Raw genomic sequence first — 130,798 nt, 5'->3', positions numbered from 1 at the left:
AATGTCCTTGAAAAAGTTTTTTGAACTATGATCATTTTATACAATGACTGTATCAATGTATCATACAATAATATGTAACTTTTAATATTGTAATGTTTGATCAAAAAATAATCAAGAATTGTTTTTTTTACATTATATTATGATGTACACATATATAAATTATATCAGTACTAGGATATTGCTGTATTCTAAGTAGGTTTATTATTAATAATTATATTTACTCAAATTATACAATTTATATGATATGTTTAATTTTTTCTTTTTTTTTTTATGCGCATTGACATGATGACATATAATACATAACAACTGAAATTGATTAACACATTTCTTAATAATACATTTAAAATTAAAATGTCAATCTATATAGTTCTTTGAATCGTGATATACATTATTAGTTATTACTAATACATACGTATATATAATATATATATTAATAAATGTTCAAGGCTAAATAATTTAGTTGATCAACTTTGTCACAATGTCATTTATGTATTAGTATATTATTTTTTAAAACAATAATAACTTATAGTACAATTGTACGTAGATTGTAAATATTTTATTAAGCTTAAGTGTAATATATTTATTATTTTTTTAACAAAATTATAAAAGTTAAATTAATTTTAAAATCTATGTAGTATGGATAAATATAATATTATAGTTCAATATAGGTCTAATTGAGAAAAAATATATACTATAAACTTAAGACTTAAATCTGCAGTGTCATAAGTATAATAATATTAATTCATATATAATTTTTAAAATATAAGTTTAAATTTTATAAAAATATTTGTAGTGCATAAAAAATTATGTTTATTACTTTACGTTATAAGTTATAACACAGACACAGGCAGAATATATGAAAACAGATAGATCACTCGTCCGAAAACAATGGGAAAAAAATAATAAAAATAAGAGTCTGTTGTCTATTCATCTGTAGTTATAATATATTAAATATTAATGTATGTAAATATTGTACTATAGATAACATATTGTACATTCCGACATTTGTACATACGAGTATACATAACTATAGCTATCCCCGTGCACTTCATTGCCCGTACAAAATGCATTCGTGTTAAATTTGGTTGCCTAATGCTAACATTTAGCTTAATGTGTGGGGATAAACAATGTTTTTGGTTTTCTGATTTGGTGTATAGATGATATTTTTGAATTATCAACTATACGTCTACACGTAGCTGTCCCGTCAGCATTTTTTTTTTATTGAACGACATAAAAATTTTCAATTTCCTTTTCATTTTGGAACAAAAACCAACAATTCATAAAGTTTCAACAAGTGTGAACCAAAAACAACGAAACAGTTTTGTACGATTATAACAGACTATATTAATTATTCACTAAAATACTAATTTCTAATAATAAATAATAATTGGTAATACGGATGAAAAATTTATCCTTATGACTTATGTGCGTATTTGCTGGTTATTTAGAAAATCACTAACTCAATTTTCTACTAACTTGTAGAATCAAAAATAGACTTAAAACCTGTTCCGCATTGTATTCTGTCATAAAAAAAAAATCAAGATAATCGAAACATGCGTGACAAAGATTTTCATTTTCACATTTATATACACCATACAGATAATACATAGATACCTATACAAATTATTTTAACTTTTTTAATTCATATAATATATTTATTATATAGGTAAATATATTTATTCCGTTATATGTCTATATTAAGTAAGAATTTACTCTTCATACATTGGCAAATCAGACAAACCTTAAAACCTAGCAATATTATATATGCTTATAAAAAAATAGTATAAATACCTACACTGAAATTATGCCATATAGTTACGTTCAACGTATTTATTTTTTATAAGAAAGAAGACAATTTATAATGAAAAAAATGTATACGGTCAATTATACCATTATTCAGTTATACACTATACAGTTATTATTATTATTTTATCGAATTCCTATTGTACAGTATCCTACTTTGTTGTTTGATCTTGAAAATAATTTTATAAAAATAATTTAGTGTAACAATGTCATAATATAGTTTGTTATAACCAATCTTGTTTATATAGGTACAATAGGTAAACTTTATATCAGAACCGACAGAACCGGAAAATATCGATATTACCTTATTATAACTTAAAATAATCAGTCAAAAAAACAACTGTATTCCTTATTAAAATGTCAATGTGCAGAGAATGTTTATATAATACCAAATGACTTTGCTTTAGATTTTTAGAATTATTTATATAAATAAAATACTTAAAACTGTGTATATGGATGCGGTACATTATTTATTTATTTTACTCAAATATTATAAGTACTATTACTCTTATTATATTATTAATACTATTACCAGTATTACCTATATTATATTATATTGCTAGAATTCTTTTTTTTACTTTAAAGTAAAATACTAATATAATATAAGGCAAATAATAATGCGCGTATGAAATATGAATACACTACTATAATATTATTTATTAAAATTAATGTATAGGTAATAAATAACAATTACATAACTAAAACCTGTAAGCAATTACTAGGCATACCACCAAACACCTATACCTACATTATATTATACTTCAGAGTTCAGGTTATTGGTTTATCATAATATTTTATATTCAAAGATAATAATAACATAAAACATTAGGTACTTATTCTTATATTTTAATATATTTAGGTATACGTCATGTTTAACATGGAAGAAGAGGTCGGAATGGATATAATTTATAATATATAATAACTTACTGTAATATTATTTTAGTTTTAAATAATTTAATAATCATGTTTTTTATCGTTCTTTTTTAGTGACTATAATTTAAAGTAGAAAATAATTATATACAATTTATGTCTATGGTTATCGATATCGGAAGTCGTATAATGCAGTATAGTATTCGCGTATCATTAGATAATACAGTTATCTTTCGATTTTTTTCAGAAGTTTCCCGCCTTTGAGCAATTGTAAATTACGAGTAACGATAACCTGTTGGAAATATGGAGGAGTCTCAAAAAGTTCTTAACTCAGAATTGTCAAATTCAAATGCGAATATTGCGATATTAAGTATATAGCTTATTCATTTAGAATATCCTGAATATCCCAATTCAAATGTTCCTCACTCGAAATTATACCCTGTCGGCTGTCACGTCTCACGTCCAAGTGTCAAGCTCCTGCAATATTATTACATAAGTACATTTTTTTTGTTTCTCCGTTAAAAAAGTTTACTAACCACTGATTTATACTTATACAGTTATAAAGATAGACAGTAAACGTTGGTTATGGTACCCGAAAAAAAAATTATTAAAAAAAGTACACTTCTTTATTTAATACAAGTTATTAATTTTATTGTTATACAATGTTATGTATTTTATCATTTTTTTTTTTGCTTATTATAGCGTTTATTATTTACTAAATGGGATATATAGATCATTATCATTCTTATAGTATCACTCTTTTATTACGCCCATATCTTATTGCATATTATGCATTTATGCAGTCAAGAAGTTGTCAATATCGCGTTTACCATTTTTGTAATCATTACATAAAAAGGTTTTAACTATTATTACAATATACAATAATGTAATGAATAACGTATAGCCCGTATTAGTACTTTTTTTTTTTATCTTAATAGCATCACGCTATCACAGACAAGTTCTATTGTATAAAATATCACTTATATATATGTATACAAAGATATAAAATGTAAATTATTTTTACACAAGTACCTACACACATCAGGGGCGGACATGGGAAAAAATTTCTAGGGGGTTTTGAAAAAATTAGAATTTTTTGAAGGTTCATAAATGAGAATAACTATGTTTGAAATTAATCATCCATTCATTTCGGAGGGGGATTGAACTCTCAAAATCCTCCCTGCGTTCGCCATTGACACAAATCAATAAAGAATTAGGTACCTATAGTACATACTACCTATAGAATTTTTTAACACAGAAAAACATAGCCAATTTAAGCAGTTTAAAGTTTTTATGTACAAAAATTTATATTTTTAAAAACAATTTTATTAAAATTAAATTTTTAATTAGAATTTATATCTAATAAAATATAAGTGTACGAATTTGGACTTTTTATTTTTGGTTTTATTTTCCGTGTTTCATTGTTTATAATTATTTTCTCAATATTCTAGTGCCTTTAACTAGGAAATTATAGACTATAGGTACTCGCATAATCCACCATACATAGAAACAATTAAGTATAGCATTTGGGTGTATAGTTTAAGAGTATTATTTAACATAATTACATAATGCTATATAAATGTAATATTGGATATGGACGATATGGTCACTATAGTTAATAATCATTAATCGGTACCTATAATATACTTACTTATTAGTTGTTATAGATTATAGTCATTATTCATACTGCATATTATTTATTATTAATGCAATTTTTAAATTGCGACGTTTTAATAATTTCCTAAATATTTATTTAGCTAGGTATTTATTTAACTGTTTGAACTGCAGTTACAATGATTGCATGTTGAGATAGTGTAAATTAGATAATTTACATAGTTAATTCTTAAATTTGAAGAATATAGGATAATGTATTAAAACTAATTAATTAGGCTTATATACGAAACATATAGCAAATAAAAGGAAGTCATATCAAAATATGTAAGTTATAAAATGAACTAGCAGTTCGTGCAGTAGTAAAATTTAAATATTGCTTAGTATATCAAGTAAATAGGTATATCTACATTAGATCATTGGAAACTTAGGATTAGGAAGGAGTATCACCAAAATGAGTTTGTGAAAAACTATAATTGTAAGAAATATCACTTAATTATATTATGCCAGTGTATGTGTTGTTGTAGTTGATGTAGTCAAAATTAGATTCTAAGTAGTAAGTATAGAAAGATTAGAAAGTTATTCATCATGTTTCTTATCGAGGCATTGAGTTATAGGGAAGTATCAAGTAACTATAATATAATAATAAATATACCTAGGACTTAGCCTATGTCGTATATTCTACAAATAATGGTTATCAAATATAGGGTTCGAATAATTCGTATTTCAATCAATTAAAAGTCATGACTAAAAAGCATTTATTCTAAGGTCAATCAAACAAAAAATAACATTGAACTACACTATCTGTACAGTGTATGAGTGTATTATAATAATATACAATAGACGATAGCTCCCAAATGACAATGAAAATTGTTTCCTCGTCGCTGTTAGATATCTATTTGCAATAACCTCGAATAGCCGAATACGCAAACATTTTTATCAGTAATTATTTATTTATTGAAAGTTAACACTATAGTTATAGCTCAATGGTAATACTACAAGATATATTAAGTAAATAGTTGAAATAATTACAATTTAAAGATTCGCGAACAATTTTAAAGTCGAAGAAGTTGTAGAATTTATTTTTAGGGCCACGCGCCACGTATATAATTTTATAATATAAACTAAATATACTATATTATACAGTATATACATTATGCAAGTATGTTTTTTAATAATTTTAGTTATTAAATAATAAAAAAAATTTCTATGGAAGTCGATTCTCAAAAGTGAAGTATATTTTTAGTAGATCGTGACCAAAAAAAGTTTGGCCACCCCTGCTATATACTGTATGAATCTATCTATTTTTACTTTTTACGGTATTTATAGAATGATGTTACTATATATTTGGAGTTATATAAGTTGATAGAATAAGGTATAAATATATATTACTTTCTTCGTTTTCTTTCGTGACTTCGGCCTTCAAGACACCATGTCGTTCAATTGTTCAACAGATTTGCCTCCAAATTTTCTCATTCAATTGAAACTCCTTCCAATCCATCCCTGCAGGGTCTCACTACTTTCTCTATGTCCTCTTTGACCCTATATTTCCAGCATAGTTTCGGTCTAACCCTCTTCCAAGTGATTGTTTTCTTTGTGGTACATTCTCCTGCAGTACTGTTTTTACCAACTTCAAATTTCTGGAAATTAATCTGGATCTTAGTAGCTTTGTCAGGCTAAAATAATATTTAGCTGCCAATAAGCTGTATTCTCATTATTATTTCCATGTCCATTTCATTCTGCTGTGCTATTATTACGTCAAGGCATTTGAACTTCTGTTCTCTTCTGAAATTGTAATTTTCGACTTATGGGTACTCATTGCGCCGGTCTAATTGGTCTTGTTTTTAAACTACCATACATTCAGTTTCCTCGGCGTTAATCTCTAGGACTATACCTACGTTTTGCAAAATTTATGAATTTTTTTTATTGTTCTTTGAGTTTATCTTTACTTTCTGTCATCAAGACTATGTCGTCCGCATACGATATCCAACATTATAGGTATTATTTTAATAATGCAATATTTTCGGAAAAAATTATACCTACCAATCTACTGTAATAGGTACTTACTAAAAATAAAATAAATGTTTTTAACAGCTAAATCAAAAATATATATCACTTGATGATATAGGCTGATAGACAGTTTCCGATAATCCGATCAGAATCATGTTTCGTATAAAATGATACATTGTTGAATTAAAATTTAGCACGCCTATACGACCTACATATAATGTAGTGACTCACTCGATACCTAATAAACAGCAAAGCAGTATCTATTATTTTCAGCTTATTCCAACTTTTTTTTTTACCTTAGATTTATATTTTATATTCTAAATTCTTTTAAAACAATGGTTCAAAAATCTAGATAATAATGTAGATTAATAAAATTTACATTTGTATAACTGGAATGAAAAGCAGTTATAATTATACACAGGAGAATATAGATAACCATTATCTATCTCAGTGGTGCACAACCTTTTTTGATCCACGACCCCCAAAATTATTTATTTTGATAATACGACCCCCGCCTCTTCTTACCTACATTATGTAGGACTATATAATGTTAACTATAAAATAATATACATAGTATATAACTTTTTCATTTGGTGTAAAATTATTGGTGACCCCCTAATAAAATTTCGCGACCCCCACATTGTGCACCACTGATCTATCTTATTGGAAAATTTTATTTTATCAGTCAGTAAAATAGTCTCTATTATTCAAGAATAGTGTTTTCTAATCTTTTTAAAATTATGGATTACTTAAGAGAACTTTTGATGGGGTGTTAACCACCTTGATTTTAGAAACTTTTTTGCTAATGAACAATTAAATAAGGGTCACTTTACACTTTTTTGGACATTAAATAAATAAAACAATGACATTTCTAATAACAATGTTTATTACTTTTGCTTTACAGTTTAACTTATTTTTATATAATTGTTTCTTTACAAACAATTTTTAATACAATTAATGATTATCTAATGCACATTTTGAGCTTGACCTTTTCTTTACAAGTTTTGAAAATCTGGAAGAGATACTGTTATTTAGAACTAACAGTTATAAACAAGTAATTATTATTACTTAACCATCCGTTGATCGCATAGCTCTCTGTAAGACTGGTAGCTCTGTATTTTGATTTTTAAATTATTTAAATTGTAGTTTTGTTTTATTTAACTAAATAAATATAAAAATGGAAAAAAATCTTTGATGTTGCAGGTCAACTATGTCAGGCTCATAGACTACTCTCATGTTTCTCAAGTAATAGTAATGGGGGTGTGCAATGTACATAGCTATGCACATATTATGTATTGTAAAAAAAATAATTAATTTAAGGTATTTGAAGAAGTATTTAAAAATTATTTCGCTACCATTAATATTAAATACAATTTGTATTAGGTCAAAAGGTATTGAATAGTAAACTTAAATGGTTTATTTATATAATATGTATAATATATAATATTAAGTTATATATCAGGGGTGGCCAACAAGTCAATCATAATTATCTTATGTTATTTTAAACAAAAGAAATACATATAAATACATTTATATACTATTATTGTTTATTGACAAACTATTTTTTTTTTGTGGATCGTTATAACCTAAAACACAGAGGTCGATCGAAAGTTCTTAAAAGTTGGCCACCCTTGATGTATATAATATTTAATTTTAATATATAATCTTTTTAAAAATACTATTAAATAAAAAACAAATAGGTATAAAATTAAAAAAAATAACAATTATTTTTATTGACATTATTTTATTTGTTGATTAATTAAACATAAAATAAATTAAAAACGAAAGGAAAAAAATATAAAAACAAAACAAATGGCATAATAAAACATTAACAGCAAATGTCCAAAAAGTTTTAAATAAAGTTCTAATTAGGAAAAATTCACAAGAAAATAGGAACCTTAGAAAGACGAATATACAACATTTTGTAAGAAAGTTAAACCGGGTGATATATAAAGATATCTAGAGAAATATTTATAATAACTGTATTTTTTTTTTTATATTGTTTTTCTATAGATTTTTTATTATTCTTCTACTTTGTTTCTAATAAGTATTAAATTAAACTTTACCAATAGCAATCTAAATTTTAAATTTTTAAGGAAAAATGTAAGGAACTGACCAAACATTCAATTTTTAAAAATAATAGTATTAATAAACTGTAGCTTGTTAGATACTTTTTAATTAATATATACTTAGGTATATTATTTTATTTGTTGATTTTTAAAGTTAAGACTTTAGATTGCTATAAATATGTAAATTGATACTGTTCTTTCAAATAAAGGAGTGGGATATTTTTGAATTGAAAAATAACATAGAATAAGAATCTTAATAAAGGCGGAGGGGAGGAGAATGAACAAAATATTTTCTAATTTAACTTTAACAAAATCACTCTCTAAATGAAAAAAAAAACATACAATAAATACTTTCTTATTTCATTGTTAAATATATCAGTATACATAATTTTAGTACTAAGTATCACAAATTTAATTAAAAATTAATAACATTCAATATTGGATTATTATTATTAATACATTTGATTTTGATCTAGTGAAATAAATAAATAAAAATAATAGGTACTCAATTGACAATTCTAAGCAAACTAATAAATAAATAGAATAATTTTCTTTATAAAGAATTTTAAACTTTTTGGACTTATTATACATGTAAAATATTCAAGCACTATAATTGGTTCAGACATAATACTTTGTGCTTCTCAATAACACATGCAAATTTACTATTAATCACCTAATTGATTGATTATGAGTTATGACTAATAAAAGCATATAATTGTCAGATTATCTATTAATGTTTAAAATTACATTTAAAATTAGGAAATGAAGAGATATATAATTTCAATAACAAAATACAAAAAATAATCAGGTCACATTACTCATATTATAAATTATAAAATCATAATGTTTTATGTCCATTCATGGAATGCTTAATTTCTTATAAGTTATAATAGACCATTAATTTTTGTTTTAAATGCAACATATTATATAGGCTGTCATATAATAAGCGGTCTACCAGCCGCAGTAGGATGCAATCTACATGCGACCGGCCGGTTTTTATACAAGCCTAAGTTTATCTTTAATAAATATAGTTAAATCTTTTTTTTCGGTGAAAATTCTCTTTAAGGTCTTATACTTTATGACATTCAATAACAATAGATACTTCAATAATTTGTAAAAGTATGGGCTCAAACGTTCAGTACATTATTTGAAACTTCAATTAATACTCAGCCATACATTCAATGATATAATTTTTAATTTATTTATTTGTGGTAGACCGCATACTATATGATAGCATTATATAGTATAAATTTGTTTATAAAAAAAAATATTATTTTTATTTTTTATTTAATTGAAATTTAGGAAAGAAAAATAAAAATAACAAATGACAAAAGAGCAATACAGATCAAGCTAATAAAAATTAGATAGGCCACATTTATCATCTTTAAAATTGGTTGAGATTTATTTAACTTATTACAATATAAAATATAAATTTAATAAATCAAAATCAAAATAATGTTATTGGTAACTATGATGTAACTTGAACTTAATCATTTGAAAATTACAATATTAGATACAGCTAGTAAACAATTAAGCAGGTTATATTTATTGCTTCTACATTCCTTAATTTTTTTAGTTGATTAATTCTTAATTGCTGATGAAATTTTGTTTTTTAAACTTTAACTTCTAGTGTCTTTTTATTAAGTTCATAAAATGTAAGGTGTTCATAGCTAACCAACTGTGAAAATCTTTAATCTCTCAGGTTTGATTGTACATTCAATATTTTTTAGAAAATTTATATGCAAATTCTAAATTTCAAGAGGAATAAAGAGATAGTAGTTTTCAAACAGAAATACTCTCCTCCCCATTACTCAGTTACAAAATAACCAAATGTACATTATCACATCTTGTGTGTATTAAAAGAATTCTATTTAAAGATGATTCAGTAAAATCATAAAAAAATATTGTATTTTTAAAATAATTAAATCATACAATTGATTTTCAAATGTAATGTTTTAAATACAAATATATTGCTTTTTTGTCTGCTGTTTCTTTTTTTCAATAATTATCCTTATTTTTTTAAAAAACAAATGTGTATTAAATATCAATGTCTCAACATTTTTTAAGGTATTTATTTTTTGTTTATAAAACAAAATGTTTAAACATATCATCAGTCTGTTAATCAACATTCATTAATTCACATCAGTCAGTTGTAATTTATATCTAATATAGATAAATTGTAATTGATGATGTATATTACTAATTAGTATTCACAAAAGTAAAATTTAATACATTTATTTGACATTAATAGATTATTTTTTTTTTAAAAAATATCAAAACAATTAAAAAATAAAACAGTAAATGTAAAAGACAAATAATTTAAGCTGGAATAAAATGACTTAACTGGTTTTTTTAGCAATAGTTGGTGAATTTTCTACTGAAAAACTAGAATTAATGTGTGTAATACTGTAGTCACGGCCCATTATCCATTTCCAAAAACTTTTGAGCCTGAAAATAAAATAAAATCAAAATTTATTAATAAAGTACAAAATAAATATATTTATGATGATATTATTCTTACAACTAATAAAATAATTTTTTTTATTTTTAAGCTGAGAAATCTATAGTGGCGATCAAACAGGAAGGGATGAGAGGGATGAGGATAGATTACCCCGTGAACTTTTATTCAATATTTATAAAAATTTTTATTTATGTATATTGTAGTAAATTTTATTCCATTTTTTTTTTACTATAGGTAGTAAATTTTCAAAAAATAATAAGAAATATGAAGTACCACATTATGTATTACACCAAAAAGGTTGCTGACACTGGCGTATAGTATATTATTATCTAGACTCATATCTAGAAATTAGATTATTATTAGTAGTAGTATTAAGTAATTTATAAAAAATACAGGATGATCAAAAAAAAATTTGTCACAATAATTGAGCTCACACGGGCATTTACCCAAAATAAAATAAAATAAAATAAAATAAAAACAACACCTTCCTTACTCATCATATTCGAATTGTGAAGGCAAAATTAACTCTATGGAAAACAAAACTTTTGCACACAGGAAAATTTCTAAAAAACATTACTTAATACTATTAAGCTTAGTTATCATAAATTATTTCCAATGTGTATACTTTATTACAAGTATTTTGTACACTTTTGGTATTGATGGAAACACTAGAAAGAATGTTCTCATGCATAGAATGGTTGAAAACTTATTTAAGAAATACTATGATAAAAGTAAACATATTGTATATTCAATATTGTACTTATAAGTTATTATCCGGAAGAAAATACTTGTAAAATTGGAATAAATTTTAAATTAACAGTTCAAACATAAAACAATATACTTGAAATTGAAACTATCAACATTTTAGTATTATTCATTTCTTTTATAGTTAAATTATAATCATGTTTGAAATTTTAATTTAAAGCTTAGGTAGATATGTGTAAATATATATTTATAATAAATATAAATGGTATAATTATATTATTAGTCATTTCTATGGTTTGGCTACTATTTCTGTCCATTACAAGGCTATAAATATAAACACAAACAAAGTACCGGATGAATTAGAAAAATAATAATAAAAATATGAATTTAATAATTTTATAAAAATATTATTATTAATAAAGTTTGTATTTACAATAATTTAAAAATTTATATTGGGCTTGACCATGAATTATATTTTTCAAAATCAGCCCCTCCACCCTTCTATAAAATCCTTTGACTGCCATTGCTAAAGTATATTTTATTTGTATAGATCCATGAATACATAATTTTTATTCTTGTTATAAAAGTAATTTTCTAGAAAATTATAAAAAAACTAAACAAGTTGTAATAAAATGTATTTAACATTTAAAGATATATTTTAAAACCATTTGTTTTGAATATTATCACAAAATTACAATTTAATTTAATAAGTTAAAAAAGATTATATATCTAAAATTCATAATTATACTACTATATTTTAATCAAATTAATTTTGCAAGAACTTATATATATATATATAAATAGTTAAGTAAACTAGGTTTTGCTTTGAATATTATGATTTCATAAAAAAGACTATCATCTTGCACAGTGTTGGCCTGACTAGGGACGTAGGGCTGTGAACTTTTTATTTTTAGTTTATAACCGTGGGAGTAGGATATACACTTATTAATTATCCTATGATCAATCTTGTTTATAGTAAATAAAGAAAAAAAATTGCAATATCAGGCCGGCACTGATCTAGTATTAAAATGAATGTAGAAAAAAGCCCAACACTTAATGTATTATAGCAATACTTTTTAATATGTTACCTTGATAATAGTTCTTTTCGTACAGCTGAAGTAAATTTGTTAAATAAACAAAGTGTAGCAGCAGAAGCAAATACAAAATTGTACAATGCAACAATTGTAAAATTTCCAAGCCATTCAATTCTTCCATAATCAGCTAATAAATCAAAGTCTGTAATTCCTAAATAAGCCATTAAAAAGTTAATACATTTATAATCTTAAATATTGATAATACATACCTAGAATTCTAGATAATAATGGTAATGCGGAGCTTAATATAAGCAACAAAGTACAATTGCCTACTATGTGTGTCAATGGTGTTTGTTTAATATGTGGACGGTATGTAGACACTACAGGCAATGAATATAAACCAACACTTGAAGCCACTAACATATATAAAATAATGACTATTTCCAAACCGGCCCCAAATGGTCCTAATTTGGATAGTGAACTCACACCTAAAGTAAATTGCTAAAGAAAAGACAATGATTTTCAAATTAATAAAATTAAAATTGTTTTTTTTTTTTTTAAATGTTGCAAATCAATATTTATTTTGATTATAAAATGTATTTTTATTTTATTGGATGAAATTAGATGAATTATTAATACTAAATAATCTACTTACTCTAGTATTAAGAGGTAATGCTTTTATGCCAACAAGTATCAAAAGTAAATTTTGGACAACTAATAATACTGTGACAACAGTAAGTGCTAACAGCAATAGCATGAATGTTGGATATAAAAATAACTTACGGAATACCGATATTTTTCTTTGTTTTTCTATAATATAAAATCAAATAATATATACTATACATATATACGCCATGTAATATTATGATCAGAGAAAAACAAATTACCAAGAACATCAAGTCTTTCATGATAAATTGACAATCTATCAGTAAGTCCACGTTTTAGCTGTCCATTTTGCAACGTCCATAACTCTTTTTCATTACGAGTTATATTTTGATTTTTTCCTTCTAACATAGGCTCTGGTGACATGTATGTTAAACCATTTACAGTAACTTGGTCCAATCTAAACAATGTTTAAAATTTTTTTAATGTTTTTATGTAATTTCCTTAACAAAACTTAAATATATTAACCTAAAAGTTATGTAAAAATAAAGAAATGTATTCAAAAACATGTAAAGACCTTCTAGTAAGACAATCTACTTCAAGTCTTAAAATGCTAATTTCTTCATCTGTGGTTTTTTGTAGTTGTGGTTTAATCATGAACCGACTTAGAATGGTAAATAATGTAGCAAATCCAACTGGAGTACATACTAAATCATAGAAATAATAATAAAAAATATTATCAAAATAAAATAAATCTAAGATTAAAAACTGTAATTACTTAATAGCATAAGTACACCGATGAATGAAATGCAAGAATATAAGAATGGTAAATAATTGTTCCATAAATCTGTAAGATAAAGGTCATAAAATAATAACATGATCATAAAAATAATAGATATGAAATACACAAACTTACTAAATAGCATGTAAAAAAGAGATTGTTCAGTATAAAAAATTGTGTACAGCAAATATGTCAACACAAGAACAAATATCGAAAGTAACAAAAGCACCGTACATGTTTCATATACTCTGGCTTTTAAACACTGGGGAAAAATATTTCATTAATACATTTAACATTATTTAAAAAAAAAAAACCCAAATTTAATTACTTTTCGGTGACCAGGGAATCCTTCAGATTCAATGAATAAAAACGCAAATGGCAAGAACACAAATAAAGATAGATTTGAAAATAAAAATACCAAACTCCATAGACCTAAAATATAAGAAGAAATACAAAAATTCCATTAATAATAATTAACATGTATTATGTTATCATTAAATAATATACCATGTATAAGTGAATGATTCAACCATTGGACATAATAACTAGAAGGATATAAAGATAGTACTTCATTACTAGCTATCGAAATAGGTAATAATAGGGCTGCACCAACAGCAACTGCCAGTGCGATAGTGCAAAGTAACAAACTGAAAATTTAAAAAAAAAAATAGTTATTTAGGGTAACGTCACTTTTTACAAAGCATTTTAATGAGAAAGATTTCAGAATGCTCACCTATATTTATAAACCGTAATATCATCTTCATCTTGAACAGACACAGCAATATTGTCCCGTTTTCTGTATTGATTAATAATGGCATAACTAAGTGCTAGCAACAAAACAAACAGCAAGAGAAAAATCTGAAATAAAAATAAAACTATGGTTTATATGAATTTTCTTTAAAAAAAAAAAATTTAATTAAAATGGGGAGTACTCACTATTTTTTCCCTAACATTATTATAAAACAGTTCTTCTCGTTCATCTGGCTCATCTACATCGTCCATACTTTGAAATAATTATGTTGCGTATAATATTTGCACACTACAATCGGTGTGCTGTGTGCGGTTCATGCTCACCAATCTAATCTTGATTCGTTGTTGTCGTCAGTAACGAATACGTGATGAATATTTTCATTAGTTGGTTTTGGTACGCAAATTTAGTCACAAGATGATTGATACAAAACAGTCAATAATAATTATGAATATTATTTAGAACAGCCTTGGTGATGACACGGTGAAAATTATTCAGATATTTACTAAAAATAAACAGATCGTAAGAAAACTGACAATATTAATAACGACGAATCAAATATACAATTCCACGACACAAGTTCCTACATTAGATGACGAAGTAAGACTAAATCTGAAACGATTAAACGACCACCTACAGTAAACAGTAAACACAGATATCTAGTGAAACTTGATACCGGGTAATGTATTTAGGCCACTAGATGACGTGACACGTATACAAACACATTTTTTATTCTTATTGGTTGGGGCCAAGTGTTTTCGTTTCACTTTTTGTTTTATATTTTTCGTATAATACTTTTAGGAGTAATGCGTTTGTAATAAAGACCGCGAGTGCTTAAACATATCATAGAAGTTTAGTTTCAGATTGAAAATCGGACACAGTTATCTACATTAAGTGTTATCAGCATTCAGCACTAGACTTGTATAATATCCCGTTATGTTAATGTAGACTGATGCCTTGGTGAAGCTTTAAAACATTATTCAATTTTGGAAATTCTTTCAAGATTTTGATGAGAGTTTTTTTTTGAAAAATCGGTAAGACAATTGAAAAGTTAATTTCGAAATCATTAGATGTTGACTTGGAAATTAGTTAATTGAAAGTTAAAACGTTCTATAACGGAAATATATTAATAATAATTTATAATAATAGGTATATACCTACTGACTACTACTGTTTACTAGTTTACTACAAGTTGATTTCTTAGAATGGTGGACAATTTCCCCCCAGATATTACCCCCCCCCCCCCTCCCCGTTTTTTGTGTAGTTGGATATTTCCCCCACTTTTTTTTAAGTTTATTATTTAATAAGAAATAATATATCTATATAAATTACTAACGAACCCATAATTTTGATATTTTAGACTCGATAGTGTAATATTTTAATAGGGATAATTTTCTTGTCTCTATATGAACATCATATTTTCAATACTGAATAGTGATTTACAAATCGTTAAAAATGAACTTGGTTTTGATTTAATTTAATTGTCTATAGATATGAAAATTATACATTTTATAAAGAATATCACGTATAAGATTAATACGAATGGGAGATTTTAAATAATATTCAGATGTAGTTTAGTTACACTAACAAATATAATAACTACACTGTACAGTACCTATATATTTTAACCTTACCCATTTGATGTTATAAAAAAAACTGACGATATTATGTTTTCTCATGCTTATAGTTTCAATTTTATCACTATGTATTCGTGGCTTAATTTCATATAGTCATTTAATTGTTTTATAATTTTGTAAATAATAAAACACTACAATGAATCAAGATAAAATTAAAAATTGTCTGAGGTAAAAAATGTAATTAAATACATCATGATAAATCCGAAAAATAGTGTATAATATAATAGGTATATTAATTTAATAACATCTTACACAATAAATGATACTATGTTTATTCGATTATTCCATGAAAACTAAAAATATAAACGTTAAGTTATTATTTAAATAAATGTAAAATATAAATATACATAAAATATAATGTCTAATAGCCGCACATCCAGGAATAAATATAACTAACGGAGGAGCTAGACATAATAAATCATTTTTATGATATTATGTACATTGTACAGAGTTCTGTTCTAAAAAATTACGTTTAGACAATATATATTAAGTATGATTTGTGAATGTATTCAATTTACTGTTTAATAATAATAATGAATCTTGCTTTTTGGCATTAGTAAAAGTCAACCTAAAGAAAATAGCCAAGAATATTAAAAAAAATAATCAAATTATTGTATACCTATAATGATATAATGGCCATAAAAAATAATGACTAATGGCTATAATGTTGAAATATTCGTTATTACATTGATTTATTCAGAATATATTAATTTGTGATTCTTGGGCAGTTGTACATTGATTATGCTGCATGCATAATGTATATGTGTAAATAGGTATATTACGAGTAAAGTAGGAAATTCGCATATTGTATTACAATGCCCGGCCGCTGTGTACGATGTCTGAAAATTTTAGGCAATATAAGAATGATTTTTTACTTTAATTTTTCCTACATTGATCGGGCATTATACTGCCCGTGTAAAGTGTACAATGTACATAGCTCCGATTTAAGTGGCGCCAAGTGAATTAAATAGATAGTGCAATATTGCAATGTGCACAATAGAATTCATGTATGTAACAATTACTTATACCTACAAATTGTATTCGTTTGAAACTATGATTTACGAGATATCCATCTAATTTAAAAATAAATGTAGCCATGTAGGTGCATTGAGACAGTTACAACCAATATAATATGATATGCAAAGAGATGTGTTTATCTGACTGATCTAATTTTTTTTTATAAAATATAATAATATTATACTATATTATAAATTTATAACTATTATAATATTTTTATTTATTTAATTTTTTAATATTGCTAATTATTATTGCCTATATATTTTAAGTCAATACCGAAATACCGTAAAATAGTGTCAATAAACAATAGGTTAAAAATAACATAAAAATAATCTAAATATTTTTAAAATTTAATAATTGTATAATGTATATTATATAATATACATATAATAATTTATGTACGAGAAAAAAGTTTCCAGTCCTTATGAAAATTATTTTTGAATTATAAGAAAATAACTAAAGTTTTTTTAAAAATATATTCAATATGCATCCTATTTATTTTTGAGAGAGATTTTTAGGTTTCTGTTAGAAAACTTATGATAGGACATATATAGAAACCATGTAACAAGTTTTAAAACCTTAGTAAATAAAATTAGAGTTACACATTAAAAAAAAATAATAATTTGGAAATGTTCGTGATATGATAATTTTAAATTATTATGATTAAAGCTTATGAGGAATTTTATTTTGAATTTTTAATCTTGCGTGAATCAAGTATACAATTTTTTTAATAAAAGTTCTACATCTTGAATAAAAAATAATCATGCAAAATAAAAATTTTCAAACACCTATAAATAGCTTAAAAAGTTTTTAGTGTTTATACAACCAATATAAAGGATAATATAATATAGGTAATTTTGATATTTAAGTTGAATTCGATATTACCTACATTGCGATAACTGAATTATTGTTTTATAGTCATAAACTCGTAACTTATGAGTTATGAGTTGTATGACTAAAGAAAACAAAATATACTAAATTTACATATACTACGATAAAAATCCTTTCGTACTTCCTAAAAGATTTGTAGATCTATATAGAATTCAATAAAAGGAGAGTTTTTTATGTGTTTTAATCGAGATTTGAGTAAACTTGAAAACGTTGTTGTTAAAGTTTTATATGGCTTAATAGTTCAGTATTTTTATTACTCTAACTTTTTTCGAGTATATGAGTTAATGCATTATATATTCGAGTGAGACTTTATTATTTATTATTTTAAATTTTAATGGTATCATATAGTATAATGGAATGCATTTATTGGCTACTATTATATATTACAGTATAAAGAACAGGTTGAATATGGATTATTATATTATGTATATTATATATTATTTTAGAAAACACTAACATTTTTGAAAAAAAAATGATATGTTTTACTCTTTTGAATAATAACAAACATTTTTTATTCATATTCTTAAGATGAATATTATTCGGTTTCATTCAGTTTATAAAAATCTTATGTCGGACAAATAGTTATAAACTACAACTTTATAAGTATTAAAAGCTTTGACAAACTGCAGAGTAGAGGACTGATATTTTGGCAGGGCAACCTTTCTATGTACAATTCCATTCTGATCATAAAAACTTTACTTATATAATATTAGTTTAAAATTTGATTTTTGTACAACGAAGTACTCCAAGACGCGAGAATATTTTGCTTTAGAATAATAAATTAAAATTGGTAAAATTTTTTTAAAATAAATGACTTTTTCCATAAATATTATTTGTGACGACTTAAAATTATATAAAATAAGTGTTTTAAAAATGTGTTAGTGTTTCTTAAAATAATGAGTGTTAAAAAAATAATTATTTTCAAAATTATATAATATATTTACAATTTATTATGTAAATTTCATTGCTTTAAAATTTTTTATCTTTTAAAATTATATCTATAGTATTTTACCATCCAGACATCCAGTGTAGCACTGCAGCATGGCAGTACCAATGTTTATTTTTGTGTTAATACTTTCTTTATTACCCGAAATTTGTCCAATTTTCTTGTATATACTTGTTATTATATATTGTAACTGTGTATTTACTATTAAAGAAGTATAAACTAGGTACAGTTATCTTTTTAAACGTTTTGAAAATGTTATAATTACATTTTACGTATTCATTATAGTATTATACCATAAAGATAATATTTTTTATAATAATGTATAGCCACTATAAGTACCTAATTAAAAAATTTTTTTTAAAAAAAAACAATAATAACATTTTTTTTTTTTATTATTTACGTTTGTCAGTTAAAAATTCAGTATATTATAGAGTTACATAAACAGTACAAATATAAAAATAATATTGAAAGTTGTAAGCTTGTTACCTACTACTATACTTATTCTCATGTAGATACATTTGGTAAATGGTAATATATTTAATATTAATTATATTTTTCTATACCTAATATATTGTTTCGTCTATGCTTAAAAACTTCAAAACACTGATGAAATATTAACTATACATTTTATTGAAAGTTCTTTTAGGCTCTCTAGTAGCCTGCTGACTGATTTTTTCTTATCAACTCAGTCTATTACAGATATATATTATGATTATAGAAGGAACAATAAGTATCTATATAATTCAACAACATAAGAATTAATTTTCAAGTAAATGTTTGTATAATAAATATATAAAAAATAGTAGTTTATTTAGTTTTAAAATTGTATACATTTTTGTAAAAATGTGTATACATAATAATTATTTTTATGATCTACTTTGTTAAAATGTTCTGAATATGAATATTATAATTATAAATTATATTTCAAGGTGAAAGAAAAAAAAGAAAGAAAAAGTATAAGTAACAGTCGTTTATAATATAAATATTATGTGTACTAATATTACAGGTACTCAACGATGTGATCATAAAGTCTGATAATAATTTAAGACATTTGAAGTTGCTGCTACAGAATACCGACAAAAACAATTTTTTAAGTTAGTAAATTCAAGACCTGTCTAGACCTTGAGGATTAATCTTATAATTTATTTATAGCATGTTTTTACATAATACCTATTGTTATTCAAAAGCAACAAAATATGTCTATAATGTAATGTGTATATTGTATAATGTATATTTTTATTGAGTTTTTAGTTTCTTGTCGGATCATTTTGATTCAGATATCCATGGTTCGTGATTTTATTATTTGGTCGAATTTATCATTTCAGATTATGTTAGTTTTAGGTTTAAATGTTAAATTCTATAATACTTATTTTCAATATAATTTATTGGCATTTTATAAAAGATAAATTTATATATACATACATATTATCAATACAATTTATTCAGAAAAAAATTAAACATTTGTAACCTTCATCAAGTGAGTAAGGCAACAATTTTACCAAACAAAATTAACAGTTTTATCACTAATTTTTATCAGTGATATTATTATTATTAATATCTTAGCTCAAAACCTTTAAAATTTTAAAATAATAACTATCATAAAAATAGTACAAATTGAAAAAAAATGAGGTTGTGATTATCTAAGGTGAGAAAAATAACTTCACACATGTGAAGAATATCTGAAAAATATATTTCAAAAATCAATACAATTACCTACACATTAGCCATATGCAAATTACATTATTAATTTATTTCCTTTTGGTCAAAAAATAATTTTAGAATTTAACATTTTTTGATATTTTGGTTACTATATTTTCAACCATATTATAATAATATGTTCTTTTCCTTATATCTACGTTGAAAAAATATAATTTTAACATAAATATGTAGCCATGTAGGTATACTTTTTTATTTTTTACTTTTTTATGGCTTTAAATTTAATGACATTTACCTCCTAACAGTATCAACAGTCAACACCCTATTTTTAATATTAATTTATGTTAGAGAATATTTTTAGACCGTATTAATTAAGTTTGTATTTTTTGTACTTTGTAGATTTTAGAATGTACATTAAGTAACTTAAGACATTTTCTTGTTTAATATAATTGTTTTTTTAAGTTTTTAGTCTACTATACACCTTTAAAAAATTGTATTATTGTTGTAGACAGTAGAAATTTTAATTTACATTGTAGTTTGCTGTACGTAGTACGTATAGTTTGTTGGTACTTTATCCCAGTAACCTTTGATTTTAAAACTATATGATCTGAAAGCTTAATGAAAAAATATTCATTTATATTTTATACATTTTAGTCCAGTATTATACGACTGCAGATACTGCTAAGAAGGTATTTATATTTTATATCTTCTGTGATAGTGTTGTGTTACATAAATAAATAAAAATGCAAAAAGAGATTTAACAATTCAGTATTTTAATACAATTTGTTGTTCCTTTTTTAGTCTCATAAGATATAGATAAATATTAATATAGTAATTAATAGTATAACTATAAGGTACTATTATATCAAACATGTATGTATGTATAATGTTGAAGGGAAAATTAAAAATAAATAAATGTACGACTTATAAACAAAACAAATTAATAATTTTGATTGATAAGTTAAGAATATACTTCAGTAAATTATCTGTAAAGCATATTTAAAAATTTAATATCTACACGGTATTTTATTTAAAATAATAAAATTATAAGGAATAGCATTTTTAAACTTATTTAACGTTCATTATAATTATTAGTGGCGTGTTAAGTTTTTTGAAAAAGATATGAACTTTAAACTGATTTATTTATTACGAAAATAAAAATTGTATTCTTGTATTTACTAATATCTGCTGACAGTATATTTAATTATACATACATTTTTCATTTGTTTATAGAATAAAATTTAATATAATAATATTATTAATAATAATTTGACTTATTTAAATATGTATTTTAACATAATTTTTTATATAGGTAGGTAATGTATAATAATTGAATTATATAAAATATAATTCAAAATGTCATATCTTTTCCATCTATAATTCATACTTCTTACAATTGTGTGAACATTTTTATATCTTTAGATAATTTAATAAGAAAATTTAAAATAAAATTATCACATTATCATTATCGGTATAATATGTAATAAATCATTGCACATGAAAAAAGATTCTGAGTTATTTAACTACCTAGTAAGGTTAAAAGCAAGATTTGTCAATTTATATTAAAGGATATTTTAGTTTATGTGTATTAATATTCTTATGGGAAATTTATTTTTCTATTAATAATTTACTAGGTTTAGGTAAAAATTAGTTTAGTTTTTGTCAAGAATAAATCATAAATATTGTATAGTTGTTATTATTATTATTATATTATTATACTATTTTCTATCATATTAATATATTATTAATGTCAATACAAACTTACCGTAGATTTACAGTATAAATAGCTTATAATAGAAATAATCTAAATGTTTTGGAAATTTAAATATGCATAGTAAATACTAAATTATACTATACATATTCAAAAAGGCAAAGTTTAATTTTATCTTGATACGCTTAAAATTGTTTGTATTTTTAAGAATTTTAAATTTCTATACCTAATAATTTTGTATTAATTTAAAAAGCCTCTTATACTAATATTTAAAATATTATAAATGTTAAACCATAAAAAAATTTACATTTTTCAACAACTATTGTTAACATTTAAACGCTTATAAAAAAACCATGTCTACATTTATTTTTATATTTTTAAATTGTTTTAAGATTAATTTATGTAGGATCATCTATTAAATTTTTATGAATATGTATACCTACTTAAAATATTTTAAACGTTTATAAATAGCTAAATAAATCGGAATATTTTGAAAATTTTATATCTTGTATACTTAAAAAAAAATATTTAAGTAATATTTTGCAATGTTTCAGGTTTCTAAATGATTAATCTTTTTTGAATGATAAAAAAACAACAAAAGTTGTTTATTAATGTTCAAAATTTTAAAATCAATTACTCATAAAAAGTGTATGTTGCTTTACTCTAAACTTTGTTTTTTAATTTCAGTAAAAAAATGTATGAGAAACGATTTCAAGCTTTTTACAAACAACACTTATTAATTATCACATATTAACGAAGATGAATTAAAAAAGTTGAAAATATAAAATTATTTAAAAAAAATTAAATGAGCACTAAAATATTTTTTAGTTTTTATATCATCTTGTCTAGGTTAGGTTAAGTCTAACAAAATCTATTTTCTTGAAAATAAGTTTTGGGTAAAAATAAAAATTACCGTTTCTCTCTCTTTCTCTTTTTTTTTTGTTTTTCTATTATTTTGAACAGCATTGAAAATTGAAATTTTTTTTATAATAAGTAACAACTATGTCCAATTTTATATTATGTACCTATCATTAAAGTTTAAGGTCAATTGGTCAATGCATTTTTGCTACTCAGCTTTGGCAGCAATTTTTCTAAGATTCTAAATTAAAACCACAGTTATTGCTTATTTGAGATATTGTCAGTAACTATTTAATTTATTAGTAAAAATACGCTTATTATTTTTTTTTTATACATGCACTACATACATAGCTCATAGCTATGGCTAGTACTCGTTATTGAGTTAGATAAATAAAAAAAAAAAAATAAAATGTATAATACATATTGTAATAAAAATATAGTGTTGAGTATCAAAACTATACTGTATTACTGTCAGATGCTCGGATATAAAATAGATAGATGAAAACAAATACACAATTACTAATTACCATTTTGTCATGTAATAACTATGTAATGTTTATATGTAAGTACCATATTGTGTAGATATTAGTGTAAAGAACAGGTAAAATAATTAGTAAACAAATTATGTTATATTTTTGTGTATAGATAACTATATATTTGAATTTTGAACAACACATTTTGTATAAATCATTTTAACATTACATTCACATACAATTTTCAAGAACATAAATAACTATAAGTACATACAAATAAATTTATAATATACCTAAATCAAATGATAAGATTTACTGGATTCACTATTTAAAAAGCAGCAATTAAAAAACAAAAAATACAATTAATATTTATATAGATCATAATATTATGATATTATATTGTTGATATTTGAGATTAATAACTAGGTAATAAGTTTAACAGAATATAATATAGTATCATTATAAGTTACAACTTGTAAAGTTACATCACAACAAGTTATATTTTATGTTTTATAAGCTAATATTTAAGTATTAGTCGAGAAGTTGATATAATAACTAGAATCTAGATACATATAATCAGGCTTCAGAGTTGAGAAAATTTTTAGAAGGAAACGAACTCAATAATATTATAGTATAGCAGTATAATATCTATTATACAGTACCTAAAGTATATTAACATACTTAATATTTTATATGTATTATTTATAAATATTCAGTAATTTTTAGTTATTAAGAGTTAAAACTCGTAAAATATGGTTAAGGGTGTTTTTATATAATGATGGAGATTATTAGAAGTCTATAATATAACAATTAATCGTTTCAAATATTACCGTATTTTAATCTTTTAGGTACTTATGAAGTGCCAAATTTTAATGAATTGCAACATCTATTTCGTTTTTGGCGATCGTCTGTCAACGAAATTTAATGAAATTTCAAAATATGATCCTCAACGGTTTCAGTTATAAGGACACTGGACAGTAATATAATCTAATTGTGACTGCTATCCAAAATGTATTGCACTATTGTTTATATAGTAAGCATATTAAGTACGTTTATTCGGAATTTGTGAACTTATAACCGTATTATTTTCCTTCGTCAGCTGTTTTCCCACTGTCATCCAATTCTTGAAATAACCAATTTCATATCATGATATACAGTTGATTTATAATATTACTATGTATTATTAAGTTCTATAATGAAACGATAATTTTAAATTATATCTATTCGCGAAAAATTCACATAAGTCATAATCTTATATATAAAAATGAATCGCAAAATTTGGTAAGCGCATAACTCAACAACGCCTGGACCGATTTCGCTCATTCTTTTTTTGTTTGGGTCGTAATTGTCAGGAGAAGGTTCTTACGGACGAAAAATTTGAGAAAGTTATCGGATTAGAGAAATATGACAAGGTGGTGATGAAATTACAGAGGCGCCATCTATCCAGCAAATAGTCAACTAAATTATTTTTGGTAGTCAATGGCAACCATTTAAATAAAATAAATCATTTATTTAAAATGTTTTTAAAAATGCATGCAAATAGACATACAAACCTAAATCGTTGTCATAATAAAAAAAGAAATTAAAAATCTTTATACATAAAAATGGAGACAAAAATATATAAAAATTCATCAATTGAGAACAGCTGAACCGATTTCGCTAATTATTTTTTAGGAGTATTTGTTATTGTCTGGAGAAGGTTTTTTTTACGAAAGAAAATTTTTAAAAAGTCAACCGAATAAGCAGAAAAAGTGCAAAATCTATTCATTGATGTCTGGGATTTGAACTCGATACCATTGTCTTTATTTACTCTATGGTAGACATCTAAACATCAGCTCGATGTACAATCAATATAGTCTATGGTTTCTATAGTTATTTTAGTTTGGAAATTTGAAATTTGTTGAGTGAATTTTTTTTAGTTCACGATAATCTATCTATCTTCTATCTTCTATATATATAAAAATAGAGACAAAAATGTATAACATTTCATCAATTGAGAACGGCTGGATCGATTTCGCTCATTCTTATTTTGTTTGGGTCGTAATTTCCAGGAGAAGGTTCTTATGTAAGAAAAAGTTAAGAAAATTGCACGGAAAATTAAAAAAAAAATACAATGAAAAATAAAAAATACCGATGACTACTATTACTATTATTATTATTATTACTATTTTATTTTCGGTAATCATGGTAACAATTTTTTTGTTATTATTATTTATTTTCCCCATTTTTGTAACATTTTTCACTGATGATTCGCTCCTATTGATCGCAAGAGAAGGTGCTTATGTAGTTATGTAGTACAATTTTAGTAAAATCCACCAGAAAACTTCGGAATCTGGATGTAAAAAAACAACAACTGTCACTGCAGTCCAGCAAGAAAATAAACTATATTAAGGTCACTATTGATTATGATTGAATATAATAATTATAGACCTGTTGTTATATTTTGTTAAAACCATAACAACAAAAATAAGAATTAGCAAAATAAGTCAATGTCTACAGTAAATTTCAAATTCACAGCAATAAACTAACATAACAAGTTATACCAAGTTTTATTGTTTTACCAACAGGCAACAATATAAAAATTACGAGATGGCACATTATTGTATTTTACCCACCGTAGTAAAATAAAAAAACGATATAACTTTGAAACTTAAGTGTTAGAAATTATAAGCTTACGTACACATCTCGCGGGGTCCGCAATCCACCATGTGTAGATTGCCTACATGATAATATACTGCTCGCATAATCATAAGAGAGTCTCACGGCAACGGCAAGCAGAATGACTATAATATTATGACTTGAGTAACTCACTAACTAATAAACGTAGAGCCTGAACAATGATAGATCGATGCTTAAAATTTACACGGTACATTCGTAAAATCGTACCACAAATTTAGTGTGCAATAAGAAAGCATTTTACAAAATTCGCATATTAAAGTGGTGGTTTCACAAGATTTTTGAGAATCAAAACGGTCAATGAAAGTATATAAGTTTTGAACACCGTTAAACCGAATATTAAATAACAAATTAATCAAAATTCGAATCATATTATATAGAATTGGCATTTTTAACGGGCAACGAAGTGCACGGAGCCAGCTAGTCTTATATATAAAAATGAATCGCAAAATTTGGTAAGCGCATAACTCAACAACGCCTGGACCGATTTCGCTCATTCTTTTTTTGTTTGGGTCGTAATTGTCAGGAGAAGGTTCTTACGGACGAAAAATTTGAGAAAGTTATCGGGTTAGAGAAATATGACGAGGTGGTGATGAAATTACAGAGGCGCCACCTATCCAGCAAATAGTCAACTAAATTATTTTTGGTAGTCAATGGCAACCATTTAAATAAAATAAATCATTTATTTAAAATGTTTTTAAAAATGCATGCAAATAGACATACAAACAACGCAAATGTTCGCAAATGTTCGTTGAAGTCCAAGGATGGTTTTTACGGCTAGAAAAATTAGAATTATTGCTGGAAAAACCCTAAAAATAGCCCTTTTCTTTTTAAAATAGCCCTTCCTATAATCTTCTTATATATAAAAATGAATCGCAAAATTTGGTAAGCGCATAACTCAACAACGCCTGGACCGATTTCGCTCATTCTTTTTTTGTTTGGGTCGTAATTGTCAGGAGAAGGTTCTTACGGACGAAAAATTTGAGAAAGTTATCGGGTTAGAGAAATATGACGAGGTGGTGATGAAATTACAGAGGCGCCACCTATCCAGCAAATAGTCAACTAAATTATTTTTGGTAGTCAATGGCAACCATTTAAATAAAATAAATCATTTATTTAAAATGTTTTTAAAAATGCATGCAAATAGACATACAAACAACGCAAATGTTCGCAAATGTTCGTTGAAGTCCAAGGATGGTTTTTACGGCTAGAAAAATTAGAATTATTGCTGGAAAAACCCTAAAAATAGCCCTTTTCTTTTTAAAATAGCCCTTCCTATAATATTTATAATATAATACTGATCGTATCCATGGCAACCAACAATCGTGTTTTGTGCAGAGTGTTTAGTTAGTTAGTGTTTGTTTAGTTCGTGATTAGTGAAAAAATAATTTATATTTGATATGCCTCCTATAAGACGAAGCAATTTAGGTAGAAGAACCAGAAATGCTACAAACCAAGCTAATTACCGATCTAATTCACAAACGCGTGAAGCGCGAGCAAGTTTGAATCGAGCTGCTTTTAGTTACGATGTGTCAATTGACTACAGTAACTACCAATGTGTTGTTATTGGTTCTATGAACTCAGTTTGCTCACACTACTGGAGCACTACTAATTACTGGTAATGACGGTTATCCATTGTATCGTCGCAGATCGACAGCAGACAATGGAAAATCAACAATTGTCAAATTAAATCAACAAGATATTGAAATAGATAATCGTTGGATTGTTCCATATTCACCCATTTTATCAAAGACATTCAAAGCACACATCAACGTTGAATCTTGCCATTCAGTGAAATCTATTAAATACATTTGCAAATATGTAGCCAAAGGGAGTGATATGGCTGTGATTGGAATTGGTGCAGAGAATTCCAATGATGAAGTTACCCAATACCAAATGGGCCGCTATGTCAGTAGTAATGAAGCAGTTTGGCGAATATTTTCTTTTCCTATTCATGAGAGACACCCTTCTGTTGTTCACTTAGCTGTGCATTTAGAAAATGGACAAAGAGTGTATTTTACAGCACAGAACGCAGTACAAAGAGCTGCTCAGCCACCATCTACTACATTAACCAGTTTTTTTGAGACATGCCAAAACGATGATTTCGCACAAACATTGCTATATTCTGAAATGCCAAAATATTATACCTGGAATCAATCCTCAAGGAGATTTATACGACGGAAACAAGGAAAACCAGTTCCAGGATATACAGATGTATATTCCACCGATGCGATTGGCCGGATTTATTCAGTACATCCAAGCAATGATGAATGTTTTTACTTACGACTGCTATTAGTCAATGTACGTGGCCCAACATCATTCCAACAGTTACGAACTGTTGATGGTGAATTGTGTGTATCCTACAGAGAAGCCTGTCAACGTTTGCAATTGCTTGAAAATGACGCTCATTGGGATCAAACTCTCAATGATGCTGTAATATCATCACACGCTCATCAAATACGAACATTGTTTTCTATAATCATATCTACATGCTTCCCATCAAGCCCAATTGATTTGTGGATCAAGTACAAAGATTATATGTGTGATGATATTTTGTATCAAATACAGAATAGAATGGGAAATCCAAATATACAAATCAGTGAAGAAATTTACAATGAAGCATTGATTTCAATTGAGGACATGTGCTTGATAATGTCAAACAAACTATTAATTCAATTAGGCCTGACCGCGCCCAATCGTCCAATGCATGACGCTTTTAACCAAGAGTTGCATCGAGAAAGACTGTATGATCTCAACGATTTGAAAGAATTAATTCAAACAAATCTTCCACTGTTAAATGAACAACAGAAGTATGTATTTGAAACTCTTATGAAAGTAACAAATGATGAAACTGGAGGGATTTACTTCTTAGATGCACCTGGTGGTACAGGAAAAACTTTTTTGATTTCATTAATATTAGCAACAATTCGCTCACAAAATAAAATTGCACTTGCACTCGCTTCGTCGGGAATCGCAGCAACTTTGCTTGAAGGTGGTCGAACAGCCCATTCAGCACTAAAATTGCCATTAAATATGCATAGCAATGAAACTCCAACCTGCAACGTTTCGAAGAACTCTGCAATGGCAAAGGTTTTGCAGCAATGTAAATTGATTGTTTGGGATGAATGCACGATGGCACATAAAAAATCTTTGGAGGCTTTGGACAGAACCTTAAAAGATCTACGGAGCAATAATAACCGATTTGGTGGTGCAATGATTTTATTAGCAGGAGATTTTCGTCAAACATTGCCGGTGATTCCACGATCAACGCCAGCTGATGAACTCAATGCATGTCTAAAGTCCTCCAGTTTGTGGAAACATGTCAAAGTACTTCATTTAAGCAAGAATATGCGTGTCGAGTTGCAAAATGACCAATCTGGAAACATATTCTCTAAACAACTCATTGACATTGGTAATGGCAAATTTCCTATAGACATGTTGACTGGCTGCATTAACTTTCCTCTAAGTTTTTGTCAGTTAACTCGATCAAAAGATGAACTTATTCAGAAGGTGTTTCCAGATGTTTCTCAAAATTACAGAAACCATGATTGGTTGAGCGAACGAGCTATACTGGCTGCAAAAAACATAGATGTAAATGAATTAAATTTCAAAATTCAAGAACAAATTACAGGCGAATTGATGATATATAAATCAGTTGATTCGGCTACTAATCAAGATGATGTAGTCAACTATCCACCGGAATTTTTAAACTCGCTGGATTTGCCAGGATTGCCACCTCACAATCTTCAATTAAAGGTTGGATCGGTGGTTATAATGTTGCGAAATATCAACCAACCGCGTCTTTGCAACGGTACACGGTTAGCGATAAAAAAATTACTAAACAATGTGATAGAAGCAACTATACTCAAAGGAAAGTATAAAGGAGAAGATGTTCTCATACCGCGCATCCCAATGATTCCGACTGATGTGCCATTTGAGTTTAAACGACTACAGTTTCCAGTGCGTCTTGCTTTTGCTATGACTATAAACAAGTCCCAGGGGCAATCATTAAGTGTTTGTGGTATTAATCTAGAAAACCCATGTTTCTCACATGGTCAATTGTATGTTGCCTGTTCCCGTGTTATAAAACCATCAGATTTGTTTATCTATGCGCCAGGTAATCAAACAAGAAACATCGTATACCACAAAGTACTACAATGATAATAATAATAATTATGATTCACATGATTAACAATAAAGCGATTACTTACTTTTAAATCATGACAGAACCGTCACCCTGGTGATAGGGCGTTGTGAATAAAAAATAATTAAATAAAACTATAACAGTTAAAACTATAACTACTTACTTTTAAATCATTATATATGTTTTATTTAATTATTTTTTATTCACAACGCCCTATCACCAGGGTGACGGTTCTGTTCAGGAGAATTTTTTAAAATACGTAGGCACAAAAACTGCCACATTACAAATCTTTCGTCGTGAATTCGACGTAATATTAGCACTATCAATAAGATTAAATTAAAAATTAACACACGGCATACGAAAATGCAAAAAAAGAAAGTAACACACGGGCAACGCCGTGTCGGGTCAGCTAGTATTTATAATATAATACTGATCGTATCCATGGCAACCAACAATCGTGTTTTGTGCAGAGTGTTTAGTTAGTTAGTGTTTGTTTAGTTCGTGATTAGTGAAAAAATAATTTATATTTGATATGCCTCCTATAAGACGAAGCAATTTAGGTAGAAGAACCAGAAATGCTACAAACCAAGCTAATTACCGATCTAATTCACAAACGCGTGAAGCGCGAGCAAGTTTGAATCGAGCTGCTTTTAGTTACGATGTGTCAATTGACTACAGTAACTACCAATGTGTTGTTATTGGTTCTATGAACTCAGTTTGCTCACACTACTGGAGCACTACTAATTACTGGTAATGACGGTTATCCATTGTATCGTCGCAGATCGACAGCAGACAATGGAAAATCAACAATTGTCAAATTAAATCAACAAGATATTGAAATAGATAATCGTTGGATTGTTCCATATTCACCCATTTTATCAAAGACATTCAAAGCACACATCAACGTTGAATCTTGCCATTCAGTGAAATCTATTAAATACATTTGCAAATATGTAGCCAAAGGGAGTGATATGGCTGTGATTGGAATTGGTGCAGAGAATTCCAATGATGAAGTTACCCAATACCAAATGGGCCGCTATGTCAGTAGTAATGAAGCAGTTTGGCGAATATTTTCTTTTCCTATTCATGAGAGACACCCTTCTGTTGTTCACTTAGCTGTGCATTTAGAAAATGGACAAAGAGTGTATTTTACAGCACAGAACGCAGTACAAAGAGCTGCTCAGCCACCATCTACTACATTAACCAGTTTTTTTGAGACATGCCAAAACGATGATTTCGCACAAACATTGCTATATTCTGAAATGCCAAAATATTATACCTGGAATCAATCCTCAAGGAGATTTATACGACGGAAACAAGGAAAACCAGTTCCAGGATATACAGATGTATATTCCACCGATGCGATTGGCCGGATTTATTCAGTACATCCAAGCAATGATGAATGTTTTTACTTACGACTGCTATTAGTCAATGTACGTGGCCCAACATCATTCCAACAGTTACGAACTGTTGATGGTGAATTGTGTGTATCCTACAGAGAAGCCTGTCAACGTTTGCAATTGCTTGAAAATGACGCTCATTGGGATCAAACTCTCAATGATGCTGTAATATCATCACACGCTCATCAAATACGAACATTGTTTTCTATAATCATATCTACATGCTTCCCATCAAGCCCAATTGATTTGTGGATCAAGTACAAAGATTATATGTGTGATGATATTTTGTATCAAATACAGAATAGAATGGGAAATCCAAATATACAAATCAGTGAAGAAATTTACAATGAAGCATTGATTTCAATTGAGGACATGTGCTTGATAATGTCAAACAAACTATTAATTCAATTAGGCCTGACCGCGCCCAATCGTCCAATGCATGACGCTTTTAACCAAGAGTTGCATCGAGAAAGACTGTATGATCTCAACGATTTGAAAGAATTAATTCAAACAAATCTTCCACTGTTAAATGAACAACAGAAGTATGTATTTGAAACTCTTATGAAAGTAACAAATGATGAAACTGGAGGGATTTACTTCTTAGATGCACCTGGTGGTACAGGAAAAACTTTTTTGATTTCATTAATATTAGCAACAATTCGCTCACAAAATAAAATTGCACTTGCACTCGCTTCGTCGGGAATCGCAGCAACTTTGCTTGAAGGTGGTCGAACAGCCCATTCAGCACTAAAATTGCCATTAAATATGCATAGCAATGAAACTCCAACCTGCAACGTTTCGAAGAACTCTGCAATGGCAAAGGTTTTGCAGCAATGTAAATTGATTGTTTGGGATGAATGCACGATGGCACATAAAAAATCTTTGGAGGCTTTGGACAGAACCTTAAAAGATCTACGGAGCAATAATAACCGATTTGGTGGTGCAATGATTTTATTAGCAGGAGATTTTCGTCAAACATTGCCGGTGATTCCACGATCAACGCCAGCTGATGAACTCAATGCATGTCTAAAGTCCTCCAGTTTGTGGAAACATGTCAAAGTACTTCATTTAAGCAAGAATATGCGTGTCGAGTTGCAAAATGACCAATCTGGAAACATATTCTCTAAACAACTCATTGACATTGGTAATGGCAAATTTCCTATAGACATGTTGACTGGCTGCATTAACTTTCCTCTAAGTTTTTGTCAGTTAACTCGATCAAAAGATGAACTTATTCAGAAGGTGTTTCCAGATGTTTCTCAAAATTACAGAAACCATGATTGGTTGAGCGAACGAGCTATACTGGCTGCAAAAAACATAGATGTAAATGAATTAAATTTCAAAATTCAAGAACAAATTACAGGCGAATTGATGATATATAAATCAGTTGATTCGGCTACTAATCAAGATGATGTAGTCAACTATCCACCGGAATTTTTAAACTCGCTGGATTTGCCAGGATTGCCACCTCACAATCTTCAATTAAAGGTTGGATCGGTGGTTATAATGTTGCGAAATATCAACCAACCGCGTCTTTGCAACGGTACACGGTTAGCGATAAAAAAATTACTAAACAATGTGATAGAAGCAACTATACTCAAAGGAAAGTATAAAGGAGAAGATGTTCTCATACCGCGCATCCCAATGATTCCGACTGATGTGCCATTTGAGTTTAAACGACTACAGTTTCCAGTGCGTCTTGCTTTTGCTATGACTATAAACAAGTCCCAGGGGCAATCATTAAGTGTTTGTGGTATTAATCTAGAAAACCCATGTTTCTCACATGGTCAATTGTATGTTGCCTGTTCCCGTGTTATAAAACCATCAGATTTGTTTATCTATGCGCCAGGTAATCAAACAAGAAACATCGTATACCACAAAGTACTACAATGATAATAATAATAATTATGATTCACATGATTAACAATAAAGCGATTACTTACTTTTAAATCATGACAGAACCGTCACCCTGGTGATAGGGCGTTGTGAATAAAAAATAATTAAATAAAACTATAACAGTTAAAACTATAACTACTTACTTTTAAATCATTATATATGTTTTATTTAATTATTTTTTATTCACAACGCCCTATCACCAGGGTGACGGTTCTGTTCAGGAGAATTTTTTAAAATACGTAGGCACAAAAACTGCCACATTACAAATCTTTCGTCGTGAATTCGACGTAATATTAGCACTATCAATAAGATTAAATTAAAAATTAACACACGGCATACGAAAATGCAAAAAAAGAAAGTAACACACGGGCAACGCCGTGTCGGGTCAGCTAGTATTACCTATAGAAAGAACTAAATATTAAGTAGTCATCTCTTTATAGTTGTGTGAAGTGTGAGAAAAATCCAGCTAAACAGTTATTGTAGTAAGATCGTACCTAACCATCAGGCATAAACTGATCATTGACGAAACGCGTCACCACTAACAAATTCTCACCATTTATTACTAGTGAATATCGTCCAGCTTTTTGAGAATTCTGATGGCAGCAAGTCATGGTAAGGCGCACATCAGTGACCTAGGTATAATTTTTTTTGTTCACATACGTGGACGTGTACGTGCATAGAAAATTCTTTTCTGTGATTGGTTGGTATACATGGTAAGTGTTTGGTATACCAGAAAGTTTGTACGTTCCAACCATAATCACAGAAAATTATTTTTATTCACGTACACGTACACGTATGTAGTGGTAACCCGCCTTTAATTATGTCAATACACCAGGTATTTTTACAATGTTACCTTGGTATAATTTATTAACTATAATATTATTTATGTGTTTACACATATGAACCATGAGGCATTCCTTGTGAGAATAGACTGTTTAATACGCGAATACGCCGCTATATTATATATGGTCTATATATACGAGAGTACAACTGAAGTATTTAAGAAGCCATTGTGTTTACATATTACGATAATCTATAAAGTGTTTTGGTTATATATCGGTTTGTAGACTCAGGTAAAACCTTGTCTGTTTATACTTTACACCATCGCAGTATCAACTGTTTTATTTTACCAACCCAAATTCACTGCCCCAGTTTTTATTTTTACTATTTTAGAACTTAAAACGTACTTTTACTCTTGTCCAATATCCAATTTGAAATATTTGATAACGGATATGCGGTGCTTCTAATATCCACTTATATTCAGATCATGACCTATTGCTCCAGGAGAAGTTCTGCACGTGCCCGTGTCTTGGTTGTCTTATTATGGTTGACCACTCTCGTCTGCGGGCGTTTTTGGAAAACAAAATAAATAAAAATATGTCAAGAGGCGTAGAAGACCGGTGGTCGTAAGTGGAGACGGTGGTGCGTTAAATACCTCAAAACGCTCTGTCCTAAATATATTATAATGTATTTCGATACTCGAGCGCCGCTGCAGGGATCCTACGACCTGGCGCTGGGTCACCCCGAAGGTATGTATAGATGGACCATCAGGTCGGATCGCGGTGAGGGTCACCCCGTGAGGACGGTTGCGGGGCCAGGGGAATTATCGTTATTTCGGCGTAACGAACAAAACGGGACGTCGGGACGAACGTATCTAACCAGCACTCGTACTCCGGTAGGGGTGCGATTGTGGGGGAGGAGGTTCGCTTGAGGAGAAAAAACGCGCGGACACGGTCGGCGGGGAAATTCATACGGTGCACGTGTTGCGTGTGCTGCGCTCTGATGCCCGGGAACCGACCAAACTGCGGTTCCCTCAGCTGTTGCGAGAGCGACGGCCGCCACTTCCACCATCACCGCTACCATCCCACTACCACTACCGCCACCACCACTATCACTACCACCGACGCTGTTCTTTGTCGTCGTCGTCGTCGTTGCCGCCGCCGCCGCCGCCGCCGTCCGTTCGCCGACCGCCAGTCACTACAGTCAGTAGTCACCGCTCGTCAGTCAGTCGTTCACTTTCCGTGTCGCACGTCGTTTCGCGCGCGCGTTCCGTGTTTCGTCCGCTGTGTGTTCAATTCGGCGCTAATAAATTATTTTAATTTAAGATAACGAAGACCGTAACGCGGTCCCGCGTCAAACCTCCCGTCACCACCTGTGCCGTTTGCCGGTCGCGCGTGCGTTTACCGTCGTATTTCTTTCTCTTTTTTTTTTTTGTATACACATTTCATCTTGTCCTTACCCGAATGGCACGGAGAGTTTCGTCGCTGTTGCCGCGGTCACGGCGGTGGTCGTCGGCATGAAACGTTCGTTGGCCCTCGGCGGTGCGGTGCATTGCGAAAACATGCGTCCGCGAAAAAAAATCGGCGGACCCGCCGCAGTGTGACGACGATGAAGGGCACGTGAAACGCCGCAGCCGCCGAGCACGGGGCGCTTAAGCCGCTCGACGACATGTGGCCCGCAGGCTCGCCGACGGCGCTCGCCACCGCGACCACCGTGGCCGTATTCCTGGCGGTGGTCGTCGGAAAGTTTGGACGGATAAGCTCTACCCCCGTCCAACAACCAGGTAAGTTGTTGTTTTTTACCGTATTATTAAGCGACCGCAGAACAATATCATGTCAAATAGTGTGCCCAAATCGGTGTTTAAAAACATCAACCGAAAAACTGGACTAGGAGATCATTAAGTTTGGACCCCTTGCCCTCTCCCACTGGTTCGAGTTGAAATGTATATAACTCGTGGATAACGTGTTACCACCGTACCCATAGGGTTTACACGAAAAGACACTATACACGACATGGCAAAAATAACCCTTTGCTTAGATACCCTGCAGTCACCCATACATTATATTATTATATGTCGAGTGTCGACACGTTATTTATAGAGTTTACTACCTATGTAGATTGTTGCCAGTTACCGACTACTCGTAGCGTTTATATAACTATTTATAATATATATTATAATGTGTACTTGGGTAGGTATTAAGAATTAAGATAATATGTTTCAAGTATTTTATTATAATATTGTATGAAGCTGTACCTACTCGTGTCTTATGTCAATACATAATTCCATTATCATCGTGCGACCTCGTCTAAATAATACACGCATAATGGTATAATACACATATACAATACGATAGGTACATAAACGTATCTAATTGCCCGTGGGATGAACGGCCATCGTAGCTTTCTCTTGTGTTCTTGCAGCAGTCGGGGCCGCCTACGCTAAGCCGTTTGTTCGTACAAACGCGATTTGACCGAAGAATGTCGTCTGCGGAAAGTGTCGGGTTTATTAGTGTTCGCTGTTCAGTCTTGTGTACAATATGTAGTGTTTGATATTTTATGTAGTACCACGTTGTACATCCAATGTCATCGATACCTTTAATAATAGTACTTACTGTAATAATATTACGCGTATTTATGTCTGATGAATGAGCAATCGTTTTTCATGTATGCACGTACATATGCATAGTTTTGCGTTCAAAACTTTCCGATCGATCAACTATAATAAACATTATATATACTACAATACATATTATAATTGACTACTTGTTACTATATTAATCAGTGTTATGATATTTTATAGTTTATGTTTTTGATTGTTATGCCATTTATGTACATATATATTTTTTTTTAAACTAAAGCCCTCTTTCTTAAAAAACTTATGTTTTGTTTTAAATTTAAAATATGTAAGTTCAAAATCTTGATGATTTTTTTTTTAATAAAAAAAAAAAAATAGTATTTATAGATTAATATATTATATTATGTAGGTAATAATACAATATGTGATTCAAATTTTATTTTAAAACGGATAGTTCATTCTAATTTATAATAATATAACACATATTATATAATTATTAAAGTTATTCGTATAATAGTATAATAGAACTATTAGTTGAGATCGTCTGATTTTTATCTGGCTACTGATGGAATGATTAAAATATCTAAAATAATTAGCTGGTACTTACTATATGATATATTTTGTGAGAAAACTAAAACTAATTAAAAATGTTGAAACAATGTGTCATTGAACGTTATTGAATTGATAAGAATTAAGTTTATTTTTATGTTCCATAAAAATAAAGTTATCCGTGTGTTTCGAGAAATTTCATTAATATATTGGGTCACAACGGTCGTAGTTCTATGAATTTTATAATATCCCTCTCGATTAAACTAAATGAATTGAATTATTTAACTTATTCCATAATAAAATGTAAATAATAGATAAATCTTACTCGATTCATATTTAGATTATAAATTGAACTCTAGTGGTACTTGTAATTTAAAAAAATAATTTTTGAGAATAACTGAAAATGCTGTATATTTACAGTAAAATTACTTACATTTATAGCTAGTTATTTTTAAGAGAATTAATTAAACTTTATAATGACATTTAATATCCATGTTCTTTATAGTAACATTTGATAGGAATCTGTTCATAAAATGTATTTACTTAATCATTTTTTTTATTTAACAAGAAAACTATGAGTTAGTTTTTATGAATATTTAAAATTTGAATAACGTAGACATTTTTAATATTACAATGATGCTGACGTGTATAGATAATTATTTTATTCTTTTTAATAAAACGAGTAATTTTGGGCTTTAAACTTACAAAACTTTAAAAATTAAAGTATAAAATAAAAGGTGTGATATATGGTTTAAGATTATTACGGAATATCTTAAAACTTCAAAATTTAATCGATTTACCGTAAGTACTGTTTTAGGATAAAGTAAATTTTTACAGATACCTACCTATTTAAATATTTCTGTTAATAGAATTTGTCGTTTTAAATACATCATTAGTATTCGTCGTACATTATATTGGATTATAAATATATCCCCCTTACCTTTTAATACACTACAAAAGATTTTATGATTTGTTTTAGTAACCATTTTTAATTTGATAAAATGAACCATGTATAAACAATAGTTTAATTATTTTTTTTAATACAATTATTGCGACCAGATTTCAAACTATAATAATTCAAGGTTAGAATACTGAGATGAGCGAACCTAGTCAGAGTTCTTGCACCTTGTCTTTATATCTTGAAATATTTTACACCTTAATTTTCATATCGTTGTGCATTTTAATTTAGTTATATGGCTGTATGAGTTATTGTTATTTTAGTTCTATCACTCATTATTAGGTTGTACGCACCTTCCTAAATAAAAGAAAATCAACCAATTGATTACCTTAATTTGCTTAGGCATATAATTTAACTTTTATAATTAAAAAATGTCATATTAGTGATAAAAGTTCGTTTATTTAGGTTTAAATAAAAATAATAATTATATTTAAAGTATAATATCACACTTAAGTGTATTGTAGATTGTGTAGTGAGGTACCTATACAGTTTTCTCTAATATATATGTTTATATCATAATATAAATATTATGTTGATTTTGAAATTTGTAGCGTAATACTAGATACCTAATTTAAATATATGCCAATTCAACTAATACAATTAGTAGAATAACTAGGCTAAAATAATAATTATTCAAAGCTGTATAGAATATAAAGTTTCTATTTTAGCTTATAAAATTCACTTTTGGCAGTTGGAACTACATAAATTAAAAAAATGTGACCTTATGTATAAACTTTTAAATAATAATGGTTAACAATGGTAAAAATTTTTTTAAATTGCAAAAGCTGACCACTAATTCGTTTTTTAATCATAATTATAGTCACAGGGTACTTATTTAGCGTTTGGAAATTTGAATGTTCTATGAAATTGATTATTTTATAAAATAAAAATATTAAAAAATACCTAACCTAGGTATACACTTTATACCTAGTATACCTATATAACTATTATTTAACGTTCCTACCAATACTAAAATTAGTTTAATTAGTGCAATGCTTACTGAAAAATAATTTAATTGTTTTCTGATTATTTAAACAATAATTGGTTGTAGAAGTCTTATGCATACATATATTTTTTATATCTTAGGTACATGTAAATAATCAATAGTATTGATAAAAAAAATGTCAATTTTTTCTTTTAAACGATTTAACTCTATAAATTATGAGGTACTTTTAAAACTCCTCAAAATTACAGCTTAATTGCCTATCAAAAACATTAATGATAACAATAAGTTAGTGTGATTATAATGTTTCATTTTCATGTAAGATAAAAAGACAATTTGAGAGAATAGTAATAACCCGCTATTGGTATGTTCAATGTTGTGTTGTAGTTTGGATAAGATTTCAGTGAAGGTGCGGTGGTGGCCTGGTGGTGTATATAATATTTTTTTCGGAACAAAGCAATTGTGCTAGTAATAAGTAGGTACCTACCAAATATGTGTCTGTTGGTAAAATGAGAAATAACACGCATTCAACCTGAACAGCGAATAGACCATTTTCGCTTGGCCTTCGGAACGAGATAAATAGTTATATTTCAAGAGATCAATAAAGAAAATGATGCTAAGCCGTATAGATTTATAATGTGTGCAGCAACACAAGTTACTATATATCGTCGTTTTCGTTTTCGTTGTCGTCGTTTGTATCAATCAGATTCCCTATTTTTTGGTTAGTAGAGAGTGGAAAAAAAGTCTTGAACATAGAAACATTCTGAAAGTTAATAAACGTATATAAATTATATACGAATCCAAAATTGTCATTCTTTTACAATTGGATATTTATTTTATTTTTTTAACCTAGCTATTTGAAAAATTGATTTAAACTTTAAACTTTGCGTGTTTTTTTTAGGAATTTCAATTTAAACTATACTATTTATAAAGAACATGATTTATCCTTAAAGTCCATACTATACTATATTCTTATGTTTATAGATGATGTATTTTTTCTTAAAAAAATGTCTAGATTTATTTATTAAAAAGTTATTTACTCTTAATGTTATATGTACTTTTATGTAGTAGAAGGTTAAAATAAACTAGTGCATATACTAAAAATTTCAATTTAAAGATTTGCTAAAAATAAAGATAATTTATAAAATTCACAGTTAGTTTATTGAAAAATAATTTAAACTATTGGTACTGTTTTAGATAAACTGTTAAATTGCATGTCATATTTTATTATTATTGAAGATTATTGTATTTGTGTGGCGAGTGTTTTAAACTGTGTATGAAGTATAAACTTGTTAACGAAGGACAACTTTTTAACTTATTTTGTAGATTGTTTTTTTATTACAATAATTAAATAATATTTGATTTTAATTTGGCTATGGTACCTACTACTATAGTTTATTGTATTTATATTATTCTATTTTATTTGTTATTTTTTATATTTACTGCAAAACTGTATAAAACATATTTTTATTAAAATTTTCTTAGTGTACTTGTACAACTATACATCAATGTTGTTTTGGTATCTATGATAAAATTATGTGTCATACCAATTTCAAGCGTTTAATGGATAATCGTTTAAAAACCTAAGAGTTGATTTTTTCTTCACATTTATAATATTTTAGAATACGAATATCCTTTCTTTGAATATACCTATAGTAGTAAAATTAAAATTTTTTTTTATTAAATTATAAATGATTCTTAAAATAAATCACGATATTATACTTATAGTGTATTTAGTATCTATAGTGTTTAAAATTTTAGTTAGTGGTATTTTTGTTGTTAAACCGATTCATAGTCCATATACGACATCGGTTTATTCCGAAGTTTATTCTGGAATTTCGCCATGTTGATTTTGTATTATTCATGGTTGTTTGTATCGTATTTTTATGCATCATAAATAATGGTATACATCCTGAAAGAGATTAGTTGTTTTACAAAAAGTAGGTAAATATTATACATTTTATAATAATCTAAGACCAACAAAAACTCTAGTATAATTTAAAAATATTAGGAAATTTTCATTGACATGTACTCGTATATTATCAGTGGATACTGGATATAATTTAAATATGATGAATTTCGAATGCTTAGTTATACCATAAAATTATTGGAAGGTTACCATCTAGGCGCCTTTTATGAAAATTGAACAATTAATTTTTGTGCGAAAAGTTATCGGTGGACTTCCGTAAGAGTAAACCCACTAACACATACCACGTGTGCAGGATTAAATCCACTGGAAATGGTTCTTGTGATATAACATGGTTTTTCCCTTACGTTTTATTTAAGCGTTCAAGTTCAACCAAGCGTAGTTTAATCTAGTTTTATATGGTTAGTGTGTCTGTACACCTAGATTAACAACGTCCTTCTTCCAAACAATGGGTAATATATTAAAATATTGGCTCGAAACGTATACATTTTCTAAAAACTATGGTTGTAGGATTTCGTGTTACTGGGAATTATTAATTTATACTAGTAGCAATAATCCCATATTCTTATTTTTTGATGATAATTTTTAAAATATGAATAAAATTAAAAAAAAATAATTTATGATGTCAAATAAAATAAATATAAAAATCAACACTGGTAATTTATTATTCTAAAGTATTGAACACTGATTTAATTTGATAAAAAAAAAAACCAAAAACTTTTAGATCTGAATTTGTTTGTTAGATACTTATTTTAAACATTTGTATGATAAATATAATTTTTATTTGGTAATTGTAAATAATTTAACATAAATAAATTAATAAACAAACAATAAACATTATTCGAATACAACAAACACTAAACAAAACTGTGTAATATGATTTATTTATTACATTTTTTTATGTCATGGAAAATTTAAAATAAATTAAAGCAACTATGTTGAATTTATAATTATTATCTACCTATTTATTTTTACGATATTAACCTTTTTTTAAAAATTTTTTTGTTATTTTATATGTCACTTTTTGACTTCTATAGAAGGCATATTATAGGAAAAATATTCATATCTTCCTATCTTTAAATTTATATTTTAACAAACGCGTTTCTACTGTTTCTCAAATGTTTTTTTTTTTTTTGTAGTCGAAAGTGAGTGGTCGCTTAGACATGCTCTAATTCTTAATTATTATTTCGTCAAGATTGACGTATAGTTTATCGTCTACTTTTTAATTTTTACATACAATAAAATAATTTATTGATACTTTTAATGTTATATCTAAATACCTTATTTTATATAATATTTAATAGTTATTTTTAAGATAAATTGTTAAATATATATATATTTACAAATATTTATTTAATAGACGGTTTGTAAATTAATTTTAAATGAATCATTTTTAATTATTTATAGAAAGGCATGACGTATATTATATAAGTACTTAATATTAATATTTTGTATAAATCATTAAATTCATTGAAGTTGAAAAGAGAAAATATTTGTTTTAATTTTACTATTTTATTGTACAATAAATTGACTTACTTAATTATTATTAGTTTTTTTTTCAAGATGTTATTATTTATAACCTAAACATCTTAGAAAAGTTATCATAATTATTGACAATTTAAAATCCAATAATTTTTCTAATATTTAATTTCATTTTTAATTCTAAAGAAATCATTTAAATTAATTACAAATTTAACTTTTTTAGTCAGTTTATACATATAAATTTATATTTATTATCAAAACATAATACAACTTTAAGAGTTAAATTCTTTATATCTTTATAGTGACTTAAATGATTAAGTATAGAATAATGATTTGTTATGAATTCTAATGTAACTGTCAAGTAAGTATTGACCCTATCTTGTTTATATATATAGTTTCATAACATATTTTATTAGAAAGGTGTCAATATTTTGTCCAGCCTTCACTTAATTATTCAATCAACCCTATTTAAAGATATTGCATAAGTTCGTTCCACGCTTAGCTTTAATTATAAAAAGAATTCAAATCTTATGGTAGCTAAGGTTGAAGTGGACCAATGACCGTTGATTCTTTGCCATAAGCCATCGATTAGAAGGTTATTTCACCTTAGGGCACATTTTAACTTTGTCAATCGCAACCCTTAAACGACGTTATTATCGTCGATAATTAGTAAATGAACAATACAATTTGAGAACCTAACTTTGTGATCCGGTAAAATCTATCATTAATATAATAATATATTACCAATTGTTTCTATTTTATGAACTAAATACATATTTTTTTATCAAAATAATGTAATAAATAATTAAGGTTAAAATAAATTCAATATCATACATTTTCATGATTAATTTTTATGAAATATTTGACAAGTTTGGTTTTTTTTTTTATTTGAAATTAATTTTTTTTTAACTGTTTTTCAAAATCAAGAAAATATCTAGATTTTTAAGTTATAACATCTAACACTTGTCATTCAATACCAGGGTTAAATATAAATAGTAATACTTATTGTTTTCACGTGAACACGAAAGTAAAATGAACAAATTGTGTAACCGTTGGAGAGTACCTACCATGTGATGGCAGATGTGGCTTGTGCCGATGCCGCCACCAGCGACGACAACGATAGAAGAGCGAGGGCCCCCACGAGGTTAGTCACCTCTCTTGTCTGGTGCGTTGGATGACTTGTTGCGTGTGAGTGAGTGTGTAAAATATGCAAGTGTATGTGTGTGTTTGTACGTACTCCGAGTTGACTGCCCCTTCCATGCTAAAGCTAAATGCTAAACACTAGAAAAAACTTCACTCATACACCAACGAGACTATTTGAATATTTTTTTTCCATAGGTAGGATTCATCTATTAATTTATTTTTAATAATACGTATAAATAATATAACCTTGAAAATGCCAAAACTGATAGATTTTAATAGTTTCATGTTATCGTGTATAGGTAATATTTAATCCAATACAATTACATATTAATAAATAATATAGGTATTAAATTTTTAAATAATTCATTATATTTTAGTACCTAATGGACCATGTGTGTTTTTGCTGTCTTATAAACGTACAAGACGTGTAAAACATAACAGATTTGCGTTCAGCAGTACCAATCTTGTGTTTCTGATTAGGTTAATATTAAAATTAGAGTGGTTCAACCTATTATCAATTTTAAGAATATTATTTATATCAAGTGTTGGCTATTTTATGATATTAACATTTTTATATTAGAATGTGTGTTTATTGCGTGTATAATATTAAAATTTTAAATGTTAATAAATCGCAAAAATATTGAAATATTGTAAAATAGCCAACACACGACTCGGTATTGTTTTTTAAAAATTGATAATAGGTTAAATAACTTTAATTTTAATATTAATTAGTAACACGTCAACACAAAATTGGTTTTGCTAGACGTTAATTTGATTTGTTGTTTTGAAGATGGTTACTCTACACATAGGGTAGTCTCATTTTAAATACTTGTATAGTATAATAACACTATTACACATTATTATTGGATAACGAATATTTAATTAAAATTTGTAATTTACGTTTAAATATTTAAATTTCTTATATTATAAAATAACTGATAAATACTACAAGTTCCATTTTTTGGTTTCTTTTTCTAAGTATTATTGTAAAATAAATAAATAATTTTAACATATTATCTCTTACTTTTTTTGTGTTATAAAGTATTTTTCAAATCGTAATACAGTTTAACAATAACATAGTAGTTAAATTGCAATTATTTTTTAATAGCTAGAACGAAAAGCTGGTTATATTTTTAAATTTATAAAATCAAAAATAATAACAGTTTAAAAAGTATTATTTCCGGGTGGTTTCTTTTATCTGTGATTCATATTTGTTATTTTTCTCTTTTATATTATTCACAATATCATATGATATTATGCTTGTTATTTTTTTTTCAAATTCCATACTATCCTAATACATTTTTATTTTTTAAATATGAAAAAATTCCTAGAAGATGATTATATATGTAGGACGTAGGTATTAGGTAGTATTGTATTTTTTAATATGCATTGCATTGTATTGTGTGATGTATATTTTACATATTACAAACTAGAGTTTTATATATTATATTCACGATCATATCAATAATTATCATATTTCTTTATTTATGATTTTTTTTTTAATTTAAGTATAACCAATATAAAATTATATAAATATTATTTATATTTATCATTAATGTTGTTTTCTAAAATACACATTATAGATGAAGTGATATAAATTATAATGGAGAGTAAATTTATCAGTGGTGACTTAAATGCTATGCTATATATTTTCTGCTATTATATTTTATACATTACACTAGTACACTACATATTTGTATTTTAGTAGGTAGGACGTATATAATTTTAGCGTATGATACACAATAGCAGTGTATTAAAAGCTATAGTGATGAAGCTCAAATAAAAAAAATAGTGTCATTGGCCAATGCAAATGTACTCATAACATATATAATACCTAGTGGATTTTTAAATTTTGTCTATTGTTATAATCTCAATGACCTATTGATAATTTAATATAGTTTTTAAACTTGTCACATTTATTATATCATTATTTTTGTTACTTTTTGTTTACCCATTGTGTATTCGTGTCATAGTCATACCTGTGACTAATACTTAACTGATTTGTTACATGTTATATCGCGTTATACTTTTGTAGTTGTGTAAGTTGTATTCACGTGGTTAATAATAAATAATAACGTTTAATTTATTTAGTTTTGTAAAATATTAAGATTAATTAATTGTTTATAAAAATGAATAAATTATATCGGTAATTTAAATAAGTTCTTAATCTAATATTTATTACATTTTTAAGCTGATATTAAATTTTTAACTTGTACCTACCTCTTAAATGTCCATTTAGAAGTTAAAATAATGTTTTGACATTTTTAAATTTAGGTTACGATTATATTTTATTATTAGGATCTTAAAAATTAATTGTCTATATACTTAACTAAAAAAAATTATTTTTCTACACTATAACTTAGTTTAGTATACCTCAATTATATAATAATGTTTAAGTAATATTGTTATCCGCTAAATTATGAAGACATTATAATATGTTTTTGAATTGTGTTTTGTGTAGAATACATTTAGTCCAATTACATTTTAGTAACAATAAGCACTAAATGCAATTTAATTCATATCTAATCATTTAATAAAATAAATAATTTAAATTAAATTAAGAATATATAATTTAATATTTTAATGCAAAAAGTGAATAAAAGTAAGAACCATAAATTTCACCTTTTTTTTTCATTTAAATAACACGTGTTTATAAAATAATAAAATCTTTACATATTACAAATACCAATATCTACGTCTAAAAATTCCAGATGTTTTCTGTTAAATTATAAATATAGTGAAGATACAAAAAAAAATTATAGTTTATCTTTAAACAAACGTCTTGCATAAAATTATAATAAAGTATTTGGTCAATATATTACGTGTAGAATTCTATAAAAAAATTATTAAGAGTGTTGAATTAATTTATTTTCATAATATCAACTAAATATATAAAAACAACATCAATTTTTGTTACACACTGCACGTCTTTTACCTTAAATAAATCGTAAAAATAAGTTTCTTCAATTAGCATCAGTAGTCATAACTCTACAATACGATTAAAGATATTATCCTATAAATATCATTATATTATAGATTAAACTTGTCGTCTATCAATAATCGTCCTTTACAAAAAGTGAAAAAACAAAATTGTTTCACTATAAATAAGTACTTCATTGAATTATTTTTGTTTATCCTTTAAAATATTGTTTTATTTTAGATTCCGAGAAAATTATGTATTGATTTTACAATAATATGTGTTTTTTTGAATCATTTTTTTTTATACAAAATTTACTTAGGTCTTAAACACTGAGGGTGGTTTATGGAAAAAAATTTAAGCTAGTTAATAGTTTAGTATTAATAAAGTACTACTTTAATAGGTTAGGGATATATATTTTATTTTTAATAATTTGTTAAGAAAAAATAAAAAAAAACCACAGGAAAACTAGAATATTTACGCAATACAAGTTTTCAAAGTAATATTGTTTTTTTTTTTATTGCGGTTAAGGAAGTAATAATCATAAGAACATATCGTTGACATTTTCAGAAAATATTTACATAGTTTATAATTTTTATAATATTTAAATTTTTTAAAAATATTTATTGACATTTAAAATGTTTAATTTTGATATTTACTTATATTTTATTTCTTCTAATTTAAAATATTTTGTGTAATAATATTGTTCCGTTTGAATGATTAATACTTATTAATCTCAATAATGTATTAATAGTATACAGTATACTGTACTCCTATGAGTTTTTTTTTAAATGTCTTTTTAATTTTAATTTTTAATTCGATCAGTATAATATGAAACTATAAGTTATAGCTTGATTCAGTTGAAATTGTATTTAAAACAGGTAAATTGATGTGTATTTAATTGATAGTTAGAGCTTTTTGGGAAACATATATTTTATATACATTATTTTTGTAGCTGTTAATTCAGACTATTTCAAATGAGATATTTCAAGAAATAAATGTCAATTGAACATACAGCTGAATTCACTTTATAGGTCTAACAATCTCTGTCTTACCATCAGTAATGTCACTTTGAATTATTCAGTTGTTCTGGATAATGGAATTTTGCAGCATGGAGACACCTAGGGTAACTCGCTGTGAGTCACAATAATACTAATCTTCTTGCTTTATACAGAATTACACGTTTTGTTTTGTTAAAATGAGAACAATGTGAATGGAATTTTCGAAGTTTTCCACTTAAATAAGATATCGTTGTGTAATGTATAGATTTTATTGCGATGCATTTCCTTATATTAGAAGTATATTTTACATGAATAAATGGGTCGAATTCAAATAAGATATTTTTATTTATTTATATCAATGTTTTTTGTTTATGTTTAATTTTTTTAAATGAACCAATAAATTACTTTTCCATTTTATAAACAAATATGTTTTGATATATATTTTATATTATAATAGCACTATTATCAATACTACTACAGTAGTAATAATAATGGTTTAAAACGATATGTTGATTTATGTATGATTCAGTAATAACTAAATGTATATTTATATTCAATTTGAGCTATTTATTCATACTCTAGATATCTATTATATTTTTTTACAAATTGTGGGTGGATGAATAGCCAAGAAGCAAAACAAACGACTAAAATTATGTTGTGTTAAAGGGTGTAGTATATGAATTTAACTGATATAATGTTTTACTGCTTAGAATATGAATGAGTAATTTAAAGTATAATAGTGTTTTTATAATTAATTTCATTGAATACAAATTACTAACTCCTCGAGCATAATATAATACTTAAAACTTTGTATAGTTAAGGATTTAATTTTAATTTTTTTTTTTTATACATGTTTTTAATTACATATACGCAGTAATGTAAATTGTATAATATTGTATTATACAAGCGTATTATATATTTATATGTCATGTATAATAAAAATACAAATTGTATATATATATATATAAACAGTGATAAAATATGGTAGGTAGAAGATCGTTAACGAAGATCAAATAATAATAAATGCAATAAATATTGTTTCAACCAGGGTTTAAGATGTATCTTTAACCGTAGTTTCAACTGATAACAGTGAGATAACGACAGAGCACTACCACCATAGATATTAAATATCTATGACTACCACACGGGTAACGTAGATATTGGTAGCTAATGAATAACACTATGTAGAGAAGATCTTCTCTACATCGTGGTGTATAATGATTAATGGTTAATGGATGACTGTAAACTTTGAAATTTTCAAATAATAAAATTTATTTATAAAGTATAAAAAAGTTATTTAGTTATGTTACTGTATTTTATAATAAAGTTTTATTTTTATTTTTTAATTAAAGTTTGTATTCATTAAAACTATAGTATTGGGATTTTAGACATTCTAGCTCGCAGTAAACATTTACAAATCAAGTAATTACATACTAATTCAAATCCCCACAATTATTAAAACCAAATATTCAAAACTTATAGTAATAATATAATTTTATATTTATACTATTACCGGTATTACCTAACTGATATTACATAGTTTAGTATTTGAAATGTATTATTGTTCATCAATAAACTGCAATAGTTTTGATCTTATTATACTCGGATAGTTATTCTTAACAATTTTGTAAGCATCTTACAATTTCTATAAAATGCTGTATTATACAAATAAAAAATAAAACATGATATTTTTATATCACTGTTTATACATAATGTAGCTTTTGTAGGTATTATTAAAGTTATCATGGAAATACTAATATATTTTTATCATGTTAAAATCACAGTAAAATGAATCGTATTAGTTAACTTGATATACACCAATACATCATATTAAAATATTATACAATGTTATTGAGCTCAACCAAAATTCTGTTTTAGTTTTATATTTTTAATTATATATAATTAATAAATTTGTAATAAAAAAAAATTATCTAATAAATTCCATCAATATATTCTTCATATATTTATTATTATGTAGTATTTATATACGATAACACAAATTATGAGTTTATAAGCATTTATAATATTCAATTTCTCCCTATTTATATACATATGATACTTGGTTAACATAATTTTATTTTTGCGTTTTAATTATTATTCTGCTATGCTAATTTATTGATATCATATAAATTACTTTAAGTATGTCTATATGAAAAGTTATCTATTTTTGTTTTTCATCGTCTATATTTTAGAAAATGAGTGATGGTATGAAGAGGGTTTAGAAGTGGTGGTAAAGCTATAACTTATTTATTAATTGGTTTTTATACTGTATCTTTAGTTACTAATATCATCCATAGGATTATGTATTATTATGTTTTTAATTATAATGAATTATAATGTTATATTAGTAATTATATTTTATAATATTCTATCTTTAATAGTTAATACATATTATATTATTATGTATGTTTCAGTATATCTTTGCGCTATGTAAATATTTTTAGATGGGGATATAGAAATATTTTTGTACAAATTATTATATTATTGATTAAGTACTGGCGTGCATTTAATTATCTTTAAAATTTAGTTACTCATATCTTTAGAGTTTCGAGAATATTTGTCATTGGGTATACCTTTCAGTTATATAGAAACGTTCAAGTTTAGAACAAAAAATTTATTATTTTTAAAATGAGGTTAATATGGTAAAATATTATTTATTAAGTATGAAAAAAAAATTATAACTGAATGTTTTACGTTTGAAAACAGTTAAATGGAAATTCACGAATAAACGACGGTCGTATTATTTATAATATATACATAAAACATAAATAACTGCATACATGAAAGAATTTATATTTTATTATCTATAGGAAACGCACTTGTTTAAATTATTCTGTTTTACTAGAATAAATTTTAAAATGTGAATACTTTTTTATAAAGTTCAAACATAATAGAAAATATTATGTTTGAATTGCAAACGTATAAAAACATAATTATAAGAATTAATTAATTAATCTTTTTATCAATCAATTGTTATTCATTATCCATAACATCAACTGTTTTTGTGTTATTCAAATTAAATGAAGTACTTATTGAATAAAAAAAAATAATTTATTTACTTTGGTTTGACGATTGAAGTGAAGAAGAGAGCACTGCGTACTGTTTTGGTTTTTAGTGTTTTTACTGTTACTTTGTGGATCAATAAACGAAAAGTCTGTGAGTGTTTTTAGGGGTAAAAATTAGGCATCCCTCTTGACATTTTGCTTGTGCGTTCAAAAAGGAGGGTCCCATTTCGGAGAGATATTCGGTCACAAGTAAAACCCCAGATTTCAAACTGTTTCCTTGGCATATATATTGAGCGTGGTCCATTTTACTGTCGCTTATATATATAAAATCGCGCTATAGGATACTGTAACAGTATGACAATAATTGTGTGACAGCAAGTTAAATGAGTCGGAGTGGAGGGTCGTGATAGTGTTCGAGTGACAGTGAATGGTATTAGTGGCATGTAATGGGGTAGGGGGTTTCGTGATTTCAAAACTGGGCCTTCGTTATTTTGCCATGTAAAGGCTCTGTGGAATTCTGAAGCGGCAATTCAATTTAACTAATGGCCGCCGTCGGTATTAATTAAAATAAATCCCCAGAGAGTTGTATGGCTATGTCGGTGACGTGGTTCACATGAACCTTCATATATTCTGCACAGGTACTATTGCCGAGTTCATTGTAGTTACCTACTATAGGTGGATAAATGATAATTGATTACTCGTAAGAAATCAGTAGCTACAGAGACGCAGTTGGGGAGATGTTTAGTTATAATGTATTCATAATATCATACCATAGTATATTTTATATTATATTTATTTATACTTCATAGTGTAAGTGCTTTAACTACATATTTCTACGTGTTTATAATAGTCGTTGATATATCATTTTATTTTAAGTACGGTTTATTGTTGGGGAAGTGGCCTTTAAGGCCACCCCTGTAAGAAATGAGATTGGAGTATTGAACTTTCCGCTTATATAATTACAAAATAAAAATTCAAGTTTGTTACTAATTTTTACGAACAAATTTTTACTTATAATACTCGAAATATTTGTGAGTAAATGTTTAAATTAAATCGTATTGTCTTTAAAATATGATATTCGTTCAATTCGTATACCTATAAAGGCTATATTTATCTTGAGAAATCAGAACTTAATACTGTTTGTGTGTGTATGTTTATACTTATATAAGATTTTACAAATATTTCAGACTTAAATTGACAAGTCTAATAATACATTTCCATATTTTTAGTATTTTTAATTTTATTTGTCATTTCATTTTTTTATGTTTAAGTCCAAGGACTGCAGTCAAAATTTCAATTGATTAAATAGATAACTTGTCAGTTTGTTTATCCCTAGAGATATAAAAATCATCTAGAATGATGGAAGAATGTATTGAATTTTTACGAGATAAGACCAATTTCAGTTTGTTGGGATAAAATTAATAAATATTAAATATAATACTTCGTAATGGATAAGCTAGTATTATTAAATAATTTAAATATAATCTAAAATGTATAATATAAATATATATATATACACATTTTACACACACGTACACATATTGTTTTAATATTATTATAAGAAATCAAGAGGAAATCAAAACTCCGAATTGGGTTGATATTTTTGTTTCAAAACTTTCTGCAATCTAAAATAACTATTATAGTAAAAATAACAATTTGTTAGAGTTTAAGACAATTTAAAATAAAGTTTTGGTGGCAGTTGAGAAAGATATATTCTATCAGATTGATGCAAGTTTTACGTAGGGAACTTTTTGATGTGATCTAAACATTTAATTTAAAATTATTGATTTACATTATGAATTATTTGATATTAATAAATAAGTAGTTACGCAGATTAATAAATGAATCAAGTATATTTGCTTTATAGTTTTACCTTTTTAATTTTGAATATAACTTAAACATATGTACAAATTAAAGAAAAGTACCTAATAAGTACACTTGTAAAACACATTATAGTGTAACATATTAATTAAAATTAACAAATCTGTTAACAGCTATAAATAATGGATCCATTGTTTAGAATCGCTTTTAATAGGATTAAATGTAACCATAAATAAATTAACGCTTAATATAGGCGTGTATTTTGTAAAACGTTAAAATAATTATACATATTATAAACACCAGTATTGTAGTTTTATAAATAAAAATTTTCAAGTTTTATTTTTAAAATTCACGTACCTATGTATAATAATTTTTGAAAAAACTATGATGATTAGTTATTAATGGTTTAGGTTGATCAGAAAAAAAAATAACTACCTATTATATTCATAAAGGATGTAAAATGTAATGTTCGTCATTTTATTATGATAATGAGGTGTAATGGCTATTTGTGATTTAAAAAAAAAGAAAAAAACAATTGTTGTTAAAATATAAAAATTAGATACGTGAACTAATTTAAAGAGTTAACAGTAAATTATTTGTATTCATTAGCTATTAAAAAGTACATAGTATCTATTATTAGTTATAAATATTTTATTATTCATATTAAGTATTTTTATTTTTATTGGGTCATTTTAAATAATAAATTTAATTTATAAAAATTAAACATTAAAATATTTTTTAATTGTACATACTTAAAAGGATAATGATTCATATTAAATAAAGTATGGCCTAGGACAATTCATTATTTATGTATTATTAGTTACAGTAACTGTAGAGTAAGTTATAAATGATATAAGTAATAATTCTTAGGCTAATTTCGTGTGTAGAATCAGTTCAATCAATTTTTCTTATTTCTAACTGTACTTTAAAATCTGTAAACGATAAAAATATAATTCTTTTACATTTTAACCATTATGTGGTAGACTATATTATTATAGGTAAGTTAAATTATTCCTATTGCGGTTATTTTACTCATAATAAATATTTCTGAATAAATCGATATTCGATGCTATAACGTTATGTAGTAAATTATAGACACTTACCTACCTATAATATAGTTGTATCTTTTTATTTAAAATGGGTCAATAATTCCTTTGAATTTTCGGTGTCGTTTATGATTTTAAACATTCTAACACGATATCATCTGTGCTTAAAAGCATAGTTTTTTTGTACGCATTTCATCTGTATTTTTAACATGTTTATGATTACTGATTATTTTAAATCGGCAATAGTTTTTTTTAACTTCATGATAGCCACTATAAAAATCGATAATTTTATTGATTTGCATGTTATTATAATATGTGCATTCAAGAACTATGCACACACACACACACACATATACACAGCAACACTGAACTATTTACAACTGGACATTTGCGTTAAAAAGCTATAACGTGCACAGCAATGCGTGTGCATGTATGCATAAACATGTATATATATATAATACATATTATATTTTATATAGGCCGTGCGAATAGGGGCTATCAAAATATCGATTTAGGTGTTCGCTATACACAACAAGCAGCGGGGAGCGAACGCGTGGGGCACATTCCTCGGCAATATTCGCGTTTTGCATATAGTGTATATATTATAAATTATATGTATATTTATTTATGGTGTGTGTGAGAGAGATATAGATCGATGAGTGGGTGTGGGTGGGGGGTGAATGAAGAAGAAGGGTGAGCGCAAGCGAAATAGGTGTGTGAGTCGTTTTCAATTATACAACCAGTCAGATTTATGAAGGTATTATTTCTTGCCCTCCCCTTGGTGTGCATCCGGGGCGCCGCGGCGGGTGTTGGTGTTTGGTCATTATTTTTCCGCCCGGCCACTATCCCTCTCCTCGAACAACCTTCCACTACTACCACCACCACCAGTACCACCGCCCCCGTCACCACCAATACTACTACCGCCACCGCCACAACTACTACCACAATGCGAATCACCCGATAATAGCATGCTTACTGCGAGGGGTGGTAATATATACATTATACATACGATTCTTCTCATTGCCACTGCTACTGCTGTTATACTGTATTATTGCTTCTGTTCGGTATACTATGGTCTGTAGCGTATATAATAATACTACATACCTTCAGACTATACAGTGTGATTCATTTATTGTTAATCGGAAAGTATAAGGTATTTTAAATTGTTTTTGAACAATAATTTTTTACATTATTCAACGATTATTATAATATTAACCAAACGTCGCTTGCCATGAAACAACTTCAACGTGTAAAATGGTAATTTTTCAGCGAAAACAGTTTACTGTTTAAAAAAAATCTGTTTAAATAGTTTTGACTATATATATAGACATACATACAACTCAATATCTATATAAGAATTTATATTATACGTCAAAAACAAGCTAAATTTTTTTAACGAGTTTTTTATAAGCTTACGAATTAAACTCGGATAAAAGTTTTATAGATAATCAAAACTTTTTTTTGATAAAAATAGTATAGATGAATTATAATCAGTATTTTTAATGTGATAACATAATAATTTTCTTTAATATTTATAAAATTATACATTTTTTTATGAGTATATAGCGTGTGTTAGAATGATGCGTGCGTTATGCATATAGGTATGCCTATAATTATAGGTATTATAATATTTTATTATCATTGTATGCAAGTGCAATTATTGTTAATCAAAATCTGAATCCAAAGGCTGATATTGTAATATTATCATGAAAAATTATATACTTTTTTATCTTATAATATGTTTGTATTGTATTATTTATTTTACGTTTTTTTTTATTTTCTCAGGGAAATTGCCGTCGCTTAACCATTTTATAAAGCACTATACACCTGCGGAATACGACCGGGACGGCTTGTTAGAACAGCACCGGAGGATGCGCAGGGATACCGCCACTAGTAATCAACGACTGCAATCGCCGTTACGATTAACCATCGCCACGCCACACAGGTTAGAGTTGCATAATGGTTTAATATTGAATATTTACTATGATAATACTACATTAATACTATAGTACCTAAATATTTTCTAATCAATAATTTTGCCCATTCAATTTATTGCTGTTATTGTTATTTCAATAGTTATTGGCTGCTGTAAAGTTTAAATCGGTCTAACAGAGCAGTAGACATTGTATAAAAAAAACTACCAAACAATAAATTATAAATTTGTGTTTTATTTTCTAAATTTTCACACCAAGGAGACAAGAGTTGATATTATAATGTATTAGTCAGGATACATCGATATTATTGGGTCATTTTATTATTATAAAGCTCTGGTTTTAAGTATATATAGATGTTTCATCGCATTGTTTTTGTTGGGGGTTATTATGTGTTTAATGCGTGTTAATGGTATTATATATTTATACTCGATTGCTAGGAAGAACACACACAAAATTGCGTATCATACTGCATTTATATATACTTTTATTTTTTAAAAACATATTTTACCGAGTGTATCTCAACTCACGAGTGCCTTTCACGAGTGTAATGCTGTGTTTAAGCTGTATAGAATTAAAACGAATGGGTTTGTGAAAATTAACTGCGTAAAATTTATATTTCAGGTAAATAAAAAAAAACTTAAGTTCAATTATTTTAAGAATGTCCTTCTTCATTCTTGTATATTTCTGTTATCCCTGTAATACTTAATAGGATATGATATTAAAAATGAAACAGCTTAGGGATGAGATACATATAACTGAATAGGAATAATTAATTAATTTGCTATGATATGGTTTCCGAAACTAAGAGCTCTGTTGCTCGATTCCGAAATTAAATTTTACACTAGGAAACTTCTTTTGGGATTGGCGAGGCTCATTTATATTGAAAACGTTTCAAGATGTACTGTATCCAGAAACGTGTCTTTAACTACGTGCTGTTAGCATAATTTTCTCTTAACCACTGAAATATTTTTGTTATTTATGTGCGCGTTATACATATTGAAAAGTGGGAATAATAGGAATAGAAGTAAACTAACTTTTAATAAAAACCATTCAAATTGTTTATTTAATTTTTCCCGGTTTTATTAAGAATACTAGTATCCCAATGTATGACCTAACTTAATTAATTTGATATTTTGGAACAACATATATTAAATACGGATAATAATATACATTTTTGTAATTATCTATAATATCACTTGATTTATTATGACTAGGTATATACTATACTGTATAATATATTAAACGTATTTTTCTCTAAATACTAATATGTTTTAATAGAAATCTATAAATAGGTTTAGTCTTTATGTGCTAGATTAATAAAATAATTTAAACTTGTTGAAACGTAAACTGTGAAATTGTTGTGGGAACATGAATTTGCACTCGTAAAGTTTTTTATAGTATGAAAACATAAGTTTATTTTACAGAATGGGTTTTTATTTTTGTTTGTAATAATTTTAATATTTAATTTTCTACGGTATAAACCATATTATCATACAAAGTATTTGTATGTAATGTTGAGTTTCAATAAAACAAAATTATTTTACTCTCTTATTATTTTAAATTAATAGAATAGAATAATAAGGTAATATTATATTTACTTTTATTTTTGTTATTTGATTCGCATTAAATCATAGTATATCTTTTATTTTACTCAATTAAAGTTTTATAATTTTATTCATGAATAAAAGTATTCTAAAATTATTTAAGAACTTTATCAATTAATCTTATAACTGTATAGGGACTATGGTACTTTGATCTTTGACGCAAAATTTGTAAAATATAAATTATAAATTGATTGACTATTATTTATTAATAGTTTAGAGTCATTCTTGCTGGATACATTTTTTGTCTCATTATATAATTACATCTATATTTTTATAAATTAATCACTATTAGATATAATTATATTAAAGTAACTGGTCAGCAGTGTTAAAAAAATAGAAAAAACATGCAAATGTTTGGTTAAAAATATTACAATGGTAATTATATAATAATAAACCGAATTAGTTTATAAACTTATTCGGTTTATTCATTTTTAAACGAAGTATATTTTGTAGTAAAAAAAAATATATCTTTTAACTTATCAAAAGTACCTATTTGTTTTACCTTAACTATATATTATATTTGTTTTTAATTAGTCACTCATAAAAATCTATAATTTAAAAAAACTGAGAAACTTCTCTATAACGACATAATATGTGCAGTGTACATGCTACTAAAAAATAAAAAATTAGATGTTTTGTTTCAAAAAAACTTTAAAAGTTGTTTTTACTTATTAGAGAAAACAAACAATATCATAAAGGTATCTTACTCAATTAGAAGTTCACGGTCTAGAATGAGAAATAAATTATTTTTACACTAGGGAATTGTATGTAATGTGTAAATATTTGAAGTTAAATTTGTAATTTGTAATTTTAAAAATAGTTTCATAAAATATAATACAAAATAGTTTGTATGAAAAAGAACAATGCTATATTCTTCAAAAATATCTTTTAAAATAATAAAAATTATTCAGTCGATATAAAATATAATGTATACGAATATGAAATTATGATTAAATGAATATAATATCACAAGTTGTGTGAAAGTATCACATTAAGTCGAGTTGCAATTAAAATTATAATACATAAAATTGTAAATTATATTAATTATATTGATTAGAAAAAATGTAAATTAAATTTATAATTGTGTATCTAATAACTATTCTGTTAACGGTATTTGGTGAGCGTGTCTTAGAGTATAAAAGAATAAATAGGACAAGTCAGTGGCGTATTATCAATAATTTCTTGGGGAGGGGGTTTCAAATTTTAAAAACCTTATCTGGGTAACACAAATTGTAATTAAGATAATGCAGCGATACTCCTCACTAAAATAACCATAGATAATAAAGATATGGATAGGACATATCGGTCTTATCAACGGTATTTAAGGGGTCCAGTCATAGATAATAAAGAATGGATAGGCCATTCGACCTTATCATACGTTCTCAAACAATTATGAATGTAGGTGCTTTTATTATTAATCCATATATATATATATCTATCAGATTTTCAATAAGGGATTACCAAAAGTTGAGATAACAGGCACCTTTGTGAGACAGAAGATATCTGCTCTTTAGGAACGAGGCACCTAATGTTATAAGCATAGGCGTGGCCTATCCATTCTTTATTATCTATGGGTCCAGTTGAGGCCAAACAAGTATACCTATATAGAGTATCAATTATCATTATAAAAACGCCTCAATTGCCTTCCCCTCCAGGCACGCGGCCTCAAATATATTTAACATAGGCGTGGCCTATCTATATCTTTATTATCTATGAAAATAACCCAATTAACCTGTCTTAGATAGTTATATAGACAGTCTACATTTTATCTACATAGTTAAATTATTAGAAAACCCGTAACAAAATATTTATTTAATATTAAGTAACTTTTTTTTTTGTTCTGAGGGGGGGGGGGAGTTTGAATCCGAAAACCACTGGGACAAACCTATAATAATACCCTATAACTAGAGTCGTGATTTTTCTTGGGGAAAAGAGATGGACAGATTTTGTCTTTTGTTTTGAAAAGTTAGATAATATAGAGCTTTTCAAGGTATTAATCTATCTTAAAAGTGTTTATCTCTATGAAAGTGCATTTATTTTGTACATTAATCCAACTAAAATTTTTTTTTAAACATAAAATCTAAAATTTAAACATTTTACATGGTTAGGTAAAAAAATTCTTTCATATAATAATTATTTTTCAGATCTAAAGTTTAGTAAGGAGTATTTAATTTTTTTTTTAAATTTTCTTTTTTTTCCTGGATGGATTAGGAACTTATGTTTCAATTATAACATTTTTGTTTGTAATTTTGAAATAAGTATGTTTTATCAACAAAAATTTTTTTACGATTATACAGTTAGTAAATATAAAAAATATTATGTTAACAGTACTAACAATAGCTACTGTATATTTACATTTCTATAGATTTCAATGTATCTTAAATTGCTCTTCGATTTGTCTGCGTCAAAAAAAATATTTTCAAATCAATAGAAAATTCATATTTGTTTATGATTTTATATCTCTAAGCTTCCAGTAGGTGTGTCTTAAGTTGTGTTGATTATTTTTAAAACAAAAGTATTATTCTATTTTAGTAAACTGTATATTTATTATTTAATATATCCCTATTAAAATCGCACTATTAAAGTGTCCTTTTAAACTGTTGTCAGTTCTTGTTGATAAATATTTCAACATGTATTCAAATGGCTGTCGCTCATTCGTGTTAATTACTGTTTAAAACTTAGTTTTGAATTCCGATTCTCTATGTCAAAAGTTTAAATAATAATCAGGATGAAATAATCGTTCTCAATGTTTATAATAATTAATAAGTATTACAAGCTTTTGAAATTTTAAACTACAATTTTTTTATTCTTAATTTAATGAGCGATGTATCAGTTTTGGAATGTGCACTTACAATATATTTAATTAGTATTTATGCAAAATTACATTAAAAGTAGCAAGTATAAATATTATTATATAAAATAGTAACATAATATATACAATATACATATATATAATATATTTTTTTTTTATCCACATTAAGGTCGGATACAAACCTATACATATAGTTTAAATTTTAATGCCAAAAAAATATATTTCTAATTACAATTTTCATACCACTATATTTGTAAATCGTTTAAATTTAGAGCTAGTATGCGGTTTTATATTTGTTTTGTTTTATTTTATTTTTAAACAAGGTTGATATTTACTCTTGTAAAAAAATGTTAAATATATTAGGTTTGAATTTTGTCGTAAAACTAAAACAACTTGGTCGGTCGTGGATTTACTGCCTTTAGTCTCATCGAAAAGTAACACGACAGCAAAAGAGTTTATGACATTTTTATATATATAATGAAAACACAGACGTCACACAGAACGAATCGTCCATGCGAAATGCATCAAAAAGGTGTTTCCTGGGAAAACTGATAACGTCTCATTCCTACCACATGGGACCGGAGACAAATGATTTATCGTTTCACATCATTCGTAATATACAAGCATTGTATGCCAGTTTTTTTTTTTATGCACTAACTCATTCAAATAAGTCAACTTAATAATTTTTAAATATTAGTTAAGGTTTATATTTATTCACATATTTATCTAAAGGTAAAATGCACTCTAATTATTTGAATAACGTTACTGTATTATTATATTAGTTATTAAATGATATCCTCGCGAAATTTAATTTACAATTGAAATGTTGATTTATATACTATACAACAATAATTGCTCATTTAGTTATTCATGGTTATCGCAAATCCATTATATCTTATTCTCCAGTCAGTCGACGTAAATTTTGTTAAGATTTACTTGTTATTCTGTAAAATCACTTTTACTTAAGTCTCAAGCGACGGAACTGTCCATTTATAATATTTATTTTAGTGTTATATCAATTTTATTTAGGTTTGTAATATTACTTATTTATTCTCGCATTATACATTATTACTTCCAATCACTTTCACTACCAATTAATAAGAAGTATCTGTTGACATGTAAAGGAATAAGTTCCCTGATGAAATATAACATTTTTCACATAGATCTAACTGATCTGAGGATATGATTTTTAATTTTTGTATGAAAATAGTGTCTGTACCTACTCAAAAATATATTAAAATATATTTTTTTTAATCATTTATAATATTATAAAGTAATAATAATTATAACTATTTAAGTTGGTATCTGCCTAAAACATGATTTCTATTAACTATTTTTAACAAAGTTTTTTACGTATTTTAACTGCAATTTTCTCATTATATATTATAAATAAGCATTATTACATGTAAAAAATACATGTATAATAATGTCTATAGAACGTACTTATTCATTTTTGAATGTATATTTGTTAATACATCCTCTGATTTAGTACCTAGTCGATTTAATTAATTAAATGTAAGCCTAACAGGACTTGTATTTGCACATTTTCTCGATTAAAAGTTATCTCGTTAATTCAGAGTAACGTGAATATTTAAAACATTTGACGGCTTTTATCCGTTGGGAAATTTCAAAACTGAATTAAATTACATACTTATTTAAATATAGGTATATATATATTTAAGTAATTTGGATGTATCGCGTATTCGCGTATAATATAACTGTTTGTTGACGCATTATCAGGTTTTTGGTCACGATTAAACCAATGTCTCGAAAAATTGCTAACTTAAAATAATACATTTAGGTACTTTTCAAGGGGTACTAATCAACTAGCTACTCACCACTTTATTAACACTTTACTTACACCTTAATAGTGCCAACGGTGTAAATTACATACAAAAAAAAAAAAAAAATGAAAGGCGCATGTGGATTATAATACTAACAAACTCAGTTGGCTCTTCGAGTCTTGGCAGTTATTATTTTGTTTCTTTCTTTAACAACATAGCGGTTGTTTTATTCCTGCTGATAATCAAGGCTTTTCATCCGCGCCCTCGTAGAAATTTCCCTGCATCTCCGTCGTAACGCTGGTTGTTATAGCGTCCGCATACTGATTATTATTCTCTTTCTCCTCGTATTCCTCGTCTTACACTCCTCCTTATCGTTCCCTCCGGTATAGCCTTAGGCGTGTGTACGCGTTAAAGGGACGCCGCTCCCAACTTTTCGAGGTACGTACTGGATTGTTATTAGTCATCTCCCTTTCTGTGAAATTAGTTCTCAACGAGCAATATTCAGTAAAATCGATAGCCTTAAACGAACCATAATAATTATTCTAAAACCATACCGGACAATTAAATATTGATAATTAGTACTTATACTAATTTTCAATTTTGTTTACACAATTATTATAGGTAAAGATATACATATTATAAATTAGAATGGGAAATTCGTTAGAGAAATTGTGATTAATTATAAAAATAAAATAAAATTTGTTTTTTAAGTTTTTTTCTAAATAGGTAAAAAAGATACAACTAATAGAATTAATTTTTCTTACAAAATTAATTTTAAATTTTAGATTATAAATTATAATCAATGATATTATTAAAAAATAATAAAAATAAAATTATAATGAAGACAGTTTTTCTTAATTACCTTGTCTAGTTTTGAACATAAATTATTTTGTATAGTTGATTTAAGTTTTAAATAATCACTAAGTTTTTTTATTAATTTAATAACAAAACAAATTATTTTCCGTATGTTTAATTTTTTTTACCAAGATTAAACTTCTGATTTAAATTTTAAATTAAAATGCTTCTGATTGTGTATTCTGTAAAATCAAAAATCAAATTTTTAGTTATAGATTTAACTACTTTTATCTAACTTTTTGGGCTTGAATATTTTTTTTTATTGTATTTTGTTGACTCAAATCTACAATATTATTGGTTTTATTCTTTTGTATAAGTGCTATAAATCATGTTCTACAATGTTACAAATTATTCAATACTCGAAGCTTAGAATCCTTAAAATATATTTAGGTACAGCAGTTTTAACCAAAATTAAAACTGTTAGTAGTGTTTTTTCACGACCAACCTAAATAACAGGAAAATAGAATATTCCAATAAACCACTAAATACAAGGAAGACATAGACAATATCCTATTACCGTGACGGAAACAGTTCATCAAAATTGTTACTAGGTCACCCACGACAGTTTTGTTCTGATTATTTTGTGTCATGTTATTCTTAATAATCATAGGCTCATAGTATTGTGGTAATCTTACTACAGGCCGTTGAAATGTAATGATGTACATTATACATGTTTATTCGTCCTCAAAATGTTTTCTATAAACGTACCTACCTATTGATCATCAGAAAGTTTTAGAGTAGAACAAGTTTTTGTGATAAATACTAACAATATTATTAATTTTACAATCATTATAGTAAACAATAATGAAGTTTTTTTCTAATTATTTAAGTTATGGACTAAACTTTTTATGATAAATTTTCTAAATTACAAATTTCAAAATTCTTTACTTATATGAAAATAAAGTTTAGTTTAGTTATTTAATCCACGTGACTGTGTATGTGTGTGTTTTTAATAAACAAACTTATAGTTTTTAGTTTTGAAAAAAAATGTGTATTAGTAGTACTTATAATTATTAATTTATTCTAAACAATAAACAATAAGTGAAACTTAAAATTGGAAATTGTCATCAATGAATGTAAACATAATATATTATAATATCTCTTAAGTAATTCGAAGTTTAAAGAGAACCTAACCCATTATTCCAAATTCTAATAGCTAACTTTTAATTAGGCAGGAAAAATAAAATTATTGGAAAATTGTATGGTTATTTATTAAACTTAACCTTTAATTTTTAACTGTTTTTTTTCTGTTCTAAATAATAATATGTTATACGCAAATAATATTTGAATTTATAATGAATAATAGACATGGTTTTACAATTGAAGATCAAAAATTAAAATGTTGAGTTGATTTTGTTTTGTATGATACAGTATTGCTGTATAATTTTTATATAATGTAACGTTTTTATGTTTTTTACATGTACAATATTATACAAAGAAAGATAACGTAATACACATTTTGTTTTTTTAAATAAATTTTATTGAATAATTTGAAAATAATATTTGGTGAAACATCAGATAAATTCTGTTTATTTTTGATTTTTTACCATTTATTGGAGCTATTGATGTTAGTATGCAATTAAAGTTTAATACATTAAATTCATAAGTTGTGAGTTCACAACCTAAACTACGGGAATAGATTCGATAATTTTAAAATTATATGTTAAATTAATTTTTAATTTTTTCTCCATTTTATGATTAAAATATTCTTATTATTTCAAATTCATATTTTTCAATTTCTATTACAATAAAATTTTCAAATATTAGTATTGTTGACTAACAAATTAACACAAGAACTCTTATTATTTTGTTTTCAACTAATTATCAATTAAGTAGGAAGTATTTGGGTATATCAAATAAATATTTTTCAGAAATAATAATTGTATACAAAACCATTAATAATTCTTAGTAGAAATTATATAATGGTGATAATTTTATTTGTATACTTTTCTTTCACAATAAACTCAATAAAGGCATTTAAATTTAACATTTTGTTTGATTTTTTAATAATTTATCTGAAATAATTGTTAACACTTAAAATTTAACTTGTTTAAACAAAAATAAAATAAAATTATCATTATAACGAATATTACTGTATTACTATATTTATTCTGTATTAAATTATGTATGTATTATGTAAACAAACATTATATTTTGAAGCGTTGACACGATAAATTTATGAAAATAATAAATTTACTTTTCATTTCGTATTCAATGTTCATCCACTGGAACAAAACATGACACACTATATTATATATTATTTAACAACATATGTAAACATATAATCGTCTTATGCATTCGTCAATATCATATATGTATTGTGAAAACAGGGACTCACAATAGCAAAGCATTAGTCTAATGTATTTTTATTACATTTTGAATAGTGCGTGGGTGAAACTGTAATATACATTGTACGTACGCTCTGGAAACGTTATTTCCGTAACATTTGTTTTCATCTTTATTTGTTAGAATTGTAAGAATTATGTGTATAAATTAATTTTTGAAATACTGTTATGTGCAAATTGTAAAAATAAGTGCAATTGTAAAAAGTATGAATACTTTTCAGTAATTTATCCAATGTTGCCATTATTTTTTTCATAATTCTAATGGCACTACGTTTATTACAAACTTTTGAACCTAAGTACCTATTCAAGTTTTTTCTTTATTATAATTATAATTTATAATTGTAAATTAACATCACATAGGAACATATTTTTATATTTTACTTGTTTGAATCTATACTTCGAAATATAAAGAATTAATTATTTTATATTATTTAATACATATCTATTTTTAAAATATTACAATAGTTATTTAAAATTTATAACTATTTTATGTTGCTGAATTAATTTTAATATTTATTTTATAAAGGGTTTCAATAGATAGGTTTTATATATTTTATTTTTTAATGTTCGTTAAGAATTGTTAACATTAAGTTTTGAAAAGTATATCACACTTTTTCTGTTGTCTTTCACACTCTCCCTATTTCAGTCATAGTACTTCTTTTTTTTTTTTTATAAATTCTCAACATTCTAGTATAATAAATATTTTTAATACGAACCATGATTGTATGTAGATTTTAAATTGTTGGGTTTTTGATCAAAGTTAATAGGAGGTCTGCGGGATTTCACCAAAGTAAAGGTTGGTTGAAGATGAACAATTCCAGGTTGAAACTTGAATGTTGTAATGGGAATAAAGAAAAGTTGAAAGGTAACCTTTTAATTACGCTGGGTGATTCATACTGAGTGGTGGTGCTAGCGATACTGTGGTTGATCGTTACGGTAGGAAACGATTAAATCTCTAAAGAACTCAAAGAAAAGTATCTAAGCCCTTGGGTTATTGCGAGAGGAGTGTACAATTTTCCAGGCAACTTTTTAGCACTACGTCGTTAGCAAATAATGATTATACTTGCAAATTTTATTTGTCTTTCGGATGTTGTCTTTTCGTCGACCCCACTGCTACCGTTGCCATGACAGGTGCCATTAAAATAAATACCCCTTCGTTTTCCCTCTGATGTCGTTATTAATACCGCTTTATGTTTTTTTTTTAATAATAAAATGCCTGTAGCAACAGTACTGTACATACACGTTGGTGAATTATAGTTTAATTTATGTTTAATCATATTTAAGAGTGTTTATGTATTCCCTTAAAGAACCATGTAAAAAAATTATTTTGTGACTAAACAATGATGAATATTATTTTAGTTAGGTATATACACTTAACTACAAAAAATAGTTAAATATTATGAATCAAGGAAATAATGATACATGGATTTTATTGTGAATAAGATACTACTCACAATATAAACAAACATATTATCTTCGTGCTATTAAAGTATAATATAATATTTTTTATTTTTAACTATCTTTCAAGAAGATAGCGGAAAAATGGGCCTCATTTAAAACGTTCGCATTAGACCCATGAATTCATAAATTGAAATAAATAAACCATTATCTTCTTGGCATAGAACTATTTATGTTATAATTATATACGAGGTGATTCATTTGTATCTATACTCATTATTTTGAAAAGTCAATTTTTTTTTAATTTGATTTGATGTCAAATTACATAAACTTAACATGATTTTCCAAAACCTCGTCTTGCTGTAATAACAAAAAATTATATGAAAATTATTTTTTCGAAAATGTAGGAATTTGAAATAATGAGTGGAGACATTTAATCAGATCATCTTTTATGTGTTCTAAAATTTTAGAACTATGATTGATTGATTAAAAATGATAAGCAATTTAAAAAATGTTGGTAAGCGAAAATTGAAATGGGTTTTGTTATTTGAATCCATATAGACCATACTTAATTAAGTGCCTCTTGTCCTATAGATTTATTGATTCGTTTAAAATTAAAATTAAAAAAATATATCCATTTATGTAATAAATTATTTTTTTGTGTTAACTTTAAACGAGATTATAATATTGTTAACGTTGTACATTTTATTTTTCTTCCCATTAATTTCATGAATTTTGGATAACCCTCACGAATGTTTTATCTACCCGCATTCTTGTTGACCCAATTTAACCCTTTTAGGGTCATACTTCAGAGTCAACCTCTCTTCTTAAGTTCAAAAGTAATGTATAATTAAATATAACAATAATTTTAGCATAAAATAATGCCTTGAAAAATGTGTGTATGCTTATAGTATTTATATTCTATAATGATATAATACAACATACAATTATTAATCATATTTTTGTTTTTAAATTTGTATGATTTAAACACCTACTCTAATAATAATATATTCTTTGTAATTCATTGTTAATGGATGAAAAGAAAATTAATAAGAAATGTAGCCTCAGGGTCGCAATTGATTGATCCTACGTCATCTGGAAGGTTAATCCTGCCTGCATTTTTGTAGGCATCTATTGTGATGTTAAGGATGATAACAAACATTATTGTTTGGAGCTCTCAAGTTTATATTTGTTATATAGAACGGAGTAAAAACATTAAACATAAATGTATTATTTCATTTTATATAGCTGCACTATCAACCAATAAAACGCGTTTTACATTTTCATATTTCATTGTCATGTGTTCTATATGTTATTAATAATATCACACTGTACATTTAAATATTTAATTAAAATATTAAATGAACTTTATTGAATTCGACACTCGCTATTGCATACAAGCAAATTAAATATGTTATATAATGTACTGATGTTGAATAGAGATGTGTGTTCTGTACATAGGTTAAAAAGTAGGTGCCTATACCTTATTGAAGTAGTTAACTATTCTTGTATTATATTGTAGGAACAGAAGGAACACGTGTAATAAAGAATTAAAATATTATATGATTAAGTGATCAAACCACAAACACATCATGTGAAGACTGAGTATCGTCATACAAATATTATACCATTTGGTTTTTCCAATGTCATCAAGTTTCTCCAACTCTTCCTTATTATATGTATTTTTACCTACGCATATTTATAAAAAAAATATAGGTAGATACATTATATAAACAGAAAAAAATGTATAAAGTTCACATTAATAAAATTATATTTTGTAGAATTTGTGCTTACATAAAATATTATATAGTCTAAAAAAGGGTTTTTGTTTTCTTTAAATGTCGCTTAAAATGGAGTTTCGTCAAAGGTCATCTTACAGTTAAAATGTCAAGAGTATATTACCATCATTGATATGAAAATAGTGATAAAACATAATAATATGTTATTGTCTTTCATGTATGTATTATGGTTTTAAATTTTATTAGAAATACTATAATTTATAATATTATATTATTTACAGTTATACCTGTGGTTAAGTATGTGGTGATAGCCTATTTACATTAGTAATAGGTAAACTATATAGGCCAGTTATTTTTTTGGTTGATAAAAATATATTGCTAAATGTCTACCGTAATTGTTTTATCAATTATTTACACTTTATATGACCTGAAGAAACTCTAGATGCGACTACACGTTAATCGTAGAATAAATTTGAGACCAACTATAATTTATACTACCGAATTAACAAAATATATTTATTTAGCAAAAAACAATGCAAATACAAATAAAAAATTGTATTTGTTTGAATTTTGAACCAATTATAATCCATTGAATGTTATGACCTATATCAATAGTTTTACTATTCAATGTTAATTATTTTATAACTTAAAATTATTTCTTTTAGAATTTTATTTTTCTTTATAAAGTACGTAATATTAGAAAATATTACTTTGTAAGTAATACAAGTACTACTTATTAGTTAGTTAGTTAGTTTGGAATGGTGAAATAGGGGTGTATCCTTCTATGAGTTCGTGATTAATCTTAGGTGAAAATTCAAATCAAAATAAAATTTTGTGTATTATGTTACTGTAGATACATAAAGGATGTAGGTACATCATTATTTTATTCATTATAATATAAAAATCAATTATCGATTCTATTTCTTTTCACGTTTATAATTCATTATTAAACACAATAACAATATTTATCCACAAATTAAATGTGTACTTTCACATCTTAAGATATTTTCATTCATATACGAAATGACCTCGAAAAAAAGTAAGTAGTTATAAAATATGTACCTATTGTACCTACATACTTTTATAGATTTTTTCTTATGAATATATTAATTTTATACGGTTCCGAAGGACTTTAGTTTATGTAATATCAATCTGCAGTGATTGATGTGAATTTCCTTTCGTTTTAGATTTGTTCTATTATTCAAAATATTTTTCGTCACTTGTCTTGAAATTCTATGCTATAGTTAACATTTCTCGTTTTGGGTATGTAAGTGTAATCTCAATGTGCATATTCTTGTTGTGCAAGTGAATAGGTAGGTACTCCAATTTTTACTACCGCATATGTACTAAATATAATAATAATTTTTTTCAAGTCGCGCATGTAAATTAATAGTATCATTTTATTAAATAATTTGAAAGTATGATAATTATAGTAGGACGATGAACATCCATTGTGTAATAATAATTAAGTACATATATTCAAAATTGGTACAAAATGATAGTATCCGGTTATTTTATGTATAGGTACACCATATAATACCATGGTATTATATTATTAATATACATATATAGGTACGTATAAACAATATTACACAATACTTTATTCGAATCGCGCAATAATAGACTCATGTGCGATAAACAAAAACTAAAATAAATACGACCAACAGTTTTCCAATAAGGAAGTGAATGCTTCTGGTCTTGCGCTGTAATAAATTGTAGTATAGGTTTCAACTGGATATTATTATTTTCTTTCCATAACGTTGGTAACAAATGAAAACGAACACAACACAAGTACGAGTATAATACTGATGACAACACTATCTATACCGGCTAAGCCTATACGGTCCGTTCTCATTTCACGATGTCCTATTCATACTGCAGTTCTCGCGAAAACCAGAACAATATAATATAAAGTGGATATAGGTATTGAAGGTTTAAAAATAATACCATGCTAATGACGTCACGACTGTATTTCATTGTTTCAAAACTGGAAGGTCGTTCACCGATCTCTTTGTCCAATCGTTCGAGAAAACCTATATAATATTGTCTAGATGAGCACATTATTATTTTCATATATTTTTCTAATTATTTCCTTTTGTTGTTGTGTTGGTGATAAAATTATTCTCGGGCGATGGGCATGGACCATGTATTATGACTTTTTAGTTTTTCTAATTATTTCCTCTTATTGTTGCGCTGACGATTAAAATATGCACGGTCGTACGCTTTAATATTAATAATAATAATGATAATAATAACAATAATAATTTACCCTTATACGTAGCAAGTAGGTATATTATGGATTATGACGCGTGCCCCATATTCAAATTCACTTCAACACTGCGCTAGTTATTTGGCTTCCGAAGCCGTTCAATTTTTTTTGTTTCCTGGTTGATTATAGGTCAATCGTCAAATATTAATGATATTAAATATTAATATAATATCAACTGCCGAGTTTTGTACAAACCTATTTATCACAATTATCGTAGATTCCTTTAAAATAAATTTACCAGTATCTATTAGCTATTAGGTGTACGTGTTTTATTAAATAATAAACCTTATTTTTTATCGTGGATTTAACGCTGCTAACGAAAGTTTTTACTATTACTCATACATCTTAGATTTCATTTCGATACTTGAGCAATGAGCAACTAACCAGTTATTAAAGTGTATAACTAACTATTAGATAAATACTAAAAACAAAATCGTTATGCAAACAGGCAATTTATAAAACAATTACAGCAGTATACTTATGTTTACAAATAGTCTTAAAATTAAATCTTAAATTGATTATTAAATACTACATTTGCCGTCGTTTATGGCAAGACAATTACTTTTAATTTTTTTTTTTTTTTTTTGTATCAAATAATTCAAATATACTATTTATTTATTCCTCAAGAAAATAATGGGCCCCACTGAACAAGTTTGTGTGGGTATCATGAGTTCACAATTTAAATATAAATTCATTAAATAGTTAATATAAAATTAAATAATCACAATTTGCAATAAACGTTTCTCTGTAGGACTATAGTCCTATATTCAGCTTTGTTCCCGGGCTATTGTGTATAAATGTTTAACAACATGCTATAGCAAGGTAATAATTAACAAACAATATTCGTACACTTATGATTATACATGTGACTATGTGAGTATAAAAGTACGTGGATAAAAGAGTGAAATAATATGCAAATTAATATCTTATTTTTAACGTAATTCGATGTAAATACCTACAACTTTATTATGTATCTATAATTATTCAATGATGTATTTTACGTCATGATATTACGTTAGTATAATATTATATGATATACCTAATAACGTATAAAATACATACGCGTATGTATAACGTGTGTATAAAGTGTAACGTGATTGGAATTGAGATCCTGAATAAATTGAATTTATTGAGGCAAAAAATTAACATATGAGATTTTATTTGGTTATAGAAAATAAAAGTCAAATGTGCGGTTTACAGTCATATAGTGTATTATTAATTAATATAATAAAAATATTAGATAGCATTTTCATATTTTAAAAATAGAAGAACTTAATATTTATTTCGAATTTTAATTGTTGTTATAGGTAGGTATAGTTTAAAAAAATAATAATGTAATTGATATATAATGATATATAATATTCTATCAATGTATTATGTAGAGTCTGAAGTAAAAGTTACAAAGAAAATTAAATTTATTCATAAAAAGTTTACTAATATTGTGTGTATATATTCTATATTTTATATTTTAATCAATGTTCAACAAAATTAAATTACTTTGAAGTTTTAAAAATTCTACCTAGACTCTAGAGCATATAAAAATACATATAAAATGCATTTTTGGTTGAATATCGATTCTAAGTATAAAATTGGAAAAATAGTTCTCATGTATACACATATAAACACATTATACAACTCAATATTTTCCATCAGACTACTATCGAGTTTACATACCCACCCTTATTCTCTGTGTATATTTCTAAATGCCTTTACCCATAATACATATAATCCATCGAGAAAATTGAACAAACACATAACTTATAATTTTATTGCTCTTTGAGCTTCGTACAAGAACAAAGCAACAACTACAAAAAAAGATAAATACTCAACATACTGCATCGTGCAGTGAAAAACACTGTAAAGTTGTTTACTTCTTTTACTGAGTAGGTATCAAACTATATACTATTTTTAAGCGTATTTTTAAAAGAGCGTTTTATTTTTTACGTGTATTATTTCAAACTCATAAATAACAAAAAAAAATGTTATTCGATCTTTCTGAACTCATACTATAATGGTAGTATGACCATATATTATAAAATATATAAGAAGATAAATTCTTGTGTGTATTTTTTCCGCATTTACCTTACGAGGAATTCGCAAAAAATATCATTTAATGACGTTTCCGCGCGTGTTGTGATGGATTTCCATAACTCCGTGATGATCTTTATATATCGTGGGTTCAATCAATCAATGTGTGTTGTGTTCGTAATATTTTCCTCATATATTTATTTTATCTGACACCCGCTATATGATGATGACCTTCATAATGTGCAACATCACATCATAATATTGTTGTATGTTAAATATTACTTGGTACATTTTGTGTCAAATTAAATTGAAGGTATGATTTTTTGTTTCCATAGGACGTTCAAAATGTTGCTGACGCCAGACCAGAAACTATTCGCTGATGACGTGGTGTTCGAGGGGTCGGATGATCGTCCAATACCGTTTGATCCAGGCAAAGCTTACGTCGGCACATTGGAAGGTAAATAAGATTAAAACCGTTTGGCATATATATATTGTATTTGAATAAAGCTCATCCGTATTGGATGATTGCGGTGATGGTTTATCACGTCCTATATTGCTGCACCTACGCGAAAAATCTATATGGAAGATCCTGTGTTTATTATCGTCTGAATAAATAAATAATGATAAATACATATAATATGTACTCTGCGTTATTGACCGTTCGCACTCGTTTGTTCATAGTATTTCAATTAACCAATATTTGTTGGGTCAGAATCATCGTCGCGCAATAATTATTTATGATCTATCATATAATTTATATCATACCGTCTGGTCTACATATGAACACATATGCTGACATTAAAATTAATAAAAATAATGCATCTACTTTTTTAATTTTAAACATACTTCTGTACTCTAATATACTTTAATATACATAAAAAAATAATATAACAAGAAAATAATGTTTGTATAAAAAAAGTCCTACAAACATTCATATCAATTCAATCTATTTTAAAAGAGTATTTGTTCGGACAATGTACTATAAATAAATTGATTTATAACATCCGCATATATAGAAGTGAGAATTAATTTATTTAATATTGCGGATACGGTAAAAGGCAATAACTGATACTCTTTTTAAAATATTAAACAAAATGTACTACCAAAAGTAATGCTGCTACAACTTGAAAATATTTTTAAGGGTTTTAGAATCTTAACGAATTGTTAAGAACTCAGCTACATTTTTTTTTTTTATGATAAAATGGGTTGAATTATTCTATAAGCTAGGATTTACATCTAATTTTCGTAAATTACGCATTCCTAATACGGTTGTACAATTTATTTTATAGTTGGTTATTTCTAGTTCAGTAAATGTTAGTATCTACTACAGTACTACACTAATATTTTAACTTTCCAATTTCGTTACTGTCAGCAAATGTATGATAAACTTTTTCAAGGTCTTTGTTTTTAAGTTTTAATTCGGTTGAAAGCGAGAGTCTTCTTCACACACTATGTCTAAAAACTTGGCTTTAAAGTGTATTGCCATACTAGGGCTGCGGTGTGGCAAACTAGTAGGAAGAGGGAAAACAGTAAAACCATATGATAGAGCTTTACAAACTAATTACCATACCATTCGTTTTAAATTCCATACAACTGTATTTGTCGTAAACATCATAATACAATTTCAAACGTCATTCAAAATTAATAGTATTATTAATAAACCCGTATAATTGAGTTTTTTTAGTTTCCCTTTTCCTAATGCATTTTAATTCTAGTTTATTATTAATGCACATAAATGACTAAAAGTGAGAAAAAATGACTTATACATGTCTAAAACTGTAGATTATCTCTGCAGGACAAATAAAAAATGATTGAATATTATATTGTTACTGTTACACAAACTAAACATTTTAAAAACTTTAAATATCTACGTTATAATATTCAAATACATATTACTACTAAAATATATCCAACAAATATACTTAAATCTATATACTAAACCTATACAAATAGTTTTAATGAATAAGAAATTACAATAAGTTCAGTTTTTTAATATTTAAATTTCCTAATCATATTCTTAATTGGAGTTTAGTTTAAGAGTTCCTAATGATTTTAACTTTGATATTGTTAAGTTAAAAATGTATGTTTTTATGGTATAATAATTTTATCTTAGATAGAGATAATATAATATTTATTACATCGGAGATTTGAAAGTACTCAATAAATAAGCACAAATAGCTCATCGTATTTAATTTCAATAATAATTTATTGTATTGTTTTTTAATATTAGTTTTATACTAAAACTGTCACAACCTATACCTTTTCATTACGGATTTTGATTTAAAATGTTATAAAAATAGTGTATGATGTATTATATAATATAATATATTTTGCTATATTCTTTTTCCAAAGTACGACATATCATATACTTCTAATAGAAAAAATTCTAATGCTATTATGAATATAATTTAAAATATTATAAGATATACGGTTTATCATACCATCTTTCCCCTTTGCAGAATAGTTTTTCGTACCTACATGCGAGCTGCTTTGATTATAGTTGGCAGTTTGACTATTGGTAATTAGATATACATTTTATTCAAAATTTTGAAATGACGCTCCTGGTCACACTTGATGCAATGCACGTTTAATTAGTTTCCACTTCGATTCAAGTCAATTTATTCTAAAAATAATCTAATATTTTTAAATAGAAATTTTTTAGGGGTACGTTGTATATTTATACAGATATCTCACATATTAAATGATAGCAGTGTTGAGGGAGGATATTAATTTAAAAAAGAAGGCGGTGACTGTTTGAATATTTTTCAATAACATTATGAAGTATAAATTATCGCACTCTTGTATTTTGTATTTTTAGAATAATCGTTCATTTGTCGTTTGTCGAATCCGGCCATTTTCGCATTAAAATGTATTATCAACACCTAAATAAATAATATTTTCTAGTTATAAGTTGTATAACTGTTGTATTTTTGATATTTAATTATATTTACGTGGGCATAATTTATAAATATTAAATTAATTTTTCATTGCATATTTTTGTACCAATAAATTTTTCTTTAAGGGAGGGGGGCAGCTGTCTTTTAGATTTTTTTAAGTGGATGGTTAAGTTTAAAGGTTTGGGAATTGTAAACCACTGGATTATAACTTATAGTTATACATTTAAGTTGATGAATAATTGTAATTTACCGATTGATATTATAATACATCATATCGTTTTGAATTTATATATTTCATTTTCGCAATAAACGTGTCTTATACTTTTATGTTTATGACACTATATTTGTGTTTGGATTTTCGGTTTGTTGCGTACCTATATAAATTATATTTTACCAAACGAGAAATGTAACTCTGATTGGGCTCCACGCGAATCGTTTGCTCAATATACAATTGCTGCAATGGCGGCGATGGCGACAGGCGTGCGTATTTAAAGAAGTATTTCTCTGCGGCTTACATATCGGCGGCGAACTTATTCGTAAATTTATGTGCCGGTAAATCAATTTGCAGTTCGTGTGCAGGCCATTGCCACTACCACCGCAGCCCATTCTTTCTGTACGATATAGTCTTTATATATTATTATTATTATTACCCATGGCAGTGCGCCGTGGCCGTCTTACGATTTATTTATTTTTCTTTATCCAGGGTTTTCATTGCAACCAGCTGAATCGTTTTGCCGACGAGTCGTTTATCATGCATTGTTCTTTATAGTTAAAAATATTACGTGTCCATATATGTGCGAGCGTGTGTTTCATGCGGAATCGCTTAAACCCAAACGTTGTGCCCAGTATTCCATTATAACAAACACTTTTGTGTCCGTTACGTACGACGAAACTTCATAATTAATGGTTGAACTGTGGACCATAAAATAATCGCTATTGTGATATTATTATTATTATTACCCATGGCAGTGCGCCGTGGCCGTCTTACGATTTATTTATTTTTCTTTATCCAGGGTTTTCATTGCAACCAGCTGAATCGTTTTGCCGACGAGTCGTTTATCATGCATTGTTCTTTATAGTTAAAAATATTACGTGTCCATATATGTGCGAGCGTGTGTTTCATGCGGAATCGCTTAAACCCAAACGTTGTGCCCAGTATTCCATTATAACAAACACTTTTGTGTCCGTTACGTACGACGAAACTTCATAATTAATGGTTGAACTGTGGACCATAAAATAATCGCTATTGTGATATTATTATTATTATTATTAACGCGTCGAGCTATTTAAACAAAATATTATTAACAGCTGCAGACGGCTACGCGTGCTGTGCTTGTTTGCTTGCATATTACGTATATATAACTTATACGTATGAATATGTGTATGTGTTTGCTTATGCTAGCGAATGTATATGAGAGGGATGGAGAATATGTTTGTGTCCTAGTGCATTATTAAAATGTTTTGCATAACGTATATAGTAATATGTTTATTTATAATATAAACGCTCCGTGTTTTATATCCCTTCTCTACAGTATATAATATTATCTTGTCCCGGAATGGCTAATCTTTGTTTAAAATTTGCAGTCATTAGACCCTATTGCACTATATACACGAACTTTTTACTGATAATTGGTACTTTGTTTTTTTTTTTTTTTATCTGTTTGTTAAAGCTTTGTTTGTTTAATGAAATATTCTTTAAATTCTAAAATTTATATTTTTAGAAGCCCGATCATTGTTTGATTTTTATAAAGTTTATTCTATTCAGACAGGTTCTGTTCTTTGTAGAACCATTTAAATAGCAATGTCATTTGATTTTAATTAACTTAAATAAATTTATCAAAAGTTATTTATTTTTTATTAAAAATATTACTTAATATTATTAATAATAATATAATTTATTTAAAGATGTCATTCTGAAAATTTGAACGAAAGTTACACCATTATTATTTTATTTTTTACATATATATATTTTATTTTATACAAAGTATAGTATTATTGTTGTCATTAAGTCAAATGTATAAACATCAATCTATGAAATAATAAAAACATTAAAAACTATAATTTTGTTAACATTGCTGAAATAATGCAATTATATGAAAAATAAATTACATATTTTTTCAAGGATTAATAGATGAACAAATTAGGTTATAGTAATATAGTAGTTAAATTAATATTTTAAATACATATGTATCGAATTATGACAAAAGAAAGTAGGTTAATATAATCATTTACACAATTCTAAAATAAAAAAATTGTTTGTTCTATATTCTAGTTTTAACTTTTAAATAAGATTTGATAATTTATTATTAATTAAGCATTACATAAGTAGATATATTTTGTAGTTAGTATGGCTTTAAGCTAAAAAAATATCTTATTTTTTGTCAAACAAATCCATTAACTCTAATTCGTGTGCAAATAATTATGTTTTCTTTGAGGGAGAATGGCTTAAATTTAATTTAGTATTGTACTGTATATTGTTACATTAATGAATCAACAAAATGTGAACTAATCTTAATGGAGCTTAGTTTAATCGATACTTTTTTTTTGTTTTTCGTATAATCTCGTATAATCCATTCAAGTGAAACCCATCAATCACAATATCGGGGGACTAATGATGTAAATCGAACGTGAACCTCGACTGGAGAAAACTTTGTTTTTAATTTGTTTAACCGCATCACTTGAGAATATTACACGAGCAAAAAAAAAAAAAAAACGTAGGTTTTTCAAAAATTTCATTTTTATTTATTATTTACACCCTTCAAAACATTGAGTATTTATAACAATGTCAAACTATATTTTTCATATTATTGTTGATGAAAAAACATTGTAATTTAAAGCATTAAACATGTACTGTACTTAAACTTATTAGGAGTAAAGAAAACAAATAAGAGAACACAAAATTCTTATTCTAAATACATATATTAGTAATATTAGTTTATATCGTATTAATTTCTTGTATGTTTTAATGTTAAGCCGTTAATTTATACTTTATTAAGTCTAAGTGTCAACATATAAGAAATCATTATGAATAGACAGAATAAGGAAGGTCGTTATATAATTGTATTAGCTGATAATAAGATCTAATTTTTATTTAAAATCATAGTAACTTTATTAAAAAAACATTATGACACAGCAATTATAGAAGTTTAATTTTATTATAATTTATAAAAGCAGAAGCTTAATTTACTTAAGTGCTTAAATCGATTAAATATCTATAAAACCATAAAAATAATAATTCAAGTAAATATTAATATTTAGGTAAATACCTACCTATGCTTTTAGTTTTACAAGAAATTAAAATTATTCACGTATTACATAGACTCAATTCTAGTACCACGTATTTAGTATTTCAGTGATTGTAGTGTTAATAATTTTTAAACAGACATTTTTCATAAAACAAGAAATGCTTAATTCAGCTTTTTTTATCACTTTCATTTACATCAAATTTCAATATGAATACAGATTATGTAAATTAATTAAGTGGATTATTATAAAATACTGAATTATAAATTAATATTTAAAAATGTACTTATTTTATGTGTTCACAGAGTAGTAGTATTTTATGAATTATCTAAAATATTTTGATTTAATTTCTAAATCAACTAAAACATAATGTATCAAATTAATTATTTTACTCATTATAGTTTTCAAAAATAAATTGAATCAATATTCTAAAATTTGAAATTCTTAAAAGAGTACTTTAGTTACTCAGTATTCATTAACATATGATTGTATATTTTTATTGTTTTTGAAACGCTCAAACCTTTTTTAAACTTCGTTTTTAAATGATAGGTACTCAATATCCCTATTTCCCTAATATTATCTTTGGTAAATATAACATCTCATAATTCTATCAAAATACGAAGTACTTTTAAATTTTTACGTCTAACCGAAATGTATTAGTTAGGTACTATAAAATATTTATTGGTTAGTATAACAGTTAATGATTGTATGTATTTTGTGACTGATATTTGGATGGAAAAGCAATAATTATCTTTTAGAAGATATTCATAGTATGACACTGATACATAATAACAATATAAACTTAAAAACTTTAATGTTTATATTGTATATACATATTATATATTGATATTACCTATATTTATATTGTACAGATGTCAGACACACAATAATATAATTAAAGAATATAAAAATATAAAACAATATAATTGTATTTTTCTGAACTGCTTTTGTCTATTTTCTTTGATCTATGGCGTTTAATGTATGATCTGTATATTTGATCCTTTCCTAATTTTTTTTTCAATTTTTAGAACCAGTGTAGACACCTAAATATCACACTATATAATAATAATATTAAGTGTAAATAATGTAACCTTAATGTTCACATTGTTAAAGCACTTCGTAATACTGTATTGATTTTAGTTCCTAGTTTAGGATTAACTTTTGTTTTTTTACTTCATATAACAGAAAAACGGTTTAAAACTTTTTAACTTGTTTTTTAGTTGGATTTTGTGTTGCATTTCTTTCTCTTATCTTCGTCCACAAAACGTAACATATCGTAGTTCTCACATGCCAGTTTGTCAGCAACAGAAGCATGCATTACTTTTTTCACTTTATTTTTAATTCAGTTCTTTCATACAAGGTACAAACAGAAAAAATATGCGTTAGCATTTAAATTGATCGTCTCTCGCCCACGTAACATCATTGTTCGCATACCAAAAATATACTTATAAAATTATAATACTTAATATACGTACAATATGTATAAAGCATTTTTTAAATATCGCTTAAAATTTGATTTTAAGTCTAATATACAATCCAATAATATTTTCTGTATTTTTGTTTAAATAAGGCGTTAGCTTACATAGTTTATATTTTTGTCTTAATCTGTTCATAACTCGTATGTAATAGAATAGATACATTTTAAATATTATTATAATAATATTTACTATTTAATGTTTTTGATTTGTTTTTGACAAAAATTAGTTAAACTTAAACCTATTGATCATTGGATTACTATAATAGAAAAAAATATTCTAATATAAATTTAAATATACAACAAAACTTTCTTAGGAGTATGTAGATATATACTGGACTCTATCTCTGCTCAGGATCGTTTTTCATTGTATACAATTATTTACCATTGAATTAAAATTTAACACATCCATTATAATTAACTTCTTAATGACAAGTACTCTTGGCACTTATTATTCTGCAGTAGAACAAGTTCCTGGGTTTTTTTTTATACAAATTTAGTTTTGAAAATTATGTACCGTAATCTGGGATATTCGTGTTATACTTACCTGTGTGGTCATATACACGGTGGACAATTTTAAATTACATTTACCGTAATGTTTTTTGGTATCGGTAACCACGGTTTGCCTACTATATAATATATAATACGCAACTAGACTGTGGAGATTGTACTTAATAATTACTCATATAATTTGTGGTAACTAGAATAAACATACAATATGCCCTACTACTACAACAGACTACTTTGTCATTTGCAGTGATTTTTTTCACCTGTATGACAATGCTTCCATTTCTTAAGTTTGGTGTCAAATATTTAAATATATTAATGATTTACCTAACATGTTTACTTCCTTTGTTCTCCAATACTTAATGCAGTTATTCAAAATCTGAGTTTTGGAATTTTAAAATATACATTTAGACCACGTTTTAAAATTCATGAGATTTTGTACCAATTTAAGAGTATTTTTCAGAGATACCAAATTTTTGTTTTTCTCATATAAGAATTCTCTACCCTTTCCTAATGTAAGTTGTTTAGTAGATAATTTATCTAAAAATGTTGATGTATTAAAGTCAAAATTCGAATAATTAGCTTTTGAGTTTGTAACTTTGTATACTAAGAATAATAGGTCCACAATAATGAGTTTGAAAGATATAGGAGCTATAAATTATGACTAAATGTCTTAGTTATTTATATTAATCTATTAATATTTTTAAAATAATAAAAATGTAGTCTTATTATATTACATTTATTTTTATATTTATAAAACCATTTTCAAGGAGTATTATCTTTAATATGTGTTAAAATTAAACCTTTTAATATCTAACTAATTAAAAAAAAAAAAAAATTATCCATTAGATAGTTTATAATAAAAAAAAGTGTTTATCATTTAAAACACATAAGTTGGTATCACCACAAGATACTCATTAAGTAATATAATATGTATAACACATTGAAAATATGGTTTTTATTTTTATTTAAAAATTCTATAATCAAAATTATTTTCATATATAAAATTGGGTAAGCTGTATGCTTAATTTGCTGATGTATTGCTGATGTACAAGTCAGTAATAGATAATTATGTTAAATTTATATTTATTAATTAAGGGTGGTTCCAAGCATTACATTATGGGTAATTCTAATGTAGACCATAATTATTATAAATTATAAATATAGTTTTGGAGGTAATTCTACAAAAATATAATATTTTTACTTACATGCATACTTTATTTGTCATAAATTACGTAACTTGAGTATACATAATATTATACATTTTATTTTATTTATTTAATTAGTAAAAGTATAAATCCAAGTTTTCCTGTTAATAAGAATAGTATTCAGTATTTTTTACTTACATTAACCTTGTATGAACGCAATTTACTGTGTATAAATTAATTCTTACAAGTTACAATGTCCGTGAATTCTTTAAACATAAGAATACAATAGTATAAATAATCAGAAAGTTTTGGTTTATGCGAAGATTGACATTTTTAAAGGGTAGTCTACCCTGCTTACTTACTCTACAAAAATATCTCTGTTAATATTACACTAATAATTTATAACTTTGAATTTATTTCAATTAAATGTTGAAATCAGAATTTTAAGTATTTTTTCTTTAAAATATTGCGGCTGGAAGAAATTTTAAAGTTACGGTAATACAAGTTTAACAATAAATCGTCATAGGTCCATAAAAATGCTATTTTTTCGTTTGTCATTCGCAATGACATTAAATAAAAAAGGCATTTTTAATTATATACCTTGTGAAATAAATGTATGGAAATGTATTTTGTGGGTGGTTGATATTCTCAAAAAATACAGTATACAAAATAAATAATTCACGGAATAAGTAATTTTTTATTTAAATGTCTGTTCTTGCATAAAATAAAATTCACCATCGATTGGATAAAAAGTGAACCAAACAATAACCTGATTACGTCGGCGTGAACTTATGATGCACAAAAATAAATTGCGTTACTTGAAAATGTCTATTCGATTTTAAACTCAACGAAGACAATATTATTAAAAACAGATTAGTTATTTTCTTTATTTAACCTGTTCAATTATTCGAAATAATGGGTTTAAGATAAAACATTAAAAAAAATTAATTATTTCAGTTTTGGCATTTTAATTTTTGACGATTCTTATAGAATTTCTGTGATGTACCATATAGGAATTACTCAAATATACTTTCATATTACTACATTTCGTAGATGTGATAGTAGTTATATCTTATAATATGCATATAATTTGTCACTTAAGAGTTATAATAATAGTTATGATTTTTAGTATATTATATTACACGTTTAGTTTCGGAGTGTGTTATCTGACAATAATTTAATATTTAAATAACAACTACTTCATTGGATATAAATTATGTAATGTTTTATTTTTTAGTTGATTTTAAATATTTTATTCAATTATGTTAAACATAAACATAGACGAGTAAAAAAACCTCTTTGGAATAAATACGTGAAGTGGAACATTCAGTATCTGAATCTCAGAATTACAGCAGTATTAAATTTGGTCAATGACTTATTTGATAGAGAGGATGATAGGAGATTTTATAACAAATTATATTCTACATTGTTTGAAGTCTCTACATTTAATTAACCAACAAATAATAATTAATTTTTTTTTACAATACATTTTTTTTTAAACAAATTATTTGTATTGCACTGCACGGATCTAAATAAATGATTGATTATTGATTTGACAGTGGAGTGCAGGGAGTAGGCAAATTGTGTAAACCTTATAAAGCATTTTTAATTCAATAATTTTTAAGTAATGGAATCTGGTGTTTAAAAGTGTCTTGTTTAATCTATTGACTACTTACCAGCATTGCTTATTGTTTCCAATAAAATTGCCAATATCAGTCTTGTAGTATTATTTTGTGGCGATGTATAATTAACAAATTTTCAAGCATATATAAAATAAATATAAATATTTTAAATTTTTTATTTTACTTAATAGTTTTTGCTTTATTGTCATTTTACATATTTTGTAACTTAGTCAATCATCGATCTTTTAAAAAGTACTATAAATAAAAATTAACAATATTATACATTATTCACACATTTTATTACCTATTTCATTTATTTTGTTTATTCCGTTCTTTCATTTTTTTTTGATTATTTTAAAGTTTATAATTGGAAATTATTTTGTTTATTCACGGTTTTCAACAAATAAAAGTTTGAAGTATAATAATAAATATTTAGCTTTGTATAATAGTATATTGCAATTACAGTATAAAAATTATTAAAATATTTCCTTTTTTAAAAAGTTGGAACAATTTCTCATAGACTATAAATATCTAATTTTATTAAAAAAATATTTAAAAAAAAGTTGGGCAAGTGAGTACTGCTCCGCTTCAGAGTAAGTTACGAATAGATCACTGTAATTGATATGTTTAATTTAATTTAATATACATTGTATTAAATTTTTAAGCATTTTTGCTACATAATATATATAAAAAAAAAAAATTAATTTCACATGTCTATATATAACTCTAACAGAGGCAAAATATTTTAAAAACTTTCTCTGTGTAGAAAATAATAATATAAAAATGTAATAAAAATTTTAAGTATTTACTGTCATTTATTTTTAAATTACTTACATAAAGAAAATTAATTTTATTAAAAATTGGTTTTGGATAAAAATTTCCGTTAAAAATTATTTTTAATTTTTAGTTTGTTTTTCTCAGTTTTTTAAAAGATACTAAGAAATTTTAAATATGGCCTCTCTAAAGTACAATCTAGTTTCAATTTTCTATAATAAATTAAGAAATCACTCTCAAAGTTGAAAATTGAAACATTTTGTTTACAACTTATCATGTATATACCTATACAGTATACACACAATATAATACATACATCATTGTAAAATCAATACATTCATCGTTCCGCTCAGAATTTTAAATATATAATAATATGAGATCCATATTTTTACAATATACTCGTAATTCAATCTAAATCTAATCTAGTTGTTATGATTTCTTATAAATTATATTTTATAGCATGAATAACTACTTTATTTTTAATTATAACTTTTGTAATTTAAAAAAAACTTTTCTGAGCATATTATACCAGCAAAAAAAAAACATATTAATGTAATGTCTTAACTAACTTACTGTTCCTAATAATATTATAGGTCATTGATTCATATAATATAAGAGAAATTAGATCAATATTAATTCTTTAAATGTTTATAGTGATTGTTTATGCAATCAGGAAATCATAAATATTATATTGAATATTACCAACAAAAATATTTGAAATACATCATATTATTGATAAAATATTTTAAATAAAAAATATTCGATTGTTGAAAATGTATTTTTTTTTATATAATACTAAAGTAGGATTGGTGAATACTTAATATAATTTCTACTAGGTATATGAAAATTACCGGTAAAATTTAAAATAACATAATTTGATGTCAAACATTTATTCAAATAAATGTTTATAAATGTCTTTATGTTAAATTGTCACCACACCAAAAACTTAGAATATAGTTACTTTATAGTCTATATAGATAACTGTGGTTCAAACATAGATGCCGTTACGCACATAACACATTATTACATGTATGATGTATCTTGTTTTAAATCTTTTAAATTAGGTTAATTAATGTATAATCAATGACAGCTTATAATTATAGCGTTTATTGTAGCTTTATTGCTTGTTAGCGGTATACATAAAGGACGTTTTTCACACACGACATGCCATTAAGGAACTATGTTTGTTAACACTTATTCACGTGTTAGAAATAATTTAATCTGTACAACGCGCGCGTTACACACACTCCCTCATATAAACCAATACTTTATATCCGATTTTTTTTTTTATGTTAGACCGTAATTACAGATTGATGTAAACGTGGTAGATTTTAACAAAAAAAACAACATACTGTTTTCAATAAATTATGTCGTACCCGAACGTTGAAAATACTATTATTTACGACGAGGACGCACTTGCGTTTTCACTTATACTATGTATAAATAACAGTAAACTTCGATTTTTTTCAATTAGCGATTACGAATTTTCCCCTTCTACTCACAAAAATAAAAACTTGAAACAACGCAACCGGGTTGGGGTGGCTTGTGGGTCGTTTTAAATCGAAGACCTGTATCGTATAATATAGTATTTATAATAATTCGATGGTTGCATTTTTTTTCGCAGACGAAGAGACGGTCACCGTGCGTGGCATCGTGACGTCCGACGGACTGTTTGATGGCACCATCAGCACGGCTGCCGAAGAATTTTTCGTGGAACCTTCGTCGCGGTACAGTGACGGTTCGCCGTTGCCATACCACAGCGTCGCGTATCGGTTGTCGGACGTGGACGGTCCAAATTCTGCCGGCGGCGGTTGTAGGTCGGAATCGCTGCGCGGTCGACGATCGGCCGACAGCAGACACGCTAGAGACGCCGAGAGACTGGTGAACCAGACTTATGATACGGAGGGCGTGATATTGGTGCGATCGCCAAACGGTACCATCGTGAACCGGAGCAGACAGTCGGCCTCCAGCAAGACGTCCCTGCCGAAACCTAACTGGTACGACCCGAACGACCAGCGCAAGATGACTGGGGCCGGCGACGAGGCCAGCAGCAACCTAGTGGTGGACGACAGCGGCGGTTACGATCCGTTCGAGAGCCGGAAGAAGGGTCTGGGTGGGTTCGTTGACAACCGGAAGACCACGTGCATGCTGTACCTGCAGGCTGACCACCTGTTCTACGAGAAGTACGGCAGGGAAGAGACGTGTATCGAAGTCATGACCAGACACGTGCAGAGGGTGAATGCCATTTATAGAAACACTGGTGAGTTATGGTGATTTTATAATATAATTTATTTTGCATTCGGATATATAATATTATGCAGAATAACATTTCTGGAGTTGACGAAGTTACTTATAGCCGGAACAGGAAAATCATTTTGTAATTCCCGCTTTATTCGCCAAACGTTGCTTCGTTAGCCTAATAGTCACTTATCAGCGCCATATAACACCAAAAAAAAAAAGTTATTTCAATCTTTTCAATCAATAAATCTTCCATTGATAATAAACGTTCCTTATTAATACCTAGTACATACATACGTTTAAGTAATTAAAAGTATTTAAACATTTAAGTATTTGTACCTCCGAGCAGTCAGAAACTATAAATGCCATTGTCATTATTTCTACACCAGTTTAAAAAATTTTGCATTTGTGTCGCTTAATATGGTCCTGCATAATCATAGTAATATGTAAAATATTTGATGCGAGTATTATTATTTTTGGTCCATCTCCAGAGATAAAAAAATTCCATGATTTCGTAGTACCTATTATACATATTATTTGATTATCTTTCATACAATATTTATATTAATATAATTTAATTATTAGTATACGTACATACATTATTGCACACATTTATGTCTAAACGGGCTTAAATATAAGACCTCTTTATAGTTATAACTTGATACACCTACCGATATGGTGATATATCGATACAACCTATTGGTATTTTTGATTATGCGCTTTATTAAAATCTTGTATAAATAATATAAAATTCTAAACAAATATCATCAACCAAATACTTTTTATTGAAAGCGACGAATTTTTGTGTAAATGAAATATAAATTATACCTTTATATAGTTATGAATATCATTTGAGCATTCCGAATGCTGCGAGTTTCCAATAAAGGAATCTATCATCAAACTTAATAATGAACGTACCTACGAAGTTTCTTGAAATTCCGCATAAGGCTTACATATATATCAGAATATCAGAATAAATACATAATATTGTTAACAAAATTAAATTTTCATAAACGAATGATGTTGCCTCGTCGTTTACAGTTTATTTTATCCAAACAATATTGTGATCTATATATTTATAGTTAGTCAGAAAATTTAAACTCAAGTATTTAATTCGTTAGTTCATCTTCATCGTTGTTTTTGTCGTTTGTGTATACTTGTATGTTTGTGTAATTTATTTGATTATTCGTTGCAAATAAATCCTCTAAAACTACTTGCATTTTCCTCTTTTCTTTGATATTTATGTTTAAATATGCCCTAGATTGTGACGCACACGTAAATGTACAATAAACAAAAAAGTAGACTGGTTTAATCCGTTATTTTTCCCTTCGTGTAAACAAATACGTATACTTTTAAGGTCTTTTGAAGTTTTCCTATAGTGTATACGCTTAAATTTGTTTTTATAACGACCATATAATAATGTTATGAAGCGATTACTGATATCGATTTATAAGTTTTTTGCGTGCATTACTTCTTCTATATCAACTTGTGAATTAAAATATCAATTTAATGTATGTAATATTTATGTAACATTTTAACATATAATTTCCTTCTGCAGTGCTCAAAGGTAAATGAATAACGTTAATTATATATTTTATAGTACATATTTTAAATTTAAATTATTATTCCATGTTGAATCATGTATATAAAAGTTTTTTAAGTATTTAATTAATTTACGATTTAAATTTTCAAATTAATGAAAATATATTTAATTTAAATGTGCTATATAGTAATACATATGATGATACTTAATTAATAATAATTAAAATTTCCATTTCTATCTATCTTTAAATAACCTTGTTTATTTTTTAATGAGAAAATATGAAAAATTTATCTTTGTTTGCGCTTTGATTAAATATGCTGTCAACAAACCATTGACTTTTAAATTCTTAATACATATTTGATCTGTCTAATTACACAAGTACTTAATTCTAAGTATCTATCTAGATTAAAATATGGTTTTATGTGAAAGCTAGGGTTGTTAAATTCAGAAATATAAATGTTAAGAAAATATAACTGTGCTTGCATAATGCATATGTAATATCATTTTGTTTTATTTTAAATTTTAACTATTACTTTTGTTATTGGGTATTGATATAAGCTAATTATATCAAAGTTTTTTTTTTTATTCATTGGCTATAGTTCTACACCAAAAATTTTATGTTAATATTCAAGTCTTAGATCTCCCTAGTCATCACTGCAAATCATTTTTCTATAATATAGGAGTCATTAAACTGAGATATTTAGTGGAGCATAAAGATATTCAGTCTTCATACAGTATCATATATTATATATTATATTTATTTATTTTTCCTTACAAGTTACAATTATCTTGATATATTGTAAAATACCTAGGATATGTAGGTATACAATATGCATTATATTTAATATAGTAGGTAAGTAGCTATTATTAATATATTTTAAATAAAATAAAAATACATAACAATAAGTAATAACACATAAAATGTGTTCTTTGTGTACGAAGAATTAAAATGCATATTTTATATAATATTTTATGGAATTAAAAACGATAATAAAATATATACTTATGTTTTATAAAGTCATTTTTATTTTAATATTTTAATTTATATATAAATAAAAACTTCTACTTTAACTCATAATCATCAGATTATTTTTATTTATCCATATGAATAGATATATTATAATAATATTAAAATTAACATAACTTAGTATATATTATACATGATATTTATTTACTATTTACAATGGTAAGATTCTACATAATTTCATATTTTATGTTGGTACCTTTTATATTTAAATTAGTTGTGATTCGTAAATTTAATTATCATGAGATTCTTTTATAGGGCTGGTGTATCTTCTTAAAGAATAAACAAAAATAACTAACTTTATTAAATTGTAATTAATAATATTCTTATAGATAGTAACTTAAGACACGCCATCGAAATTCGAAAGAGAATATATCTGAGAATAGTTTCTTATACTTAAATCAAAAAGTTTATTATGTAGTTCTGGACTTAATTCTCAAAGGAAATAATAGGTATTAAATCTGTTTGATATGTAAATATATGCTGTATATATATAATATATATATACCATCACTTACGTTACATATCAACATCTTAACCCCTAACCTCGCTACATTTTCTCGATTTTGGAAGCTTAACCCAAACAGATTATGTCAAACTTATCTAAGAATTTAGAGCATAAACAAGATATGGAGAGACTTTATACTTCGCCTCGTTGATTTTTATTTATAATGAAGCTATCTCTGCAGTAAAACCAATATATCATGAACGCTTTTCCTGGAATGACCATAGCTCGATTGCATAGTAGGTCATCCGTCTTAAAAATGTTTTTATTTTTAAAATATTTCCTTATTTTATTACGAACTTGAAAACTTTTTTGGTACATTAATTCTTTTAAATTATAATATATTCCTTTTAATTATAATCTATATAATATAAACATTTTTAAATTTTTAAATCTTTTTTTATAAAAATATATTTTAATTCTTATAGAAGAAAAATCATATAAATGAAAGAAAGTGATTAGCAATTCAAAATTTGTTTACTTACTGATCTGATGTTTCTAATAACATTTTATTATAGCTTAAAAAATAATTAAAAGAAAACGTTATTTTTTGATTCATCAAAATTTATCTTATTGCGTTTTAAAAATATATTTTTAAGTTGAGTTATTCAATTCGTCTTACCCTAGGTTAGGTTAGGTCACACGTGTGTGATTTTTTTTTAAATCTTAATAAACCCGATGAAATAAATTCAATTTCTACTTTCTAGTCGTATTTGGCAATATACATATAATATCGTCCTGAAGAACTAGAGCGTAATCAACCCAGTAGGAGAAAGACTAATCATTGTCATGAATGAGAAAGATGAAGATGATGAGGAGGAGGAAAAATTTAGGGATAGGAATTGCGAGCGGGGATCGTCACTATGGGTCTCAAAATAGCAATCCAAACTTTCTATAATATCGCGTTTGTATATAGAGCAGCTCTTCCTCGGAGTCACGTTTTGGGTTCTCGATCGTCCTGATCCTGTGCAATATACGTCGTGGGGTGGTTTCCTGCGGTAAGAAAGTTTCCGCTACTGGCAATGCAGGTGTGTACGAGTATTCGTAAATATATACGTGTTTAGTATGGCGTGCGTGTATGAAGCCGATGCTTAAACAATACGATAGTAGCAAAGAGTAGGTGAAGTGTTTTGGGGTGAAATTCACCTTTATAAATATATATATAGTGCGTGCGTGCGTGTGAGTATGGTTGTGTAGGTGCTCTTTGATTAATGTCGTTTTCACGCCAAGCTACCGTCGACGCCGTTCGCGTGACCTAAACCTTGCTGCATTTTCCGGCGACTTCCATTCGATAACGACGGAGACGCGCGTCGAGATTGTGTTATTTCATTAATACCACCCGACACCACTTCCACCATCACTTGCGATGAAACAAACTTTTTAAACACACACCACCGATCGTTCTCGTGCGCCAATATATACGTTTACTAAAATTAATAGTAATATAGCTGTATATGCGCACACGCCATACATTATTATGTTTCTTACAACGAAGACCTACGAGCATAAATTATTCTAAATTATACTTGCCACCTTTCAAAAAATTATTCTAGTAAAATAAAATAATATTGAATCAATCAAATATAAAAATTATAAATTTTAAACGTAATTAAATGTATTTATGTTACTACAATCATTTTTAAATTGTAACTGCTTTTTATTTATTGATAATATATACACCCTAACTGGCTCAGTACAGTGTATATAATAAATACAATATAATACATGAACTATTGATATAGAATGAACAAAATAATAAATTAACAAACTTTTTCAATTTAAAATGTAATTATGTGTCAATTTAAATTAAACTAAACGTTTCAACCTGGTATAATTACAGCTAAAATATATATTACTTAATTAATTCTAAGTATCATATACTTTAAGTAAATATTAAATACTATTTTTATCGCAAAGCATGCTGAAGAAAAATACATTTTTACAAAGTGAATTCGCATAATTTTTAAGCAAAAAATGTTTGAATACCTACATAATTAATCAATACCAAAAAAAAAATCAAACGTTTTTACCATACATCCATTATCTGTGGTAATTCAATCCTAACAAACTTTAGTGAAAATTTAGTTATAATTATCAATGCTAAAATATTATATTATAGTTTAATAGATTAATTATTTCTTATAAAATATTTAACTGATTCAAAATGTACTGTAGTTAAAAGAAAAATGTGTGCATACGCTACTTATCTTTGAAAATATCATTGCTCACTAATTAATAAGCATTGCATTTACTATAAAAATGTATATATAGGTACGTTAGATTTGGCCAGGTGTTAAGGATTTTGGAACACTGCGTATCGCAAAACTTTAAGACTTCTTATTTATTTTCCCTAATCGTATGTACGTATGCATCAATACACGTATGTACCCGGCAGCTACGGAGCATCACGTTTTTATCATCATCTTCATCATCATTATCATCACCATCATCATCATTATCATTATAACTATCCAAACATCGTGAGATATTACCGTAACTGGTAAATACACACATATGTGTCGTGTGTGTGCGTGTGTTTGTATACGTGTAATATCCACTCGCTTTGATCGAGTGAGCACCGAGTGTAGATGCGGATGAATGTAGGTGGTGCGGTACTCGGTTTCGAGAATTATTTATTTCTAAAATGAAAACGATGGAAAACACTCGACGTGCATGTTTTTTTATAAGAAGACTCTCTGCGAGAACACCGATGTATTGTTGCTGTTATTAATTGAATAAAAAAAGCAACGGATAAAAGGTTTTTCAACGTTTATATATATACATTTATATAGCTGTGTAATATGCGAAGGTATATTATATATGTATAAGGTATGTGTATATAAAATAGGACATCTTTATAAAGATTAAGTTTCGAGTGTATCTGCAGCTATTCTCATTGAATTGTATGATTAAACATTTTAAATTTTCATCTGCTTTCGCCAAATTACTTGAAATCAACGACCGCTTTTATAACTCAAAAATCCCTAACGATAATGCATTATGTGTTTTTAATAAAACTTAATTAAAAAAAAAAAAAAATAATTATGTAATTTTTTAATTTTTTAATTGTCAAAAAATAGTCCCTATTATTTTGGCTATAAATATGTTTATACAACGATATATTATAATTATTAATTTATTCCGTACCATAACATTTTTTTAAATTTTCGTAACGTAAATATATAATAATTGATATGGGTGGCTTATAAATATGGTATGTATGGTAACTTTTTAAACTTACTATTATTACTTAACATAATTAAAAAATAATCATTTTATTAGATCAATTTTTTTTTATAATAAGTTGTTTGATTGACATTTACTTTTTGTTCAAGAATTATTCATAAAAACTATACAATAATTACAACATTATATTATTGCATCTTATACTTACGAGTATAGTACATATTTTTAACGTTACTTGATAAAAAATAGCCAAATATATTAATATACTATGATATAATATATTTTAATCTATAGTTAGTTTTAAATTAATTTTTAGGTAACATTTTATATGTTCGTGTTTTATACACGAACATTCATTTTAATTTTTATCTTATTAATATAATAATAGTTATTTTGTAGGTACATAATCTTATAATCGTTTTATTTTACAAAAAAATATTTATCTAAATACTTAAGTTACCTTAGATTCGCACTATTTCGCAGTTATTTTTTGAACGTGTTATATTTATTGATTAATTTCGGTTAGAATATATTCTTTAATATATTAACCAATACCTATTTTCTACAATAATATTTTTAAGTCTAGATGGCTAGTATGAACATTATAAAATCGATTACCTTGTTAAAATATCAATTGTATAAATATTCATCAATCAGTACTTACTTATCATTTATATTTTTCTATTTGTATAACACAATTTGAAAGAAACTATTATTTTTACATTACTATAAGATTGTTGATGATTTCGGTGTGAACGGAAGAAACATTATGACAATGGTTACTGTAGTAATATAACTTTCTTCAATTATATATAATATATATATTTCATTCACATAAATACATTTACAAAGTAATATTTTACAAACTTTATAAAACCATTAAATTCACACACTGATAAAAAATGTATTTTGACTTTCGAGCTTATTTTAATAATAATTATATGTTTTCCAATCTTAATTTAACACAAGAGAAAGAACTATTTTTACTTTAGGTATCTGTTTCTGTAGTTTGATTATTATTAATGTAATAATGTATAGTACCTGTTATATTTTTAAACCATGTTTTTAGACACATAAAAATACCATACCTACAATAGTTTACGATAATAATGAATATTTTAATAACCAAATTCGCCAATCGTCAATGATAAACGTGAAGAAGTACGTGGTCATCCAGTATCCACTAAATCAAATCTTTATTTTATCAAATTTAAGATTAGTACATACAAATAATGATGAACACTGATTTGCGAATTTTTTTATTAAGATTTTAAAATATTACTGAGTTCTTTTCCTTACAAAGTGTAATATTTATCATGTAATTATTAAAATCTTTCACACTCTATTATATGCGATTGAAAACTAATGAGATATTCAGATATATCAATATCATATATATATTTTTTGTACCACTGTGAAAAATAATTTTGTTCAAAAATTATCTAAAGAATTCCAATTAATTAATATCTTAATATTTTATAATTTTCGCGATTTTTATGAATTTTTTTGAAAACGTTGAATATTAATCTCTTTTAAAAATATGTATTGTGTATATTATATTATATATATATTATCTTTATTTACTCAATAATATATCTATGGTTATTTGTTTTTAGATTTCAAACTTTTAATTTCCTTAAAATCTTTACTTATTTGAACAAATTTACTATCCTAAACCATAACCTAAGTTTAAAATAGATGCATATTTACTGTACCCCAAAAGGCGACGGCACTCATAAAAAAATACACACATTATTTTAGAACTAATATATTCATAGCTCCGCTCAATATATAAAATAAGAACTCATGTAGTGTATAATATAGCAATGAATTTTGGTGTTATAATTGTATACATTATAGTTGATTCTAAAGCCTGTAAGAGAAAACCATGACTACTATTATACATCTATTCACACTTGCTGATTCTATTCGATGGATAGAGCTCCCTTTATCCAGACAATTAAACACAGCAACCATTGTTAAAAAAAAAACAAAAACAACAAAAAAGACACTTGAATAAGACACTTGAATAAGACATACATGAATGGTGTTAGACACTATAAAATTTACAATTTATAGGGTTTGTTTAAAAAAATTACGTTTAATATAGGTTGGAAATATTAAATTAATTTTGTATTTATGTTATATTTGTAAGATGTTAGAAATCAGTTATAAAAAAATTATAAGAGTGTAAATACTTTTTTTATTTCGATGTTTTTTGAATAACTAATAACAAAGTCTTGAAAATAATTTTATTATTTCTGTCTTAGTCTTTTACTGGTATATTTTATGCAGTTTTCTAAAACGGAAACCAAAGTAAAGTAATCATTTCGTGCCTGTATTTTTAAGACCATATGAATATTTTATTTTTACCCCGCCTTTGTTTTTATAAACAGTAAAAATCCGGATTCGAGTTATAAATATTAAGCAGGAGCTTCCACTAGATTGGAATTGTAATTTTTACGAAAATCCCAGTGGGCCGTACACCAAATTAAGATAATGAACGTCATATATTACACCGTATAATCTGTAGACGTGCTAAAACTATTTCTGGCCCTTAAGATAAACTCCATTTTATAAAGGCTTTCCATTAAGATTTCCTTTAATCCCCTTCTAATTAGCGAATGTTTTTTACGCTTAATCTCATTTTAAATGAAACTATGACACGGTTTAAAAATATATAAATTTTTTAATAACTTAATGTTGGTAATGTTAGATTGTTATGATATATTTTCAAATTTAAAAGATCATAAATTGTGTGTATGATAGTAATATGTGCATTGCGTAATAAATTACCAAACAAAAGTCATTATAACTAAAAAATTATTATTTTTTTTTTACTTATAAAGAAATTCAAACATCTAATTTCTGACCTTATTCAAATTTCATCAATTTTTGTTTAAACAGCTGAGGTACTCTCAAGTTTATCACGGATCCCCTTTATATTCTTTATTATTTTTTTTTCTTGTTAATTAAACAGTTTTTTAGAGGTTCTTTATTTAGACTACTGTCTAACTGTCTACCGCAAGTACTTTTAGAACGAGAATTTATAGATTTTTTTCTTTTTGCTATGCAGAGAATTTCGTTTGACTTTTTATTATATTTGCTCTATTGAATAAAGTTCCATTCAAAATATCCATTAAACCATTGAGTGTTTTCTGGGGCAAATTCTGAATAAATTTAACCTTTGTCTCAAATTTTTTTTAGAAATAGGTATACCAAACTATTGAAGGATAATTAAAATATATTATTTTAATCAAAGACTTTAATATTACAAATTGTATTCCTAGAATTTTTACCTAACTACTGTCTCTAATGCGCCATAAACATTAAACATTATTATAAGACGCAGTTATAAATTATAAATATGATTAAAATAATGACATGTATATAATTTTATATTTATTCAATTTTATTATTGTAGAATACTGAGAATTTGAATTCAGTGGCTCGGTATTTTAGTGTATAATATATTATGTATTTATTTCTCATGATAAAAAAGGGTACTTCGAATTACAAATATGTTTATGTTTAAACTAAAGCAACAATGGTTCATGGTTTATTTTCTTAAGTTTTTAATATGAATTACGACTTATCAAAAAGTTAAATAAGAAATAAAATATTACATAATATTCTAACATAGTAACATGGTAGTAAGTACTGCCTTTGATGTTATGTTTAAAACTATAATATATACATATACTTGTATAATTTATAATAACTTTATTATTAAGTATAATACAGTTTTTTTTTTTTTTTTTAAGAGGATATGTTTTAGCATTAATGTTTTCCATCTCCCTAACTGACAATACATAAAAAAAACTCTTGTAATTCTATCACTAGTATATTTTAGTATGTTTGTTTTTTTTGTAAAATTACGTAATATAGTAAAATCAGTTTTTTAAAATTTTAATTTTATAACTATATGATTTCAGTTTAAGCTGTTTTAAGTAAAACCACTAAACAATAATATAAAATTCAAGCTTTCTACAATACTCTGATTGTATAAGTTATTCAAATTGTAAACTAAAGCTTATCGTGTTAAAAATACGAAGCAAGGTTTCATTTACAATTATTTTATTTTTTAATATTTAAATTATTGTTACGATGGCAATAGTTGGTATATCATCCTTTTATTATATTTCTTAATAAAATATCTTCGTAGACTTTATCAGTTGACCAGCTAATATAAATGCTACGCTTTATTCGCAAATAATAATAATTTTATTTCTTTAATTTGCATATATAATTTTTTGATTTTTTGCTTCATTAATAAGAATAAATTTCTTAAAAAAATAAAAATGCGTGGTTTTTAAATAAGTAACACAAACAGCTGCATAATTTAGCATAACATTATTTTTTCTCGTATTATTGAATTATTAGAATGTATACATCTAAATTATCAGGTTACAATCTGGTATTTCGTAAAATATTGTGTCGTCACATGTATAATAATGTACATAAAATATGTAATAATAATATTATGTTATGAATATATGAAGTATAGAATATTAAATATGAAAATAATTTCCAAATGACAAAATTAATATAATGCACTATATAGTATATATGTATAATGTATACTATATATATTATTAACCATCATTATAACTTTTTATAATTTTGGATATGCGGAGAGCTTTAATAATATTAAAATTAAAATTTCTTTTTTCTTATTAATCGTATATTAAATTTTCACAACAATATAATTTAAATCGATCAATAACTTAGTTTATGGTCACGAAAATATCTCATTATATGAAAAATAGAAAATTCTACAGCTATAGAATGAGGAAAATTTATAAGAACATGTTATTAATTTTATTTGTTTCTTTTTTCAGACTTTAATCAAGACGGTAAACCAGACAATATAAGCTTCATGATTAAGAGGGTGAAAGTGCACTCTAACCCAGACCCTACATACAAGTTTCTGGGGAATTACGGAGTAGAGAAGTTTTTAGAAATATTTTCGGGTAAGTCGAAATCAACTAAATATAGACACACGCAAAGTTCGTACTCTGTGAATTTTATATTATTCGGTAAAGAAAACATTCTCCCTGGATATAAAATGATTTTACTACTCAATTGGTATTTTTACGCTCTAAAAGGTCAACACAAAAGACCCTTTAACACCACCGGTGCCATTTTTTATGCATTTATTTTTACGTCTAAACTGATGGGCTTTTGTTTTTTGCTTTATCTTTTTTTCTCATTTAAAATTCCATTTATAACAGCTGCTTCAAAGAGTACCACAAACGCTACTTAATGACTTTAGTAGGGTAAAAAAGTTCCATCTCCATCACTAATATTATCAGGGTACAATAATAACGAAATAAAGAGAAATAAACCTTTGTGGTATGTTGTTGTTAATTCTCAACTAGAACAGACATATTAATATATAGATATTAACGACTATTGAGTAAGCGTGGGTATAGTTTAGTTATACAGATTTCCAACTTAAAAATGCAAACGTTAAAAAAGTAAAATCGTTTAGGAAACGATTACACTTTATATCTAAATGGTAATAATTTGAGACACCAAGGTAAACATGTTTTGCAAAAATATGCCATATATAACTCAAATAAGATTATTAAATAAATTAGATATTGTTTATACTTTATAGTTAACCATTTATAGATTGATATATTTATATGCATATCAATTGTTAAAATTACTTTTCAACATTAAGAAAAAATTGTTTCATTAATTTATATTAAAGACTGCACAGTTATAGTTTTATGAAAGTTTAGTTAAGTGTAAAAGGCAATTTCAAGTTGGTAAAACTGCACCTAATAAAATGAAATATTATACATTTTTATGAACACTTATACTAATAATATATCTAATAATTATAAGAACCTTGGAAGTAAAAAATATGATTGTATTGTTTGGCATACGCTGTTTATATTTTACATAATATATTATTATATATTAGCTGTATTAATTAATCTCGTCTCCATACGGGTGAATCTGTTTTTTTATTTAATATGATTAAAACCTAATAGATAGCGCCATGAGTGTATTACTTTTTATAGCTTTGTTTTCTGGGAGGAAAAGTTTAGTTGATCGTATAATATACTGTTTTTTTGAAAATCTATAGCATACAGAAATACGATGTAAATAGAATCAGTAGTTTCATAGCAAAAGCAGTTATTTCAATATTATGTACACGGTGATTCACCAATCATACTCACTTATAGTTTTCTTTAGCAATACATTTTTTTACATTTTGATTATTGGGATTTTAAAATATATTTTTAAATCCTTGTGATTTTTAGTACTTCTTTGTATCCTGTGTCAATACAAACTTCTGTTTTTCAAATAAAAACTATCCTCTTTACTGTAAATAATTTGACGAATAATTTTTTTGAAATGGTTGAAAATAGTATAAAATACTACTGTTGAAGTACTAAAATCAAAATTCTAACTAGTAATTTTTCTGTTTATAAATGTTTATACTAAAGATAAAAGTTCTTAAAAAATATTTTTTAAAGATATAAATTAGATTCTATTGGATCTATTATACTTGAAAAATTTTTATAAATTATAAATATTGATAAAGTAATATTAACTAGGTACCTTCTAATATTTTTAAGTCACCAAAGCCCATATAATATGTTCTATACCCTACCTTAGTATACAAAGTTTAATAACTCAAAAACTTCTCGTTGAAGTTTTATATAAATAGATTATACTGTTGTATATATTATTTACTAGAGAGAAACTAAATGCATACCGCATACGCCATACCTATATTTAGTTTCTCTGAAAATATATGAATAAAATAAAAGCTAACATGGTCGGTAATTAAAAATGCTTATTCTTAATAATTGAATAAATCAAGTTCTAAGAATAATTCAATTTTATTATATTATGTACTTTATATAATACTATCAAATTTTAATTATTCTTATGAGTTAGATATAATACGAGGAAATTGACGATTAAATATGTGTATTATCATTTAATATTATACTATAACTATTGTACCTATTAATAAAAGTACCTACCTATTTAAAATATTTTAAAATTAATATTCAAAAAAATTAATTTTATATAAGAAATAATAACTATTTAACATGAAATATATTATAATTATAATTTACAATAATATATTATACTTAAAATCGTAGGAAATCAGATTTATCATGTAATTGGAATATTACGTTCCTCTATATGTTGTAGCTATAGACTATAGAGGGTTGTATAATCTTATGCTTTATATTTGTTTTTTCTTATATGAATAATTTTTAAATGTATATATTTTTTTTAATTTTAATATTTTAATTAATGTAATTACTTAAAGTTGAATATTTAATAATAAATACGAGTACATGATTTGTTACATTTTAAAATTCGTAATGTAAATTTTAAATATTGTTAATAATGTTATTATTAGAAAATTGTTGTCTTCATAATTATAAACAATACTTTATTATATAATAAAGTAATAACCATTATAGCCAAATCTAAATGTTCAATAAAAATACAAATACATAATATAGATACATTCTTAATCATGTTTTAGGAAATAATAAATGCAATATGCACTCTCATATTAATATGCATGATTCGAATTGTACAATATATTATATTCAGTATTCTTAAAGGATCATAATTTTAAAATCAACCAGTAATAGTCAATTTAAGCATAGAAAGCGTTTTTATGTTAAATATTATATTGGTACCTTTACAAAGACTATACGTTTTACAATCCAACTTCATCCTTTAAAACTTTGGTTATAAGATTGTATAATATGTTATATTTCAGCTTTATATATAAAAGAAATTTGGAATATACGCTTTTGAAATTACTTTTAAAACTATTTTTCAGATGAAGTTATTTTATCATAATTTATAATAAAAATATCCTACCACTATCTTGTTGTCTAGTGTCTAGTATTGAAATTATTGAAATGAGATGAGTACCAACACCTATAATAATAATAGATCTAAATTCCATATCCAAGTTTCCCTTTATTTTCTCAAACTGTATTAAAATATTATATTAGTTACAAATAAAACAACTTTGACAATCTAATAAAACTTAAATATTTACTAGGCATAATAAAATTTATACTTGAGTAAATTATACTTGTCTTAATACTTTGGAGATTAAATAGTTCTAACCAATTTAAAAATAAACATAACAATTAAATATTTAATGATATACTTTAAATGAATAGTGAATGAAATTATTATATTATTTAAATCACTTAAATTATTTGATTTTTGGCTTGGTAATTCATTCGTATTATTCACTTATAAATTATTAGTAATTTACGTCCACTAATAAAATAATTCATGCAACTTCTATATGTTATAAATTATAATATTAATAGTACTATAAGTTAGGAGTTTTATTTTTTTACACCAAATATGTCTTTCTTTTATAATTGTGATATTTAACTAATCAAATGTGTGTAAGTTTAGCATACTTTAAGTGAGTTTATGCTCTACAAATAATTTACTCATGACCATTTATTTTCGTTTTTGTCTTTAGCTGTAGTTTTTTGTTTTAAACATTTACAAAGTTCAAATTATATACTGATTTTCATTTGTTTTACACTAAATATTTATGTTTAACAAATCGTAAAAATTATCCATTCTACCTATATGAATCGTATAACGCGCAGCAACTTAATAATACGAGTATTAATGTATTTTACTTTAAAATATTTCTTTATAAATGCAATACGATTATAAAAAATTGTAATACAATAACAGGAAAAAAAGAATTCTCACGTTTCATCACACTATTAAATAGTAACTATGCGTCTATTGCGTGCTTGGTTACTGATATTCTATAATAATTAATAATTAATAATAAAACGATTTTAATCAGAATATAATTATTTAATGGTTAATACAATTTTATCATTAAAAAATATTTTAAAATTTTTGGCTATTCACTTACAAAGAAATTCTTATAAAATACATTTAAATGTGTTTTAACAGATATAAAATTCCTATATTTTACAATTACTTTATAATATTTCTGTGGTCTTAATTTTAATTAATAATATAATTTTTTAAGTATACATTTTTCTTACTGTCGTCTCTTATAAGTAGGGTACATTTTTATTTACTATCTTTTCAATGGTGCTTTCCATAACCCCACAAACATGACCCAACACCGACAATACCATACAATATTTTTGAGCCAGTACGACAATACTACACTAAAAAATCGTACGATATTGCCCATACAATTCATCAACAGTATTCGTTGTCTGTATTGAATTAATTTATTACATATTTAAATAAATTTGCATTGACTATGTTTTTTGAAATTATAGGAAATTATAGGTAATAAATATTAGTATATGTATTGAATATTTTTTAAATCAATAAACTTATTACTAATTTTAAATAACACTCGTATTTTAATAAATTCAGAAATGTGGAATACATTATATCGGTTTTATAATGACATGTATGATTCTGTGGATAGAGAAATGATATTGAACTTACAATGGGATTTATCTTTGTAATTCTATTTCTCCTGCGAAAAAGCATTTATACCTACTTCAAAAGTTTCTAGTAGTGCTATAGCTAAACTTATATCGATTGGAAATTGAGTATAGTTGGTAATTTGATTTATATAAATAGGTACATCATTTTACGATTTTCTCAATAATTTCTAAAAATATAATGAAAACACAGATATATAAGTTTCGAATAAATAAAGACATTAAAGCAAGTCCGTAATTTTCTCCAAACTCTACTTAGAATTATTATCCGAATACGACGAATGCTAATTTAATATCATAATATAAATGCAATTCATCAGTCACGTATCTTATACCCTAGCTTAACTACTATGTATATCAACAATATTTCTTAAAAATCAGTTGATAAACTAATTAATTGTTACCCTCTTCTAAATTTATTCTTTTATAATATTTGAATAAGAAGACAATTTTTTTACCAGTTTTATCTATTATTTCACTATACATATAGTTATCAATGTTACCAGCAGATGGAAATACTTGGGATTGGGTTTACCGATCATAAAAAATTACCTGATATTTTAAATCCACTTAAACAAATGTAAACTAGTATTTATAAAATATGCATAGTAGATACACGCATTTATTTATTTTTGAAACGGTATCAAGATTATAGATAATATGTTATTAATATTTTTTTCTATAGATGTATATTTATATTTATTTATTATGTATTTATACAACAATATATACTATATATCCTAAACCGCTCAAACCCGTTTAGTAAACTTTATTTTTTACATTTATTACAAATATATATAAACATTATAAACACATACATAATATACATTAATAATTATTGCCAATTTTCACTTTTGTTTTCAGAGGAAGATTACGATGCCTTTTGTTTGGCTTACATGTTTACGTATAGAGATTTTGAAATGGGTACTCTAGGGTTAGCGTGGACTGGGGATTTGAAGAACGCCGGCGGTGTATGTGAAAAAAACGGAGTAAGTATCTACAATTTCTTCGGTGGTTTAACGTTTAAAACAGCAACCTATATTTGATAGTAATTAAAATTAAACTTGTTTTAGCATTACCGGGGTAGTTTAAAAAGTTTGAACACCGGTATAGTTACGCTATTGAATTACGGAAAACATGTACCTTCCGCTGTGTCTCATGTTACACTAGCACACGAAATTGGCCATAACTTTGGTTCGCCGGTTAGTATATAAATTTAATAAACGATATTTATTCGTCATTAGTTTTTATGTTTCCATTAATTTAACTGAATTTGCTTATAGCACGACCCCGAATCATGTACACCCGGCGGTGACGACGGTAACTACATTATGTTCGCTCGAGCAACTTCAGGCGACAAGAAAAATAATAATAGATTTTCACCTTGTAGCTTGTCTGCTATAAATCCTGTACTAAACGTCAAAGCCAGAAGCACTAGAGGATGTTTCACCGGTACATAATATAATCATAATTCAAATAAGATTTTATTGTTTGTTTATTAACATTATTTTGTTTTTTACATATCTGAGTCTGAACAGTATATCATTTAATTAACAATTTGTTTCTATTCTCACAGAACCACAAGCATCGATTTGTGGTAACGGCGTTGTTGAACCTGGTGAAGAGTGCGATTGTGGATGGGAAGAGGACTGCAAAGATGCGTGTTGTTTCCCGCAAAGAAGATATTCACGACCCGAAGAACCGCCGTGTAGATTGACAGCAAATAGTGTTTGCAGTCCTTCACAGGTACCCATCAATGTTTAACTCATTTGTATAGTGGCGTTTTCAGTTCATATATAATATAATAAATAAATATTTATTTCAATTTTAGGGACCGTGTTGCACAAATGATTGCAGTTTGAAAATAGGAGATCTTTGTCGAAATGACAACGGTTGCCGAGATGCTAGTTACTGCAATGGAATGACTCCCACTTGCCCTGCTTCTATTAACAAGCCAAATAAGACTGTGTGTAATGAAGAGTTTGTGTGCTACATGGGAGTGAGTATTACAATATTTTTACATTATTTTACATTTTACTATGCTCTATTTTTAATTATTTATTTATAATTTTTAGGAATGTACTGGATCTATATGTCTTGCATATGGACTCGAATCCTGTCAATGTTTACCCACCCCTCAGGACTCTCCTACTAAAGCATGCGAATTGTGTTGTAAACTACCTGGTGAAAATCAACCTTGTTTGTGAGTAATACTTCTTTTTTTTTTGGAGGGAAATTAAAATTATAATTTATAATATGCAATTAATACAACGAGTAATAATACATAATGAAATAAAAGATATAAAGATAATTATGTCGATTTGAATAAAAGAGATAAAACGATATTAAAAAAAAATTCTAATAACCACTTTTTAATAATTATTTTTAACGTCCATTTAAATAGGTCATCATATTCTTGGAATAACGTGCCATACGACATACCAGATATGTATTCTAAGCCAGGTACTCCGTGTAACGACTACAATGGATATTGTGATGTATTTCAAAGATGTAGAGAGGTATGTATACTAAACTTTTTATTAATTTTCAAAAAAAAATTGTATGATATGTAATTTGGTATAATAAAATTAAAAAATCACAAAAAAATTAAAAATTAAATTAAATATTTGTTTTATTCAGGTTGATCCATCTGGACCTTTGGCAACGCTTCGAAAGTTGTTGTTATCCGAAGAAAGTATTGCTTCATTTAAAAAATGGGCTATAGATCATTGGTACTATTCGGGTCTAATTGTGGCCTCTTTTTTGCTGATGCTGGTACGTTTAACATTTTTTTTACACTTATAGAATAATATGAACAGTAGAATACGTATATATATATATATATATATATATATATATATATATATATATAATACAATATTTTTAATTTAAATTTATTTTCATATTGATTTTTCTTTGTACTTAATTTTTTTTTTCATAAACACAATTGCACATAAATGTGTTCAGGTTATTCGGGATTCGCATTGTAAGTCGTTCTGCGTATGAAATTACTGATCCTAAAATCCAGTATTTACTTATACAGTATTTTCCTTATCCAGTTAATTACGCAATGTAGAGTACAATATCGTAATCCATAGACAATAGACATCATAAGTCATAAGGCTTAAAACACAATAGTACCTATTCATTGTTTCAATACATTCTAAGATTCTCGACATCGTAGGATTTATTATTATTACGATATTTAAACCATATACCTTTAAATATTATCGACTATAATAATAATTAAAAGCGTCTAATATTGCAATTATACATATTCCAGGTTCTAAGTACGCGGTTGTTTGGAAAACGATCCGATCCAAAATTGAAATCGGTAACGATCATCCACAGCTCGACCACGGAAACTGTCCGGTTGCCAGCTGATGGTGACAATCAAAACGTCACTGTTCATCCGGCTGCCGTGCGTTCGAAACTTCCACTGAAAAAACGCGTACGCGAAAAACGTAACGTAAACAATAACAATAGTCCCGCGAAAAAGAGTCGCAAGAATGTCGCAGCCGAGGAAGAGTCGACGACAGAAACGTCATCGCCCAAAAAAGTCGGAGTGGCCCAAAAGAAAGAACGGAAAACGAGGCGAAAGAAATCGAAAGGGGTGATCGACTACAGTGTCGTCCAGAACAAAGTGCTCGTGGCGAACAAGAAAACGCCCGAAGACGATTCGTTGGGTAAGGTTCGCAATTGGCTGTTGAACTCGCATCACATCGAGGCTCTCGGCGGCACGCTGAGGAAGTCAAAGTCGTCGCCAGCCGGTTTCGCGAACCCCCCCGAACCTGCCAGACCGGTGCCCAAAGCTCAACAAAAAACCAAAGACAATCAAGTTAGTTTGCAGGTAGTGTACAAGCCTCCGTTCAAGTTTAGCGTCAAGCTCAGCAAGTCCAAGCCGGACCTGACGAAAGACAAGCGACCGGACCGGACCAAGCAGCGCGCGGCCCTGTTGATCCGGGCCAACCGGGTGCGCGGCGGTGGCGGTGCCGTCGGCGGCAGCGGCGGAGGCGCTACCAAGCAAGCTAAGAAGCAGCAACAGCAGGCCAACGGTAGCAGGGCCGCCGCCAAGCAGCAGGAGCCGAAGAACGCGGCGTCGGCCGCGACCCCAGCCGGTAGACTGCAGCCGCCCGAGCCCATCTACGAGAACAACGCGGCCATCGACTTGTTGCGCATGTCGTCCACGGAACACGACGGCCACCAGCCGATATTCCCGGTGGCCGCGTCGCCGCCGAACAAGCAGAGAAAGTCGTTCGCCGGCGTGGACGTGAAAGCCGACGAGGCTCCCCGGACGAAGCGGAACAGCGTTCCACAGCAACAGCAACAGCCGAGCACGTCGGGCAACAGCAATCTGATGCGGTTCCCTTCCACCGAGAACAAGCAGGCCAGCAGCAACGGCTGTCCCGCGCCCGCCACTAACGCTAGTAGTAAATCCGACGAAAAAACGTGATATAGTCTCGCGACGAGGTAATTTTACGAATTTTTTTTATTCACCATCGTTTATTATTATTATTGTTATTATTATTATACCGACTGCGTACGATAATATTCTCTTTCCGTTATCGTTACGACCGAAAACGGACGTCGTTAGTCTGCGTTTTAACCCTCGTCTGTCGAATTCCGATCGGAACCGCGAAAAACCGCGTGTGCCTACCGCGGCGCTCGTGATCTCAGTCCCTAAGCCCCGTTTTCCCTCTCCCGCCACCACCCGCGTTGACTTCCGATTTTGAACGTCCCGTTCGTGATTGTCGTCAACAGGTCAATCCGCCAATCAGTCGTGGTGGACGTGATTATTATTCCATTGTCGCGATGGACGACGGCACTCGGTGATTTCGGTTTCCCCGTATAGATCGATCAAATGCCGAAAATGCGAGAGAGAAAAAACAACACAAAATGTACTTTGAGAACGATTTCCGAACGGTCTTTATCGGAGTATTACATTTTTTTTTTTTGTACGAGTTTTTCCATTCCAGTTATATAAAATATATTCCACTGTTTATAATATAAAACCCGACATTTTGAAACATAAATACGCGAAAACGCATCCATCACGAATATTATTATACTATACAACACTGTTGTAGGTAATAAACGAAATTATAGTCATTTTTATTATTAAATAAATGAGTTTCCCTCCGTTTTATTTCCTTTCTTCGTGAACAGCAGTTCGTTTCGGACAATGGGTTTGAAAAATCTACAGACCTTTTTATTTCTACATAAACTAACCCCAATAACAATATAATAAAATCCCCGTTGTCGTGATTAATTTATTGAGTTTGACAACATCAATTCATTCTCTTCGGTGCAATAACGTTATGATCAAATATTCAAATCATCAATATCATGTAATATTCACGTCGTATAATAGTTTAAGAATATGAATTTGTGTATAATTATTTTGTCGTACGGATGTATATTATTTATTATTTATAGAAGATCTCTTGTTTTATTTTAAGTTTATTTTTAACTATATGATGGCAACAATGCATGTTTAATACACAATTATTGCCTCATGTAATAGGAACAAACCTCGCCTTTTTTTAAATTTTATTTTATAGTATTCAATGAAAATCTATGCAATATTATAAGGAAAAAAACAATGAACTACTAATATGAATATCTTTTAACTTGTATGCTGTCAGTTAGGTTATTCGTTTTGATTCTGCTATGACATAATAAGGAGTCTTCCATTTCAATCGTTTTCCTCACGTTACACATAACATGCATATTTGATATGATATGGTTAACATAAACAAATCTTAACTTTGTTTATTGTTTGCTACTATATACTTACTTAATTGTATGTTTTCCATTTAATAAGTATTTAACTAAATCAATAAAAATTAAAATTAACTCATGTATTATAATATTAAGCCAATAAGATAAAATAAACTACAAACAGTATTAATAAATTATATAATTGAACAAAGTTAAATTTTATTTGTTGATTTAAAATTAAATTTGCCGTGCCGAATATCTATTATTTACTAAAATACAAATGTTACTTTAATCAATAAAAATATTTGCCAAATTAATTTTTTAATGTTTTTTTTTTTTAATTTACTAAATTAATTTATATAAAAGTTATCATAATATTCTTAATTGAAGAATAATATTACATTTAAATGAATATTATGAATAAACAAATTTTACTTTTTTCGATATTATTCCAAACTTTCCTCAAACATTTTTTACATATTTTGTTTTTATTTTTTGACTAACCGACGCCTAAAAGTATTTTTTATTAAATTTGTTCAACAAAACGTTAAATTTACAAAACAATGGCTGTGTTGTACTGATATTTTTACTGTACTATTGTATAGAAAATAATGTATGTATATCAATCAGAATGATAATCATGTATTAGTTTCTTGCATTTCAATAAATAGCTCAACGTTATACATACTTATTCCTACTGCAATGTCATTTGTACATTAATTATAAATTTTGTTTTGTTTAAAAATAATATTTGTACATAAAAATTACAAATTATAAATAATATGGCGTACCTATTGATAATTTAAATGTCTGTCACTCGTATAGAATTGACAACTATTGTAAAACTGTACATAATAAATTATATTATAATTCTTGGATTTTTAAAAGTTATATTTTAGTGTAGTTATTTAATTTTCAAATAGCTAAATTAACACGTGTTAAGAAAATCATTTTACTATTTTTTATTTACTACATTAAAAAAAAAAAAAAAAAATAGTACGCTAACAAATTTTTATTAGTAATCATTTGAAAATAAAACCTAACATTGTTATACATAATATTTTATTATTCCTACAATGACCACGCTACTTTTTTTTAACTTTGCTAAATATATTCTTCAGTGCCAAAATTTATACTTGGTAACATTTTTGTGTGCGTGTGAGAGTTATTTATGTGTTAATTTTTTATCATTATTATTATCAAAAACTGACATGTAGATAGAACAAAAAATAATTTTGGACTACAAAACCAATATTAACATTATTGTGTTGTCTTTAACTTATTGTAAGATGTTGTCGTATGTAATCTCCGAGATGTTTAATACGTCGTATATTTTGTTTCTGTATAAGTTTCGAAATGTGTAATACTTATTATATTAACTTATCATTATTATTTTTTAATTTTATGTGAACTACTGATTATGTTTAATTGTGATATATTATGCGTAACCTGTAACCATGTGAGTTTAGTTTTTAGATTTTTTTTTACACTTACGAACTAATTGTATTATATTTTAACAATGTACCGATTGTGCAGTATTGTGATTTGTTAAGTTGTTTATTATTATTTTTTATTTCATTTAATATTATTTTAAGATTTCATACTAAACAAAATGTGATACCCTACTTAAATGTATGTCCAAGTCCAACCAAGTATTTTTTATGATCATTAAATGGATTATATACTTACCTAAATGTGTGTAAAATTTTTACTAGGTAACGCTTGTGTACTAATTCAATGAGTACTACTTTGAAATAGTGATTTAAACTTGATTAAATTTTAATGGTTTTGTTTTATATATATATATTATAGGCAGTGCCTATACTTCTGCAGGTAGGGTGTACTTCCAACAGTATTTCGTGTTCGTGCGTGCTTTAGATGTTGATAATAAAATGCGAAACGAATTCATGCAAATACTGGGCGTTAGTAACAATAATGGTTTTTACTTTTCTAATTAACTTTGGTGTGGGTTAATTATTATGAGTTATAACTACAGAGCTGATAATTTGTGTGATAAATATTACAAACATTATCAAGTTTCCTGTGGGTGCGCGTGTTTGTTTAAAGTTATATTATAAATAACTAAATAGTGTATAATATTTAATACTATATAAATACGTTGGTACACGGTAATGTAATTTTTCAACATATAATAAGTGTATATATTAACAAAAGTTCTATTTTCACAGAAATCTGAAGAGAGACATCGAGTGTTTGAAACGTTTAAATTAGTTTAGTATAATGGAATATTATAACAACAAAAATCAAGTCTATATAACAATATTTCCAAAAATTCATTCACCCTTGAAATAAGCACCTTTCTTGCGTAGTATATTTTGATAAGATTTTATACCGCAACAACTACGTGCATTATATTAAACAAAAAACACAATTATAACAAAACATATCACAACTTAAGAAAAAAACGAGTTTCATAATTTTTTCTACTTATAAAATCACATTAACATACTTTATTTGAAGCAACGTACTGACTATAATAAAGGGCAGAAGACACGAAAAATTAAATTAAAGAAACAGGTATTATGCTCTAACAGAAAAATATTTTTTTTTGTTTTTTAAATAAAATTACTTTTGTTTCTTTTCAGTCTTGAAATTTTGATATTAAGTCTAATATACGAGGGGAACTCTTGTTATAAAATATTAACTGAATAAAATACCTATCAAAACTTTTCGTACAGTTCTCATTTAGTTATAAAACTTAGATGTTTGCTGTATTCAAAATAATGGTTTATACTGACTTTTAATGGATCAAATTTGTTGATGATTTACGCGTTATCTTCGGATTTAGTACTATAAAACTGAGAAACTGTCAACTGTGTTATACCGAGTACAATTTGCTAACTCGGTAATCAACTTCTATGAGAAACGTAGAACAAATTTGACTTTTTCTGTTATGACATCAAACGTTATAATAAGTCGACGAACGATTTTTCAACAACGTTACTACCTATAATATTATAGAGGGTGTAATGAAAAAAGGTATTAAATGTAATTAACTGACAATATGTAAAAACTATGTTCTCATATCGTATTGCAAGAAAAACTCAAATAATTAATAATTTTGATATAGTGTCATGAATCATGATATCATTGACTTTTGTTCAAGGTGAAGGTACGTATATAATATTAAACACATTTATAACAAAATGTGTGCGTGTAATTTTTATTAGCGGCATAAAATACGTTTAATTAATATTATAAACTGATTTTGTTATCATATTTTTTCTAGAAAAAAAATACTCACATATATATATATTAAATTATTATTATTATTTCACTTTCTATAAATGGTATTATAATTATAGTCCGTAACGACCCGAGTCATTAAATGCGGGGAAAAAATAATATCCTGTAACACGATATAATAATGCATATATTTTATTTTATGTTTAATATCGCTTTTGTAGATAGTCATTATAATGTTGAAGTAATAAGCACTATTATCATACATTTTTATTTAATTTATGAGTTTTCAATGAATATATAATATAATTAATCATATTATTATAGCGTCTGTGTGAATTAAAAACTCAAGTATTCAATATTGTTACAAAATGGTGTGGGTGCGTAAGCTGCAAAATTAAAATATACACAATTGAAATGTGGGCAAGTAAACACTTTTAACGATAATTTTTTTAAAAAACGAGAATAAGACAATAAACTATTGATAAAGTATTTTGTAAATATGACCTTTTGTTCGTTATTAAACTTCTACTTGTACAAAAAAAAAAGAAACATTCTGTAAATGTAGCGTTTTTTGTTTCGTAATCGTTAATACAATAACTAAAAAGTCCATGTAAAATAATAAATTCTGTTATTACGAGCTCTCTAGTTTTGCTTAAAAAGTGTATGTCAACTCAGCAAATGGCCAAGATACAGAAGTTCAAATTAAATAAAAACATTTGCGAAATGTCAATAGCTACGTTGTTTTATTTTTAACGGTTTGTTAATAATTCAGAACAGTGAAAATTGTAATCAAATATTTTTATTGAAACAAAAATAGTATATGAATTCAAACTCTAATTTAAAATTAAAATTATTGTATCTCAATGAAAACTTTTTTAATATCTGTATGCTAATAAATAGCAATCATTAAATTATATTTACTAGAAAAGTGTAAATACGAAAATAAATGTCGTATTTATTATAATGTATTAACCGTTTTAAAGATATATGAAATATAAATATTTTAAAACAAATACTAACAAAAAAATATAAATTTTATATTATAAATTTATTATGTACACTCAGAAATAGTTGATTATTTTTACGATAACACATTTATGATATAAAAATCGCTGTTCGTTAAAATTAAAATAGTTAAATAGGATTTATTCGATGTACTATACAGACGAGGGTGGAGATACCTATTTAAAATTCGTTTGATCTTTTCTGTTATGTGTTTGTACATATTATATAGGCAGAAACAGCCAAGATATAGCTTAATTACTTAAATATGTCGACAATTATATCATTTTTTTTTTTTTTTACTAATTATTAAAGTGAAGCATAGCCTCTTTTATCAATTGTTGAATTAAAAAATTCATTGTTAAAAGATATTAGTTGAAGTTTCAAGTTAATATTTAACAATATTTGACGAGCGTAAATGCCTTTATGCGTTTGACGCTTTTGTAACTAATATTGTTTGTATAGAAATAAGAATAAACAATATCATTGTGTAATTAACATAGAATAATTCTATTGTTGATTCGCCGTGAATAAACCATCAGAGCAATGCAATCATTTCCAATCGTATCAGCTTACACAAATGATCCACTCAACTGTCGTTGTACCTACTGTTTTATGATGATGATAGTGGAAAATGTTTCTAGTCGTTATCCGTACGTCATCGATCACAGACCACAATGACCTACAGTCATTACTGATCGGACTATGTTTGAACTTTGAAGCATTATCCTGCCATTATCTTGTTTTTGAAGTCTTTACAAGGACGTCGTTAGAAGGTAAGCTTTTCTACGTCATTTATAATCTTATTTAACGTGGCCTCGATAGTTAGGACAAGAGATTGTTGATAAAACAATTGAATTATTTGATGATATGCGGTAATAACATCCTTTGCAAGCAGTCTTATCTTAAATTAATTAAAATCGGGTTTAAATGTTACATTATTTAATACAATCGCATTGACTGAAATATTGCATTATAAAGCAATAATTAACACTTGAAAATGTCATCCATTTCAAGTACGTACTCAACTCTTTATTTTATAATAAATAATAAATATAATTTTTTTATAATTACAACTCATAAGACTAATGTTCATCATTATAACACTTGTATAGGTACAACTTTGTACGGCATTAAGAATAGGCAATTTAGGTACATCTTTGTCCTATGATTCATTTGAATGTATAATAGTAATAATAATAATAATACGTACTTATTAATAATAATTACGTTATATTATTGAATATAAAATATAATCAATAGTTATAGTTATGCACATTAACATACACCAATACATACACCGTACATCGTTATAGAGCTATGTATGAAATTCAATAATAATACCTACACATTTCTAACTTTAACAGTATACCATGATATAAACGCGCTTTTCAGGTAAACATAATTTATCGTATAGGCACATTACGTCGGTATTAAGGAAACATTCAACTATCGGAACGATCGGTCGTAGTAATTTTCCCCCAATAATAAGATACCATTTTCTTCTAATATTGAGTTCAGAATAAAATAAATATATTTTTAAATAGTAAACTAGTAAGTTCAATACACATAATACTATAACATTGTGGAGTAGGTAATAGACATAAATAAATTTAAATTCATCCTTCATCCCTATAAATTAGATAAATATAAATAATATAACAATAATATACCTGAATTAGTAATAAAATGGTCTGTATTTAAGTATATTTTATTAAAAGCAATGACATTTTTAAACAACGCATATTATAATATATATATTATATTATTCATTAAAATTTGTACAAAGAAGATGATCAAATAATAAATATTTATAAATACTAATGAATAACCTTTGATTAACCTTTAGCATTACATTTGAGTGTTATTTATACTTTTTGTAGTATATACATATAATCTAAGAACGTAACGAACTATAAAAAATATGTATCTATGGAAGTTAAACAATCATTACTTAATATTCATCAATAACAAGTACGTCGAATAATAATTTAAAAAAATATATCTTCGACGCTAAAACCCTGCAGTAATTCGTTTTGTAGTGCCGTTAATCAATTCAATGTTTACATACTTCATTGCTGGCGTGCCGAAATGCCAAGACTTCGGTCACGCCAAACTCGTCGCTGAAAAATTAAGACTCTCTCTTCCTAGTTTCTCGTATAAAATCATAGTAAAAACTGAAGAAGAATATCAAGTAGGTAATTATTCGTGTTTTGCGAGTATCAAGTAATTTTTGGGCTGTATAATTAATAACCGTGACGTTACAATATTATCATCGCTGAACCATTATAACATATTACGTTGTATTTAAAATTATTATTTATATCCGAAATAAAATTATGATAAATCTAACCATTGCATCTCGTACACGCAAAATCCGAGTTCACCCCTATATTGGCAGATGGATGGTAAACTGTAATTTAATGTAATGAATTGCGAGTGACGATTGATTACACCAACCCACAATATTTCAGTCACAATATAATGACAACGACTAATCGTGTATTCGATTATATCCGCTAGAACGTTTCAAGTTAAACCGTTCACAATATTTCATTATATACATAATATATTATCAGTATTATTCGTATCAAGGCGTGTAAGGTACATTAGTCAATGACCAGTGTTCTATTATTACGTGTCAAGTTGATGGCGTGTACATGTGCACATCATATAATATGTACAATTATTGTATTGATAGTAACTAATTACTTTAAATCCAACCTTTATAATTGTTAGGATTGGATGAATAAATTTTGCCTTGAGCAAAAATGGAAGATCAATAAAAATCCGTTAGTCTGGAAACGTGTACCCAACTCAAACGGTTCCTGTCATTTAATCGGTGGCATTAATGAATTTTTTGACCATCTTATAGAATATTATAATGTCGACACACGTTTGGACAAACGAATAAAAAAACAAATAGCGCTGGATAACGAAGAGGTATGTTGTTTATTATATTTGATACATAATAATGAAGTATAGTTGTTGTCAAGTGTATCTTGTCATTGAATAAGTCACCTAATGGATGTGTTTATTATGATTTATTGATTCCATATTATGATGTTAAACGATTCTTACCATAGACTATTAGAACAACTTATGATAAAGAATCTTATATTAAATGATCAAGGTTTTGAGTCATAAACTAAAATCTTGTATAAATCAAAAATATGTTTAAACAAATACAAAATTTTAAATACCTATACATTTATATAAATAGCACACAGAGTTAAAATATTATATTATACTATATACTAATTTATATATTTTTAATTTTAATGCCCTCTTAAGAATAATTGAAAAAATTTCTGTATGTTTATAATCCCCCACTCTCTAAGATTTTTTATGCGTTAATTTTCAAATCTTCTATATGATTTTTGTATTTATGCTTTATTTTTACATCTTTAAATCCTCAGATGTATGTATCAGTATGCATTTATTTTTGGTGTATTAATCTTTTGAATTGTTGTTTATTGTTTGTATCATTTATTAATCACCACCTCAAATTTTTTTTCGTTTTTTTTTTAAAAAAAAATTTTATGTTATTATTATCTATTATGTGATATCGTCTTCTCGGTCCTTCAGAGAATGCGATTTATGTTGACTGAGCAAAAACCCGTGCACCGAGCCTTGGCGAGAAGGGTATGTATAACCGGCGCAGCTTACCCATCTACCTGTTACTTGGTTTCTGAGTTGTTGCAGTTGAAACAACTTCAAGCTGAAGGTGGTGGTGGTATAAACATATCGTTACACCATAAAGACTCGAATAATTATGGAGGTACATAATCACATCAATTACACATACATTTATCGATTTCATGTATATTTATAAACTAAAATGTTAGTATAGGTATAGTACGTAAATTCCTAAGTACCTACGTATTGTATTAAACTCATATGCAGATATATGTATCATATTACCTAGGTATATAATGTTCTTGTATGTATGTACCTACTTTTTCGTTACAGATCTGATAAGAATTAAAAACGAAATTTGCGACGCCGAATTTAATGTTCGCGGTTGTAGCGTGGTAACGGTGGTCAACAGCATCGAAGAAGGGTTGTTGAACTGCGATTTGTTCATTGTGATAGGTAGCATGAAAAGGCAAGTTGTTATCGCACACACTAATTGACGACATACGATCTAAAGCGAACAAATTCCTAAAACGCATTATGCCTTTAACGAGAATAGAAATAAAACTTGATAGTAATAAAAAGCATCAAAGCTATGTAATTTAAATGATGAAAATAACTTTTCTAAAATATGTCGTAGATACCTACTTAAAATATAAAATTGTCCATAATTAACAAACTCTATTGATAAATGATAATTATTGTTAAATCAGTAGGACTTGGATTTTAAAGCATATTATGCTTCTTTTTTATATATATACAGAGATAAAAATCTAACTTTTATTTATAAATTTGTTTCACGTCATTCGGATTCCAAAGAAATCAATTAATTTATTTTTGTCTTTTTTTTATTTAAGTTTTTTTTTCAATTATTCCAGCTGCGAATTTTTTATATGTTTATTATGACGTTATTGTAATAAAAAAAATATAATTAATAAGAAATGTAAAAACCCAGAATGCGGATATTGGATTATTAATGTTTTCGTTATCACATTGTTTATTAAATCTATTAAACGTATAGATTAGATACATAATACTTATAGCCTGCAGTACCTATACGGTCAGTATGCCTATAACATCGATATCGTCCATTTCAAAATGTAAGATTTAGTGTTGTAATTTGAAACCTCTTATCTGAAGTATGCACCGATCACTTCAGTGGATGTAGAGAGTTCGCTTACTACGTATAAAAAATATTCTGTCAGACAATATAGTCAGTTTTACTTCTGAAAATCTAGCGAAATATATGGTAGCTAATTCTTTTTTTTAATTTAAATTTATACTTCAATTTTTTTTATTCGTTTTATAACTAGTTCATGTTAATTTTTGGTCATATATTTTTTTTGCTTTTTTAAAAGAATTGTGTGATTTTTTAGTTACTATTACGCTTTAAAATCCGAGCTCGATTAATCAGTATGATAATAAATGTATGAAAACAACATAGGTATTATATTAATAGGTACAATATTTTCACAGCTCAATATTCAAAAAAATTTAAAAGCCAATTTTTTAAATGTTGATTTAATTATTTCGTTATACACTATAGACTACTATAGAGATTTTGATGTACGGTGAAAACGCGCGTGTATCGCCAGAGTACCGCGTGTCATTTTAACACGCGTTACCGGGTGCCACCGTTGCATGCTTACTACGCACCAAAATCACTCTAGTTACAATAATATATATTTTGTTTTCGAAATAGCAACGTTGCATTTAAAATTATGCAGAATTTTGTGTATATATATTATATATATTACATGGAATTTGCAGAATCGCATATGTCCACCTATCAGTGGCTATTTAAAATCAAAACGATTCCGCAAATTGGAGAAATCGTTCTTCACCGTAAAAAATACTAAATATATTGAAATAATTTTTTATCATAACAATATAAATGAATAATAATTTAGGTATTTTTTTTTTTTTTTTTTTTAATAAGAAATAAATTTGTATTCAAACACAAACTTTTGACAGTATGATGTAATAATATATACAATAGTCTCTACTTTCCTTCTATTTTGATCTACGTAGAGAAGAAAACGAAGACCAATACATATGGACGAATCGAAATTTCACCGCTATGAAGAGTTTGGCATCAATTCTCAATCGCCACTGTCCCGAACGTTGCAAGGTGTTACTGATGGGTATGGATCTATTGTGTTTCAACCTAAGCGTTTTGGCTGAGAACGCTGAAAAAGTTTATTTGTACAACTTCGTCGGTGTGACCGGTCATCACGGTATGGTGACGTTACCAACCATTTCACAGGTAAGGTTAGTTAAGTACCTATACACGTTATAACGTGACTATAATTGTATAGTACCACTCACGCAGATATCACTACACATTTTTACTAGCTCCCAAAACACCTTATCTAGCAGCATTATTTCTTTAATTTTGTTAAGTCTATTCACCCATATTTTGTTAACCATCATAAAAAAATAATAAATAAAATACGATGATTAGAGATTATTAAGGTTTTGTTTTTGAATTTATTATAAAATAATTTCAAAATCAGCACACAAGTTTCGATGTAAAAAAATTAATGGCATTATGTGTTTCATAATGGTATACCATCAATATTTCTTGTGTATAATGGATTATTTTTAAAAGAATAAATAGAGTTAATCGATCATAGTAATTAGTAACCGATCAAATAAATCCCTTAAATAAACACCCCCATCATCGCCTATTGGATTTTAGTGTAGAATAAATGTGTGCAAATCCAATAATAATGTATTACCTTTAACGTGAAAAACCCTTATACACAAACATTTTATCTTTAATTCAGAAGAGTGGCTTCATAAAAGTAATACTGATTATTGTTAGTGATTCATTAAACTTAATCTAATTCATAGCTGTTTTAATCTAATTAGATTATAAATTTATACTTTGGAAGTACGGGTATATCATTGATAAACTTTTGAATTGTTTTGTTTTTTTTTTCATTTACTTTATTATGTTAATACCTATACTATAATTTAATATAATACGGTATGCATAAAAATAAATTGGGAAAACAAACCCACAGTAGTGATGTAACTAAATAGTCTATCCAAGACGCCGTGCGAGGATCCATATTTTTTGTGATTACTGATTAGGTTGTTTGCAGTTTTCAAAATTTAAGTCATTCTGTCTGACTGTCTGTACATACTTTATTGCAATAAATTTTTATATTCGATATCTATTTAAATCTCACGTCAATTTTTTTTATGACTATATTTCATCATATTAAGGCTTATAGGTATATATTTGTTTAATTTATATATAAGTAATTGTTGATGCAATCGGCGATCTATATTATAGTTAAATATCAACTCATCGTACTCTTACACGTACAATATATTTAAATTTTGCTAGAAGTCTATCGCTACATAGAGTCATCTACTATTAAAGCTCCTAAATTACTTGTTAGTTATTATCGATTATTGTGACTCAGTAACGAAAAACACTCGAAACCTATTATATAACAGAACAACTTCCTTAATTTTTTATAGCTAATATTTAATCAACCTTTTTAAACTATATTTTTCAAAAAACATATATTAACTTTTTTTATTATATATTACATCAAAAACAATATATTATTCTGTTTGTAACAAATGGTTTTTGCAACCACAGGCGTAACTACCTATTGCCTTATTCAATCTGCGGGGCAGATTTAATCTCACCTAAAGTTATTTCTTACTATAATCTATTTAAATTTAGGGAGGAGTTGATTTTACAATGACATTATGAAATTATACTACCTATATTATAGGCGACGAGCATCCCGATCTCAGATCTCCACTGTCCACCAGTTTGGGGATTCGACGGCTCCGCTGCAGCAGCTCAATATGTCGATTTCAAACACGTTATCTATCATTGCGGTAGATCAGCGACCGACCTCGGCAAACCGGATAACTACGATTGCGAAGACGCGGCCACGGTAGTGCACAATTATTCGGCAGACCGAAACAAGCACAAATACTTGCAGAGCGTATTACTGCAGTCAGAGAGTTTGCTGATGGGAGACAATGGCGAACACGATGTAGTGAACACAAGCATTGGTATTTATATATCTATATCTACGTATATACGCCATAACATATTATAAGGAGTGATTTATTTAACGTAAGAGGCTCGTTATTTAAAAAAAAACACTTATGTTTTTGAAAATATTAATTTATTTTACATTATTTTAATTCGTAATACAAAAGAACATTTTTGGTAAAAATATTATAATTATTACTAATTTTTTTTTCTGAATGAAAACATACATTTTTACAATTTCATATTCCAAAACTGAATATTACTTAGTGAGTATTTCGATCTATCAAAATCAAATTTTAGACAAGTATGAAATATAATATAGTTTATTAGTTATAAGTAGGTATTCAAAGTTTTTATGAGCGGAGTAGTGGACCAACATTTTGTAGGATTCTTCTACTAGCATGTATCTACCACTTTGCTCATCTATAAACTTTCAATACTTATAACTCATAAACTAATACTCATCCAAAATTGAATTTTAGGATAAGGAATTTAAAATTCATGTTGTCATTATAAAGTAAAACATTTTAAATAAAATGATAAACTATGTTAAAATTGTATTATTTTTTTGAAAAATGTTAACCTTTAATGACTTAAAACTATATATATATAAATATAAGAAAAAGTATTTTCAAAAACTGTTTAGTATATTTTGATAGTTTTACTATTCGTTTCACATAAATCAAATTAACCTTATTTTAAACTAAAATCTCACATCTTATTTCTATAAGTTATAATGGCTTGCATAATCAACCGTCATACGCTCTCAACATAATATTATAATATTACTTATACGACTATATTATATATTATGCTATACTTAATAACGAAACGAAAAGCTTGAAGCACGACTTGCTAAATATCATATTTCAATCGCATTTCACTTTGTTCTTCTCTCAGAATCAAGTGCCAACGTAGTGTGTCACATGTGTAGCTTGCCCGAAATACGCGTAGCCGTGCGAATGATTTCGGAATGGTTCAAAAACGATAGCCGTACAACCATCAGCGCTGCGGTTTTTTCAGACGGTATTTTTTATAATATAATATATTTATTGATTACAGGCTTCATTTTTAAATTCATTAACTATTGTGCAGTAACAATTATTCGATATGAAAAACGTCGACCGGCGCATCATGTTTACCAATGATTATGCTAATTGTAAAATGATATGATACTCTTTATGAACATTTAATATAGGGCTGATCAAATATCATATTATTTCCTCTTTAATTATCACTACAATGTTTCTCGTTTATTGTCATTAATTAATAATTAAGTTTGGATATATACAAGCTTTCGTGATTCTCAAGTGGACGCACAAAATAAAAATACATTTTACGGCCTCGTCAAATTTGATTAATAAAATTAGAACTATTTATTTTCATATTGACTAAGGTAATGTTAAATACGGTTAATAATCTGTGTACACTTTTATAATGGAAAGGTAGTAGAGGAACTAAATACATATTTATCATATTATAGTTCATACGAGTCCTTAAAAACTAGAAAATTAAATTATCATAATGTGGCACTCACGTAAATTTTACGTTTTTACGACGTCAACAGTTGGCAGCAGTTCAACACAAAATTAAATCGTTGTACTCCACATTTTATATTTTTATTTTTTGCTATAGTAAACAATGCATAATTGTTGAATTCAAAGAAAGTTAATCAGACGATAGCCAATAATACTGCTGGCCCGACTTCACAATACGATTATACAATTCTAAGAATTACGCGTACCTAGTTTACCGTTTACTGAAAGTGCAAATAACATTTTGCCTAATATCTACGTGTTATTATCTGGTATAAGAAGAAATATACATTATTAAATTTTCAATACAGTTTTAAAATATTTTGTAATTCGTCAACAATATTTTACAATACTTCAGTAATGAATTACTATAATAACTATAGAACAAATTGGGGGTGGGTACCCTCCTAAATACGCTACTAGGTAAACTATGTCGCTCAGAATCTAAATGTTTTATCATTTTTGTAGGAACGTTTGGTCTACCATTTGGTATGTTTATATCTCAGCCAGTTTGCATGGAAAACGGTGAATGGAAACCAAATTTTGACTTCCCATCTCCAGATGAAACAATCATCAATAGCATACTATCCAAAGTAACAGAAATTGCATTCGATTATAACCTCGGGAAAAGGTTTAATATTACGTACCCCAGGAGAGAAATGGGAATTGAACTCTATGACGAATAACATGTCTGTATAATTTATGTAAATTATAACTTCTTTTTTATAAAACTTTAAACAACGATTGTTTATTTATTACTTTATTAGATACGCTGTACTGCAATGGCAATGGCATAGTCCACTGAGGCAAAGGGAAACGCATGCCATATGTGTCCCCTTTGTCTGAATTATAATTATATATTATTATTTTATTAAAAATTTTGAAGTTTAAAATTCTTAAATTCTTTTTAAAATATTGTTGATAACATACTAAAGCAAAATAAAGGGTATTTATTATAACTATTAAAATATGATTACCTATTTAACCAAATGATTATCCTCACATATTATAATATGTGTCGATATTCATTTGGTTAAATTATTTAGGTATGTATTTAAAACTTATATAGTATTATGGAAGGTTAATACCATTAATACCATTATTAATACATATGTAGTACCTATTTATGTTTCAGACTATCATTTAAATTTAAACAAAACATACAAATTACAAATATGTTTACAAATATTTAAAATAAAAATAATGTTTGTAGTAGATGACAAACTACCAAAAATTAATGTTTAGAGGCTTTGACCTACCGATCGTGGAAATTAGTAAATATCAAATAGCTGGTACTAGACACTAGACAGTTACCTACTTATTAATACTGAAAAAGTGTAGGTAATTATTACTACGAGTCGGGTATAAAAAAAAATGTTATTTTATTTATGAATATAAGTTAAATTTATTATTTATTAATATTTGTACAGTAGTTTTTAATTTAATTTAAACGGCCACAATTTTTATTCGCTATTATTATTATTATTATTGATCAATAACCCCACACCACGGAATAGGTAGGTTATTAGAATTTACAAAGTTATATTTACATTATGACAAGAAGTCATAAACTAGTACAATGATTAATTTTAAAACAATAATGGATTCGATCATTGATTTTGTTGAATCTTGCCCATCTTAGGAGATACTAGGTGATGCAGAGATATAATATACTCCGATGAGTGGCTTTTTTTCTGAACTCATGGTAGGTAAGGCATTAGTACATGTCTGACTTCACATGATGAGCTAATACGCCTAATTGGAGGATTTTTTTTTGTTCATGAGGTAGCTGTAGATCACAATATTAATGAAAATTGTTGCTCTGATTTTCAATGTAGACTTATAAAACTAGAATGATAATTAAATACGGTTAAGTACCTACAGTTTTGATAAAGGTTTATAGTTAGGCTAGGTTTGTGATATTTCTGCAGAGGGTAGGTTACTCGGATGAACCATTTACATAACACTAAACGTGGTGACTTGAACCTTTGCAGGGAGTTGTATGGTGGCATTTTTATTTAAAATGAACGTCATTGAGTAACAGCATATTTTTAGATGTGGTTTTGCTTAGTGCTTACACTATAACTATGGTTTTGGTATAACAAATTAAACATAAATACGCCTTATTAATATGCATAGGTATTCTAACAATCAACAACAACATATAAATATATAAATAATATATATTGTATAAAGAATATAGTATATTATAATATGTACAGTATTTATTATATTACCATAAATCAGTGGCTCTTAACCTTTTTCGAATGACAGAACACTTAACATTTTATGAGGTTTTTGCGGAACACAGCCGTAAAATAAAACTGTAATTATATTAATGTTTTAACAATTGTTTAATATATTAAACAATAAATGTATAGCATAAAACAGTTTGTAAATATTTTAGTAAAACGTCTTACTTATATCATTGTGTTTTGTTTTAAAAGTCAAAATGTTAAGAGAATGAAAATAGAAGTACTAAATAAATTTTTTTCATTGATTTTGAAATTTTGTCGGAATACTTAAATTAAGTCCACGGAACACCTGTGTTCTGCAGAAAACCGGTTAAGAACCACTGCTATAAGTACATATAAGTGTTATGGAATATTTAAAAAATATATATATGATTATAATTAAGTACATGCAAAATTGTTTATGTTGAATCTCAGAATACTCAATCATAGTCATCTAAAATAATTTTGAGGTACTTCCTTATATTATAAATGAGAACTATCAAAATAAAATACATATTTTTAATAATTATAAATTAAATCCCGAATTAATTTTTATTATAAATATAGATAAAGTATAAAAATATAAGTATCAGATCTTAACTAAAGGTTAGGTGAAATATGATTAATTAATTTAAATAAAATATTATGTTAAAATTATAGGCCATTAATTTGAATCTTAGATCAGTTGTATGATGAAAATTATTATTATATACTGGACATGCTCAAGTTTGAACAAGTAAAAATTAAAAGGCACCATATGGTACATACCTATTTGGCTATGTATGACTGCAATTTAGATAATATTGTAAATTTGTAAATAATATTTTTAAACGTCAATTATTAAAGAATACTTATCAAACAATAATTATAGTTTAAAGATTAAGTACATCTAAATATAAAATTATAATTTTATCTGGAATCATACTGATCATAAGAATAAAATAGTATTTTTAATGGCATCATGGAATCAAGAGGTATTTTTCTCTACACAGTCGTTGGATAAATTTGTAAATTGTTAATATTGAAATTATATTAAGGTGTTTGTTGTTGTATTTGAGCTTGCATTTTGGCAATGACGTCTTGCATACGTTTAAGTTCAGCCTCCTTTTCTTGTAAAATTCTGTCTTTTTCTGAGCCAGAATTTTTCTCATGTTCAGGTAATGATCTAAATAAATTTAGAAATAAAAATTATTTGTTTTCATTGTTATCTATGTAATAATTATAATCATACGTTGTTCTTTTTGGCACAGGTACTCCTTTCGCTAAACGCTCAGATCGGTAGTTTTCATAATGTACTTCTTGTGTTACTTCTTGAAGATCTTGCATGTGTGTGCTAAGGGTATACATAAATTAATTTATACACTATTTGAGCACTATTAATTTATAATATATCAGTTAATTTACATAAGCATGGTGCGTAATTTGATAAAGTCACAATGTTCAGGATTTTCAACTTCAACAACACCCCAAGGATAAAACCGTCCTCTGACTTTTTTACCACGGACTTCTAATAATTGATTTGCACCACAGACAGCAAATGGTACAGCTTCTTTCAATTGTTTAACCTTTAGTATGCACAATAGTTCAGTAAACATTTTAGTTATTTTATAATTTATATTTATTTTATTTTAATAATTAAATAAAAAATTATTAAAAACCTGTTCTTTATAGTCTTCATCTTCATCACTGTCGCAATCAGGTAGAGGGTAAATCTTTATTCCATTAGCATTAATTTCTTCTAGTATCTATAGGTACATAATTTAAATTGAATATAATGCATAATAATTTTTTATAATATTATGGTCTGACATAAATTTTTTCCGCAACATAAATATCTCAAATATTATAATTTATAACCAGGATCATAAGTTCATGCACTAAAAAACAGTTGAATAAAATATAGTATACAGCCAAGATTCCAAAAATATTCAAAAATACACTAAACAATGTAATGATAAAATTAAAATTGTTAGAGTGAAAAACAAATGTCAACCAGTTTTTAAACAAAACTACTAAATATGATTTTTAGAAGTTTTGATAAATAGATTTTGTTTATGCCTTCATGTATGATTGTATAATAAATGTTTTATTAGACATATGAGTTGACCATTATTTTTTTATCATTACACTATCTGTGCATTGATTATAATTTAAAATTTTTCAAACATTCTGTTTTTGATATTAAAAATATTGATACTTCTTATAATCAACTCTATTAACAATGTGTTAATATTTTAAAGAAAATTTAGACATTTTTTAAATGAAAAAAATTACATACATTGAACCCTATCACCTTAAAGCAAATTCCAATATTGTTTTGCATTTAATAAGAAAATGCAAATGCATGAACATGCAATCCCTCTGTATCAGTTATTACAGTGAAATCTCTATGTACAAATACTTAAAGTTTCTTGTAATTCCCATAAGCAAAAATCACAAAATATTTTTAAATTTACAATATTTTTACCATCAGTAAAGTATTTTTATATTTAATTCTCCCAATTGGCATTTGATAAACTTTAATACTTTAACAAATATTTTAGTAACAACTCAAATGAGGTAACTATTGATTTCTGAGAAATATGTAGATTGTACATGCTACATTATTAAAAACTAATAAGTATCAATTATCAAACATCAATATTAAGTTTCTAATTTCATACTTAAAGCTCATTTTTCCAAAATTAAGAAACAATTGTCACTGTTGATATTTACAATATGTCAATATTCTAATTAATGGAACTGGTACATCATTAGGATGTTATTAATTTTAAGTATATAAAAGTGGTCTTTTAATGGTTTAAGATATGTTTACAATCTAACTTACACCAATTTTACATGAGAACATAGACAATTTGGGATACATTTTATTTTATTTAATCTGGAAGTTTAAATTTTTCTGGTATTCATAAAAACATACAAATTTGGTCAATGTTAATAATTAACATTGAAATATTAAATTAAAACCAGATTTGTATGCACACATAAATTACAATTAGTAGATCAATATTTTTTTTTTTTATCAAATACTAAGAATGCATACTATATATTAAGAATATTTTAATAGAATTGCTAATTTAAGAATTTTTTCTATAATATTATGTATTAAAGAATAACAAACTTGTATGTGAGTATGCTAAGTTCAACTATAAGTAAATGTCATTCTAAACATCAATGTATTATAATTATAAACAATAAATAATACTTGGAACTTTTCCTTAATCTCATAGTAATTGTATAAAATGCCAATAATAGTAACCTCGTTAGATGATAGACCACACCCACCACTAAAATACTAACAGAAATAACTTCTAAATAATAGACAAATTTGTATTACCTACAGCAAATTTCATTCGTAAAGAGATTTCATTGATAATATTTAAAGAATATTTAGCTACGAAAAAAATAATATTATTTTTTATTTACTCTTTTTTTTAATTTCTGTATTTCTTTTTTAGTAAGAACATCGGATTTGGCAATGACAGGAACAATATTCACTTTATTATGCAGTTTTTTCATTAGTTCAATGTCCAATGGCTTTAATCTAATAAAATAAATAAGTATACATCCAATATGCTATTATTATATAAAAAAAGCAAGCTTTTGTTTTTAACATTCTTTGATTAGGTTAATCAAGACAAAATTATTTAACTTACCCATGACCAAACGGAGAAACAAAATAGAAACAACAATGAACACGATTATCAATAATGTGACGTCTATTTAATCCACTTTCGTCTTTTAAAAATCGTTCATACTGCTCATCAATATATTGAATAATAGCTCGAAAACTGTAAATTACAATTTATCAAAATAAGTAATAAAAATTAGGTAGGTATTAATTTTTTTTTTTTTTTAAATACCTATCTGAATTATCTATGGCATCCCCAAAACCAGGAGTATCAACTACGGTAAGTCGTAATTTAACACCACGCTCTTCAATTTCTACAGTTGATGCATCTAATTTAACAGTCTGCTTGGTTTTTGCTAATTCAACAAAAAAATGAATACTTAACATACAATGGAATATGAATTATATATTAGATACACACCAATGGCATCTGGAATGGTGCGTTCGGGATATAAATCCGTTAAGAAAAGGCTGTTGACAAGCGTAGACTTTCCAAGACCTGATTCACCGACCACCATAAGCGTGAATTCAAAGCCTTTTTTCACGGATTTACGGTGTACTTGATTCGGCAGATTGGCAAAACCGACGAATCCAGGTGACTCCACATTGTTGAACTGTTATCGGATAATCGAAACAAAATGTATTAACAAAACACGCTCAATGTATTATTTAAAATTTTAAAATCAAAGCACTAGAGTGGCTGAATGAACAGAACTTACTGATTTAATCGAATCGCTTGACATTATTGCTGTTTTAAACCTACTGACTAGTGACTGTAGCGTAAATTATAATGACGACGGTCGCAAACTCACAAAAACGAAATACCGGGCGGCGGACACAGGACAATCAACTTGTTCTATGCTTCTTTATTTGATTGTTCTAAGGAGAAAGACATCAGCGACCAGCGTCACACTTTCGAGAATATAAATAACAACAACGATAATAGGTAATGTAATGTAAATGTTGATAACTTGATAAGTAATTGATAACACTATATCGTTATTTAAAATCATACATTACAATATTATAACACCTGTAAGTTATAATATTTTGATATTTTGTTACATAATCTGCTCAACTTATAATAATATATTACACCCAATTTTAATATAAATATATAATAAAAATACAGTATATTTTAATAAAAAATTATAATCTATAACCGTGGTATAGGCACAGATTACGGTTCATGGCGATTGGCTGCAGCAAGCGCGTCATTTCATTCGGTTTTTTAATCGTTTGTGCCAAAATGTTAGCAGGTCATTTTTAAAACATAACCCCGCTGCCCGCAGGCCACAACCCACAAATCACAATAATAAACCCGATGTAATTATAGTATTGTATATTTGTATATCTAAATTTAAAATGTAAACATCTAGGAAGGACATTTTTAAGATTATACTTTGATGCCTGAAACATTAGTTTTTGTGATTTCTTATTATCACGATTTATCGATAAAACAACATACAGAACCTAATTCGTGGTGTTTACTGTTTTCCGGCATTCGCGGTACACTCAACAGTCAACACAGTACTGAAATAATATATAAATACAATTAATATAGTAAAGTTTTTTTTAGATTATACTTAAGTGAATAGACTTTTTTGTATTGTATTATATCATTCTTAAGTCTTAACTCGCCCATAGTTATGGAAGTTAGGATAAAAATATTCAAAATGACGAGGGGAAACTAAATTGCATTTATACCCATAATATCATGTATTTTTTTACCCATGTCTGGTTACTTTTTAAGTTTTTATTATAGCTATATATCAAATTAAAGTCTTACTGTATGACTAGTATATGAAGTTAATGTAATTTATGATGACAAGTATGAATACTACAGTCCAGTGTTTCTCAACCTTTGTATAATGACTGTACAGTTGTGCAGCTCACACTATTAAAATAGTTCGTACTCTGTGATATAATAAAAAAAAAAGAGAGAATAATGGGTCCGCAATAATGTTTTCCGCAGTGAGCTGTAATGTTACTTTGCACGAAATATTTATTTCAAAAACCTGCTTATTTAATTTAGACTTTTATGCTTGGACAAGATTAAAGATAATATATTTATATACTAATTACTAATTACTAATAACATACCTATTTAAATGTATCTTTAATTGTTAGTTTTAACGTTTTTAATACTTATAACTTATAAGTAATAAAGATACTAGATAGCTATATAACAATTAAAACATATTGCAGCACACTATTACATTAGTAAAAATAAATGCTACCAATTTAGTATTTGTGATTTTTTAGATTTTAATGCGTTTAATACTGCATATTTTTAAATTTCAGTATTTTTCAGTTATTAGATTTTAATATTTTGTAAGGCTTTACAATACGTGTTTTATAAATTATTTTGTAGTTGTAGTACAAAGCTCGGATGGTAAAATTAAGAGTAATATTAATAACATGATAATAAGAAATAATATTAATTATTAATAAAATTATTATGTCATAGACCATAATCACTTGATTTTATATTTATTTTTATTATTATGGTTTATACTCATACTAGTCTCATAGGCGCTCGGAAGTGGAGGCTAGCTGGGGCATTTGCCCCTCCCTGGCTTCTCAAAAATATGTTTTAAATTGAATGTTTAAAGATAAATCACTATTTATTATATAACAAATCCTAACATTGCCCCCTCCTAGGAAAATTTCTGCGGGCGCCTATGTTTATACTGCTTAATAAAATGTTTATAGTAAATAGTAAATGTCAAATGATCGCGATTCGCGGCTTTAGTGCACCGTAGATTCTACTGAAAGCGGCAAAGCGCTAGTGGTAAGCAGTTTATTGTTTTTTACGATAACAACATGAGCAGTGCCGCAGTGGGCACATGGTATGATTAAATAATTTTATTTTTATTTTTTCATCGTCCTACAATCAATTATATCATATCTAAAGTCAAGGATTTTACACCGACCTTTACCGATTAAATAAGTTCGTAATACAACAAAATTGAAATTGAAATTCGTTCAGCTCATCTCAAAACGGTTCTCATCTTTAGCACTTTTCAACCTATTTGTATTTAAGAAATACACGAGCATAATATAAACAGAATACAACGCGTTAAAAACATGGACTTAGTGGTCGCGATTTAAGATACAACTCAAGTTTATCTTAAATCAAGAATGAAGTTTTTCATGGGTAGAAGATTTCCAGCTTCTTACTGGTACTACGTAAAAAATGATATTGGTGAAGTTGTGATCGTACTACGTTTTTGTTTAGACTATTACCATT

At 26.7% G+C, this 130,798-nt stretch overlaps 4 protein-coding genes across 7 annotated transcripts; 2 read left to right on the top strand and 2 right to left on the bottom strand.

Moving 5' to 3' along the window:
• Positions 1-10,582: 10,582 nt before the first annotated feature.
• Positions 10,583-15,298, bottom strand: LOC114132209 (protein Lilipod). Its single transcript, XM_027997605.2, has 12 exons — positions 14,884-15,298; positions 14,681-14,805; positions 14,455-14,594; positions 14,276-14,379; positions 14,083-14,209; positions 13,945-14,013; positions 13,744-13,873; positions 13,451-13,626; positions 13,219-13,373; positions 12,833-13,064; positions 12,618-12,774; positions 10,583-10,811 (listed from the first exon to the last, which is right to left on the bottom strand). The coding sequence occupies exons 1-12, from the start codon at positions 14,947-14,949 to the stop codon at positions 10,703-10,705; spliced, it is 1,590 nt and encodes a 529-aa protein (XP_027853406.1). The 5' UTR covers positions 14,950-15,298; the 3' UTR covers positions 10,583-10,702.
• Positions 15,299-36,006: 20,708 nt separating this feature from the next.
• LOC114132195 (disintegrin and metalloproteinase domain-containing protein 10) lies at positions 36,007-109,964 on the top strand. The gene is made up of 14 exons (XM_027997587.2): positions 36,007-36,563; positions 55,933-56,092; positions 73,251-73,372; positions 86,205-86,840; positions 97,918-98,049; positions 103,414-103,538; positions 103,623-103,751; positions 103,833-104,001; positions 104,126-104,295; positions 104,381-104,548; positions 104,625-104,752; positions 104,954-105,068; positions 105,190-105,324; positions 105,833-109,964. The coding sequence occupies exons 1-14, from the start codon at positions 36,449-36,451 to the stop codon at positions 107,000-107,002; spliced, it is 3,474 nt and encodes a 1,157-aa protein (XP_027853388.2). The 5' UTR covers positions 36,007-36,448; the 3' UTR covers positions 107,003-109,964.
• A 2,906-nt stretch (positions 109,965-112,870) lies between these two features.
• On the top strand, positions 112,871-122,573 carry LOC114132220 (putative malate dehydrogenase 1B). Of its 4 annotated transcripts, none has more exons than XM_050202764.1 (9): positions 112,871-113,255; positions 115,219-115,422; positions 116,068-116,260; positions 116,452-116,587; positions 118,147-118,381; positions 119,874-120,162; positions 121,046-121,171; positions 122,149-122,369; positions 122,448-122,573. In XM_050202764.1, the coding sequence occupies exons 2-8, from the start codon at positions 115,225-115,227 to the stop codon at positions 122,364-122,366; spliced, it is 1,395 nt and encodes a 464-aa protein (XP_050058721.1). In that variant the 5' UTR covers positions 112,871-113,255; positions 115,219-115,224; the 3' UTR covers positions 122,367-122,369; positions 122,448-122,573. The 4 variants fall into 4 exon arrangements, with proteins under 4 accessions (XP_050058721.1, XP_050058720.1, XP_027853423.2 ...); XM_027997622.2 differs by lacking the exon at positions 112,871-113,255 and adding an exon at positions 114,430-114,673; XM_050202765.1 differs by lacking the exon at positions 112,871-113,255 and adding an exon at positions 114,601-114,677.
• Positions 122,574-123,845: 1,272 nt separating this feature from the next.
• Positions 123,846-128,488, bottom strand: LOC114132210 (septin-1). The gene is made up of 9 exons (XM_027997606.2): positions 128,265-128,488; positions 127,967-128,159; positions 127,778-127,901; positions 127,571-127,705; positions 127,341-127,458; positions 125,573-125,659; positions 125,319-125,479; positions 125,146-125,247; positions 123,846-125,079 (listed from the first exon to the last, which is right to left on the bottom strand). The coding sequence occupies exons 1-9, from the start codon at positions 128,286-128,288 to the stop codon at positions 124,947-124,949; spliced, it is 1,077 nt and encodes a 358-aa protein (XP_027853407.1). The 5' UTR covers positions 128,289-128,488; the 3' UTR covers positions 123,846-124,946.
• Between the last annotated feature and the right edge of the window lie 2,310 nt (positions 128,489-130,798).

The sequence above is a fragment of the Aphis gossypii genome, chromosome 3, assembly GCF_020184175.1.
Source record: "Aphis gossypii isolate Hap1 chromosome 3, ASM2018417v2, whole genome shotgun sequence".
Classification (NCBI taxonomy): Eukaryota; Metazoa; Arthropoda; class Insecta; order Hemiptera; family Aphididae; genus Aphis; species Aphis gossypii.
Note: the sequence above shows the minus strand (reverse complement) of the source record. Positions and strands in the feature narration are given on the sequence as shown.

Excerpts from the sequence above, each read along its gene's own strand:
- LOC114132195 (XM_027997587.2), top strand. The coding sequence starts at position 36,449 with ATGTGGCCCGCAGGCTCGCCGACGGCGCTCGCCACCGCGACCACCGTG. Across the intron at positions 56,093-73,250 it reads ACCATCGCCACGCCACACAG|GACGTTCAAAATGTTGCTGA; the intron begins GTTAGAGTTGCA and ends TTGTTTCCATAG. Across the intron at positions 98,050-103,413 it reads GTTTTTAGAAATATTTTCGG|AGGAAGATTACGATGCCTTT; the intron begins GTAAGTCGAAAT and ends TTTTGTTTTCAG.
- LOC114132209 (XM_027997605.2), bottom strand. The coding sequence starts at position 14,949 with ATGGACGATGTAGATGAGCCAGATGAACGAGAAGAACTGTTTTATAAT. Across the intron at positions 12,775-12,832 it reads ATTATTATCTAGAATTCTAG|GAATTACAGACTTTGATTTA; the intron begins GTATGTATTATC and ends TGGCTTATTTAG. Across the intron at positions 10,812-12,617 it reads CGAAAAGAACTATTATCAAG|GCTCAAAAGTTTTTGGAAAT; the intron begins GTAACATATTAA and ends TTTTATTTTCAG.
- LOC114132220 (XM_027997622.2), top strand. The coding sequence starts at position 114,539 with ATGTTTACATACTTCATTGCTGGCGTGCCGAAATGCCAAGACTTCGGT. Across the intron at positions 114,674-115,218 it reads AAACTGAAGAAGAATATCAA|GATTGGATGAATAAATTTTG; the intron begins GTAGGTAATTAT and ends TATAATTGTTAG. Across the intron at positions 115,423-116,067 it reads TAGCGCTGGATAACGAAGAG|AGAATGCGATTTATGTTGAC; the intron begins GTATGTTGTTTA and ends TCGGTCCTTCAG.
- LOC114132210 (XM_027997606.2), bottom strand. The coding sequence starts at position 128,288 with ATGTCAAGCGATTCGATTAAATCA. Across the intron at positions 128,160-128,264 it reads CAAGCGATTCGATTAAATCA|TTCAACAATGTGGAGTCACC; the intron begins GTAAGTTCTGTT and ends ATCCGATAACAG. Across the intron at positions 125,248-125,318 it reads AAATTACGCACCATGCTTAT|CACACACATGCAAGATCTTC; the intron begins GTAAATTAACTG and ends GTATACCCTTAG.